Genomic DNA, 144,179 nt, shown 5'->3' with positions numbered 1-144,179 from the left:
CAAGTACCTTCAACTATCACATAGACATTTGTATATGTATAAGAGCTTTACTGAGATATAGTATATTTGCAATGGATTCAGCATTTTAAAGTATACAATTTAGTTTTTTAAATATAATCATGAAGGTATACAATTATAACCACTATCTAATTTTGGAATATTTCATCAACCCCAAACAAGTCTCATAACCATTTTCCCCAGCCCCTAGTAACTATTTATCTTCTATCTATATGGATTTTCCTCTTCTGAACATCTTATATAAATGGAATCATAGAAAATATGGCCTTTTGTGTCTGGTTTCTTTGACATAGTATATATTTTCAAAATGTATCCACATCGTACCATGTATCAATGTTTAATCTCTTTTTTATGGCCAGATAATATTCCATCTTAGGAATATTTTGTCTAGACATTCGTCACTGGTGGAAATTTAGGTTATTTCCACTTTAGGGGCTATCATATGAATATTCATGCACAAATTTTTGTGTGGACATATTTCAACTTATTGGACATATACTTAAGAGTAGAATTTCTGGGTCTTAAGAGTATTTAACATTTCGAGGAACTGCCAAACTTTTTTCCAAAGTGGCTGCACCATTTTACAGCCCCACTACCAATGTACATCTTCTACATCCTCACTAACACATGTTAATGACTGCTTTTTTGATTCTGACCAACCTAAGTGGGTATGAGGTAATATCCCATTGTGGTTTCTATTTGTATTTCCCTATGACTAGTAATGTTGAGCATATTTTCACATGCTTATTGGTCAATTGTATATCTTCACTGAAGAAATGTCTATTCTAAACCTTTTCTGTTTTTTAATAGGGTTACTTTCATTGTTGAGGTGAAAGAGTTCTTTATATATTTTGGAGTATTGGTCCAACTTCATTCTTTTACATAGACATATAGGTATTTTAGTACCATTTGTTGAAAAGATTACTCTTTCTTCATTGTCTTGGTACTCTAGTCAAATATCAGTTGACCCTAAATGTAAGGTTTATTTCTGGAGTCTCAATTCTATTCCATTGATCTATATGTCTGTTCTTATGTGATATTACCCTGCCTTGATTACTGAACTTTGTAGTAAGTTTTGAAATTAAGAAGTGTGAATCTTCCGACTTCTATTTTTTTAAAGATTGTTTTGATTATTCTGGTTCTCTTATATTTCCAAATGATACAAAAGAAAAGTCATCTGGGATGTTGATAAGAATTGCCTTGAATCTGTAGATCAATTTTAAGAAGTATTGTACTTCTGTGCACTAGCAATGAACAAACAGAAAATGAAAATAAAAAAAAAAAACAATTTCATTTATAATAGCACCAAAAAGGATAAAATATTCAGGGATAAATTTAAAGAGCAAAATATAAAACATATTTTGAAAACCACAAAAAATTGTCAAAAGGACTTAACAAAAACTTAAATAAAAAAGTCATTTCATATTCCTGGATCTGATGACAATATTGTGAAAATGTCAATACTTCCCAAATTGGTTGAAAAGACATATTTTATAAGTAACAAATCCTAAGTTGACATTTAATTTATTTCATGAATTTGAAAATAGTTAAGTCTTTCAAATATCTTTGGGGCTGATGGAAAATTGTGTTTATTCTTGCTTTACTCTAACCTGTTTGGTATGAATTAAGATTTAATACCTATGTATTCTTATTCTTCTTCAGTTTCATAGCATTATAATAATAGCAACCTCTCCTTCCTTCTTTCCATTCTGTCCTCTGAAGATACTCATTAGACAAATGTTAGATATTGTTTTCCTCCATGATTTTTAACATTAAAAAAATTTCCCCTTTTTCTCTCTAATAATATATTATGGATATTTTTTTCAGATCTTCCATTCACTAATTTTCTTTATGTCATATCTTCTTACCTGTTATTTAGTTTGCCACCCTATTTTTTTCAAATATCTCATTTATTTTTCTGAAGATTTCACTTGGTTCTTTGTCAAATTTGCCTAGTCATTTTTGACAGTCTCTTATTGCCTCAGGTTTTTTTTTATCCCACCTGTCTTTTTTAAAAACATATATATGTAGTTATTTTATATTCTGCTTCTGATATCTCTAATATCTGATGTCTTCTGAGAGATTTAAATCTTCCTGATTCTCACTCATGGTTGAAATTTTCTTCTATGCTTGATCATCTCTTACTCTAATTCAGATGTCACTAGCTTTCCTCAGTGGCAATTCTGAGGCCCTTACTTCAGAGAGACTGACTATACAATTGCCTTTGTCAGAAACCTGAAGATGTTGCCAACCATGGGCACTTTAATACTTTTGTAGGATTTTAAATTTAAAGCAGTAGTATCAGACTTAGCTCTAACAAACTGCCCCGTGGCCCAGAACTAGGAATTCAATTACAGTGCAGGTATTGTCACTTGCTCACAGATGTTATTGGCATTTTCTTAGAGTTCAAGACTTTTTGCTCCAGCTTTGTTTATTTGTTTGTTTCGGCAGGAGGTGTCTTCCACTTTCCTTTACTTCTGCCAACCCAGAAATGTCTTTGGAATGTCTTTTACCACAAAACTAGTTCTTTTGCTTGAGGCCTTTTAACAGTGTCTCATTTGTCAAACTGACAAAAGTGTTGTTGTATTTTTAAAGTTATTAATTGTATGTTTTTAAATAAACCTAAAGTAGATTCATTCATCCATAAAATAAGGATAACAATAGTGCCCAAATATTATGAAGGTTATCTCAGTTAGTGCTTGCCAGATAAATAGTATTTAATATATGATAATTGTTATCATTACTAATACCAATATAAATATTACACATTATCCATGCTTAATGATACTTAAAATTAAAACTCAGAGATTTTCTGATGATATCAAATGTTTTCTCAAGAGTCTATGTTAATTTATCAGATTCAATATAGTTTTTTATTTGTATCTTACTAGAATGTTATAGTTTATCATATGTAAAAGGTATTTTACGTATAATATTTTAAAAATAAAATGCCCTCACGGATTATTAATTCAGTAATTTTTTAATAAAATTTTTTATATGATGGGAAGACACATGTTGCTGAATTATTATTTGGGAAGATATCAAAAATGTTTTGCCTAGTAAAATTTTGATAATTAATCCCTTCAATAATTATTTCTTGAACCACTATTTGTTTTTTGTTTTTTTTTAATCTTTATTTATTTATGATAGTCACAGAGAGAGAGAGAGGCAGAGACACAGGCAGAGGGAAAAGCAGGCTCCATGCACCGGGAGCCCGACGTGGGATTCGATCCCGGGTCTCCAGGATCGCGCCCTGGGCCAAAGGCAGGCGCCAAACCGCTGCGCCACCCAGGGATCCCTTGAACCACTATTTGTAAAAGACTATACTTCATGGTGTGTAGAATCACCTGTATTCCTTTTTTTTTTTTTTTAAGATTTTATTTATTTATTCATGAGAGACACAAAGAGGGAGAAAGAGAGAGAGAGAGAGAGAGAGAGAGAGAGGCAGAAACACAGGTAGAAGAAACCGACTCTGCAGGGAGCCCCATGCAGGACTCGATCCTGGGACTCCAGGATCACATCCTGGGCCAAAGGCAGCACTAAACTCCTGAGCCGCCCAGGCTGCCCCGGAATCACCACTATTCCTTGAGTTAAGAATACTTGCAATATGATTCAGGACAGACACATCAAGGCTTCAGTGTTTTTCCTTCAAAATGATAATTGCAAAGAAATTAAAATGGGGACATATGCCAGGCCCCATGCAAAATATTTCATATGCATGATCTAATTTATTTTACTTTTTTTAAAGATTTAATTTATTTATTCATGAGAGACACAGATAGAGAGACAGAGACAGAGACATAGGCAGAGGGAGAAGCAGCACCACCCCCATCCCACCCCACCCCTGCAAGAAGCCTGATGTGGAATTCAATCTGGAATCCCAGGATCACACCCTGAGCCAAAGGCAGACGCTCAACCGCTAAGCCACTCAGGCGTCCCTGCATGATCTAATTTAATACTTAGAATAAACCAATAGAATGGGTCCTATTATTGTTGTTGATTTTTCTGATTAGAAAATTTAAGCTTAGAGATTAAAGAAATTCCCCAAAATCATCCTTTTAGGAGCAGACATGAATTAATCCTAAGACTTCAGAGTTCATGCTTCTAGTGACTACTCATTGTTGCTTTTTATCACTAAATTAGATACAGTAATTAAAAGACGTGATACATGCTCCCAGTATTCCATATGAAAGAAATATTCCACCTTGGAGAGAACAAAGAGGTGTCAAGGTAAAAGTGCATTTGAGTTGGACCTAGGAAGATGAGTAGAGAGAACAAACAAAAGATGGGCCAGGGCATTCCACACAAAGGGAACTAAATGTCCAAAAAGATGCTGTGGTCCAAGAGCGTGATGACCTGGTAAGGAAGGTAAGTAAGGAGTCTGATGTGGCTCATACTTTACTGAGAACTTAGCTGGTGAATAGATAGATTAAGGTCAGGTGGTGGAAGGTTCTGGAGGCAAGCTAAGAAACATAACTTTACGATATGTTTATGTGAGAGCCACTAAACCTTTTGTGAGGAATAGAAATATGACATGACTTGGATTTTAGTGAAATAACTATAGCATTAGCCTAAAGATAGGAAGCCAAGATCTTATATGTATGTAGAGCAGTTAAAAAGTTATTGAAATAATATAAGCATCAAAGAAAGAACTTAGAGTTGTAAAAATGGAATTTTTAGGCTGTAAAAGTATTATAAATTTTTAAGCTCATAATTCATTTCCAGATTTCTAAAGCTAAAATGTTCTCTTTTATATCTAATTAAAACATAAATTCATATAATTAGATGATATGCTGTATTTACTTCTGTGGCTTTTTTTATCTTCTAATAGTATAAATATCTGTAGTAAATATATTAAATAAATTTGGGTTATTTTTTTAACTCTATTGTAAATTTTAGCCTTTAAAATAGTCTATGTTATCCAGGTGTTAAATTCAATCTAATTGATGATAAAAATAAATGACTTTAGTACCAATAATTACACAGAAGCAGGAGGCCAGCAGAAGGTTAGGCCTGGGTACTCAGCAGCCAAGGGCCTTTACAAGGAATGAAATGACTTATAAGCAATCAGACCCACATATGGATAAACAAAAGTGACATTTCAACCCTACCATCAAAACTACTAGTCATCTATAAAAACTATCAAAATCTTTCATACTCATACATATATACATATTATATTCAGAATTCATATCTTTGTTTTGTACACAAATAAATTATAAATTTAAGTTGGAAACCAAGGGATTTCCACTTTAATTGGTACTTTGCTCTTTGTTTTTTCTGAGGTCTTTGTAACATAATGTCACAATTGTTATATTGTCAATATTTCATAAAAATACTATTATAATTGCACACAATAGCAAAGCTAAGAATATGAATAAAGAAAACATCTGTTAATCACTTTCATAAATGATCATTTCAATATTAAATTACAGAATGTATAACTTGGTCTCCAGGTATGTGTCCTGCAGTACAAAATAAATACTTAAATGCAGAAAGATGTCAAAACCATAATAATAGTATCCAAATATAGCCAAGCAACAAATGTAACAGAGTACCAATGTCGTGTTTTCTTTTTTTATTTTTCTCATTGTCATTCTACTCTATCTCAGAACGAATATGAAAATATTCCTGAGACACAGACCAAAGCCATAAAGCATACAAAGAAAAATAAGCATCTCCCAGAAGATCAATTTATTACATTGCCAAATTTCTTATTCATGAAGTTTGATCTAATTGCCTTAGCAGAGAAGTATATTATTTTTATGGATCATAATGATACATGAATGTAATTACATTAGTGATTTTCACATATTAGCAAAATAATGCCTATCTTTAACAGTGAAACGTGTTTGATTTCTTTGAAAAACAGCCTACAAATTACATACATATTAAAATCATCATGTTCATTTCAATAGCTTATGATACCATGACAAGTATAAATTATAAGCATTTTTATGTATTGTTTTCATCTGAAATACATGGCTTCAATGTATATAGGTGAATTTTTCGTTCACTATCAACATAATTTCTATTTCCAAATAGTTTTCTAAGTTACTATCTCTAGTTTGCTAAGCCTTTACAATTTTCTGTCTTTCTATCCTAGGCCCAGACATGAAAATTAACCAAAGACCAATATAATATATTGTCATTCAACCAAATTGGAAAATGCCACTCCTTCCAAAATAGCCTTGCTAATTATTATCATCATCAATTGTGTTAAGAGGGCATTTTCTCAAAAATAGTCAGCTTTCTTTAGTTTAGTTATTTGACTAGTCTCTGCAGATTTCAAAGAACTCATTAATCTTTTGGCCACTGGGTACCAACTGACTAAAGATCAAGCCATCAGGATGAGCTGATTTTCAGCCAAACTATGGAGGATCTGGTTCAGGATATCCTTCCTTAGTTTTGTTTTTTTGCTTTTTGTGGGTCTTTTTTTAATATATAATTTAATTTAAAGATTTCTGAACAGTTTAGTAATAAAAGTTTCAAACAAGTTCTTCACAGCTTTTTTAAAAAAAGATTTTGTTCATTTATTAATGAAAGAGAGGTAGAGACATAGGCAGAGGGAGAAGCAGGCTCTTTGCAGAAAGCCTGATGCAGAACTCAATCACAGGACCCTGGGATCACAACCTGAACTGAAGGCAGACGCTCAATCACTGAACTACCCAGGTGTCCTCTTTACAACTTTATTAAGGTATAATTGTCAAACACAAAATTGCACATATATAATACATACCATTTGATGAGTTTGGACATATGCATACTTCTATGGAACCCTCATCAATCAAAATCAAGATGAGAGATCTATCCATCACCTCCAGACATTTCTGCATGTCCCTTTGGTTTTAGTTTGTTTTTGTTTTGCTTTTCTTTTATGATGTGTGTGTTTTTGGTTTGCTTTTGTGATGTGTGCGCATGTGTGTTAATATTTAACATGAGATATTAAGCTATGTGAGATACAAAAAAACTAAACAAAGAAACCCTCTAGATCTTTTGAAGTACTTCTCAAGCAAGGCTTTTATTTCACACTAACTTTATGATTGACCTCCTCCCACCTCTTGAATCTGAATTTACCCCTTAATAAAATCAAGTACTGTATTATGCTTAAATAGAAGTCTGAGTACTGAAATAAGAGTGCAAGAACTTATTTTTAAACTGATACCCTGAGAAGTAGTCTCATTAAGAAAATTCACATGTGCAGTTGAAAGTTATCTCAAGCTGTGACTCAGAGTTTATGGATTGCGTTATCATGTATAATAGACGTTGGGGTCATCTATCACTTCAGTGTCAGTCTCCTCACTTAGCCTAGAGGGGTTGTGATGCTACATATGAAGACCCTAATCGCTTTGTGTTAAGAGTGACATTTGGTGTCTTTTATCTTAATGGATAAGTTAGCATTCCTTCGGTACAGCTTTGAAAAACGTGACTAGGATGCTTGGGGATTATTAAATGAGATGAAAGCCAGTTAGATACAAGAGTGTCTATGAACTGAATCAATAATACAACATTCAAAATGTACTTCTGAATGTACTACTTTCTCTTTTTTTCAGCAGTTTTGAAGTTAAACAGTATAACAGTGTGTTTCAATCAAGAACCAGCGTTTAGTCCTGCAGGTCACAAATTACTAATGTATTTATCATAAACAGATAAAGATTTTTCTAAAATGCTTTATTATTATAAAAACTCTAAGTATATTAAGATATTGCATTTCCCTGCCTAAAGTAATTTTTTAAATGATAACTAAATCTTTGACCCATTTATAAACCACCAGAAGGAAATTGCCTCTGGATTTAAAATGATGAGTGGATTTGCCTTCATTTACTCACAGAGCAGCAGAGAAAGTCTTCCTTCCTTCCTTCCTTCCTTCCTTCCTTCCTTCCTTCCTTCCTTCCTTCCTTCCTTCCTTCCTTTCCTCCTTCCTTCTTTCCTCCCTCCCTCCCTCCCTCCCTTCTTTCCTTCTTCTCTTGCTTCCTTCCTTATTTCCTTCATATCTTTTCTCTTTCTTTCTGATCGTTTTTCTTCCCCTTCCTCTTCTCCTCTTCCTCCTCCTTCTCTTCTCTTTCTCATCTCTTTTGCATTTTTCTTGTAACTTTACTGACATCATGACAAAGTCAATTTTATAATGGAACCAGCATAGAGGCATATTTCAAAAATATCCATTTTTTCTAACATGTAACTATAAAATTATGGTTGATCCTACACCTTGAACAGTGCAAAGTGAGGCCTATGATTCCTACATTAATATGAATTTTTAATATGAATTTTGAGTATTTTTGGAAAATACAGATATCTCTAAAAGTTGCCTTTGGTGTTAAGCTATCATAAGGGATAAAAAAGAAAATTGGAAAGGATAATGCTGTTCTTCCCTCAGGAGAATAGGTAGGACGCTATCAGATGGTTCTGTAGTGTGTGGATGGTTGTAAGTCAGGGGTGTTCCCAGCTGGTTAGGGTTACACGTAAATGGGAGAAATCAGAAAGAATGGAAGACACTGAGAACCATGGGGACTTCTTTAGTTGGGAGATGTTTACTGGCTTGAGGAAATAAAATATGAAATCTCTGTACCATGAAATCCAGTTGTCCCCATATATTTATATCCTTCCTGATAAAAGGAATACTGATGCATTACTTCAGAAGTTAAACAACCAAGACACTGTCAACTGCTAAATTAAAAAAAAAAAAAAAAAACTAAACAAAATCCTCTAAGACATACTAAGGCTTGAGGTTAAAACTGAAATTATAAACCCCCCACACCAAATGTTATGGTCATATAACCACTACCACTGATTCCTTTATTCCCCAAAGAAAATTTTAAAAGCCAAAATATTTACAAAATAAGAGGACTGTTAAAAGACAATATTCAAAAATAGATAAAACATGACTGTCATACACAGAAAAATAAACATTAGTTAATTTTTTTTTATTTAACTTAGTAATGACTAAACTGGTAATGTATTATAACCAATCCAAAGGAGAATCCAAACAGGAACATTATAGATCCAGAATATTGAAATGTCCATAGGAGAATGTCCATAGTTGGGGGGGGGGGCAGTCAATTTTATCTCCACCTGTTAGAACTACATGTTTACATGTTATAATTATTTTGCATTGGTACTGGTTATCTAAATTTAGAGAGTTACAAAACCACTCCCATAGAAACAGAAGCAGATAACCTGGAAGGATGTGCTCCAGTCATGGAGTGCATAATTTTCCACTGAAACATTTTTCTTCCTACACTTGAATACTTTTCTACACTTGTTCCATAATAGATGAGATAGGTAAATAAATTCATGAATAAATTATGAGTAAAGAGATAAAGGAATGAATGAATGAACTAATAAAAGACTGGGGAGTGTTTCCCATAAGTTCTCATCATGCCCTCATTTGTTCTCAAACAGAAACAAATTTTAATTTCATTTTTCCTCCAGATTTTATCTCCCAATCATTGACTACATTTTTGCACATCTTTTTCATTAGCAATTGACCTGATTTAACTCTTTTTCTTCCATTATCTATTTTTTCTCAACCTTTTTATTTGCCCAGCCATACTTTCATGTGCTCCTTTACAATAATCATTTTTCTTCTGAATAATGATTCAATAGCTGAAAGTAAAAATGTAAAATCATCTAAAACTTCTGAATATATACAATGGAAATGAAAGCCTAAAAGATGGAGAGTTTCCCATATTCTTTTTCCCTACATTAGTTTCTCTTTTTTAATTGAATATATTCTCCACTTTCTTTTTTATTTTATTTTATTTTATTTTATTTTATTTTATTTTATTTTATTTTATTTATTTACTCATGAAAGACAGAGAGAGAGAGAGGCAGAGACACAGGCAGAGGGAGAAGCAGGCTCCATGCAGGGAGCCTGATGTGGGACTCGATCCAGGGTCTCCAGGATCATACCCTGGGCTGAAGGCAGGCACTAAACTGCTGAGCCACCCGGGCTGCCCTATTCTCCACTTTCTAAATGCTTTTAAAAAATCTTTTTGTCTACTAAATGCTAGATCAGAGACCTAAGTGTAAAATCATTTAATGTTCAAATGACAAAACGAAGTTGAGTTTCATTTAAATGTCTTATGTTGGGTTGATAGAGGATGTGAGAATGAAAGGGTGGAAAGAATTACAACTGAAAATAGAAAAGCAAAGACTATAAACATTGTCAAATGTTTATTTTTATGTTTTAAAGGGTACAACATGATGGTTTAGTATATGTATACATTGTGAGATAATTACTGCAATTAAGTTAATGAACACATCTATCATCTCACATAATTACCTTTTTTTTTAAATTGTGATGAGAACACTTAACATCTACCTCTTAGCAAATTTCAGATATACAACCCATATTGCTAACTAAAATCATCATAATGCACTTAGACTCCCAGAATTTATTCATCTCCTAACTGAAAGTGTATACCTTTTGACCAGTACAATCCCTTTTCTCCCACCACCCAGCCCCTGGCAACCACCATTCTACTCTTGTTCTATGAGTTCAACTTTTTTTTTTTTAAGATTTATTTACTTATTTATTCATGATAGACATAGAGAGAGAGAGAGAGGCAGAGACACAGGAGGAGGGAGAAGCAGGCTCCATGCCAGGAGCTCGACGGGACTTGATCCCGGGACTCCAGGATGATCCCGGGACTCCAGGATGCGCCCTGGGCCAAAGGCAGGCACCTAACCTCCGAGCCACCCAGGGATCCCCTAGGAGTTCAACTATTTTAGATTTCACATATAAATGAGATCATGCAGTATTTTACTTTCTGTGTCTGGCTTATTTCACTTTGCATGATGTCATCTGGTTCATTCATGTTGTCATGAATAAGAGAATTTTCTTCTTTTTATGTTTGCATAGATACCAAGTATACTACCTTTTCTTCATTCATCTGTCAACAGATACTTGGATTATTTTCATAACTATTATGAAAAGATTTTGCGAAGAATATAGAGGTGCACATACCTTTGGAGATACTGATTTTATTGGGGGGGGGGGGGTAGGATATCTACCTAAAAAGAGGATGGCTGGATCCCGGGGTAGTTTTACTTTTAATCTTTTGAGGAACTGCCATAGTGTTTTTTTACAATGGCTGTCCCAATTTACATTTTCACCAACAGTGCACAAGGGTTGCCTTTCCTAATCTCATCTCTTTTTTATAATAGTCATCTTAACAGGTGTGAGGTGATATCTTTTGCAGTGTTTGTTTTTTGTTTTTGTTTCTGTTGTATTTGCCTGATTCCTTATCCTGGATTGCAAACTCATTTAGAGCAGAGCCACATCTCATTTTCCTTTTTTGTTTTAATTAATGTATTTTTTAAAGATTTCTCCTAGACATCTTATTAGACATCGCTAATGAAATATCTTTTTAGAAATTACCAGAAATTATGTTTTATTCTATAATGAAATCAAGTTAAATACAAAAATATTAACTTGTTATGAGGTATGCTGATGTAACCATCTTTTATCAGTTTAAAGTTTTAACAGTTTATCCTTTGACTAGTGAGATATTTCAAAATTTCCAAGAATTTTTTTTTTTGTCATGCGTTCCTCATATTTTATTTTTCTCCTTGGTTGGTTAATAAAAACAAGCAGATGAAGAATTATGCTTATCAAATATATGTTTATTTTTATAATATACCATTTTAGAAAGTAAAAAAGAGGAATGCCTGGGTGGCTCAGCGGTTGAGCGTCTGCCATTGGCCCAGGGCGTGATCCCGTAGTCCTGGGATTGAGTCCCGCATCGGGCTTCCTGCTTGGAGCCTGCTTCTCCCCCTGCCTGTGTCTCTGTCTCTCTCTGTCTCTCATGAATAAATAAATCTAAAAAAAAAAAAAAAAAAGAAAGTAAAAAAGAATAAAATTAAAGTGACCTTCAAATTAGAATTGGTAAATACCTTTGCATTTACCACAATATATTCTTTTTCATTTAGAAAGCACTATATAACGGTGAGAAAATCAGTGTTTCTATCTCCAGAATGAGAGGTGCTTCTCTCTGTGTCTCAAACTTACATTTTTATTTTACATTATTTTTCCAGATTTATGAATATATAATTGGCATTAACATTGTATTAGTGTAAGATTTACCACATAATAATATGATGTATATATATATTGCAAAATGATTGCCACAAAAGTTCAGAGTTCAGTTAACATTCATCACCTCACATAGTTATAATTTTTCTTCTTGTGATGAGAACCTTTAAGATCTACTCTCTTAGTAACTTGTAAATATACTATATAGTATTATCTTTAATAATCATATTATACATTACATCTCCAGAACTTATTTATCTCTAACTGGAAGTTTGACCTTTTGACCGCCTGATACACCTGTTGTCCATTTGTGTATCTTCTTTGGAAAAACATCTATCTAAGTCCTTTGTCTATTTTTAATTAACTTCTTGTTTTGGGGGGTTTCTTTTCACTATTGAGTTACAGGAAATCATTATACATTTTAAATTTTTAATTTTATTATTTATTTATTTACTTGAGAGAGAGGGAGAGAGTACAGCTGGGGGAGGGAGAGTGACAAGCAGACTCCCTTCTGAGTACAAGTCCTGATGCAGGGCTCCATCTCAGGACCCTGAGATCAGGACCTGAGCTGCAATCAAGGGTTGGATGCTTAACCAACTGTGCCATCCAGGTGCCTCCTCATTATGTGTTTTAAGCATTAACTGCTTCTCATGTATGGTTTGGAAATATTTTCTCCCATTCTATAGGTTGTTTTTTATTTTTTGATTCTTTCCTTTGCTGTACAGAAGCATTTTCATTTCATGTAGTCCTTGTTTATTTTTCCTTTTGTTACTTGTACTTTAGGGGTCACATCCAAAATATTTCCCTATATTTTCTTCTAGGAGTTTAAAGGTCTCCATTTTTGAGTTAGTTTTTGTGTATGGTGTCATATGATATCACTTTTTTCATTTGTATGTGAATATCCAGTTTTCCCAACACCATTTATTAAGATTATTATGTTTTCTTAGTATGCTGTCAGAAATTAGTTGCCTGGTTAGGTACAGATTTATTTCTAAGCTCGTTGTTCTACTCCATTGGTCTTGTGTCTGTTTTTATACCAGTAGCATACTGTTTTGATTACTACAGCTTTGATAGTTTAAAATCAAGCAGTGTATGCCTCTAGCTTTGATCTTCCCATTAAAAAGAGCATTGCCTATTTGGGGTCGTTAGTGGTTTCATGTGAATTTTATAAGTTTTTTTTTATTACTTTGAAAAATGCCACTGTAATTTTAATAGGTATTGCATTCAATCTGTAGTTCATTTAGGGTAGTATGGACATTTTAAAATGTTGTAAAATACTTTTTCTGCATCTGTTAAGATAATCATGGGTTTTAAAAATATTTTAATGTTTTAAGGTGGTACATCACATTTATTTGTGCGTTGAGTCATTCTTGTATCCTAGGAATAAATTCCATATGACATTGATATATGATCCTTCTTTAATTACTGCTGAATTCATTTTGCTAATATTTTGTTAAGGGTTTTTAAATCTATATTCATTGGGGATATTGGCCTATAATTTTCTTTCCTTGTGTCCCTATCTGTACTTGGTATGAGGGTAATGTTTATTTTATAAAACAAATAAGGAAGTATTCTTTCCTTTTCCATTTTTTGAAGACTTTAAGAAATATTTGCATTAATTCGTCTTTAAATGTTTGGTAAAAGTCTTCCACAAAGTCATCTGATATTTAACTTGCTTTGATTGAGAAGATTTTGATAACTTACTCAATTTCATTACTCATGTTTGATCTTTTCAAATTTTCTATTCCTTCATAATTCAGTCTTGGAAGGTTGTATGTTTCTAGGAACTTACTCATTTCTTTTAGGTTATCCAATATGTCGGCATACAATCATTAATAGTAGTCTTTCATGATCCTTTGTATTTCTGTGATACCAGTTGTGATGACTCCTCTTTCATTTCTGATTTCATTTATTGCAAACTTTTCTCATTTTCTCTGGGCTAGTCTAGCTAAAGTTTTGTCAATTTTATTTATCTTTAAAAAAAACAACTCTAAGTTTCATTTTTTTCTATTGTTTTTCTGTTCTATATTTCATTTATTTCTCCTTTATTGTTTATTTCTATCCTCCTGCTAACTTTGTGCCTTTGTGCTTAGTTTTTTTTTTTTACTTTTTCTAGTTTCTTGAGGTATAAAGTTGAATTACATATTTCAGATTTTTTTTTCTTAACATAGACATTTTTCACAATAAACTTCCCTCTTAAACTATTTTGCTATATTCTATAAAATTTGATAGGTTATATTTCCATTTTTGTTTGCCTCATGATAATTTCTGATTGCCCTTATGAATTTTTCTCTGGCCTATTGATTGTGCAGGACTGGGCATATCTATAGAGATTTGATCACATCTTCTGTAAGATAGACTGGGTACTAATTATGGGGGCTAGGTGCATGCTTACTATTGGAGGGTGGAGATTCATGGAAGTCTGGTGTCATATGAGGGCTAGCGGTCTGTAGGTTACCTACGTTATGAGTTTCCTGATTGAGCCTCTTGATGGAATCCATGAAGTGATTAGTGAAATTGAGAACTTTTGTTCAGTTCCTTGCAGCCTGGTTGCTGGGTGTCCCCACATCTTTTCCCTATTGTAAGCTTCCCCAACTAGTCATTCTGATCTCCTCAGTGTTTTGGGTGGGGTAAAAAAAATATTGAGCCTTTTGGGCAGCATCCCACATGGATGGGAAAACTGAGTGTTCGCTACATGCTCATTTTCACCTCCTTTGGTACTAAAATTCACTGCCTTGGGGAAGAGATGATGCTGTTTGTCCTACCTTTTCAATATATCTAATCTTGGAGGGGCACCTGGGTGGTTCATTGGTTGAGCGTCTGCCTTTGGCTCAGGTGGTGATCCCGTGGTCCTAGGATCAAGTCCTGCATCAGGCTCCCCACAGGAAGCCTGTTCTCCCTCTGCTTATGTCTCTGCCCCTTTTTCTGTGAATCTCAGAATAAATAAAATAATTTTTTAAAAAAATATGTCTAATCTTGGGTATTTTGCTCCAATATGTGCTAGGACCTCTGTGCTGGACTGATGGATTCCTACAAAGGTCTCTCATCTATGAGTAGTTGCAAAAATTAGTGTTCTATGGGGAGGGCATGGTAAGGGCTGAAAATTCCTATCCTACATCTTGTTGATGTTATGCAAGAGTAGATTTTTAGAAATTGAGATACTTAGATAATATTCTGTAGGAATTAGCTGGAACCTTTATTTCTCTTTAGAGGTACACAGATAGCCACAATAATTATTTGTGCTATCTTGCATGTTAAGTGATAAACTTAACTTTAATTATTGAGATCAATTTGGAAGATAGTATTTAAATCCAAACTTGTGGAATTTTGTCTTTCTATAAAAAAATCCTTGTATACATATTAGAAAAGATAATTTTTTTCTCAACCTGCCTAGAGTCAATTTTGTTATCCATATGTAAAAAAAAATAGATGTGATTTTTGTTTTTAGAAACAATTTATGGTGGGTGTTGACTTATGTTGACATCCTCCCTTTGGAATAAGGAAATAATAAATAAAACAGACATTTAATAGATGGTTCATTCTGCTCAGTTGGAAAAATATAAACAATCCTTATATTTATGATTTGTAATCATACTCCATTAATTTTTTTTTATATTTATTTTGAATAAGAGCATATAACATTATTTTCTCTTTTTATTCTTTGAGTAGAAAAATTGTCACATATTTGTGAAGATGGGAAGCATACAAAGAGATTATTATTTTGGGGGAATAAATGGATATCAGAAAAAAAAACAAGACAAAATCTTCAATAAAAGCATGCACGTATTTTTTTGAACAGCCAAATTTTATAAACTCAGGAAATAAAAGTTAATAGAGTATCAAATTAGGTTTTTGAAACTTGAATTCTCTTTTCATTATTTGATATTTTTAGTGTTATTTAGGCTTAATAAGTTTACTAATTTTGGCTACGACAGAAATGCACATATTAAGGTTATAATTTTCCTTAATGTTAAGGTTAGTGAAAGACACTGATATATGAAATTCATATCAAAGTCAGTTACTTGAAAAATTGTAACTAAAGAAATGCCCTTGCCTATTTAGGTAGTCTCTCATCTTCTCTTTTATCCAGTCTACATCTTCTGAAGAAATTAAGATGCAGTAGTAGGAATGGAGAAAACTTTTTTTATAGTATTCAGAAAAGAACATTAACTTTGGTATTCAATGTTATGCAGGTGTAGTGGCCAGAATATACAGAATATATATATATATATATATATATATATATATATATATTCAGGGGAATAAAGAGGTGAAATTCAGGTTTGAATACTAACTTCGAATACTTACTTTGAAACTTACTACCTATGTGGTGGTTGTTACTTTGCAAAAATTCTCTGAACCTAAGTTTCTTCACTTGTGAATGACATACATTACACAAATAATATATGTATATACACATTTATATATGGCTTTTAGGTTACACTTAGGCTACAAGGGAAAGATAAATAGCTGGGGCACATAAAATCTTAGAAATATTTCTACTGGCAGAAAATTGATACTGATTTGTATCTTATTATAGGTACATAGTAGATCAGACAACCTAAAATATATGTTCCAATCAGTGAGACTAGAACTAATTTAATGTCAGTTAGGAAGGAAATGTTAGGAAAATTGAGTGTCTCTTTGGGGATGTAGCAAACAGAGTCAGGTGGACCGTAATGTTTACCTCATGGAGTGTGTGTGTGACTTAGCAAAAAGTCTACAACATAAAAAGTTTACATATAATAATAATTTAAAAATAAACTAACGAGATAATCTATCATGGTAATTACAACACCTAGTATAAAGACTAAAGTAGTGTCCTGCTCAGAGAAGAATATATGCCTTGTTAACTCTTTAAGTTCTAGGAAATAAATAGGCGAAATTCAGGTTTGAATACTTGCTATATATATGGTGGTTGTTAATTGCAAAAATTCTCTGAATCTAAGTTTCTTCATTTGTGAAATGTTAATAACAATATTGAATTCTTAAGCTTATTGTGAGAACCAAATGACATATTATATGTGGAAACATTCAGTACAGGTTAACACTCTGCCCAAATGATACTCTTTATACTTACACAAAGGTATCATCTTTCCATAAATTTTCTGATTAAGGCATCATAACCCCTGTTTGACAATTCTGAAAATCTGTTCTACAGTATGGTCAGGGTCATGTCCATTTTAGATCTGTCCTTTCCATCCCTACACATAAAACTATATAAGTTTATAATAAAGCTAAGTAATTTCAAATATTTCCTTTTTTTTTTTTTTTTTAGTTTTTAAAAGATTTTATTTATTTATTTATTCATGAGAAACACAGAGAGAGAGAGAGAGACAGAGACACAGGCAGAGAGAGAAGCAGGCTCCATGCAAGACGCCTGATGCAGGACTAGATCCCAGAACTCTGGGATCACTCCCTGAGCCAAAGGCAGACACGCAACTCCTGAGCCACCCAGACAGCCCAGCTCATGAGCCACCCAGGTGTCCCTCCTTTTTGTTATATATATATCTTTTCACAGTTTATAATATACAAAACAATAAGAAACAAAAGAAAGAGAAAAAGAGAGGTTTCCAATAAATAAAATTTAAAAATGAAGAAGAGATATCACAACTAGTACTACAGAAATACAAAGGTCTGTAAGAGACTACTATCAAAAAATTGTATGCCAACAAATTGAATATTCAAAAAGAAGTGGATAAGTTCCTAGAAACATACAACCTTCCAAGACTCAATAAGAAAGAATAGAAAAATCTGAAGAGACCAATAACAAGTAATGAGATTGAATCAGTAATCAAAATCCTCCCAACCAAGAAAATCCCAGATCAGATGACTTCACCTGTAAATTCTTCCAAAACAAATATGCACTCCCATGTTTATTGCAGTATGATTCACAATAGCCAATGTATGGGAACAAGACATGTGTCCATTGATGGGTGAATAGAAAAAGAAAATGTAGTGTAAAAATACAATAGATTTTATTTAACTTTTAACAAGAAGAAAATTTTCAGATGAAAATAAGAGGAAAGAAGGAAAAAATAAGATAAAAACAGAGAAGGAGGCAAACCATAAGATATTCAACTATAGGGAACAAACTGAAAATTGCTTGAGGGGATGTGGGTGAAGAGATGGGGTAAATGGGTGATGGTCATTAAGGAAGACACTTGTAATGAGCACTGGATGTTATATGCAAGTGATGAATCACTAAATTCTACCCCTGAAACTAATACTATATGTTAGCTAACTTAAATTTGAATAACATCTAAAAAAAAAAAAAATGTTAGGTTAAAAAAAAAAAGAAAGAAATCCTGCCATTAGTAACAAAATGGGTGAAACTTAAGATAATATTCTAAGTGAAATAAGCCTAGCACAGAAAGACAAAACTGCATGATCTCAGTTAGATATGGAATCTCAAAAATACAAACACATAAAGGCAGAGGGTAGAATGGTTATTGCTAGGGGCTGGGGAGTGGGCTTGATGGGGAGGCATTGGTCAAAGGGTACAAAATGTCAACTATGCAGGATGAGGAAAGATCTGATGTATAGCATGGTGACTAGAGTTAATAATATATTACTGTATACTTGAAATTTACTGAGAGAGCACATCCTAAGTGTTATAACCACAAAAAAGAAAGGCAAATATGTGAGGTAATGGTTATGTTAATAGCTGGATTATAGTGATTTCACAATGTATAAACACATAAAAACCACATTTTACAATTATATACAATTTTTGTCAATTTTACTTAAAGAGGGGGAACAAGTGCAATGAAACTTGTAATAAGAGTATGTAACACTTGAGCAATGTAGTCAAACTGATTTATATAATTTTAAGAATCCACTCATTTATGCATGTGCTTCAGGTCTCACTCAACTTGTGAAAGTAAATAAAACTTATATGCTGTTCTACTTATTTTAAGAAAAAGAAACTATTGGATTTTTTTTAGGAATGTGAATTGCATTTTATTTTTTTCTCTTGAGTACCAGATAATTATTCATGAATTAAACTGAAAGATGATCTTCTGCTTAGAAAGCTTTATAAGACATAATTTTGTGATGCACATGTTACTAGAGACTTATATAATCAGTATAGCTTATAACATTAATAAGTAATTAAACATACCTTTAGTCTAACAAAAGATACTGAAACTAATGCCTATCCCTTCTGAATGGCATTATTACCAATATTTTTTCTCCTTTGTTGTTTTAATATTTCCAAAATAATGTTTAATTATATATTTTATTTTGGTGAGATAATGTGTACCTGGCATGAGCTATGTTTGACTTTCCCATAATTATAATAAAATAGTTTCCACAGAGTTCTTTTGTAAGGATGTCTTACAAATCTATTTCTTTGGCTAAAACATGGCATCTCTTTTGACAAAACAAAAATTTATGTTCATGTGTGAAATTACTCCAGGGCTTCAGAATGTTGATAGCCAAGTAGACAGAAAGATAAAGCTTTCTACCCGTGTCTCAGTGCTGGCTGGAGAGAGCTGAATGGGTGCATTGCTGCAGGAGCCTACGGGGTAGCTGACAGATGGGCTGCTTTGTACAGGTTTTACAAGTATTAGGTGTAAACCTCAACTCAGAGAGTTGAGGAGCATTCCGTGAGTGACAGAAAAACAACTTTACAGAATGCAGCTACCTACTCATACACTTTTTGGTGCGATGTGTTGGTAGTAAAGAAAAGACACCAGAGCTATCTACACAACATCCCTGTAGGTTTCTCTGCATGGTGAGAGAAAGGGGAAAGGTTGATGCTAGAGTGTAAGGTAGGGATGGGGGCAGGGAAAGTGATGTAATCTCTTTCCCTCCCACATAAAAATGTGGAATGTATCTGTAAGTGTCTTTCTGTCTGCTAACTCTCCTCTATTTCATAGATACTGGAAATAATGATGGCACACAACATTCTTTTATTTCTTTTGTAGCTCCCCACAAATGACTTTGCTCTAGCAGGTAGTACTCAGATGTCAGACTTCCCACTAACAGTCATCCTAGCATCCCTTTCATTAGAGCTTGCTCTTTTACAGGCGAATATTGTTTTCACCGAGTACCGGAATTGGATATAATATTTTTTCATAGACTGCTTCTTTCCAGAAATAGTTCACAGAATAGTATTGGGGAGCTTTTACTTTGGGATGAAATGGTAAGCATGGAGCAATAAGAAAAGTGATAATTGTCCAATTTTGTTTGTATTTAGTATTTGATATAAACTATCAGCGCCTTTGATGAAATTTGGAAGTTCAAGTATGTGTCCATGAGAGAATGGCTAAGAGAATTCTTGAGAGCTTTTGGGTACAAAAAGGTGATTTTATTATAGCATGGGGACTGCACCTGTGGGCAGAAGGATATGCACTGGGATTGTGCGGAGTGACTGATTATGTACTATTAGTGGGAATTAGGAGCAACATAAGTCTCTAAGGAATTTGGGAGCAGACTCTCAGGACCTTGAGGGGATAGCTGCTATTAAGATAAGGTTACTTTTAGTCTTTAATAAAACATAAACATGAAGGTACTAAGGCAGCTATGAGTTCCTTGAGGAAGGTCACACACTTCATATTTCAGGGATCTATCAGTGGGCTGTAAGCTGTAAGGAGATTTAATTTATGCTACACTTCTCTTGCCTTTGTTTCCCTCATCATTTTATTTTGGATTCTGAATACTATAGATAAAATATTTAGTTGACTTGATTTTCACTATCAGCATCATTATTTGAAATATACCAATGGCATTGTATAGCTTTTCCTGGTGTTGAATTTAATACCTGGAAATTCTTATTACTTTGAACAAAGACAAGTAGGCAAGAAAGGAAAGAAAGAAAGAAGTTGTCTCTGGTGCAAAGAGTGGAGGATAGACTAACTGGGGTTTTTTCTCCGTTAAACTGCCTTTCTATTTGGGCTATATGAAGGAGGGTATTATTTAAAAATCTCTATCTTTCCCAGAAACCAGTCAGGAAGCTCTATGTTGCACCAAGCACTTGGTTACCATGTGGTGAATCAGTGAGTGAACTGTTAAGTCAGCCAGTGTAACCAGCAATCAAATCAACTCTCCATCTATCTGGTCCCATCTCTGCAGTGTTTTAACTGTACTTAAACAGAAGACTAAAAGAGTTGAAAAGATGGAAAGTGGTGGAAGGGAAAAGAAAACAAGAGAAGCTCTAGAAAGAATTTAGGAAAAGAAATGTAGGGCTTCTATATGACAGTTTCTTCTTTTTTGCTTTTGATTTATCTATTACAAATTAAGCATGGTAACATCGTAATATTTGTTTTGTGTTTATTGAAGTGTATGGTATTCTAAGCATGACTTTATTTTTGTGACTTTAAGACATATTTAGGATCAGTGCTATGCTCTTTACACTCCCATACTAGATGTTAGTTCATTTAATTCATGTATCAGTTTTACTTAAAAGTTAAATAGTAATCTGATATTAGGGATGAAGAAACCCAGACTCACGTAGTGAGTCTTATAAAAAAACTTATATAGTTTTTCCAGGTCCCACAACTAGTAAATTAATATTGGAGCCTAAATCAGTTTGATGCCAGAGCCCATCTTCTTTCCACCAGACAGTGCTTCCTCTTTCAAGTCTCAGAATTTATACATGAATATTTCTTAAAAGTCATGGCATGGTTGCTTCCAATCATGATATTATTATCAGCATTCTATTATGTATTTTAGATAGCGGATACACTCTGTGACAAAATTGTAACTTTGTTACTATTTTATTGTAATTTTTCATTCTATTACTGTGTAAAACTGTTTCCACTTGTAACAAAATATAGAATAGGAGGGCTCATAATGTTTCTAATGTATTTCTTACATAACTGAATAAAATACAAAACGAAAAAAGAAAAATTGATTACCCTTGTAAGAGGCTGACTAGGCGTCATTTTATGTGAGATCCATGCTAAGAGATTGAGAAGTAGTAAATGAAGAGGTTAAGATCACATGCTTTGCCCCAAATTAATTGCTTAAGTTGCAACCAACTAGACAACCGAACAGTCAGGTGGCACCCACAATTACCTGCAACTTCAGAGTTTGAGTTCCCTGGTCTGCAAAGTTGGCATAATGATACTATCTACATGTTAGCGTGATCTTGTGAATTAAATGACTTGAGTTCAAAGTGCTTAGAACAATAGCCGGAAACATGAGAAATCTACACTAAGTATTCACAGGAGAAATTGAAACACAGTAATAACTCACCAAGGGCACAGAATCAGATAAGTGACAAAACTAGAACTTAAAAAGAAAAAAATCAATGCTGGATCTAGCATGTGAAGCTGAATTTTCGCTCATGGTGACTAGTGGAACCAATGATCACTTTGGAGTCTCCCTGCCTTAGTTAAGCATAAACCAATTTTTATTGTTTCATTTTCTTTCACTGAAGTTCACTCACATGTAGACTGGCTAGAATAGAATCTAAGTTGAAGCCACACATATGTCAAGGTCACTGGAACTTTTTCCTACTCCTCCCAGTTGAGCCTCTTTGAATAATTCCCCTCCCCACTTGTACATGTAATAAATGGTTGAAGATGAAGGTTTAGCTAATCTTTAAGGCACATTGAGAACAATTCTTTATTGAAAAGCAGATTCTAGAAATTATGCTTCAGAGTTTCAACAAATGTCCACACTAACTTTTGATATCTCTATCCACGCTTAGTAATATCCTCATCAGCCTGCAGTTTCTGTGATTTGAGAGATGCAATGAAGGCAAGAAAAACTCTGACAATTACTTAATATTGTTTTCTCTGTCTAGCAAACAGAATATGCGTGTATATTTGTATATGAAAAAAATGGAGAAAAAAGCACCTCTTCCTACATCTGTTAGTCTCTAGGTCATTATTATGAAGTTAATCTTCCTTACCCTCTATCCAATATTTCATCAATAGGGAACTGCTGAATGTTGGCAAGGTGAATGTTCACAGACAACTGAAGGTAGATTTTAAGATTTATAGTCTTTAGGCAAATACTGCCAAATGTATGACAGGCCTATCTTTGTAGCCCCAATATTAGACTTCACTATGGTCTTGAGAGATGTGAAGATTTAGGAAAAGAAAATTTTACATATTTTTTAAAAATATTTCTTCCATTGCATAGGCAGCAATACAGACCTGATTCTGTGTCTGTGCTATCTTCTTTGAGGAAGTGTTTTTAAAGATGATGAAGAATCCATCTCTCTTTTCCAATGTTGTTCCCGTTTTTAACATGGAGACCAGTGAACATGTTACAAAAATTATGTAGCCCAATGTAAGACTATCTTCTCATATTCATGCCTTATTAAGGGTGAGTTTAAATTCAGATAACATGCATCTGGGATAAAAATCAGTAAGATGAATTCTTATTATATGATCCAAGGAATAATTCAAGAAACCTATTTATAAGAGTACTGTAATGTCTTTGTAATAGTGTTGCAGTGGTGGTAATCATGTTTTAATTAAATATTTCCTGAGAGAAATCTGTTTCATTAAGCCACCCAAAATTAACTGAGAGTTCATCCACTTACATAATTCAGTTAAACATGATATAAAGAAGTAGGGTAGCCACTATTTTATATTGAAGAGAAAATAGTGGTTTCTTAGCTTTTTCCACAAATGTTTAAAGAAATGATCAATCCATGGAAACATCTTCGTTACATCTGTGCCACCAACAATATTGACATTTTATGCATCTCTTTTTGTAGGATAATTTTAATAATACAGTGTTAGGATTTGTTAGGCCAATGTTTCAAAAAATAGTTCAAAACAAAGTGAATTTCAAATCTTGATATTACAAGTGTTTTTATGTTGAAATTTTCTTTTATAGATTTTTTTGTATTCATATTTTAATTTTTATTTGAGACACAGAAACAAGGAGCACTTTTTCATGTTGACATTATCAGGTTAATGGATTTAATGTTTGAAGTAGGCACCTCAAAGCTTAATTCTGGACCTTTTGTCAAAGCCTAGCTATCCACATGCATGTCTACTCTGCAGGTGCAAAGTAAATATACAATTTTAAAAGAGTTTAGTTCTAATTTAGTTTAATCAAATCTAAGAGAAGGGAAGTAATTTCTAAACAGCAAAAGCTCTTGTACAAGGTTAAATAAGTAATTTAGTTCTGCCAACTATTCAGTATTATTTACTCTGAATTTATCCATGTTTTATTTATGTATATATTACAATGGCATAATTTTATGTTCTAATTCCTAGCCTCCTAATAAACTTCTAAAGAATTACATTACATAGAGCAAACTTTCAATGATTTTTTTTTTATTGCACATAGGGCAATGAGGATAATGATACCGATTCTACATGAGAGACATTGAAATGAGATAAAAACTCTAAAATGCAGAAACTTACATTTGTAGGGAATTGGAAAGATCTCATAAATAGCAGTTGTAATTTTTACAATTTGGGTCTCCTCTGATGTCAGTTTTACTCCCTGATTTCACTAACCATTTATCTGATGCCTGTTACATGTCCTGTTTTTTCTCTGGGCTTGGGCTGGGAATACAAAGAGAAAGATATAGATAGATAGATGATAGATAGATAGATAGATAGATAGATAGATAGATAGATAGATAATTGATATAATATAGATAGATAATGGATAGATATAATATCTAGATAGAAAAAACCTTGATAGATATTATGTATCTATTGATCCATGCATATATATATAGATAGATAGATATAGATATAGATATACATATAGATATGCTTTGTGAGGGCTACCTAATGAGCAAGTGTTGACTGTAATGTACCTTGTGTATTCATAAATAGTTTTACTTTTATTGATTTTCACTAGATGGCATTTTCCCTTAGTATTTTGAATTAGCCATTGACATTATTAATGATTAAGAAAAAGTCAACAAAATTCCTCATAGTCATCATTCCTTTAAATACATTTATAGATACTTTCAAAACAGAATGCTTATTGCAGAGACCATCGAGCAGAACAAATCTTATAAAAGCTAAACCACTTCTTCCTTGGATAGTATTTGTTTTATATTTAACTAAGTTTAGATAGCTTTTTCTGGAATGTCTTGTGGAAATCTATGTTCACATTTATCTTTGATACCTATCTATATTTCCTATAATAATTCTTCTTCCAACCTCTCACTGAAAAATTTCATCTAAAGGTAGATTTGATATCAAGAAGAAATTTACAGTACTTTCTTTTCATCTTATTTGAGATTTAATATCTCCTTTCTTTATACTGATACTAGATCAGGTAAATTAAATCCATGCAATCACAGAAAAATTATTTGAGGAAAAAAATCTATCTACCAAAACATGTTATATTCGACCAATACTTTCTTAAAAAAATAAAAAATAAAAAGATTTTATTTATTTGACAGAGAGAGAACACAAGCAGGGGAACAGCAGAAGGAGAGGGATAAGCAGGCTCCCTATTCAACAGGGAGCCACACATCAGGCTCCATGTGGGGCTCCATCCCAGGACCCAGGGATCATGACCTGAGCCAAAGGCAAATGCTTAACAGACTGAACCACCCAGACTCCCCAATACAAAGTAAATTCCAGGGATGCCTGGGTGGCTCAGCGGTTTGGCGCCTGCCTTTGGCCTAGGACTTCACCCTGGGGTCCCGAAATCGAGTCCCACGTCAGGCTCCCTGCATGGAGCCTGCCTCTCCCTCTGCCTGTGTCTCTGCCTCTCTCTTTCTCTCTCTGTCTCTCATGAATAAATAAATAAAATCTTTAAAAAAAAAAAAAAACAAAGTAAATTCTACAACATAAAATGCCTCGCAGCAGGAGAGATTTAAAGTAAATCTAGCACCTGAAATTCTTGGACTACCATCCAACCATAAAAAATTACAATTGCTGTAATTATGGGGGAAAATACATATATTATTTAAGCAAAAATCTTAGAACACATCATTGTTAAATCAATTCTAATTCCCATGTCAGTCTCAAAACTTTTGTACCCTACTAATTCCTAAAGGAAGGAAATTGACACATTTTCATAGAAAATATCATCCTCAAATCACACACTTAGAACATTACTTAATATAGTAAAACAAATTTTTATAAAAAGGACTATTTTACTAAAAAAAACTGAAGAGGTTAACTTCATGTTTTTAACTTATTCTTGTAGCTGAAACTTCTCTTTTTTCCAAACTAGTTTGTTACAGAATCAGTGTCTAGAATTCTCTCGTTTGGGTTTTAGTCCCATCCTTGGAAAGCTAAGTAAGGACCAGTTTTAAGGCTCCATAAGTGGATGTGAACATGAAACCGTAGCTCAGATGTGTAAGAAAGATCATCGCATTCTTTTGTTCTTTTAATCCATATGATAACACGAGTCCGCAACTTTCTATACAGATGAGAAATTAATGTCAATCATTATCCCCAGATGTCCTCTCAACATACCTACCCAACTTCCTTCCATTTACAGTTTCCTTTCTCCCCAACATACCAAGCTAATAAATTAAAACAGAAGTTGATTATTGCTTGCAGTGGAAGAAGGGAAAATCAAGAGAATGAAAGCAAACTAATGTTTCTCTAAATTATCCAACCAGACTAGAATGGAGTGGGAAGCTCAGACACAAATGAAAGGGGACAGACTATTTTACAGCACTCTCTGTTTGGCACTCCTCTCTTTCTTTCCCATGTAGCTAGTGCAGAATGATTTTGAAAGCTAAGGAAGACCTTGGAAATGGAACTACTACAAAGAAATCTGCATCTGATATTGCAGGAACTAAATCTCCCAAGAAATATGTGATGTTTGCCATAAAAAAATTACTGTAGTATAAGATATCTACTCATTCTTTAATCAATTCATTAAATAAACATTATGCTATGAACATAGTAAGTTAAGTACTAAGATATCTAACGTTGAAAATATCTACAGGATAAGTTCCTTAAAGGAAGGCAGCTTCCAAAATGAGTGATTCTGAATGACCCCGACTTCCTAGTAGTCATGCACTATTGTCATCCCTTGCCCTTATAGTAGGCTGGATTTGTTTACTTGCTTCTAATCAACAGAATATGGCAGAAGTAATAGGATGTCACTTATAGATTAGGTTATAAGAAGACTATGGCTTTTGTCTTGGGCACCCTCTCACTCTTTCTTGGGTCACTCACTCTGGGGAGATCCAACCTTCTTGCCATGAGAGAACTCCTATGGAGAGACCCACTAAGCCAGGAACAAAGACCTGGCAACAACCATGTAGAGAGCTTGGAGTTGGATCCTCCTTGAAGTTGACCTTCAGAGAATACCCCAAGCCAGCCCCACAGCTTGACTGCAACCATCTGAAAGACCTGAGACAGAGGCACTGAGTTAAGCTATGTCCAGATTCTTGACCCAAAACAAAGTGATAAATGTTTGTTAACCTACTATGTTTGGAGTAATGCATTACACAGAAACAATATTGAATACACCATGATTTTATATCTCTGTTCCGAATGTGTTATCTTAGATCTAGACTCAAAATGTTTTGTCAAATGAAAGAAATGAAGAGAAAAAGCTTGAAGAATAATAAGGTAAAAGTACAGAAAACCAATTTAAAACATGCAGTGATCACAATGCATGATATCCCCATATTGACAGATTTTTTTCAAGTGGTGAATTCTTTTCTAGCTGTATTTTCTTATTACTAGATATATGCCAAGAATCATTTTACAAACATGAATTATGTAGAAATATTATAATTCTATGTTAATATGTAATAAATCATTCAAACTTTTAAATTTTTATGTTTCAGAAAATTTTGTTGTAACTGATTTGGTATTTGCTTGGGAGTAAATGGCTTGCTTTGTTACAGAAAATTAGGTGGTGCTGCTGTTATACTTTGATAGCAAACAACTTGTCTTTCTGGTGCTATTGTACATGCTGACATTCTTAGAGTAGCTGTGATTTCAGAGAGAAGCTAACTTAATGGTTTATGCTACTGCTATTTGTACAGATTTCCTTCCGGGAAAAAAAATCATACTGTTGGTATGTTAAATGACATTTCATTTATGTATGTAAAAGCTTCTATATGAAAATCTCTGTGTTTTGCTTAGATCAAGAGTCAATAAAGGTGAATGAATATGAAAAGACTTAAGAGCAAAGTAAAAATGGCACCAGAAGTTAAATGTTGAATTTTTTTATCTTTCTTTTCAAACTGTTGAGTGTGCATAAATAGTTCAAATTCATGGTTGTAGTGGTATCAAATACATACCTGAGACATCTGTCATTGAAATAATATTCCATTCTTTATTATGACCTCAGTCCTTCGAAATGGTACAGTTTGGAGATGATGATTAAAAGTCTCATTTTTATTTATTATTTTTGTATTGCTCTTGCTATTTGATAGCAAAAGAATTCCTAAAGATGACAGTTAAGCCATGTGTTAGACAACTGTAAAGACTGTTTGGTAGATATTCTCCTCTATATGTTAAAGACTATCTATTGTTTATATGCTGCTATGTCCTACTCAGGTGTGCAACTGTATGATTAATAGGATCAGATGGTTCTTCCAGTCCACTGGCCTGACATAGGTATTTCTTCTCTCATATTTTACCTATTATTAGTCAAACAATTTAGGTCCAGGAACAAAAAGCTTTAGACCATACTTACAGAGCTTTGAGTGACAAATAACCAAACGATACATGTTGAAATTAAAGCAGCACTGAGGGGGTAATTTAATAGTTCCTTTAACTGAGGTATTTTACTCAATTACTTTTGTCTTATGAGATACAACACAAGCTGATTCCACAATGTTCATGGGCACTGGAATATTTCCAATTTTTTTATAGTGCTTTGCTTAGAATGATGGGATAGATAGTAATGAAGAGACATTAAACTACAATTTATTGTTTAGCTATGACTTCTTTGGTAGCTGCAAAAGGAAATGAATAGGCAAGACCAGCCCCTGGTAAGAAATAGATGAGCTTAAATATGTAACTTGAAGCACTTGTCTACCCTTAAATGAGATTCAAGTCATATCTTGTTTCCTAATGTATTTAATAGTTTCATTTTACTGAAGTTTAAGCTCCTTTAATAATAAAAGTCAGTTATGTTGGATTAAATCTGGCACTTCTAGTTTCTCTTTGCTAAGGAAAGGAATGAAAAACTGTTTTTTCTTGAATGTATAGAATCAGATTATACTAGTTTAGTAATATTCATTTTACATATCGTATTTCATAAGAAAATAACCTAAATAAATTTTAATATAACATACCTTCATTTTTCCAGCACTTATTTAGTAAAAATTTAATTCTAAGTGATATGTAATATAAAGAAGCTTTCTATCATCAGCAGCTTGGGTTCACAATGAGACAAGTATAAGCTATAAGGAATCTCTCATACTTAGCTGTCTAAAGCTTACTATATTATTTCAAATATCCACCAAATGTTCTTTTGGTTCCTTATGTTAGTTAAGATTTATTAATTTTATCAACTGGTGACCCAAAGAATTCTAAAAATATCCATTCTTTGGACAATTTGAAAGATCAAATTGAGATCAAATTGTCCAATGGATAAAAAGACCAATGGATAAAAATTAATAAAAATTAATAAAATTAATAAAAATTAATAAAAATTAAAAGACCAATTTAGAAGATTAATAGAAATAATTAAAAATAGTCTCCCAATAGCCCAAATTCAGCCTATAATATTCTCCATGTCTATACATATGTCAAAAATTTTTTTTGGTCTCTTATAGGTATAAGAGACAGTGACTGTGTGGTGTTCTGTATTCCAGAATAAGGCTTTTCTTTTCAATCCTAGAAACAAATCAACAAATGTTGAATCAGGCAGTCAGAGAAGAGGTAAATTTTTGATATGTAGGTATGAGATCATCCACTTGAATAGACACTGCAGCGTGCTCCCAAATCCCTTCCATTTCAGGAATGAGACATTTATTCCTCCAGCTTCTGTGAGTATTGACAATTTTGAGAGTGCAGAAAGGTACCCCCCTTCACAGATTCTTTTCACTAGGGAGAGCTGCCACACCCAAGGTCAAACCTCTGAGGCATTTCAAATCCATTAATGAATTCAGCTGCAGGGTTTGTTTGTTTGGGGCAGGGGAGGGGTTAGGGATGGTGGAGACAATTCTAAACAGCAATCCTCTCTTCAAAGCTCTATATAAAATGCTGAAGGCTTTGTTCAGTCTATGCTGCAGGCCAACTCATCACCCTGTCCAAACTTTGTTTCTGCTCACAGGTATTGATCTCAAGACCTTCCCAAATAAATGACTAAAAGGATACACACTTCAATCTCAAAAATCTGCTTTTTTGAGGGAATCTGGCATGCAATACTCAAATCTTGGTGAAAAGGAAAACCATAAAAATAAGAGTCTTACTAAGAGAAAAAGAAAGAGAAAGTTAGGAGTCTGGATAAGGCAGAAAGGAGAATAATCCGATGCCATGTCTGAAAATATAGAAATACTTTAAGGCCGTGGGGTCATCAAATCTAAATGAACTAAATATTACTTACTGTCCATACATAAAATTGTGGAGAGGTTAGGAACCAGATGCCAAGAACAGAATGAAAGAAGTGATTTAATGATATCTAGAGAAGAAAGTGAGTAGTTTTAAATTTGTTTGTTTTTAAGAAAAGGGAGCTTTAGGAATATTTTCAAACAGTAAGAAGATCCTATAATGACAAAGGAAATAGGGCTGCAAATATAAGAAAGTGTGAGTCATGAAGGGGTGTCCCCGAGATGGTTGTTAGAAATAAGTTTCTGATTACAAGAGAAATACTAGATTTAAACAGCCACGAAGACCTGATTTTTGCTCAGGGAAATGGAAGGCTGGAAAGATCATTGATCTTATTCTTATTTCAAGAAAAAAAAGATGAGTTAGATGCAAGTTTGTGACTTTTTAAAAAACTTTCAGAGAGATGAAATTATAAGACAAGCACCTAACCTGAAACCGTGGGAGAAGCAGGTACCTGCAGGGAGAGAGGAGATGCAAACATTTGCTTATTTGAAATCGATGTGTCTGAACATCAATAAGAAAATGTGAAAGACATATTGAAAGACTGTGTGCAGGCCAGTGAGAGAGTGTGATGCTCCTGGGGTCCAAGTCACACTCTCTCTCTCTGAACCTCATCAGGTGCTTGAGAGAAGCCTGGAGATAATCCTGAGAAAGAATGCCTGCTTCAAGGTACCAACCTGGGGAAGAGGAACAGCAGTCACTGTGAGATGGAACTCTGTCCAGTTTCTCCTTATCTTTCCTGTGTGACAAACTTTGTAACCTGTGATAGGAAAACGCAACAGAAAATCTTATCCTTAGATGCTGGTGAGAATTCACTGCAACTGGGAGAATGAAACAAGGGAAAAAATAAAAATAAAAGCAACTGGAGGAGAGATTGAGTATGTGCCAGATCCCAATCTGGATCCAGAAGAAAAGCAGGAGTTCTTGTGAAGACCATGTACCAGGACCTGGGAGTGCAGGGCCTATCTGCGGCATGTGACTCAATCAAAACATCAGAGCACAGCTCCCTGTTACTTTCAGGGAAACAGTCACTGACTAAAAGTAATAGATAAATATTAGTGGGAGAGCTACAAGACACAGACACTCTCCTAGATGCAACAAAAGATCAAAAACTGTGGGTGGATCAGACACTGAGAAAAACTTTTTGGCAAACAGCCCTTACACTAAACCAAATGTGCACTGTAGCTAACCATGGCAATATTAAAAACTCAAACCAAGCCCAAGTCTTGACTTGACTAATTTAATCCCTCACATCTAGAAAAAAGGCCATTTCCAATCATAAGACTATGTATCTTACTCTCTACAGTCCTATATGATAATGTATATTTTTCAACAAAAGGCATACCAAATTTCTAGAAAAATAAACACCCCTGAGCCAAAACAATCAATAGAAATATAGTCAAGTATGATATGAAGGAAATTTTTGATGGGGAATTTAAAATGAATTTAATTGTTGAATTGGCTAACGTATTGAACTCTCTAATGGCAGAAGTATATAGCATGCAAGAAAAGGTGGTAATTTTAACAAAAACATGTAAAATATAAGGAAAAAATCACACAGAAATGTGAGTGATGAAAAACACAATAACAAAAACTAATAATGTCTTTGTCATTTTTACAAGCAGATAACACAGATGAGGAAAGAATCAGAAAAAATACATAGGTCAATAATAATTATCCAAACTGAAACATGAAGAGAAAAAAATACAACATACAACATCTGTGAGACAGATGAGTATTTAACTCAAGAGACAAAAGAAAGAGAAAAGAAAACATAGCAAAAGAAATATTTGAAGGAATACTGTCTTGAGAATTTTCCAAAAATAATGCTAGCAAACAACTAAAAAGTCTAAGAGACTTACAAGACACCAAATAGGATAAATACAAACTCACAAATACCTATTCTTGAAAACACACGCACACACACACACACACACACACACACACACCTGGGTATACCATATATAAGCTATTGAAAACAAAAGCCAAGTATAAAATCCTCAATTTATCCAGAGGAAAAAAGATACATTACAGGAAGAGGAAGACATATATTAGTAGAATAAGACTTCTTGTCAGAAATAGTAATACCAGGAGACAATGGAATCATTAAAATATTGAGAGAAGGGGCACCTGGGTGGCTCAGTGGTTGAGCATCTGCCTTTGGCTCAGGTGATGGTCTCAGGGTCCTGGGATCGAGTCCCACATCGGGTTCCGCAGGGAGCCTGGTTCTCCCTCTGCCTGTGTCTCTGCCTCTCTTGTGAGAGATTCTCTCATGAATTATTGTATAAATAGGGATAATTGATGCAGCTTAAACCATGGACCAAGTTAGGGGTCCAAATTGTGTAGGATAAGGTAAAGTGAAATTTCATTCTATTAACCAATATGAGTCTATATCTGTAACCATAGTTAGGTTGAAATAAGGTTTTAAAAAGGAAAAAAAAATAAAATAATAAAATTCCTTCAATAGAAGACATTTAAAGAAATGACTAAAAAGGGGTCATTTCCTTTTTAAAGGAAATATCTGGGGACACCTGGGTAGCTCAGTGGCTGAGCATCTGCTTTTTGCTCAGGTCCTGATCCCAGGATCCTGGGATCAGGTCCCACATCGGGCTTCTGCTTCTCCCTCTGCCTGTGTCTCTACCTCTCTCTCTCTCTCTCTCTCTCTCTCTCTGTCTCTCATGGATAAATAAATAACATTTTTAATTAAAAATAAATAAATAAAGGAAATGTCTGTGAGCCCCAAACATAAAAAATAACATTTAATAAAACAATTTAAATTGAGAATTTAAAATGCTTCTGACACTGGCCTGCAGGGAATGGAAAAGTATCAAAGTTACACTATTTGTACATAAGCCTCCTCACCAAGATTAACCTTCAATTGTTATTGGAGACCACTCAGAGTCAAGAAATATATCAGACCCACTGAAATATCTCCTAACAGTCATGAACTTGGCCTGCAACAGTATATTCACCTTCACAAACACCATCCTGTCCTTTAAGCTCTCCAAAATCATACTTCATAATTATTTGCTTACCATCCCACAGTCTTGGCTTGCTTTTATTACTATTTTGCACACTATCTTTTTCATCTGAAAGTTTATGCTCAGTTCCCACTCCAAACATGTAAGCCTTGACTTCAGTTGGGCTTCTCACTTCACCTCTTTTCTTCTGCTACAGGTCACCACACCATAAGGGGAACCCGAACCGACCACAAAGCATATGAGTTCCTACCACTGCAAATCAGGGCTCTTACTGTATGCTTGGCAGTCTGGGGAGATTAGAGGAATTGAGATAAACTTGAAGTTTAGGAGGGTGCTGGCAGAAGACAGTTTGGGCTTAAAAAAAAAAATACCAAGAGCAGAAGTAAAATTGAAAAGGAAAATAAAGAAAATTTGTAGATAATAATATTTGAAAATAGCCTCAGAGAATGTATGATGCAGTCTTCTCATTTTCCAGGGAGCATTATTTTGATTAGAGAAGACTTGCCTCTCTTTTTCTCCCCTTCTGTTCATTTGTTTTGTTTCTTAAATTCCACATATAAATGAAAAAAATAAAAAATAAAGAGAGAGAGAGAGAAGCAAACCAAGATACAGACTCTTAACTGTAGAGAACAAACTGATGGTTACCTGAGGGGAGGTGGGTAGGGGGATGGATGAAATAGGTGATGGAGGTTAAGGAGGCCACTTATTATGAGTACCGGATGCTGTATGGGAGTGCTGAATCATTGTATTCTATACCTGAAAATAATATTGTATATTAACTATCTGGAATTTAAATAAAAAGTCGAGGGGGAAAAAAGAGAGATGACTTGTCCAAGGTCACATAAGAACTAGCTTCCAAATTAGTGTTCTTCCCATTATCTCATATCAGCTCCGAGTGGTGGAGAGGATGATTATAGCATGAAATATGAAGAAGAAGATTAGCAATAGTTGTAATTCAAAAGGCAGATGGTGAAAGGAATTCAATGTCAGGCCAAAGAATTAGAAGTTTATGTTGGAAGTTCATTTATGGCATGTTTCATTTATTTTGATCGTAGTTTTCAATATTTAAGAGTCTCAGATATACTCCCTCTGGGTCCCAAATTTCTTATCTGTTAAATGACAATGGCAACAGCCAAGTATAGTTTACTATAAATACAGTAAATATATATAAATTGCCTAATGGCCAATATGTGATAGTTATTATTGCTGTTGTTACTTTATATTTCTGTAATACTATAGTTGTTTCCTTCATTCATTTACATATCCTATATTTTACTTTTTTTTGTTTAAGAAACATAGGAATAGAAAGTGAACTTTATGAGATTAGAGGGATTGCTTTATTCACAGTCTACTGTACAGCAGAGATACAGTACATTTTCAGCAAGTGATTAAAAAATAATAAAAATCTCTGTGAAAATATATAAGTGAAATTCAGCTTTAAACCTTTCACTTGAATACTCCAGTACATCAGGAAAGCAGACGGAACACTGATGACAGTGGAAATTTATACAGGTTAAATCAAAAGTTTTCAGGGAAGACTCATATTATCATTTGTTTCATATAAAGATTAAGTATGCAATGAAAAATTTTCAGAGATAAGATAACTGAGAACAAAGGAGTGATAACAAATCACGTCTGTGTTAAAATAGCATACCCTAACTTAGTTACAGATTTTTTTTTTTTAAGTCCTTCAGTGTATTTATGCTTGGTGCCTCCTTGGCAATTTTGCCACACCTGTTCTAGTCAGTAACTTCACCAGGATTTACTGAATGCCCACCCTTTGCCGAAACAGGGTTACATCTGCAGGCTGGAGAGAATAAGAAATTGTTTCTTGGACTCAGGAAATTTAACATGATATAAGCAGTGAAGATAAGCAAGATGGGTGTGCCATAGCTAATTTGGTATTCATAAGTAGGCAATTTTGAGGGTCCTGGGTGGCTCAGTCTGTTAAGCTTCTGATTCTTGGTTACTGCTCATCTCAGGGTCCTGAGACAAAGCCGTGCTTAGGGCTCAATGCTTAGAGTGGAAGATGCTGGAGATTGTCTCCCTCTCAGACTTCCAGGAGGAAGTCTTCTGCTCCTCACCACCCCCTCAACTCGCACTCTCATAAATAAATAAATAAATAAATAAATAAATAAATAAATAAATAAAATCTTTAAAAAAAATAGCCAGTTACCTATCTGTACCAATAGTTTAAAATGGATATTAAAATTTGTTTATGAAGAGATTTTGAGCTGCATAACCTTCATCATGATAAAATTTGAAGTCAAAGGATTTTTTCAAATGGAGTTACATTTCAATCAGGAAAAAGAGGTAACAATAAAAGTGAACTAAAATACCTTCGTGACTAAATTTAAAATGAATTGCTGATGTGGTCATGAAAAGCTTTATAACCATTAATAGAGTAATTTCATTCTTTAGTCATTAGCACATAAACATCTTCAGAGTATAAAGAGGAAAATACACTGTCAAGTTGTTGATATAAAGGTTAGGCTAACAAAATTTTCACTTTACTAGGTTTGAGTTTAAAAATTTATGTTTATTAAGCTAGTAGTGACTGAGAGTGGTCTCACTTTCAAGTAAATTGTTTTTCAGTGAACAGAAAAATCAATCCTTAACAATAGCCATGAATCTTTACTTCCTCATTTATAAATATACTGACAGGAAAAATTGTCTCATCATCAAAGAATTACTAAATTAACAAAGAGTAATTCTAGAAGATTTCAGACAAAAACAAACACACTTGAGAGATTAAGCAAAAGGATAACTATCTGTTCATTAACACTAATTTCATTTAAAGAAAATGAAAATCTTCCTATGAGAAAATCAATGCACACAGTCTTTAATCAAGAGGCAAATAATTGATTACTTCATTTTTTTTCCTTTGAGATTCATTAAATGGGAAGTTTCCCAGATTAAAACTCATTTATACGTTAACCCTTTAAATTCTCCAGCAATCAATAAATATGTTAGTACACCTTAGAAATTACTTTTCTATGAGGTATTGCACTTAAGCATTTCATTAGAGTGAGTTTGTAAGACTAGCTAACTGCAGGGCCATATCTGAGTCAATAACACTACCAATGCCTTCAAATTTACTAAGAGAGAACAAAGAGTCTATTATGCATGCAGAATAATACCCTCACATCTGACTCCCTGCTAGCATCTTCTTCTGTGTGATCCTGTCCTTACAAGCCTGTAATCATCAAGTTTCAGGCAGCCGGTTCTTTAATGTGAAAATTGAAATAGGCTGAAAAGATTATTTCCAAAACCAGGTAACACAGGATTGTGCCCTGCAGTGCTGTATGATACAATTCAGAGAGTTGTATTGCCGCTTAAATCGTGGACATATGGAATGGGATCAAAACAGGCCAGCAGGCGTCGTGGGATAGCTGCCAAGAAGGTCTTACAGAAAAGTGTTTCATTGTCACCTTCACTTCATGGAGATAAAAGCTTAACAAGGAGCAAGTGATTCGTTCTTGTGATGATTACAGAAAGTAAGATGAGCTTCTGGAGGGAGGCTATAAAAAGAGTAAACTGGAAGTTTTAAGTGACGCATTGCTAATTTGAAGACTTTCATCCCTCCTAAATTTCTTTAGTGATGACACCGCTGTGAGAAATGTGTTTGTGCAAGAAGTTATAGGTGGCTGAGTACAGAACAGTAGACACTCAATTACCCTCTGCGTTAATTTGGGCTGATCAGCTCATGGCCTTCAACTGGGATGCATCAGTCCTGGTCATTTTTAATAACATTTGGATGTCAATTCGCTGCCATGAAGACAATGGAGGGCTGCATGCTGACAGCAGCAAAAAAGTATTTTCAGCAGCAATGCTCTTTAAAGCAATTGTTTACATAGAAATGTCAGTACCTACACCCAGTCTCTTCGATTTCTTTGAAGACTATTCAGCTCTTTGAAAACCCTTTACAATGTGGATGTGAAGATTAACTTTTTTTGAGGTGAGGTTATGGATATTAAGTCTGAATATGAAAGACAATTAAAAATGTTAACTGTGACATTTAACATGATAGACAAATCTAGGGAAAAAAATTAAAGTTGGCATTTCTAGGTAAAATGGCAGAGTGAAGATGAATCACAGAGCTTCCCTTCCTGATGCCAAAAACAAAATGCAAGAAAGAAGCAAGAATCTTAATAACAAACGATTCATCAACAAGCTAGGAATGATGAACAATCGCATACATAAAGTGCGACATGGCTTAGCCTGATTTCTATTCCTTCTCCCATCTGCCAGACGCAGAACAGGGGAAAATAATAATCCCACCTCATCTCCCATGCACCGTTTCGAGAGAAACAAATTGAGGATCAAGTAATAATAATTATAATATTGTTGATTGTAGAGATCTCCTTTAAAAAATAACAGTCCTGAGTCATTAACCTTCTGTAATGTAAATTAATCTCCCCAGAGTTTATATAAACCCAGGCTCCCATTTTACAGTACAGCGATAGTTTTAACATCATGGATCTTGTCATCTCTGGAAATGTAGTCACACCCCTCTAGAAATAACTTAGGAATCTATCTCCTGAAGTAACCATTTGTCTGTCAAGAAGATAAGTTTTATTAGTCTTTCTTTTGGTTAATTTTATAAAGGTGTAAAACTTCATTTTGATTTTGTGGTCTTTTGCAGGCTACCTACACGCATGTACATTGATGAGTTTATTGAGTAGGAAATCAATTTTTTTTCTATACTAAGTGTGGGGAGGTTGTTGACATAACTTTTATTTCCCCAACAGATGAAATAGCTACTTTCTCTAAGTACTTACTATATTGGCACATTCAATTTTCTTATGAACAATGAATAAATACTATTATTATTCCAATTTTACAGAGAAGAAAACTGAATTAGGGTAAGGGAAAAACAACTGCCCCAAATCATACAGCTAAGGAATGTAGAAACAGGAATTAAAAGCAAATATATTGACTTCTACTACCATGGCATTTCAGGAGATTAAAAAAAAAAAAAAAAAAGTTAAAAACAACACCAAAAGCCAAAAAACTGACCATACTTCAGAACTACCTCTCTATGAAGAAGGTAGCATGAAATTTGAAAAGAGTCTCCCAGAAGTAGATTAGTTAAACAAGAAAGTGAAGTGACTGAAAAAATCCTAAAAGAGCAGATTCTCCAATAAAGAATTCTAAAAGACACATCTGATATTTCTCTATCCACTGTTTTTGCTGTCAGGCTACTAAAATGGAGAGAGAACAAAATACTTCATCCTCAATCCCTAGTTTGGACAGGAAGACAAATAAAGCTTGAAAAAAGTAGGAAGAGTGACACTGAGACTTCATCATCATTAAATCAGACAAATTGATGAATGAATCTTTGCCACAAAGTATGAGCAAGATGCAAAGAGATTGCACAAAAAAAAAAACATGCAAGGAAACTATGTGTACCAAAACAATTTGAGAAGGGAATATAACAAGCAAAAGACTGATCAAGAAGCCAGTCTAGGGATGCCTGGGTGGGTCAGCGGTTGAGGGTCTGCCTTCAGCTCAGGGTGTGATCCCAGGGTCCTGGGATTGAGTCTGGCATGGGGCTCTCTGCAGGGAGCCTGCTTCTCCCTCTGCCTATGTCTCTGCCTCTTTCTCTGTGTCTCTCATGAATAAATAAATAAAATCTTAAAAACATAATAAGAAAAAAGAAGTCAGTCTAGAATTATCCATTACCTACCAGACGGTCCTCCCCTTTATTTATTTATTATTTATTTAGTTAGTTAGTTAGTTAGTTAGTTAGTTAGTTAGTTAGTTAGTGGTATTATAGTCTGAACATTTGTGTCCCCTCTCCCAGATTCATATGTTGAAATCATAATCCCAAAAGTGATGGTATTAAGAGTTGGGGCCTTTGGGAGGTAATTAAGTCTTGGAAGTAGAGTGGCCTTATGAAAGAGACCCCCAAGAGCTCCCTCACACCTTCCACTGTGTGAGGGCACAGGGAAAAGATGTCCGTCTGCAAGCTAGAAGAGGGCCTTCACCAGGACCCCACCATGCTAGCACCATAATCTTCGACATCCGTCTCCGGAAAGGTGAGAAGTAAATTTGTGTTGTTTATAAGCTATCCAGTCTCTGGTATTTTGTTAAAATAGCCCAAATGAACTAACACATGTAGTAAGAATACTTAACATAAGATCCAATCTTTTAGAAAATTTTAAGTGCAGTTAACCCTTGAACTATGCAGGGAGGGGTAGGAACACTGTCCCCCTGAACAGTAGAAAATCTACAAATAACTTTGACTCCCCCAAAACTTTAGTAGCCCATGGTTGAGCAGAAGCCTCACTAATAAACAATTGATTAACACATATTTTGTATGTTGTATTTATTATATACCATATCCTTATAGTAAGTAAGCTAGAGAAAAGAAAATGTTATTTAAAAAATCACAAGGAAGAGAAAATACATTTAGAGTACTCTCTTGTATGTATCAAAAATATCTTCATATAAGTGGAACCACACAGTTCAGACCCATATTGTTCAAGGATCAACTACATACGATAGAGTGTTGTTAGCTACAAACACCGTTCAGTGATAACGGTCTCACAAATATACACTTATTCCCAAACTCACTAAGTTATAGACATTAAATACATACAGCTTTTTACATGTCAAAGACATGACATGTCTTTTTTATGTGACATAAATAGAAAATAGAAACTGCTGAGTTTACTGGTGCATTTCTATAAAAAAATATAAGTAACTTTAAATTGACAACACATACTGACTAGAGATGAAATCAAGTAGAGAATTTCTGGAATAAAAAAGTATGAGATCATTAAAATGGATTAAGAAAAAAGATAAAGATGATCCAACATAAGGATTATAGTCTCCCTAAATTAGAGAACACAAAAAACAGATAATATTTTTTAAAAATCCAGAATCTCATTTAAATCATGAAAATTTCTCTAAAATAGGCAGAAGACTTGAAGAAAAAAAGGCCTACTGCTAATGTAGTGCTAACTGCTATACAGTTAGCTAGTGTTAACTCCTATAATGATTATATAGAAATAAAAACTGAGACATGAGCCCAATAAATATCGAATTTCACTGATTTAAAAACAAACTCTTCTTCATATATTAAAGCAGGAAAAAACAATCACGAAGAAGACAGAAATTATCAGAATGGCTTGAGGCTTTGCTATACCAAAATTTAGTAACAAAAGATGTTAAAACTATATCTACAAAATTCAAAGAGAAAACAACTATACTTCAAGTTTTTTTGTTTTTGTTTTTGTTTTTTACCCAAAACATGGTCCCTTGTATATAGGCTCACAATTCTTTTCCCAAAACTTTTGAGAATAGATTCACCTTATAATTCAGAATTTGTTGGATTTTGGAAAGATTATATGATTCTTATTCTGTTTCTTAGGTTAAGACTGGGGATGGGCTAACTAACACCTTATAATTAAACATCACATGTATCAATATTTCTTTAGAAAAACTTATCCATATTCACCTTCAGAAAATATAGATGATAAATAATCTTTTGTTGTTCATGTCAGAATCTTCTGCAGAATAATATTGGTTTAATCATGCAAACACATACACACATCCCTTTTATTTTCCAGGCTTTTGAATTCGAGAAATATGGACAAAGGAAATAGACATATTATTTCAACCTGATAATGAAAGACCTGTACACTGCTGTTTAAAAATGTATTGATGACAAAATACAACTAATTAAAGATGAATTAAAATAAATTCAAGAAAAATAAAAGTAGTTGTGGTAAAAGAACAAAGAACATGAACTATATTCGAATCTAGTGACTATGAATTCCATAACCTAATAATATAAAAATGAGAATTATGTGACTATATAATTATTAACCAAGGAAAACTCTTTGAGTAAGAATAAGGAAAGAAGAAAGGAAAGAAAGAAAGAAAGAAAGAAAGAAAGAAAGAAAGAAAGAAAGAAAAAAGAAAAAAAGAAGAGAAAAGTGAGAGAGAGAGAAAGAAAGGAAGGAGGAAAGAGAAAGAATGGAAACTGTCATAGTCTATTCCGGCAGCTATATCAGAATATCATAGACAGACTGGATGACTGGGAAGTTCAAGATGAAGGCATTAGCAGATTTGGAGTCTGGTGAGAACTGAATTCCTAGTTTAGGTCTTCTTCCTATGTCTTCCCTTCATGGAAAGGGTGAAGGAACTCTCTGGGATCTCTTTTATGGGGGCACTGATCCCATTCATGAAGGCTCCATCCTCATGACCTAATCACCTCCCAGAGGTCCCATCTCCAAATACCATGTATCGTTAGCACACTATGAAGGCAAATTCACAGTAGTGTCTTTCCACAATGTCAGTTTTATTCAGTCATAAAGCAAGGTTAACGTAATTACAAAGCAGGTTCATGATTCCAAATTCAATGATTTTCCACAAAGTAATTAATGTGGCTTCTTACCTGGCACACAAAGCAGAACACAAGACAAGTCACACAGCAAACAAGATACACGGATAGGAAGTTAACAGTCTGTGAGTGCACAGCTGAGATAAGACCTCTGCCCAGTCCGGGTCAGCTCTTGGCACTTACTGCTTATTATGTTCAAGTAGTGAAGGATCTCAGTTTTGTTCAGAGATCAATTGGGCAGAACCTTCAGTGGCAGCTGCTTTTTTTAAGTGGTCAGACATAGAGGGGTCAGTGTCTGAGGAGTCTGATAGTTTGCTGCAAAAAATCCTCCCTTTTAAAATGGATTTAATCAGTCTCGGCCTCTGCAGACCTCCTCTGCTTCTGCTTGTTATCAGTTCTGGGGTGTTGTCACCTGCTGCTTGTCTCAGTGATATTTCACAGTACCCTTAACTGTCCGCATTATTGCCCAACAAGGCCCCTGCTTGACATGAGTGGCTCCATCTTTCTCTCTACATCATAATCCTGGGGACTAGGTTTCAACACATGAACTTTGTGGGAATACAAAATTCAGTCTATAGCAGAAATGAAAAAACACTATAATAAAGTAAAATAAAATTGTAGAAGTAAGTACAAATGTATTCGCAATTTAAAAATTGTGAATACGCTTTGGAAAAATGTTAAGATTTACTATTAAACATAAAGATTCTCATAATCTTTGGAAAAATGTCCAGGTATGCATTCTTCACCAGGCAAGACATCTAATAAGACCTAACACCTAACCTCACAAGTAAAAATACATCAACAGAGTAAGACTAACCATACAGGATTTTTAAAAAGATACACTAGCATCAAATATTTAAAGTAAAAACTGAAGGAAACAAGAGGAGATATTTTAAAATAGAAAATGGGGGATCCCTGGGTGTCTCAGCAGTTTGGTGCCTGCCTTTGGCCCCAGGCGTTATCCTGGAGTCCCGGGATCAAGTTCCATATCGGGCTCCCTGCATGGAGCCTGCTTCTCCCTCTGCCTGTGTCTCTGCCTCTCTCTCTCTCTCTCTCTGTGTCTCTCATGAATAAGTAAATAAAATCTTTAAAAAAAATAAAAATAAATAAAAATAAAATAGAAAATGGTAGTAGCAAATTTTTAGTATTGTTTCAAAAAATCAACAGATTATGAGACAAAAATTAAGTTGCCACACACATATAGAAATAGAGATCTATGGGTCCATATTTCTATATATCTGTTTATCATAAATGCTAAATACATATTCTCTTCAAACAGAAATGAATTGTTCACTAAAAGCAACCACTTGGTAAGCTACAAGAAAATTTCTATAATTTCTAAAATGCAAAATTCACAGGAGTCACTTTCCACAAATAATAAAATAAACACAATAAGAGGAAATAAAAAAAAAAACAACCCTCCATCCATTTGAAAAGTTAAAAGCTCTCTACTGATAATTTTGGCATTGAGTAAATATAAATGGAAGTTAAACTATTTGAAATAAGTTTTATGACTGGTCAACATATCAAAACCAATAGACATGGGGGAAAAAAAGGTACTCAGTAGGAAAGGTAGAGCATCAATACATATGTAAGACTATTAGAAGGACTTAAAATAATTGAACAATTTCTCACTTAATAAACTAGAAAAATATTGGTAAAAGGGATACAAAGAGGATAAAATAAAAGCAGTAAAGAAAAATGAAGGCAGAAATTAATTAATTGAAAAGAATAACTTATTAGAATTAATGACATACCTGAAAACTGGTCTTAATAAATGTAAGTAAATTAGTTTGCAATGCTGGTCAAGAAAAAAAAAAGCAAGCACATGTATGCATTATTAAGAATGAGAAGAACATTGATGCTTATAGAGAGAAGTTTTGTTTTGATTTATTTTGTCACTATGACAGCACTTTGAAACTTTATGCCAGTAAATTTGAGAATCTAAATAAAAAGGATAATTTTATTACATTATCCATAAAAGCTGACTTGAGAAAAAGTGGAAACCCTGAACAATAACAGAGACATGAAAGTGTTGCTACTATATTATCTTAAAATAGAAGCATCAGGCTGTGGTGTTTAACAGTGAGGATTATCAATCAATCCTAGATACATAGAAACTGCTTCAAAGCAATAAAAGGGGAAAAAGTCCCCAGTTCATTATTTAAAGCCAGCATGACTGTGGTACCAGGAATGACACAAAAGCACAAGCTAGAGGCTCTTCTTACTTGGGAACACAGAATATTCTAATTGAAATATGATAAAATATCAGCATATTGGATGTAGCTGTACTGTGTATATTTAAGGAGAATATATCTTGATCTATGGGTTTTATCCAAGAAAAGCAACGATTGTTAAACATCAACAAAGTTGTTAATGTACCTATTAAGACATCAATAAAAGGAGAAAAACACTTCAAAAAGACTAATAAAACTAAACTTACATTAAAAAAATTAAAAACAGGGGATCCCTGGGTCGCTAAGTGGTTTAGCGCCTGCCTTAGGCCCAGGCCATGGTCCTGGAGTCCCGGGATCAAGTCCCACATCAGGCTCCCTGCATGGAGCCTGCTTCTCCCTCTGCCTGTGTCTCTGCCCCCCTCTCTCTCTCTCTCTCTCTCTGTCTCTCATGAATAAATGAAGAAAATCTTTAAAAAATAATAATAAATAAATAAATAAATAGCATTCACCAAGCACTAGTTAAGGAAAATTCTCTAACTTGATAAGTGATACATAACAGAAAACTCAGCAGGCATTAAAATTAATGGTAAAATTGTTTTTTTTCCACAATGTTTACCGTTGCATCCAGAAACATTTTCTTGGTTGTTAGAATTTTCTGATGAAATTATAATTAAAATAATTTTTAAGACTGATTAAAAATTATTGCAGAGGGCTAAAAAAGATATTTCATGGAAATGGAAACCACAGGAAAGTTGGAATAACTATACTTATATCAATCAAAATAGATTTTAAAACAAAGACTACTAAGAGACAAACAAGGGCATTATGTAATGATAAAGGGATCACACCAACAAGATGTTAACAGTAGAAATAATGGAAATATACTGACATTAATATTGCTTGGTTTTCCTTGTGTTTACATAGCTAGACTCAGCTAATTATTCCCTTGCTTACTAAAAAAGGCTGTAATAACTGTAAGAAAATACTTTCGCTATTTAAAATAACATCAAATATAAGATAGCCACATTAAATTGTATATTTTAGAAAACCAAATACTAGAAATTAATAAGTCCAAATTTATTGGTTAATAATAGATATTTTTCTGCACCCTTCTGTACTAATCCCTGAAAAAGAAAAGAAATAGAGGAATATAAGTACAGATTTAAAAAAAATTAGACATAGATTACGTAGCATGCATGAAGACACACAGCTGAGAAATGCCAACACTACCGTTGGCCCCAAAGCTCATGCATTCACAAAGTTAAGAATCCTGTGCTTGTTACCAACTACTTACATCCTTAAAGAATTCATTAAACTATTACATGCTAAACTCCTTAAATTACAACATGAAAAAAATGTTTAGGTTATGGTGGCTGATCGCTCTAGGTACTTTTAAAAGTTAAATTTAAATAGCTAATTGCACAAGAAAAGATCCTCTTACTCGCAGTCCTGTTCTGGATACAGAGGAATAGGTAGACTTTTCCTAACTAAAAAGGTAGCTAATTTTTTAGTCCTAGAAGTAGGTCTGAAATGGAAACACACACACACACACACACACACACACAGTAAATAGTCCTTTTGATGATTGTGTGCTTTTGTTCCACCGGGTATGAGTTAACAGATAAATATTTTTATAGTTTTCTTTTTAATAGAAAGACAATGATGCTCATTTGTTTTCTAAATACTAAGAGTATTCTTCAACTAAATAGTGAATTTCTTAAACTTTCATGGAGTTTATGTTACTTTTTCCTCATCCAACTTGTTTATCTTGGCTGGTTGTTTTCAACAGTGAAAACCATCATTACTAACATGCAATTTCCTTCTTCTTAGTCTGAAGTAATTTTAGTTTTTATAAAATTTTTATCCTGAGGTTTGAAGGTTTCCCTTTTCTAGTCTAAAGAATATAACTTTTTAATGGGAACATAGAAACATAATGAGTCTTAGTCTCCTGGGCCCCATGCCTACTCTGAAAATACAATGTTATAATTTAATATCTCTGCAAGATTTTCTTTGTGTGAGCCAGGATTTCTTTCTCTTCCATATGTGAACACTAAGATACTAGGTAAGTTTTCTAGGTCTTAGAAACCCTAGCAGGAGTCTTCTAACAAAGAAACACTTGGCTGTGCTGAAGAATGTGCTCTGATCCAGATCACACCAGGAGACCAAGGACATAAACCTGCTTCAAGTAGATGAGTTGGAAACCTCACTACTTTTTTATTACCATTTCTACCTAAGAACTAACAATAGTTAAAATTCATAATCCACAATCAATGGTTTCTCTTAGACATAATGTTGTTCTCGATGATTCTAAACAGTTAAAAAGTAATTTCAACCCATTTTTTGTTGTTTCTTCCCATCATTATTATGATTTATTAGCCAGACAAGGCAATTAAAAGCCAGAATGTTTTACAGGCACAGGTTTGCTCTCTATTTTCTTTATAGTCTACAGACAAAAGAAATTCTTTATAATTTTCTAGGTAAGAATGGAAAAATCAAGATACTTTCTCAATTACTCTGTTCTCATGGTCAGAAGAACTTATATATTCTCTTTCTTCCATTATGGACTGCTATAATAGGAAGACAATGCCCCTAAGATTTCCAATCTGAAATGAGCACTCTGCTGCCAGGGCACACATTGCATTTGGAGCTTCATCTATTTTTAATTCCCACAGTTTCCTCATCTCACAGAACACTTTTGGGCTGCCTCTGTACGTGAAATGTAATTTAGCCTTAGTTGGCTTAAGTGAAACATAACTGAGAAGGTCAATCCAGAATAAGATATCACATAATTCATCCAAAAGTCTTCAAACACTCAGGATCTCTGCATTGTCTAACAAATTCAATATTTCTTTTAGGATTCAGAAATGTCTTAGTCTTACAGTGATTTAGTAAAAAGAATTGGGGGCTTACAATATGCTTGAATAGTTGAGAGGCAGAGCCTTAAGAGATAAACCTCTATAGCTACACTGGTACACTGGCTTACCAGGGGAGTCTGTCCAATCAGGGTGGTGGAAAATTGAGAGCCATCCATGGAACACACCACTCCAGCAATGACAGCTGTTGTTGTCCTCTGCTTGGCATACTGTTTGCTGCTTGGCATCCATGAAGCCTGAGCCTGGAAAGTTGGATATTACTGCTGAAAAATTCCACAGTTCCAAATTTCACACAAATGCATCAAATTGGTAGAACCTAATCTTCAAGAAGAATCCTAGCTACATGGTGGAGCAGAAAACATGATATTTAACTTTCTACCATCTACTGTACAGGAAAGCACAACAGAGGTTATTGTAGATGTTCAGAGCCAATTCGCCTACTCTCCTGTATAATCCAAACTCCTCCACGTCTGGTCTTCAAGGCCTTCTGTGAACTTTTAAGCTCTCTTACCAAATTTATCTCCTGCCCATTATATCTTTTTGTAGCATACATGTCGTGCAAACTGAATTTCTTTGAAAGGTTTCCTGAGTATCCTGCAAAATTTCCTATTTCTGTGCCTTTGATTACCATTTTTCTTTTTCATATGTCCCAAATTTACCATTTCCCTAGTACAAAAGTTTCTCATTGCTATGTTAAAAAGCCAATTTCCCTTAGATTAGTGACCTTTGAAAATAATTTTTTCCTGATATCTTAGTCTTTTCGCTTTTATTTTAGAACAGTGTCATGAACACAAGAACTCAGCAAACAACTGAAAAAGTATAATAAAAGCAATTTTATAATTTTACAACACTATTTTCCTTCACTTGTACTTTATGGATTGAATTTCACTATTAATAAACAAATGCAACTCCTAGGGAATTAATTTTCAAAGTTTCCTCAAGGTTCAGAACATTTTACTCAAACCAATAATATACCCAAATGACTACTGGACTTAAGAGGTTTTCTGCCTTGAACCGGGTGAGGTCCATATCATTTCTATGTGTACCTATGGTCCTCACCTCAAACACACACACAGACATACAAACACACTCACAGCCCCCGATGGAGCTCATCTAGGCTCACTCAAAGTAAGCTTGAATATTGCCTACCTAGGTACACTCCTCTCCTCTTTGTGTGTGTGTGTGTGTGAGAGAGAAAGAGAGAGAAAGAGAAGAGAGAGAGAATGAGAGAGAGAGTGTGTTCACCTATAAGTATTCTTAAAGGCACACAGACAATCATGTTCACTTGTGGAATTATTACCTAACCGGATTCACAAGATGCTATACAAAAATAAATAAATAAATAAAAAAGTGGATCTAGTTATTTTACTTCCCTCTATTCTTAACTAAACTGTCTCAAAATTTTGATTAATGGAGGTAGAAGATGGGTAAATAGAAATATAAATAGACCAGACAGAAAGGAAGAGAAGAAAGAGATGGAAGGAAGGAGAAAAAAAGAAATGGATGTGAGGATTATTGGAATGAGAGGATGATACTTTCTACACATACAAAAAAAAAAAAAAAAGAAGAAGAAGAAGAAGAAAAAGAAATATGATGCCAGACCATCATCACTTCATCAAGAAATGTTCAGGGCCTCCTCAGTGGAGCTCCCCTGGGCTGAGTTAATTACTTCTTTTTGTTTCTCTGACAGTATTTTGAATATTTCTATAATTTAGAATCATTAAATAGTTCATAGAAGCTAAATAATTTAATTATCCTTCATGTGCATATAAAGAGAACATTCCATACACAAAGTAAACCATTATTTCTGGTCCTCATCATACTCAAAAAGCAGGCTTTTTGAACTTTGACACATCTCTTCTCTCATCTACAACACAGGTCTATCAGACTCTACTGAAACTTCATATGAAATAAAACATTACTACAGAGAGATGTTATTGAGATTTAGAAATTAGATAAAATACAATGGTTATCATCTAGATCACTAGATTTCATAGGTTCTTTTATTTAGAAAAATTCTGTTAATTTTATGTTCTATTTATGGTAGTCACATTTTATTTTTAATATTTCTATTCCATCCATATAATACACTATGGTTCCATATGATCACAGTATTCTCAAATTGTCTTAACTTGTGATATATTGGTGACATTTTTGCTGTATATATTTTTCCCCTAAAAAACAGATATTTCACCAAATGAAATTACTCCTTTCTGAAATTTATATTGCTTGTGTTTTGCAGAAAGTAGACTTGAGAATAATACATTTTGCAGTATTTCACAGAAATATAATTGCTATTTACTATTACTTTATTTGGGTGAAAAATATAGGAAGCCAATAACTGTGGTATTGTATACTTGCCAAGTATAGTTAGGTTATCAGGTGGTTATAGTAGAAGATTTACTAATCGAAAGTGCCTTCTTTTCCATTTCCTGACCAAGTACTGATTCATCATTTGACCTTGGAAAATCAATTGGCTTCCTCATACCTCAGTTCAACTGGAGAATTAGGTAAATTAGAATTTTGCTGATAGCTAGATGTTGCATCTCGTCTTAACTAACTACATAGAAATTGCACATACTTTTCTTTCTTTTGCTATGCAAAAACTTGACAATGACTAAAAAATATTTCTGCTTCACTAAGTATCCATTGTCTTATTATTAAAACATTGCTCCCAACTAACATTTTTAAAAACTCTGTGAATCTCTATTGCATTAAATTTAAATAATGAGTGACTGTGTTAACTTGGAATATTAATCTTTAAGATAAATATGAATGCATTAAAATAATATTTATATGAAATATATCTTTACATATATGCAATATGTATTATGTATATAGCTATAAAATAAATGTGTATATATGTACACATTGAGCTGCAAATTTCCCAAGTCTATGAACTTTGATTCACTTCTGCATTTCCTAAACCCAGCTCATCACCTGTGACCTAACAGGTACTTAATAAATGTTTGTTGGATGAATGAGTGAACAAAAATTACATCTGAAATTACGTAAATAATGTCAGGCATTAATATGAAAAGGAAAGGTACATTAATTCATGTAACAAAAAAAAAGTCTTCACTATATCTTCATACTGAAGGAGCATAGAGGAATGATATCTAGAGGAGAAAGCAGTGGAGGGAGAAAGTATAGCAATGACTGGCTATTATATCAATAGGGTAATCACTGGCCTCACTTCAACTTCCATTTCTCTCTCAAACCCCATCTATGCCACCTCTTATACGTGCTGTTTACCAATTACTTGAAGAAGTACCAATGAGTTCTGTTTAAAATTACTGTAAGTGCTTGAGTTCATATTAATGTTTATGGGTAGTTCGAGCTAATCAAGTTACATCATAATTGTGTTCCACTCTTTATGTGAGATGCAGAGTACAAAGTTAAAACAAATTTAAGGCAAGACCAAGCATATTATATGGAATTTACATTTCCCTGAAATCAACCAAGAAAATTTAAAGACAGATAATTAAATATACACTGAATTAGTTCCTAGTCCATGTCAAAATAACTGAAAATTTTGATCCATTCATTTGTATCAGTGAGGAAAACAACTCATTCTCACCATTTATTTTGCTGAACAACAAAATAAATAGTGCAACTTAATAGCCCATATTTGTGGTTTGTCAATATTGTATGACCACTGACTCCATTGAGATGGAGTTCAAAGCTCCGGGCCCATTCTGAGAAAAATGTATGCATTCATATAAACGCACTTATTTTCAGGATATTCTTGAACGTTTAAAGCTGTATCTCAGTGTAAGAGTCCCTACTGCTGAGCGGAAGATACAGAATACTTCTTAACCCACTTCTCATTTTTTCATGTCAAGCAACATCTATGGAAGTAACTCTACTGGCCTCTTTACTCACTCCTTTATTTATCCTTAGCTGACATGGGAAAAATATTAGCTGTCTGATTGTTGGTGGCATCTATCAAACCATGATTTTACTTGGGTGGGAGGGTAATCTAGTCAAACTATGGTCCTTCTTCCCAAGCCTCTGTGAGGCAATAATTCAGGATACATGCATTTGGTCTGCAAACTCATCTTAAATCTCAGATATATTTACACCAATAAATAACATAAGAAGGGTAAAGGGATGAGTGTGTTGGAGCAGAAAGGACACAATAGAAAGCCGGTTTGACCACAGATCAAAGCTTTTTCCTTTAAGCAACTGTATCAATAATAAAGCTCAGCCAGTTACAAATCTAGGAAGTTTAGATATAGGTACGTCATGGATTAACCTCCTGTGACCTTAACACTGGTCATATATGGATACATCCACTTGGCAGAATAAAAGGAAAAACTTGGAAAAATTTTAGCTAATTTATGATATTTTGTGGACAGTCTGTTCAAAATTTGTGAAAAAATTTTCTTAACTCAAACCCTCTTTTTTATCTGGTTAAAATCTTTATTAAAACAGGTAAGTAAGGTGAAAAAAAATATGTATTATACTATGTGGATAGATAAGTATCAGTCCTAGAATTCAGGTTTAATGCATCTCGGTTGTGTTTTTTGCATTACCTTTAAACACTTCAGTTTCACGCAAACAAATACCATAGAAGAGAACCTCAGGTTGTATAAGCATAACTGTCCTAGTCAGCTTGGGCTGCTATAAGAAAATACTGTAGACTTAAACAGTGCACATTTATTTCTCACAGTTAGGGAGGCTGAAGAGTCCAAGGTCAAGGTGCTGGCAGACTCAGCTCATGGTGAGAATCCTCCCCCCTACTTGTACTTATAGACAGCCACTTTCTCATTGGTCTTTCTTCAATGTATACATGTGAGGAGAGGGAGAAAGGGGGAGGGGGGGAGAGGGAGTCAGAGAGGTAGAGGGAGAAGGAGAGGGAGGGGGAGAGGGAGAGGGAGAGAGAGAGACTTCTTTCACTTTCTCTCCTTGTAAAGGCACTAATCCTATCATGCATCATGCTGGTGGCAGGGTTCCACTCTGATGACCTCATCTAAACCTAACTACTGGTACAGCTGGGTGGCTCAGTGGTTGAGCATCTGCCTTTGGCTCAGGGCGTGATCCTGGAGTCCAGGGATCGAGTCCTGAATTGGGCACCCCACAGGGAGACTGCTTCTTCCTTTGCCTATGTCTCTGCCTCTCTCTCATGAATAAATAAATAAAATCTTAAAAAAAAATTAAAAATAAACCTAATTACCTCCCAAAGGCCTCACCTCCCAGCAGCATCATGTGGAGGGTTAGGTTTTCAATGTAAGAATTTGGTAGGGACAGAAACATTCAGTCTATAACAATTGCCCAATTGTATATAATATTATATACACACACACATGTACACACACACACACACACAAAATATTCCTTTCAATTGTCATTATTGTTGATGTGTTTTGACTAATATTCTTATAGACATTGGATACTAAACAATCAAAAAAATTGCTCTGTGTAGAGGTTTCGCAGATAAAAGAATAAAGTCCTAAGCATCTATCTCTTGCCTTATCTTTAAATTTTTCTCCCTGTTTTCCTTCTACACCTAACCTTTAGAACTGACCATTTAAATAGATATTGTCACTCTGCCTTCTGGGCATCACACTTAAATTGTTCAATAAAATGAGTTGTATATGAACGCTGCATTGGAATCATGTTCTAAAAGTGCTTTTGTTGTTTCTATTTTATTAGTCCTCATCCAGCAGCACAATGAAAGAAGCTAGTTTACTTTCCCCATGTCTTCTGAAATACTGGTTCTTTTTGCAGTTATTAAATCTCTCAAGCCAGATTCATTTTACTACAGTTGTGCTGTCTGCTTCAAAGTCAAAATTTCCTCCAAACTTGAATTGCTGGTATTTATCTTTCAGTAGACACCCAGGACTCTTTTTCTATTTGCAGATATACCTAATCATATATTTGTTGTTCATATTTTCAATTCTAAATTATATTTTACCTGTCAGAAAGATTAAACAATTTCCTAGGAACACCGAGGGAGGTGCAGCATTGTTTTCCTAAGTGTTGCTAATGCATCTCCACTTGAAATTAATAATTTAACATTAGCTCACATAGATGCAATCAGTTCAACTGATTTGACTAAAACAGTAACCCATTCCAGTACATGTCAATCAAATGATAATGGTAATCAAGGTGCCCAATGAGATGGTCAGACTTTTCAGCCTGTGGGCTGAATCCCATTAATTAAAATTCATTTAGATTTTACACTTAAATTGAACAATTCAGTCAGTTCTGTAAGAGAGCAAAAGTAGGGTTTCCTGCATATAGGGGAGCAGACCAAATTAATCTGACTCTTTGGCATTCGGTTTGGATGCCCTTTTAAGAAATAGTAAAAAAAAAAAAAAATTAATTAGGATATCTAGCTGAGAAGCATCATTCTCTCTACATGGCAGTCTGTTTTTTTTTTTTTTTCAAAATGTCTAGTTAATTATACAATCTTCAATATCACAATTTATTTAATACAAACAGGTTTAAATGAAAAAAGTATTTTTGAAATAAAACAAGAGCTTTTTGCATGATTATTTTAAATATACAACAAGGAAATAATATACAAAATGTTGCTTATATTGTTTCCAAGAAAGGACTAGATAAGAACATTTTTTTCTACTCCACTTTCTTTCTGAATTCTGTGAATGTGATTTGAGTAGTTAAGAAGTTAAGGATCAACTGCAAGCCTGGATGGTAACGCATTTGGTAGTATTTAAGTAGGGCATGCTCTAGGTATACTTCTGTTCTTTCTTTCTTTTTTTTTTTTAAGATTTTATTTATTTATTCATTAGAGACACACAGAGAGAGGCAGAGACACAGGTAGAGGGAGAAACAGAATCCTCTCAGGGACCCCGATGCAGGACTTCATCCCCAGACACTGGGATCATGCCCTAAGCTGAAGGCAGGCATCCCTAGAATACTTCTATTCTCTTTGTTCAAATTTTTATATAATCTTCTAATATGAACAATTTTAAAATGAGAATAGAAATAATGAAATTATTTTAAAAGAACAAAGATTGAATGTAAGCATATTTTCTCCTACTTAAAAGTATTCTTGTTGAATCATAAAGTAAGTATTCTAAAATATCTGGTCTTTTTTCCCTAATACTGAACTTTGTGATTTTTAGATGCATCACCTTCTGAATTGTTCAGCTCTTTCCATCACATTCCATGTCTCTTTATTCTTGTAAACCATCCATACACTGTGCTCCACTGCCTTAAACTTGATGTTTATTACTAACCATTTTGAAGTTGCTGAAGATTAAAAATATTTATCTTAAAGCCTAAAAGTATGTTTTCATTGTCTTTGTAACACAATCAAGATGGAAATCTCTAGACTACATGGCAATTTTTTTTAACCTTCTTTATCCTAAAATTGATTTTACACTAAGAACAGATCACTACATGACTTTTGCAGGCTTCCTAAAAGCGATGTGCTATTTTACAAGTGAAAAAGATTTTCTGTTGAAATAAGAGACTTCATCTAAAATTTGAATGACATTTGTTTTTAAGATTTTTATTTATTTATTCCAGAGAGAAAGAGCATGAGCACGGGAAGGGGCAGAGGGAGAGGGAGAAGCAGACTCCCCACTGAGCAGGGAGCCAGATGTGAGGCTCCATCCTGGGACCCTGAGATCATAACCTGAGTCCAGGGCAGACACTTAACCAACTGAGCCACCTAGGAGCCCCTTTATTTTATTTTATTTTTTAAAGATTTATTTATGTATTTAAGAGAGAGAAAAAAAGAGAGAGAAAGAGAGTGGGGGAGGGGCAGAGGGAGAAGGAGAGGAAGAGAATCTCAAGCAGATTCTCCACTGAGCGTAAAGCCTGACATGGGCCTGGATCCTACAACTCTGACATCATGACCTGAGCTGAAATCAAGACTTGGATGCTTACCCAACTGAGCCAAAATACCCAAGAACCTGAATGGCATTTTAAAAATAAAAAAATCAGTCCCCATGAGAAAGTTCTCATCTGGTCTTCCTTATAATTAACAGTGATTACAAGGACCTCAGAAAATGATACAGTTAAATTTCTAGTTGTCTTCAGCATTTCTTTGTCTTGCTTTCCCCCTCTTACTTACTTTTTCTTTTTCCTTCTTGATGTGTACATTTACTTATGCACATACCTTTCCCCAGTGTATTCACTCCACCTTCCTGGTCTGTGATAGTTTTTTCATAGGTTAATTTTGAATTTATATTCCTCTGTGCTCTAACTTACCTAGACTGAAGATGATTCCCAAGCTTATTGTTTAAACTAGTGTTTAAAGTTACATTAAGACACACATGCTTCAAAAAAAAATCTATAAATGAATGTATTTGTTAGCTCTTGGTCACTAAACACATTGTCTAGCAATCTTTTGCATCTAGCCTTTATATTTCCAAGTTAATATTAGAATTCATTATCCAAATGGAGTCTGCTTGTGTGTTATCTCCAATATATGATTTCTTCTTAGAGGAAAGATGACCAGCAGGTGTGTTATATAAGTTTACTGTCATAAATGATTTGTGACTGTAATTTGCTTTCAAAACTGGTTTTATTATTTTCTCTTGTTTTGCTTCATATATTGTTCCTGCAATATATCAAATATATTGTTTACCTTTATTTTTTACTAAAGTCATTTACTTTCCCCTTACCTAGGTACCCTTCAACTAACAGAGAATATTTTTATTTATGCTACAAAGTAGACATCAGAATATACTTGACAAATCTGAATAGTATCCACACAATAGAGTTTAATAACCCGAGTAACAAAATATTAAAAGTACTCAGGCAAGTTTCAGGTTAATTTCCATATTTCCCCATAGGAGAATTTTTATTTCTCCTTCCTATAATGGTTTCTTCAGTCTCATAGTTCTAAGATTAACAAGAGAAAAGGGTACAAATATATTTAATATAAGCTCTACATGACATGGATGCCTTCATAAGGAAAGGAAGACCTGAAAAAACAGTCCTGAGTATTTTTGTTTTATATTGTTTTGTTTTGTTTTTAAGATTTTATTTATTTATTCATGAGAGACACAGAGAGAGAGAGGCAGAGACATAGGCAGAGGGAGAAGCAGGCTCCATGCAGGGATCTTGAAGTGGGACTCCATCCCAGGACTCCAGGACCACACCCTGGGCTGAAGGAAGAAACTCAACTGCTGAGCCACCCAGGCGTCCCTGTTTTGTTTTGTTTAGACCTGAGTATTTTATGTTAGGTTTGGAGAAGAATGGGCAGTCATGTAGACATATGATAGGTTAAGGGGTATGGGGTAATTGTCATAAACTATGGGAAACTTATAGCAAGGCCTGTTTGGAGTCTTCTTGGCACTCCTTCTTCTTTGGAAATAAAGATTTTTCTCTTCTCCAGGTATAAGACAGGCCCCTCTCCTATAAAGGTTTTATGACCTGTTGCAGGGAAGATGGCAAGGGAAGGGGAGTCAGAGTGACCTTCCTGCTTTTGCCAATCTCTCAAACTCTTTCAGCTTAAAATATTCAATATGCCATCATGCCATATTTTGGGACAGCACATCCTGAACCCCATCATTGACACCTGTCCAGAGGCATAAAGAAACTCCTTTAACTTTCATGGATCTCTTCTTAATACCTGCATATTCTTTCCAGAAGTCCATCCACAGACTTCCCCTTGGGTCTGATGGCCATAGGTGGTCAGCATCCCCATTCTTTAATCAGTCACTGATAGAAAAATGGCATTAACATCATGGGCTATAACTATTCAACATTCTCTTCTTGTGGTTTGGAAGGAGTACAGCACAAAGCTGTCCAATGGCTAAAAAAGGGAAGACTTTATATGCAAGGACTATGAGAATGGTCTGTGGGTAAGCAACAAATGAGTAACTTCTGCCATAGACCATAATCTCCATGAAAGCAAATCTCAGGTATTTCTTATTGCAGTATCCCGAAGGCTTAATACAGTGCCTGGTATACACTAAGTGCTTCTCAAGTATTTGGGAAATGAATTCATGAATAATACAAATATTAATATTGATGAGAATACTAATGTACAGTCCTCAAATTGCAAAATAGGAGTCAGGTAACCCAATCCCAAGGCAACTATAAAAATAGAACACACAGTCTTTGTCACCATGGTGTGCAATATCTGGATATTCTGAAACTTTATTTTACAGTCATCAGTGATCTCCAGGTTGCTGAATGCAGTGGTCAGTTCACAATTGTGTTACTTGACATGGCAATCATTTCCTCCTCTTCCTATATACCTTCTTTTGACTTTCAAGGTCTCACATTCTCTTTGTTTTCCTCTCTCACTGGCTGTTCATTTCCAAACTACTTTAATTGTTCTTTCTTTCACTTCTTAATATTGGAGCACCTCGAGGCTTATTCTTCACTTCTGTTCTCTCCTCTATATACAACCATTCCCTTGATAATCCTTCCTTTCTCTCGACTTTATGTATTATCCAGATACTGAAGAGTACCAAAACCCAAAAATTTGTCACTGTGGTTCCATAATTTTTCTTTCTTTAATTGTTTTTTTCTCCTTTCAATTTCTTATTTTTTATAGACCAAGGTAGAAACAAACAAGAAAATGAAATAAAGTTGCTGCTGTGATTGCAGAATTACTCACAGCAATCTTTGAAGAAACATGCCCATTGGGAGAAATGACACAATTCAATTCAACAAATATCTGTGTTGTGCCTATTATGTGAATGACACAGTGCTAAAAAGCCGAATGGGAATCAGTCCCACTCTCAAGATGCTTATAAGAGTGCACAGAGAATGTCAGCACACAAATAACTATAACTATAAAAGGAGGCAGAATAATCCCCAGCTCCTTCTCCATAGCTATAAACTTGTTTCCTGTCTCCTCTGTCCTGAGAAAAAGCAAAACAAAACAAAAACAAACCACAGGAGCAATTTTTTTTTCCCTCAGAACTGCATCCTTCCCTGCTTTTTAATGCCAAATCCTTGAAGAAATTTCTCATACTCACTGAATTCACTCCTTAATCTCTTAATATCTGTATGATATCACCTCATTTGTACTGAAGTTACCATCGTAAGCTTTAGTGCACTGATCTCCCTGGGTCAAATCCCATTCTCTCCAGGTCTCATCTTACTCCATGTTCTTGCTGAATTATGCTCTGTGAGCCACTCTTCTTTCTTTAACCCTATCACATTGTTTTTGTTCTCTCTTCTTTGTTCACTTCTCATCTCAGCTACAAAATGGGAGTATCTTGGCTTGCCGTAAATTTATGTGAAAGGATTTTATTTGACACAAAGCACACTGAGAATCAGTGATATGAAATATTCATGAAAAACCCAATTCAAGTTTATATTGCACAAGTACAAGTACCAAAAAGGGGACGTAATCATTTCATTGTATCAGAAGCCATCCTCTGCCAAAACCAAAGCATTAGGTTTTGTTCCATGTTAAAGAGATATCAACCAATTGAAGTATGTTCCCAGGAAGGAAACTAAGTAAGACATCTGAAGGGATCGGTGATACAAGTCACATGATGAATAGTTGATGATAACAGGATTTATTTAGTTTGAGAAAGAGACATAGAAGGGAACACAATGATTGTCTTCAAACATTTAAAGAATTTGTATAAAAAGTGGGATTCAGACAAGTGAGCAGAATTTTTGGGAGAGATCTTAAAGAATTCCTAACAATTTGAGATATCCATTATAGGAAAGGACAAATTTAAAGCCTCTTGCAGTGTGAAATACTATGATTAATGAAGTCATTAGGAGTCTATCATTAGTTTAAGCTCACGGTTTCAGACCTGACATCTTACCATTTACATTTCCACACCAGTATCTTGGATTTGGGGAGGAGGGGATCAAAATTAGCTGTGCTATGAATGATTCATGTGTTCTGAGTCTGATAGAAGTTTTTCATAAGAAATGTTAGCACTCAATGTGGAGAATGTTAGTTTTTTTTTAAATTTTTTTGTTTTGTTTTTTAAGATTTTATTTATTTATTTGAGAGAGAGAGAGAGAGAGCACAGGAGGGAGAGAGGTAGAGGAAGAGAGAGAGGCAGACTCCCTGCTGAGCAGAGAGCCCTACAATGATGGTACAGGCCTCAATCCCTGGACCCTGACATCATGAACACACATATATATATGTGCTTTGTATATATATATTCATCATATATATGTGAACATATGTGACATATGTGTTTTATCTCTCCAGTGAGAGGGTAAATTACAATTGGTAATAATTTCTTTTGACCTCCTTTTATACTCAGACCTTCCTACTTGATATAGTACTGAGTTTGAAGCCAATTTTCAATGATAAACTTACTGCACTTAATTGACTTTTTTGGAAGAATCTTATAGCATGAAAAATACTATACATGAATTTTGCTTTTAGAATAATTTTTAACATTTACTGCATGCAGTGAGAAGGCACATTGGGGTACTAAGGATAGAAACTGCATTCAAAGCTACTAATACAGTCTCAGTGAATCAGATACAGCATGTAACTCATGAAATAATAGATTATCATGAAATAAATAAGAGTCAACTACTAATTAAAAAGTGAGTAACAACAATTTAGGGAAACCTAATTTCATAGTAACAATGATTCCTGCCAGGAAGCCTTCTCATCTTTAAGGAAACAAATGATTGTCATTAACTTAGTGTAGGTGTCTATTAAATGTTGTTACCATCAAATGATGTATTTTAGGAATAGGAAGTTATCTTCCATATACAGGTCCTCTTGTTTATGTTAAGATACTACTCAACTTTGAAATGACAAATCATCGATATTGTGCAAGCCCTTCAAGGTCATGGTTCAATTTAAACATTCATTAAGTCTTGCTTATTTTTCCAACATATATGTCAATGTTCACTACCAAGCTGTAGATTAATAAGAACAATTGATGGCTGGTGCTAGACACACACCATTAAAATCAGAATTGGACTGAGTCATTTTAAACAAAATAAAGTGCAGCCAGTGGAACCAAGGTAAGATTATAATAATGTACACAGATAGTAGAATTCTCACAGACCTTCATAGACTCCAGTTATCTTCCTCTTGTGCCCCACAGAAGAATGCTGGATTGCAAGTTTCCTGAAGGCAGAAGTGGAGTGATTTGTATATTTAAATTTGACCCAATGCCTTATACATTACTTAGAGCAGAGCACTGAGGAATCACTAATCTCACTTCCAAAGGTTTAGGAAGAAGATATGATCTATTTTTTCCTAATATTTAAATATTTCTCTTTTTTTTAGTCAGCCACAAAATGTGTGAAAATTTTATATATTTTTTGCTCTCTAATCTATCATTTAAATATGTGATGCTTTTTTATTTCTCTACTTGGAATTATTTCCAGTTCTAGAATTGTAACAACAACCAGAGATGGAGAAGGATGTAAATACTTGAGATGGGAGAAAGTTTTCAATGACAGCTACAAGTTTCATAGACATGATGACACATTTTTTTTGAACTTTTGTTGCAGTTAGGTCATATCTTTTCATCAACAGCATCTATATATATAGATTTTACTATCACTGTCAGAAAGGTAACAATCTTATCAATTTTTCATTATTGAAGCATGTTTAAGTATCAGATAATCCAGAATCAAATCTTGCCGATTGAGTTTCATCTTACAAAAATATCCAAGGAATAATAGTGGTGTAATCTGTTAACCCTTAGAAGTTAACAAGTTAACATGGTGATCAAGAATGTTTATTAACACTACTTAAGCAGGAGTCAAACACAGGCTAGCTCTATATAATTGCAAATCTTGCTTAGGAGCAAAACTACTAATAAGTTTAATTTGCTTATGGAATTTTAAAAGAACTACTGCATCACCAATGCATCTGATGACAAGTCAGACCACATGGTGAGAAAAATCATAAACATTGTCTATGGCTTGAAAAGTTATTTAGACTCTGAATGTCAAAATGTAGTAATACTTTAAACTGTTTATTTGCTTATTTTTTTATGTATGCACAAAAGCATATCATAAAACTTAAATTAAGAATCAAATATCTTGGGACGCCTGGGTGGCTCAGTCGTTTACTGCCTGCCTTCAGCCCAGGGTGTGATCCTGGAGTCCCGGGATCGAGTCCCACATCAGGGTCCTGCTTCTCCTTCTGCCTATGTCTCTGCCTCTCTCTTTCTGTGTCTCTCATGAATAAATAAATAAATAAAATCTTTAAAAAAAAAGAATAAAATATCTTTCAATAAATGTTAAATTTCTAAATGAAAAGATAACATGTTTCATAGTTTAATTGAAGGATGTTTCTTCTTTAAAAAATGGTGTATCTTACAATCTAGTCTGTAATGAATTTTAAGATGTATGATATTCAGTTTGCTCTCCTCAATATAATTATTGTTTATCAGGTTTGATCACTATTTTTTTCTTAGTATCCTATATCACATAGAATTAGCTACTTTTAAGTCAATTAATGAGCAAATTTACTAGACTACATTCCAAATAGCTATTTGTAGTGGGTCTGTTGTCTCTCTCCTAAAATCTTAAAAAAATGTAGTTCAGAGAACAAACTGATGGTTGCCAAAGGGGAGATAGGTTGTGGGACATGTGAAATAGAAAAGGAGGAGTAAGAGATGCAAACTTCCAGTTATAAAATAAATAATTCATGGAGGAGTGCCTGTGTGGCTTAGTCAGTTAAGCATCAGACTCTTGATTTTGATCCAGGTCATGATCTCAGGGTCGTGAGATCAAGCCCCACATCAGACTCCTCGTTGGGTGTAGAGCCTGGCTAAGATTCTCTTTCTCGCTCTTTGTCCCTCCCCCACCCCATGCATGCACATACACACACACACTCTCTGTCAAATAATTAATAATAATAATAATAATAATAATAATAATAATAATTCATGGAGATGAAAAGTATAGCACAGGGGATAGACAGGGGATATAGTTAATAACATTGTACAATGACAGATGGTGACTACACTTATATGGCAAGCATTGAGTGATGTACAGAATTGTCAAATCAGTATGTTGACACCTAAAACTAATATAAAATTGTATGTTAATTATACTTTAATAAAAATAATAATAAAACTAGTAAAACTAAACACAACAAAAAATGTACCTCAAGAACCCAAGGGATTTTGACTTTATTTACTTGATTATTCTTATGGCTCTTTTGCAAAAAAAACAGTTCTAATCTGCTCTGTGCCATATTTCATCTCCATTTTTCTCTTCCCAACAACTAGTTCCTTTTTTAAATAATTAATCTCAATGGAAGTGACTTAGTACTAACTTAGTCTGAAATGAAATTCAAAAGTACAGAACAGTTGCAAAGATCAGATATGCATATTTTAGAATTTCTCATGATGAAAAATTAAAATTCAAGAAGTATCACTATGGTCAGTGTCTTAGTTGGGTTGGATTCATATTTCCCTTAGTTTTGGGGGGCTGAGAAGTCTAAGATCAAGGTGCCAGGGAATTTCTTCCTGATGAAAGTGCTTTTCTTAGGATGCAAATGGCCAACTTCCTGCTATGACCCTTTCTTCAGTGCATGCACTTGAGGAAAGAGGGAGAGATATATCTGTTCCTCTTCTTATAAGGCCACTAATCTTATCATGAGTATCCAACTCCTATGACCTAATCTAACCCTAATCACCTCCCAGAAGCCCCATCTCCAATACCATCAAATGGGAGGAATAGGGCTTCAACACACAAATTTGGGTGGGTAGGAAGGAAAAGCATTCAGTTCATAATAGTCAGAAGAGAATGTTTATGTAGATAGTAATGCTTGAGAAAATCAGAAATCAGTAAACTTTTGAGTTATTTGTAGAGTGCAATAAATTGATAAACATGATGTTTTAGAAGATTATTTTTAAAATACAATGCTTAATAAATCAGCAGATTTGAAATAAAAATTAGAATTAGAAAAATACTTTCATGAGAGACACAGGCAAAAGGAGAAGCAGGCTCCATGCAGGGATCCCAATGAGGAACTCGATCCCGGATTCTGAGATCATGCCCTGAGCCGAAGACAGACACTCAACCACTGAGCCACCCAGGCATCCCAGAAAAATACTTTCATAATCTAGGCCAAAGGTAATGAGGAATCCATGCTAGGATAGTGAAGTCTACACCCACAACATCAGATATCATTTATTGAAGATTTCACTATGTGCCAGGCATTTTTAAAAGTGCTACAAAAACAGTATTTGATTTAACTTTCAGGAATTCTACGAAGCAGGTACTATTATTCTTTCCATTTTAAAAATGAGGAAACAGAAGATTAGTAACACCCTGCTTCTCCATGGAAAAGGAAAGATAAAGGGTTATGCAAAGGGCAGCCTGGGGTAATTAAAAATGCATACTTGGAGTAGGCACACATTGTCAGGATATGTTAAATTACAAACTACTTGGTCATAAAGTTGAATTCTTAAGTTTATTTAAAAGATTGATAACAGAAGAGAACTTTGAGGTAAGGGGATGGGGAGAGGGAGACAGGAAAATGCGAGGAAGGAGAAAAAGAATGAATTTGAAAACCTTTCAAAGTAGGGAGGAATGAACAAGCAATTGTTATATATTGGAAATTTCTAAAATAAAGAGAGTTTGAGATGGTAGTATAATCCTCTATATCATAAAGATGTCAAGGAAGATAAAAACAAGGAAAACAGTTCAGAAAAGAGCTATTCATAATATAAATATTTTCTTCTAAATTTTTTATTGATAGGAATATTTCAGTTAAAGAAAAGTTGGCTTCAAGATGACTAGACTATAGAGTTGATCTAAGTCAAATCAAAGACATAAAAGAAGAAAAGTAGAAACTAAAAGGAGAGAAAAGAATGAGAGAATAAGGCAAAGCTATAGGAGGAATGAAGGTATATCCAAAGGCATGGATGGAAGGAGGGAAGTAAGAAGGGAAGAGAGGGAAAAGGAAGGCAGGAAAGGAGGGAGAGAGGCAGTAAGAAAGGATTATTCATTTTTCAGTTCTATATACATTACTGTTGATTAAAGTTTAACACATATTTTACGTGTAGAAATAGTATCAAAATATTAATATCAACATCCCATGATATTTTAACCAATTGATAGTATAATAAAATTATGACTGAATCTATTCAACAGAGAATCTGGCTTAACAATGTTTTATTACAGCAATAATTTCATTATTTTTACTAACCACATCCTTTAAAAGCCAAAGGACAAAGCTTAAATATGTAACAGGTTTGTCTTCCTTGCCAAAATGAGTAAAGAAGAGTTGAATTTATATTTTCCTAAACTAAAGTAAAATAGATACCAAGACCAGAGTGCTGGTCTAGTAAGTTTTACTCTGGACTGAACATAAGTCTTGTCAGTTGCTCTCAACTGAACACAGCCCAATAAGCACCGGTTTTTAACTACAAAAGCTGATTTTGTAAAGAAAAACCCACAATGTCCAATTAAGAAAAACAGACTAGTAAATAAAATTTTAAAAAAGAAAGTATAAAGGGTATTTTTGGGGATTCAGGCAAGTAAAATTTTAAAAGACCTCTAAAATGTTTATATATATACAAATTCAGAAACAAATTATGAGGGAAGACTAAAAATTTTGTTCTATTTTTTCACTTAGTTTAATTTTAAATTAAATTTAAAAATTTATTTTATCACTACATATTTTAGTTGTGATAAAATACAATGTAAAAGTTTCCATCCCACCTATTGCCAAAGTATACAGCTCAGTAGGGTAAAGTACACTCATGTTGCTGCACCACCCCCACCACCCACGCACACAGCTCTCTTCAGCTTGTAGAACTGAATGCCTTAAACAACTTCTCATTTTCCCTTCTCTAGTCACTGCAACCGCCGCTCTACTTTCTATCACCTTTGCTATGAATCTTCTCATTATTATTTTTTTTACTTATTAATATAATTTTCTTTTTTGTTTTATTTTATTTTATTTTTCAAAATGGAACCATGTGCTTCCGTAATCCCCCTTCAGGGCATATGTCTGAAGGAAATAGAATCAGTATCTTGAAGAGAATCTGCATGCTCATGTTCCCTGCAGCATTATTCATAGCCAGGGTTTGGGAAACAACCTGTGTCCAATGAAGGAGGAATGGATAAAGAAAATAGACAATGGAGTCTTTCTCAGCTTTAAAAAGGAGGAAAATCCTGCTATTTGCAAGAAGGTAGATGAACCAAGAGGACATTATCCTAAGTGAAAAAACACACAGAAAGACAAATACTGCAAGATCCCACTTCTAAGTAGAATCTAAAAAAATTAAACTCCTAGAATAAGATAGTAGATAGTTGCCAGTTGCTGAGGGGAGGAGGAAATGGGGGGATATTGGTCAAAGGATACAAACCTTCGGTTATAAGATGAATAAGTTCTACGGATCTAATATACTGCATGGTGACTATAGTTAGTAATAATTAATTGTATGCTTGAAATTTACTATAAAATGCCATTTTTAGAGTACTACTTATTGTAATAAAGCAGACATTTAAAAGATTGATAGCTTACAATAAACAAGAAGACAAGAAAGAAATTATTTGTGCAACAGATATACAGGTATCATAGTCTTTTATTTTGGGGGAAACAGAACTGACCGTGATTAGAATGTGAGCAGCAGGTGTGAATGACACAACTGTTTTATATACCAACAAGGCTTTCAACTCCATGCACTTAGGAACCTATTAAAGGGCAGAAGAGATCTGTACTATTGCCCCTGGAGTGTTTGTTCCAAGATTCACATGGTGCCACATGTCCCTGTTCCCACTGTCTGCTGAGATTTCTCAAGGTAGTTCATGTCTTTTGATGTGCTGCAGGCTATTCTTAAATTCTTTGTCTTCTTTGTCGTTAGCTTGCTATGGATTCCCCTGGAACAAAAAAGCTACATGGATATCTCTTTGCCATAAGTTATGAGCCCAGCATAACTTCTGTGCTTTTGAAAATTTCTGGATGTTTTGCACAAGGGCATGTTCTCTGCCCCTCTTCCCTGGAGTCCTTATTCAAACTAATGACCCTAATCTGACTGAGATACCTGTGTATTATAAGAACGACCTTATCTTGACCTTGAGAAAGGGAAAACTGATAACACTAGATTTATCAGGATTGGGATGGAGAACATGAGGTATGTATTAAATCCCTATTAAATCCCCAAGATAATAAATATATTCAATAGGACTTTTCAGTTCTCTTTCACAGTGCCATTAAGGATAACCAATATTTGTTATTGAAAAAGATGACTAATTTAGACACATTTACAATATTGTGTCAGAGAAAGAACTATGCTAAACATTCTTGAATGCCTACATGTTGATTTTAGCTATTTTGCAAAGCAGTCTATACTATTTTAATACATTTTAAATTTTTTGAAGTTTCTCTTTTAGTGTAAGTCTAACTATCTCCATTTAATGTCCTATTTTTAAATGTATGGAGCAAAATAGAACATTGCCTGACAACCCTTCAAACATTTTTAAACAGTTATATTTCAGGGTACTGGGTGGCCCAATTGGTTAAGCGTCTGACTTAGGCTCAGGTCATGATCTCAGGGCCCTGGAATTGAGCCTCACCTCCTTGGAGCTCCTTGCTCAGTGGGGAGTTGGCTTGTCCATCTGCCCTTGTCCATCTGCCCTTCCCTCCACTCGTGTTCATGCCCGCACTCCCTCTCTCCCTCTCAAATAAATAAAATATTTAAAAATAAAGTAAAATAGCTATGTTTCCTTTGAATTATCTTTCTTATAGACTTACTCCTTCCATCCCCTCTCCCTATTTACTTCCCTAAAGCATTCCTCACTATCACTTCTTCATTATCCTTAGTATTCTTACCCTCTCTATCTAAATCAGCATTTCTCAACCAAGGCAGTATACTACTTGGGAACCTTTATAAACATGCCAGGCCCCACCCTGAAACAGCTAAATCAAAATCTCTTGATATGGAATCAAGTCATCAGCTTTTTAAAATCCCATATATAATTCCAGGGTTGACAGTTAGGGTTGAAAACTATTGTCCTAGATGTGCCCTGGTTTGCAAACTTAGCTTTTAAAATCTGGCATTCTAAATTTCTCTAACAACATATTCTATGTGTTCCTGCTCTGGAAACCTTAATCTGAATTGAGAAGTAAAAAATTGTACTTAATCGAATTTAAAAGGAAAAAGAAGTTTGATATAAGGGAATCCTTCAGAAAGCTTGTTTCTTGAACTTTAGACTTCCTCAAGATTCTTTATCCTTTTTCTCCCTTCTATATCCTCTTTCTCTAGGAGATGTCATCTGCTCCTATGAATTCAGGTGACTTCTACCAGCAAACTTCTGAGGGCCAAAGTCTCATATTCAACTCACATATGTATTATGTTAAAAGACGGTTTTCGAAAATGAGGCAAAAATGTGACTCCCCTATGGAGAGAATAATGATTCTGTGTTCAAGATTGTATTTCATTCATGAGGGAACCACAACTGGCAGACATTATATATATCATACCAGCTCACAAAAATTAAAAAAAAAATTATAAAGAGCATTAAGACAGATTGAAATAAATGTGCAAAGAGAGGCAGAACCAGTTTTGCCATGCAGATGAAAGTAGGGGGAGAATATGGGGGTGGAAAGTCATTTGGACCTCTACCAAAGAGGACAAAACTTGCATGTCAACCAATTACCTCTGATTTACAATTGCAAAATAGCTCAAGATAACGCCAGGATGGAATCATACAGCTCGATAGCACACTCTATGTAGATGATGCATGGCATTCCATTGAAATGCACATTATTTTTTGGCCTTTCAAAGAAGTGAACTCATCATAGCCTCTCTTTCCCACTTTTGCTAACATGCCTCTGAGAGACAGGCACACACTGTCTTATTTTCCTTTGTATCTTCAATGCACAGCATAGTACTTGTTACATGATGAGCTTTTAAAAATGTAGAACATATGAATAAACATAAAATGCACTCTGAAATCACTAACTCATACATAATGGTCATTTACTGCCATATTCCAGCTTCTCTCTTACTCTGTTCTTGTCTATGTAAAATATATGAAATAAACATACATTTACGTCCCCTTAAAATTAATTACAACTGCTCTTTTGAAGAAGCAAGTGAGGTATGTTTGTTTTTATATCTTTTAAAAGGCAAGTTGATAATTTGGTGCAAAACAGGAATGGTAGAATAGGAATTGACTGGGAGGAGCTTAACTTTCAAATTCTATCATAGTGGAATTATCTGGGTGTCTTCCAGATGCTCAATAAGCCCTTGTTTTTTTGATTGATTAAATTTTGAAACCACAAGGCCATGTTAATCTCATACCTACAGTTACAGCAATGTTACAAAGATTAAGAAATCAAAAGGGTTATCAGCCTGGTGATTTACAGAGGACCCTATAAACGATTTGTCATTTAAAAGTGATAGAGGCTTTTAAGTGTTTAAGAGATTAATACTGTGAGCATGCTTTCTCTTGATCTAAGCTGTAGACTTCAGCTTTCCTACTTATTATCTTAAGATGGATCTTTCAAGCAATGCAATTATCTGCACTTTACATAGTGTGTATCTGCTGCTATTTGTGTTTCTTTTGTAGGACATCTTGACAATCTTTTATTAAAATTACAAAAATGATGGCCCCTATTTTAAATAGGGGTTCTTTCTCTGACACAATACTTTAAATTTTAAATAACACTAATAAATTAATGTTTCAGATTGTTCCATAGAAAACATAATTACACATGTTTTCTTATAAATATGAAAATAGAAAACCAAAGGCAAACCGAAAAATCAACTTTTTTACACGTAGGAAATATTTTTAATTCTAGGAGCTATAGATACTAACAATATATATCTTATGGTAAAAAAAGTATTTAATTCCTGTAATCACGCAAATAACTTACAATAAAATGTATCAGAATTTTGATATATTAATGGAACTAGCAGAATCTAGGGCCTCATGAATAGACTACAGAAAAAAATGTGGGGCAGCCCGGGTGGCTCAGTGGTTTAGCGCCGCCTTCAGCCCAGGGCCTGATTTTGGAGACCTGGAATAGAGTCCCATGTCAGGCTCCCTGCATGGGGCCTGCTTCTCCCTCTGCCTGTGTCTCTGCCTCTCTCTCTCTCTCTCTCTCTCTATGTCTCTCATGAATAAATAAATAAATAAATAGTCTTAAAAAAAAGAAAAAAATGCAGTTTATTTTTCATATATATTCTATCTCAATAAAATCCCTAAATTATTTTGATTCATTTGAATGTGCATATATAATTTTTATTTTAACAATTACTTAATCCACTAATTTCAATTAAGCAAAAATATTTTCTGTAATATTCAAAGGAGAATTAATTAGTTCCTGTTGGTATAATAATAGTATGAATTTTAGTTGCTGATTGTGAAGCATTCTAAATGCTGATTTCATAAAGGGTATGTTTTAACCTATTGGCCTGCTTAAATTATAGAAGTAAATATGTTAGAATAAAGCATTGCATTTTTACTCAAAAGTCTAATTTTTAAACTAACAAGTAAATTATTTGGAGATAAATATTTGTCAGATAGGCACACTTACAAGTTAGGACTTTACTCTTACATTAATGTGGGTAGTGCCCCCTGGTGGAAGTATGCCAAAATAAAAACTTTAATAGTTAATGCTACGTACTTTTTAAAAAATCTAACATAATACTAGTGAACATTCTGTAGTCTTCAGCAACATCCAAAAGTATTCAATATTCACACGGAGTATATAGAAACTTGCACTATAAGACCTTGTCAAAATCTGAATAAATGGCATGAAACTCAATTTAAAGGATTAAATGTAAAATGTTTGACCTTCTGGTTAAAGAGAGTTAAGTTATTCTGAAGCTATATCACTGTTATTCCTATAGCAAAATATTTCATTACTTCAAAGGCTTATTTATACTTGTCAATGACTTTGAAAGGCATGCATGACCAAACACCAAAAATTAAAAGTACTTCCTAAAAGTTAAAATGTCACCACAGTAAATGAGAGAATGAGAATTCGTGATTGTTAATGTTAAATAACAATTACTTTCTTTGCTTTTAAGTTGCTCAAGAACTGAAAACCTTCAGAAGTTAACCATTTTTGCTTATCTGCTATCCCTTCCTTGTATAGAACACTTGTTGAAAAATTGCTGCTATGGAATATTGACATTGTTCATTGTTTTTTATAGTGTCTGCTATTCCCCATGGTATATTTGCATCAAAACTTTAAAATCTTAATAATTTTTTTTAATTTTTATTTATTTATGATAGTCACAGAGAGATAGAGAGAGAGGCAGAGACACAGGCAGAGGGAGAAGCAGGCTCCATGCACCGGGAGCCCAACGTGGGATTCCACCCCGGGTCTCCAGGATCGCGCCCTGGGCCAAAGGCAGGCGCCAAACCGCTGCGCCACCCAGGGATCCCAAAACTTTAAAATCTTGTTGGAATAGCTAGAGCCATAAACATTTTCACACATAAAAATAAGGAATGTTTTAAGATCTTGGAATTTGACTATAAAATATTTAATATAGAAACAAATTTTCAGAAGATATGAAGTATCTATTGTGAGGAATTATTATGTGAGAGTATCAGTTACAGGTTATATTCAAGAAGAAGTATTTAATAAGTACTACAGTTTTGCTTCTTCATAGGAAAAGGTTTGAATATGTTTGTATAAGAAAATGTTTCTACAGTGTGAATGTAACACCTTTGTTTAAGTCTTCTATTCTGATTTTTCTTATAAACACTTGAAAGTCAATCATAAATTCAGCTACTGTAAGCATTTTTAAGCATTTAATTTTATATTCTGTTTAAACAACCATAAAAATAATACAGTGATTTGGAGGCTAAATTCCTTGGAGTAAATCAAGTGGCATGAAAAAATGAATATCATAACAAAGTGGGTATTCAAAAATAAAGTAAAAATTAAACATACTCACAGGCCCTCAAATCTTTAAGGCATGTTTTAGAATGCAACCACTCTCCAAACCTAGGAATAACTTCTTTATAATATTGTGAAGAAGTGTTTCTATGATGTTGAAAAATAATCGTGAGAATATTATTATCCATAATATATATGTTCTCTCTCTCAGCAGAATCTTTCATTGAAATCTTTCTAATAAGGGCAAAATAATTTAATGAAAGATTCTGTTAATGTAGAAAAATATCTGATATTACCAAACTTCACTCCTAAAATAGTTCCCTTTGAAAGGAATTTTAAAAAGCTATTGTAACATTTTGATGATAACATATCTTTGTTTCTCTGAGGTCAAATTAAGTTAGAATATATTAAAGATTATTAAAGAAAAAGAAACTTATATAAACTTTTACTTTTAAAATGACCTGAAAATATTTTGGCTCTGTGGATTTTCTTTTTTCTTTTCTTTTATTTTCTTTTTTCTTTTCTTTTCTTTTCTTTTCTTCCTTTTCTTTTTTTTCTTTTCTTTTCTTTTCTTTTTTTTTCTTTTCTTTCTTTTCTTTCTTTCTTTTTTCTTTTCTTTCTTTCCTTTCTTTCTTTCTTTTCTTTCCTTTCCTTTCCTTTCCTTTCCTTTCCTTTCCTTTTCTTTTCTTTCTTTTCTTTCCTTCTTTTCTTTCTTTTTTCTTTTTTGAAAATGATCCATTTGAAACGGATAGGACTTGAGCAAAACTCAATTTGCTGTTTTGAACGAGCCAAGCTTTGAAATACTCTAAACATTTACTTTTCTGCACTGCCAAGCAAAAGAAGTCATGCACAATTGGAGCTCTTGGTAAAACCATGTGCCCTGGCCACGTCCTTGTTAGTTGTGGCTTACAGCAAAGAGAGTAAATTGTAACAATACCTTTTTGAAATAACATTTACCCGTGGGCTCAATGGTAATGTCTTCTCATCTTTTGAAGCAAGTCAGTTGACAACAATAACACTTTTTTGGCATGTAAGTCAATAAAAATATTAACTTTCCCAATATAGCCAGCCCCTGGTTTTCATTCATTCTGAGAATTTTGGTTCCATCAAGGAAAAATTCTTATTTAACAATATTCTTTTGTAAACTGTAATGGTGATCAACAAGTTGAAATTTGACACCAGAATTTAGATCAGAAAAAAAATATCAATGCCCTATGCACAGATAAGTGGGCCAACACAAGTGGTTTTGTTGACTTAATTTGGAAAAAGCAATAACTGATAGTTTGCCCCACTCTGTTGATAATAGAGTCTCCTAATAACCTACATGTAGTCTTGTCTAACTCCAAAAAATCATGAAAAAGATCAGGTCCATCAACCTGACTAATTTTTACATGATTTTCCAAAAATGGCAGATAAATATAATATTCCTTCCATCAGCAGAGAGATTTCTTTTTTTCCCCCTTCCTTCTCTTTTCTATTCTTTTTTTTTTCCTTTTAGAGGATAAAACTAGAAGCTCTTGCTGACTGAACAGAGATTTCACATTTTTTGAAGACAAAGCAAATCCAACTCCCAAAATGGTATGATAAAGAGAAGTTATTCATAACATGCTTAGATTTGTGAGTGTTTTGGGTCATAAACTGAGGAATAGCTTTTGATTTAAGGTTAAGAAGTCATTATTATGGTCAATACCAAAAATATTTTAACTAAGCTGCCACTCTGGATGACAAAATTGGTGATTATCAGTTTTGAAATCATTCCAAATCTGAAGGAAATGCATTTACAGAATGAAGGAGATATGAAAAAAAATAAAAATAAATAAATAAAACTTATCATTTTATTCCCAAACAAATATCTTCAGAGGTATCTAGAAATCTCAAAGAAGTCTGCTTTAAAAAAAATGGGCTGAACTATTTTAGGCAACTGTGAATGTCAAGAAAAAATGTAACAAACACCACAAATTTACCAACTATAGGAAATAGGCATTATGAAGACAGATAAAAACACCTGGGTATTTCGACAAATTTGTTTCTGTTCCCTTCTGAGAGGTCAATCACTACCTTGTAGCTGAGTTTCTTAATTTCTAGTATTTTATTATGCTTTATTAATAAGTATATGGCATTACTAAACAATATAGAGTACCATCTTTCAAGTTATTAATTTTATATGTGACTCATCTATATATATTCTATTGCAATTGCTCATAATTATTTTGGAGAGATTTATTCGTGTATGGATATGTGATTCTAGTTCATTAATTTTCATAGCTATCTAATATCCCATTGTATTAGTGTTCTACAACTTATTTATTAATTCTCCTGTTGATGACATCTAATTTATATATCGGTTAGGAGAATCAAAAGTTTATGCTGCAATAGGAAGCAACCTGAAAATATCAGAAAAAAAATTTATTCTTTGCTCAGGTAGTCTGCTATAGTTTAAAATGTTCAGCTCCCTGTAATTGTCAGGGTTCCAGGTGATTATAGCTTCCTATCCAGATACGGAGAAAGAAACAGAATTATTGTACAGTTCACTTTAATTTCATGTTTGCTGGCCAGAACTAGTCATGTGGTTTCCATAAACCTCAAAAGGGAAAGAGAATCCGGTATCGGTGAGGCAAGAGCATTATTGACTACTGTTTATTCTAGCTCTTACTATTGCAGACTCCACTGACGTTTCCTTATATTCAATGAGAGAAACTTGGGAATGAAATGGCTGGATCTGGGGGATGCCACCTCTTTGACTTCTTTAAGTAATAGCCACATCACATTTTCAAAGAGTTCTACTGCCCTTCCTTCACAAGAGAATGAGAGTTTCTGTTTGTCATAGTGTTTCTCTTTTATCTCAATACTGGTACTAAACGGTCTCTTGTGTTTGGTAAGCATATCATTTTATTGTGATTTTAATTCACATCTGCCTGATTGCTGGTAAGGTTGACTATCTTTTTAATTTATTTTTCAGCCACTCAGTTTGTCTACTGTGGATTAAACATTCAATCCTTTGCACATTTTCCTATGGAATTGTCTTTTCTTATTAATTTGTAGAACTTCTTTGTGTATAATGATTATACGCATTACAAATATAGTCTCCAAATCTGTGGATTATCTTTTTAATTGTTAACACAATTTTAGATGCACAAAATTCCTTTTCTCCAATTCTAATGCAAATTATCTCTTTTCCTTTACAACTGGTACTTTTTAAAAACAGTCATTATCCAAGTATCATAAAGACATTCATTTTTCTTCCAAAAAATTGTAACATTTGCCTTTCAAATTTAGTTCATTCTCATGTAATTCTTTCTTATGTTGTTTTCATTAAAGTAATACACATATTTTGTTAAATTTATTCATAGATAGCTTTCATTTCTTTGTTTCTGTTGCAATAATTAATGATATATTTTTTAAAAGTACATTTTAAATAATTTCATGGTTGTACCAGAATGCAATTCATTGCTATATTGACACATAAATTTAATTCCAAATGTATGTTTGTATTTTCTCTCTTTTGTATAGAATTACATTGCCAATAAATGACAATAGTTTTACTTACTCCTTACATATTTTATTAATTTGTATTAACTTTGCTAATAATATTGAATATAATCAAGAATAGCAAACATCCTAACCTACTTTCATATTTTAAATAGAATGCCTCTAATATTTTATCATTAATTATAACTTATTTCATAAGTGTTTACTAGCTAACCTTCAACTAAATAATCTTCAATATGTTTAGGTAGTTTTTTGCTTTTATTTTTAATTAGCGATAGCTTTTATCATGAATGATTATTGATTTTATCAAATGGTATTCTTTGTTTCCATTTAGGTGACCAGATGATTTTTCTTTTTATTCTTCTTTTATCTCATTTAATCCTTTTATCTCTAGGGTTTTTCCCACAGTACTACACCATCACTATTACCCTGTAGTACAGCTTTTGCATCTATATTTATAAAGGAATTAGTCTATGATTTTTATTCTTATCTTGTCCTTGTCTGATTTAAGTTTGATGGTTATTCAAACCACAAAAAAATAGTTAGGAAATTTTATTTCCTTTCCTACTCTCTGATAGACATTCTGTAAGATTGAAATTATCTGTACTTTAAATGTTTAAAGAGCACACTTCTAAAATCTGGCCTCTTATTATCTAGTAATTGATGTAACCTTCACTATTTTGCCTATAAAAATGCAGACATTACAGTTTTTGCAGATTATACCAGTATGGCCAAATTGAAGCTAATACAGTTCTGAAAACAGTCTTACTGACAGACTTTTTAAAATCCTTATATATCCTGACATAATAAATAACATTTTGCAAATATGGCAAAGTGTTCAATTCTTAATTTTAAAACATTTTCTAAATAAGTAAGGAAAAGATGAAGATGTCTGCTGAAATGAACAAGTAATTCATAAAATAAATACAAATAAAAATATACGTAAAACCAAAACCTCTCCGAATTGAAATTTCTCTGTCTCTTAGCAAAAGTTAAATAATGGTATAGTACTTATGAATGTTTAATCAAATGGCCATGTCTCTATGCAACGGAGGCAATATAAATTGGTACCATCCTATTTATTATAGTTATTGATAAGTTTTTGTATATATCTAAGATCTTAGAGGAAAGATGATTAACACAATAATAGAGTATTATTACCAATATACTCTGTTATACCCATAGTACCTAATCTAATGTTTTGGAGTGGAATAGAATCTAAGATTTGTTATCCCTTAATAAATAAATAATTGTATCTGAATCCCTAAAGTATGCTAGTATTTCACACATTGAAAAATTATATTTATACTCCTATGCTTCTAATAAGTCATAAATATTCAGCATCTTAAGTTATTTAACTGATATGTAAACCAAAAGTTCACTCATGACAGTCTCCATGAGTGCTAAGTTATAACATTAACTGGATTCAAATGTAGATTTTATGGACAATTAGTCATTTGTCCAATAGTCTATGATAACCTTTGTATCTTTCCCTTTTCCTATTTGGTTAAAGTAAAAATGACCTGCAGCCCATTAAAATACCTTTCTGGAGAGTTAGTGTTATGAATGTTCCCCCATTTTGATAAAAATAGTAATTTTACCCTGCTTAAGGAAGCATGGGGAGCTACTCTAAATATCTTGTTATTAAAGAGAGAGCTTTATGGTCAATTAACTTAGCTCAATACAAAGTACAGATTTATTTGGAGAAGTTTCTATAAGAAAATTTGAAAAAGACCTTACTATCAAATTTTTTTCACTTGACCTGATGAGACAAATCAAGACCATGATGGTGATTTAACGGTGCAATCAGCAATATGTCAAAACTGATTGATGTGTCCCTTCAGAGTCTGGCAGGCAACTTGATCACCAAAGTCTCAGACAAATTTTTCCCAAAATCCCTCTGACTAACCAGACCCAAAGAGATTCTTTCAGTCAATTGTCTTTTGTTTTGTCCTTGAAGCACAATGATTTTTTTTTTTTTTGGTTCAGCCCCTCTGCTTTGACTTGAATAGCACACAGTGACCTCAAGATGTTATTTACGATAGAGAGCTACACCTACCTTTCAAAATGTCAAATGTGTAGTCAGGTGGCAAAAAGTGATTTTTCTGTGGAGACTTAAGTAAGAAAGTAATAAATGTAATTTTCACAAAACACCAGTTTTAATAGCTATCAATGTGTTATAAATACAATGAAATTTACAATTACTACTGAGTCAGCACTCATTTGCCTTCTCTCTTTAACTCTCACCTCCATGGGTGTAGACCTGATGCTGAGAATGCAGAACATATATCACCAGTACACATATCAGGTGAAATCTCACTGCAATTCAAAGGTGAATCAAATGACAGTCTCAAAAATAATTTTTTCCCCTATCATCTGTACATTTCGGAAAGTTTTACTAAAAGTTTTATGAAGTTCAAGGACATCTGGGTAATTAATTTATCACACACTTCCTGTTTTGCCTCTAAGGGCCCTTGTAGAAGAGTGACAGAGTGAGAACCTAGATTGTGGTGACTGGGCAGTTACAGGAAATGTTGTGAGGTTCATCTAAATTCTTGCTACTCAAAGTACAGTCTGTGGATCGGCAGCATCCTGGGAGCTTGTTAGAAAGCAGACTCTCATGCCTACCCAAAAACTACTCACTCAGAATCTTCTTTTAATAATATCCCCAAATGAATTGAATGGGCATTTGGAAAAATAGTAATTTAAGAGATTGTTTTCCTGGATTTGAATATAAGAAACTAATGGCTGCTTTACTTATTAGCGATACAACTAGTTCCAATCCTTTAATATTTCTGAGCCTTAGGTTCAAAATCAATTCAATAATTAGTAATCATCTATGCTAACACTCAAACGAAGTTATTATGAAGATCAAATGATGTCACACAACAAGGTATCTGACAGTCTTAGATGAGGTTATCAACCACAGTTATCATTATTAATTCTTCTAATAGGGAGCTCACACTTCTCCATTTCAGATATATCGACATTCTCTGTTATCTTATAAGCCAGGTAAGTCTTTTCCATGACACTATAATAAAGATTTTTTCTAATATCTCCTTCATCTTTGCTGCCAGGCACATGGAGGGATTTTACTTCACTGTCCCTAACCCCTTGTGTTGGGCAGGGCCACATGACTAGTCTGGCCAGTGACCCTGGCTAAAGTGTTACTTTTTGGTAGGAACATTTATTTGCCAACCTAAGACTTTTCAGTGGTCTTTTCTCTCTTCAGCATTGTCCTTCTAGATGGTGGAATTTCCATCACTTTGGGTCCTTGAGTGTAGTAGGTGAGATCCCTTGCTGGCATGTGGTGAACATAATCATGAATGAGGAATAAACATTTCCTACATTAAGTCCCTGAGATTTTGGAGTGGGTTGTTAATACTCTATAACCAAGTCTACAATAACTGGTAGACACCTCTCTTTTCAGTGCTAATTCTCAAGACTGTAGGGTGGTTTTAGATACTTCAATGAAATCATAAGTCTTCTAGGCCTACCTTCACAAAATATATACCCTAAATATATATGTATATACCTATAGTAAAGAATCTATCTGATTTGTTTTATTTTTTAATTTATTTTGCCTGGGTTAAGATTTATTTATTTATTTATTTATTTATTTATTTATTTAGTATATTTTTTTATTGGAATTCAATTTGCCAACATATAGCATAACACCCAGTGCTCATCCGTCTGATTTGTTTTAATACCCTCTTTATCTCTCTGATTCAGCTTTGCCTCTTCAGTCTATCCTACAAAGCTTAACCAAACTGACTTTCCTTAAGGGCTCTGGAATCTGACTACATATTCTAGCTCAGTACTGCAGATACATCACATATGTTCTTGCATATTTCAACACAGACAGGGATAATTGATGATAGTAAGTTTTCCTGTAAAGGCAAGATATGCCCTTATAATCATTTTTAACTCAGAAAATTTGAAAGCTTCTAATAATCCATCAAAGTAGACCAGAAAGATGAAATAGACATTGTAGTATTGGTCTATTTTTTTTAGATCAATATCCTAAATAAACACTCCTTAAAATCTGATTTTGCTCTTTTAATTCTCATTTACATTTCCTATAACTTCTCAAAAAATAACTTTTTCTCAAACCAAACCATCTCCACACTTTTCCAACAAGTAAAATGCAATAATGTGAAATGTGATTGAGACCTTTTCTTTCTCTGGAGTTTAAGTAGATTACAATGAAGATAGCAACCTGTTGAAAATTAATTTACAAAAAATGACCGGTCTTATCATGAGACACTTGTGTTCTCAGGTATGAAAAGCCTTGTTGATTCATCCATCCTTAGCAATTAGAAATATAAGAAAGGATAAGAAGGAATATAAAGCAGCTTAGTTTCTCAGAGATCACTAATTTTATCAGAGAACTTAAAATACAAGATCAATGTGCCTCTGACAATGTGAGATGTAGTTCTGTATCAGTTACATCAAAGGACTAAAAGAAACAGATAACATTAATAATAATGATGGTAATAGTAACTATCATATATTAAGTACTTATTATATGACAAGAACTGTGAGAAAGTGTTTTCTTGCATTTATTTTTCTCACCTGTCTTTTAGATAGGTTTTATTATTACTATTATATAGGTAGGGAAACCAAAACCCAAAGAGTTTAATAAACTTGACCAAGGTCACACAGGTTATAGGTTTTGAAAATAGGAAAATAGCTCTGTCTCCAGAGCTTACATGTGTTACCCCTTTGGCAAGACTGCTATACAGGGAAACAGTAATGGTCACCTTCTCTGGAGTAATGGGAGTGGGGTAAAGTGTTATGCCATAGGTCTAGTTAAAACTCTGGTTTGTTTGCTCTTGGATAGGACCACTGAAATGCTTCTACAGCCAAGATCTGTTGACTGTTGTATGGTTCACCATCTTTTACAAAACAGAGGTTTTTCTAAATAGCAACTTATGAACTAAATTTCTGTGCTTATAATCATTTTATGTGTTTAAAAATGTTTGTCATTGACTGAATCTTTGTATACATATATTTTCTAAAACAAAGAATTCTTTTTTCATGTAAGCAATAGCTTATTACTTATTTATCTTCCATTTTTATATACTAATATTTCTCAATAACTGATCTTTAAAGGAACTGGATTTCTCATTTCTCTCCACTGGCTGTGTAAAAATTATTTCCAAGTAGTTCATCAGTTATTCAGTTCACTATTAAGTTCCAATTAATTAAGAGTCCAGTTTTCAATATCTACGCATCTATGAAGCTGAGACCCTGAAGAAGATACTAAGAAGTTTTGAAAGCAACAAAAGATTAGAACCAAGAAATCCCGAGCCGTTGTTCACTGAAGACATTAGGAGTATATTTTATGTGTCGAGCAGAAAGAATCTGTTTATTATTATAATGTTTCTTGGTATTTTTGTGATACGACAACATAACTGCAGAAAGTAACTATACTGAGAAAGCATTGATTTGATTTATCAAAAGATTCTAGCTACAATTTCCATTTATCAGTACATATGACTTGGAGTTGTTCTTTAACTTCTCTGAGGTATCTTTTACTCATCTATAAAACTGCCTTGACAAGTGCATGAAATTGTTGTAAGCATACAATGAGAATAGGCATATGAAAGAAATTTATATACTGTAAATTATTATAAAAAACAACTGGCTTTCTTTTTGAACATCTGTTGTTTAATCCACAAAGACTAAAAATGTGTGTAGCCCAGAGTAGTTGTTTTATCAATAAAAAATAACTAGATTAAGGCTGGCCCTTAATCATTACTTGGCCATTTTGCCTTTATGAACACATATTTACTGACCCTCTTTTGCCTGTCTCTGCACTTTATTCCAGTCTGTAAGATCTGCCTACACCCAAAGAAGATACAGGGACTGTGTTGTGTGTGTGTGTGTGTGTGTGTGTAAAGTGATTACCAATAAGAAGAGGTGACAAGATTGCTAATTTTTTTAATCCTTGATATAAATCTTCTCAATGTTTGCTAGTGAGTATTCATTCAAAAGGAGTTCATCATTACAATCAAATGTGTAATTATAATTATACTTTTCTATGATAAATGTTTGGTAAACTAATTGTGAAAGTGGCTCAGGATAAAAAGTTCTGTGTATTCTTTTGATCCCTTATTCTTAGTATGTGGTAATTTTAAGAACTATAATACCTTGGTAAGAAATGACTACATGCTTAGTAGGGTAGCATTATTTTGAAGCCTCATAATTAGATACATTTGGATCTTCAGCACCCAAACTATGAGATAATTTACACAGCAGAGAAGTATTAGCACTAACACTTCATTCTATAGAGTCAACTTTAATAGTTTTGTCTTAGATTTGTCCATAGTGAACAAACTTCCAACCCCAGAGCTATTTCAGAGGGTAATTATTTAAAATGCATTTATATTAATATGGATTTCATTACTGAGAGTATATGGAAATGACTAGATAAGACTTTTTTCAGGTAATTCAGAGTTATAATTAACAATATGTGAAATTGGGGCTGCTAATTTTGAAAAGTGACAGAGTTTTCTAGCAAAATTTATTCTACTTTATTAAAATGTACTCAATAAGATTCCCAAACGAAAATCAACTCTAGCAGTCTATTTCTGTAATAACATTTACAATTTTAATTATAAAATTAATTTTCCAGGATAGCAGGGTGAAATTAAATATTATAATATTTGTATTGATTTTTTTTACTGGATCACTCATCTAAATAATTAACCTTTTTGCCATTTTATAAGTCCAAATAACATATTATAAATATTCTTCCAGCAAAGCAGAGTCCTAGAAGGGTGATTTCTAAAGGTTCTTTGCTGAAATTGCTGTATATTCTTAGATTGTCTCATTGTTTTTTGAGTAATAAAATAATACTGTAGTATTTGAAAGTTATTTGAAATTTTTCATTGAATTATACCATAGCTACAGAAGAGCAGACTAACCTAACCATAAGGAAACAGTTCAGTCCCTTGGCATTAAGTAAAATTACCAATGTAGCAAACTCAGAGATCAAGAAATAGGACATCATAGAGTCACGGCATCAGCCTTTGTGTTCCCTCCCAGTTCAAGTTTAATTTATCTGTAAACTTCTAATACTAGAGAAAAGTTTTACAGTTTTTTAAAACTTTTTAATACTTGTGCAATAAGTATTACTTTTTTGTTGAGCTTCTTTGATTCCTTATTCTTGTGAGATTAATCTATGTTACATGGTTTCATTGTTTTGTGTGATATACCATCATTTGAATACTCTCTACTTTACCCATTTATATAATTTATTTATGTATTTATCTTTTGATGTATATTGGATTTTTATGAGTAATGCTGCTATTAGAATTCTATTTCAGATCTTTCAGTTGTGTATGCCCAGCAGCTGAATTACACAAATATATTATTATATGGGATGCTGCCAAATGACTCCCCAAAGGGATTGAATATAATTTACACTGCCAAAAGCATCTAGTAAATTCTCCATTACTACAATATTGCCAATACTTGGTATTAACAATATAGTCTTTTTCATCTTATGTTTTCTAGAAGGTGCATAATGGTAGCTCATTGAGATATTATTAGCCTTTCTCTAGTAATTAATGAAGCTGAGAATTTTTTCATGTTCTTATTGGCTTTCTGTAATCTTCACCTTTGAAGTGAAGTGTTCAAGATTTCAAGATTCTTGCCCATTTTGCTATTGAAATGTCTCTATTTTTCTAGTTATTTGAAAGACTTCTTAGTTTATTCTGGGTATGTGTTCATTTTCAGGTGTGCATGTTCTAAACATCTCCAACTCAGTGATTTCCCTTTACACTTTCTTCATGATGTCTATAGTGAAATGAAGTTCTAACATTTTAGAATACTTCAATGTATTAATCTTTTTCCCAAGTATAGTTACAGCATTTTAGATTTAAGAAATATCTGTCTACTCCAAAGTAATGTAAAAATTCTTCTATGTTATCCAGCAGTTTTATCCATTAGAAATTTGTTGTTTTAAGGCAGGGCTCTGATATACTTCTACATGTATATCCAATTTACCTCACACAAGTTATCAAAATATCAACCTTCTCATCTCCTTTGCAATGATACCTTCTTCATAAACCAAGTGTCCAGGTTATTGTGGGTCAGTTTATAGATTGTATTCTATACTAAACTCTATTTTCATGAATAACATTGACCTGTGTTTCCTTTGATTTCTTGTGGCTCATAAAATAAGTTAGGAAATGTCTTCTTTTTTTCCTAATAATATTGGCAAAATGTGTGTGTGTGTGCACGTGTGTGTGTGTGTGTGTGTGCATGGGTGTCTGTTATTTTGTCCTAAATTGTATGGGAGAATTCAGCAAACCAGAACAAGAGTGCTTTTCATAGAGAGGCTTTAAGTTATAGATTTAATTTCTTCATTAAATATATCAAATTTTTTAGATATTCCATTTTATTCTTAATAAATTGTATTTTTAGGATATTTTCCTCTAGGATATTTTTATTTCATCTACACTCTCCTATTGCCATAAAATTGTTTGCTGGGAATAAAAAGTTTGTCAAAACTTATGAACAAGGTAATGTTTGCAGGATCTGAGGTGATACCACTTTTTTCATTCTTGATATTAATTAATTGTGCCTTCTCCTTTTTCCTCATCAAATTAGTAACGTTCACCAGTTTCATCAATTTTATTAGTCTTCTCAGAAATTCAAATGTATTTCTTTTGATTGAGTTACTGCATATTTGGCCAATTTTTTAAAGCAATTTATTTATTTATTTATTTATTTATTTATTTATTTATTTATTATTGGAGTTCAATTTGCCAACATATAGCATAACACCCAGTGCTCATCCCATCAAGTGCCCCCTCAGTGCCCATCACCCAGTAACCCCCAGCCCCCGCCCACCTCCCCTTCTACCCTGCCTTGTTTGCTTCCCAGAGTTTGGAGTCTCTCATGTTCTGTATCCCTCTCTGATATTTCCCACTCATTTTTTCTCCTTTCCCCTTTATTCCCTTTCACTATTTTTTATATTCCCCAAATGAATGAGACCGTATAATGTTTGTCCTTCTCTGACTGACTTATTTCACTCAGCATAATACCCTCCAGTTCCATCCATCTCGAAGCAAATGGTGAGTATTTGTCATTTCTAATGGCTGAGTAATATTCCATTGTATATATAAACCACATCTTCTTTATCCATTCATCTTTCGATGGACACCGAGGCTCCTTCCACAGTTTGACTATTGTGACATTGCTGCTAAAAACATCAGGGTGCAGGTGTCCTAGCGTTTCATTGCATCTGTATCTTTGGGATAAATCCCCAGCAGTGCAATTGCTGGGTCGTAGGGCAGATCTATTTTTAACTCTTTGAGGAACCACCACACAGTTATCCAGAGTGGCTGCACCAGTTCACATTCCCACCAACAGTGCAAGAGGGTTCCCCCCACATCCTCTCCAACATTTGGTGTTTCCTGCCTTGTTAATTTTCCCCATTCTCACTGGTGTGAGGTGGTATCTCATTGTGGTTTTGATTTGTATTTCCTTGATGGCCAGTGATGCGGAGCATTTTCTCATGTGCTTGTTGGCCATGTCTATGTCTTCCTCTGTGAGATTTCTCTTCATGTCTTTTGCCCATTTCATGATTGGATTGTTTGTTTCTTTGCTGTTGAGTTTAATAATTTCTTTATAGATCTTGGATACTAGTCCTTTATCTGATACGTCATTTGCAAATATCTTCTCCCATTCTGTAGGTTGTCTTTTAGTTTTGTTGACTGTATCCTTTGCTATGCAAAAGCTTCTTATCTTGATGAAGTCCCAATAGTTCATTTTTGCTTTTGTTTCTTTTGCCTTTGTGGATGTATCTTGCAAGAAGTTACTGTGGCCAAGTTCAAAAAGGGTGTTGCCTATGTTCTCCTCTAGGATTTTGATGGAATCTTGTCTCACATTTAGATCTTTCATCCATTTCGAGTTTATCTTTGTGTATGGTGCAAGAGAATGGTCTGGTTTCATTCTTCTGCATGTGGATGTCCAATTTTCCCAGCACCATTTATTGAAGAGACTGTCTTTTTTTCCAGTGGATAGTCTTTCCTGCTTTGTCGAATATTAGTTGACCATAAAGTTGAGGGTCTACTTCTGGATTCTCTATTCTGTTCCATTGATCTATGTGTCTGTTTTTGTGCCAGTACCACACTGTCTTGATGACCACAGCTTTGTAGTACAACCTGAAATCTGGCATTGTGATGCCCCCAGCTATGGTTTTCTTTTTTAGTATTCCCCTGGCTATTCGGGGTCTTTTCTGATTCCACACAAATCTTAAAATAATTTGTTCTAACTCTCTGAAGAAAGTCCATGGTATTTTGATAGGGATTGCATTGAACATGTACATTGCCCTAGGTAGCATTGACATTTTCACAATATTAATTCTTCCAATCCATGAGCATGGAATATTTTTCCATCTCTTTGTGTCTTCCTCAATTTTTTTCAGAAGTATTCTGTAGTTTTTAGGGTATAGATTCTATACCTCTTTGGCTAGGTTTATTCCTAGGTATCTTATGCTTTTGGGTGCAATTGTAAATGGGATAGACTCCTTAATTTCTCTTTCTTCAGTCTCATTGTTACTGTATAGAAATGCCATTGATTTCTGGGCATTGATTTTGTATCCTGCCACACTGCCGAATTGCTGTATGAGTTCTAGCAATCTTGGGGTGGAGTCTTTTGGGTTTTCTATGTACAGTATCATGTCGTCTGCAAAGACGGAGAGTTTGACTTCCTCTTTGCCAATTTGAATGCCTCTTATTTCTTTTTGTTGCCTTATTGCTGAGGCTAGGACTTCTAGTACTATGTTGAATAGCAGTGGTGAGAGTGGACATCCCTGTCTTGTTCCTGATCTTAGGGGAAAGGCTCCCAGTGTTTCCCCCATGGAGAATGATATTTGCTGTGGGCTTTTCATAGATGGCTTCTAAGATGCTGAGGAATGTTTCTTCTATCCCTACACTATGAAGAGTTTTGATCAGGAATGGATGCTATATTTTGTCAAATGCTTTCTCTGCATCTATTCAGAGGATCCTATGGTTCTTGTTTTTTCTCTTGCTGATATGATGAATCACATTGATTGTTTTACGAGTGTTGAACCAGCCTTGCATCCCGGGGATAAATCCCACTTGATCATGGTGAATAATATTCTTAATGTATTGTTGGATCCTATTGGCTAGTATCTTATTGAGAATTTTTGCATCCATGTTCATCAGGGGTATTGGTCTGTAATTCTCCTTTTTGGTGGGGTCTTTGTCTGGTTTTGGAATTAAGGTGATGCTGGCCTCATAGAATGAGTTTGGAAGTACTCCATCTCTTTCTATCTTCCGAACAGCTTTAGTAGAATAGGTATGGTTTCTTCTTTAAACGTTTGATAGAATTCTCCTGGGAAGCCATCTGGCCCTGGACTTTTGTGTCTTGGGAGGTTTTTGATGACTGCTTCAATTTCCTCCCTGGTTATTGGCCTGTTCAGGTTTTCTATTTCTTCCTGTTCCAGTTTTGATAGTTTGTGGTTTTCCAGAAATGCATCCATTTCTTCTAGATTGCCTAATTTATTGGCGTATAGCTGCTTATAACATGTTTTTAAAATCGTTTGTATTTCCTTGGTGTTGGTGGTGATCCCTCCTTTCTCATTCATGATTTTATTAATTTGAGTCTTTTCTCTCTTCTTTTTAATAAGGTTGGCCAATGGTTTATCTATCTTATTAATTCTTTCAAAGAACCAACTCCTGGTTTTGTTAATCTGTTCCACAGTTCTTCTGGATATTTGACCAATTTAATTACTTTTTAGTTATTGCCTTTTCTTTTCAATTTTTTGTCTAAATTCTACCTTAACATACAGTGCAGTATTGTTTTCAGAAGGGGAATTCAGTAGTTCATTACTTACATACAACACCCAATGCTTATCACAAGTGCCCTCCTTAATACTCATCACCCATCTAGCCCATCCCCCAACCACTTCCCTCCATCAATCCTCAGTTTGTTCTCTATAGTTAAGAGTCTCTTATGATTTGTTTCTCTCTCTCTCTCTTTTCCCCCTTCCCATATGTTTGTCTGTTTTGTTTCTTAAATTCCACACCACATATGAGTGAAATCAAATGGTATTTGTCTTTCTCTAACTGACTTATTTCGCTTAGTGTAATACACTCTAGTTCCATCCACATTGTTGCAAATGACAAGATTTCACTTTTTGGTGGCTAAGTAATATTCCATTATATATATGTGTGTGTGTGTTTTTGTGTATCACTTCTTCTTTATCCATTTATCAATCGGTGCACATTTGGGCTTTCTCCATAATTTGGCTATTGTTGATAATTTTGCTATAAACATCAGGGTGCATGTACCTCTTAAAATATCTATTTTTGTATCTTTTGGGTAAATATCTAGTAGTAAAATTTTGGGGTGGTAGGGCAGTTCTATTTTTAAATTTTTGAGGAGACTCCATACTGTTTTCCAGAGTGGCTGTAGCAGTTTACATTCCCACCAACAGTGTAAGAGGGCTCCCTTTTCTCCACATCTTTGCCAACACCTGTTGTTTCCTGTTTTGTTAATTTTAGCCATTCTGACAAGTGTGAGGTGGTATCTTCATCATGGTTTTGATGTTTTTCTCTAATGAAGAGTGATGTTAAGTATCTTTTCATATATATCATCATCATCAGCTGGATGTCTTTTTTAGAAAAAATGTCTATCATGTCTTCTTCCTGTTTCTTACCTGGATTATTTGGTTTTGGGGTGTTGAATTCGATAAGTTCTTTATAGGTTTTGGATACTAGCCATTTATCTGATAATGTCCTTTGCAAATATCTTACCCCATTCTTAGCCATTACCTTTACCACAGCCTTTTTTCTTTCTTCCTTTCTAATATAAGTCTTTAAATGTGGTTAATTTTCTCTAGATCCTAATTTAGCTTCATCCCACAAGTTTTGATATGCTGTTTGCATATTATTATGATCTTAAAAATATTTTTTGATTTCCAGTGTGTTTCTTTTTCACCCTTTGGACTTTTAGAAGCATATTGTTTAATTTCTATATTTACAAAGATTTCTAGTTATGCTCTATCCTCATTACTCATAGATTCTGTATTTAAGAATTTGCTTCCTTGGGACACCTCCATGGTTCAGCAGTTGAGCATGTCTGCCTTTGGCTCAGGGCATGATCCTAGGATCTGGGATCGAGTCCCACATCAGGCTCCCTGCATGGAGCCTGTTTCTCCCTTTGCCTATGCCTCTGCTTCTCTCTCTCTCTCTCTCTCTCTCTTTCTCTCATGAATAAATAAATAAAATATTTTTTAAAATAATTTGCTTACTCATTAAAATGTATTTATAACCCCCAAATCATTACTCCTGCCATTTTCCTGGGCAATGGTGGACTTGCACAGTGTGGCAAAAATTTGAGTAATTTGATGCATATGTTCCCAGTTAAGGTAGCAGAATGCAACACATTACCTTCTTGTTTCAGCTTTCATATATATATATATATAGATGGACAGGGTAAGGAGTAATGATGTATAGTGCAAGAAGCTCTGGTTCTGGGGGCTGTTGTGACAGGATTTGAATTCCAGCTGTGGCACCTGTTAGTGGGGCAGCTCCTGACAAGCTATTTAACATTTCTGAACCTTGTTTTCTCTTTTGCAAAATAAAGTAAGTAAAACCTATTCGGGTATTTTTAGTATTTAAGAATGTAGGGGCACCTGGGTGGCTCAGTGGTTGAGCATCTGTCTTTAGCTCAGGTTGTGACCTGGGGTCTTGGGATAGAGTCCCGCATTGGGCTCCCTGCAGGGAGCCTGCTTCTTTCTCTGCCTATGTTTCTGCTTCTCTCTGTGTGTCTCTCATGAATAAATAAATAAAATCTTTTTAAAAATAATATAATTTATGTGGTATCTGTAAATATGTGTACATATTTCCCCTAGGAGCAATGGTTCAGTATTCATTTATTCAGTGTTCACTTAATAGAACATAATGAAGGCAAATAATGAGATTGATCTGTTTCTTCTTCTTGAAGGAATTACTAGCTTAATTGACTTGTGTTCCCAATTCTTTTGACTGTGTTGAAGCATTTGTGACCTGGTATCTATCAATCCTGGTAAAAATTACTAGTGCCTAGTTGTTGGGTCAGTGATATGTGTTATCAGCTGAATTATACTCCACCAACTTCATATGTTGAAGTCCTGTGTATATTTACTCTCTTGGTAGTTCCTTGATTCTTTCACACTGATTTCTTAATGTTGCTCAGCTTTTCTGTTATTCTCAGTAGTAAAGCAGATCTTGGATTAGTCCACTATTGTTGAAAGTAGAACTCTCTTTTTCATTTGATTTTCTTATTACTTTATCTAATTTGTCTGTAGCGTTATATTTCTGTGTGATTTTCCAAAACAAAACAAAATAATTGTATTTACTCCCTCTGGTTATGAATAAATCTAAGTTTATATCATGAAACTGATTGGACTTAGCTATTATTAATAAATCCAAAACACTGAAAGATCTCTTTCCCCTCTTCTTTAGTTAGTGTATCAGCCAGTATAGATAAAGTTGGTTATACTATGGAAATAAATCCCAAACTTGACTTAAAACAAACAATTTTTTTTTCTTTTTGTATTATTCACACTTCATGTGTCTTGGAGTAATAGGGACTCTGCTGTTATTTGATCTCACCAAAGATCTGAACAGAAGATAGAAAAAGACATAGCACATGAAATTCTGGCTTTTATAATATTCCACTTGGATATACACATCTCTCCTGCTCATATTCCACTGGTCAAGTCAAATGACATGGTTAGGCTTTACTTTAAGGACACAGAAATATTAAATCTTAGTATGTGCCTAGGAAGAGAAACAGAATATCTCTGAACAGCACTAATGGTTAATGCAACCATTTTTTAAGTGCCCAGTGACCACCATTACCTAGTAACTGAAAGATCGTAAAGTTCTCAAAGGTAGAGAATATGTTCTGTTTGTAATTGTATAAATAGTCTCCAATACAGTTTTATTAGTTTTGTATTGCTGGCATAACAAATTTCTGCAAACTTTATAGCTTAAGACAATACACATTTATTTTTTTATGGTTTTGTAAGGAAGAAATCTGGCACAGGTTTCACTGAGCTAAAATCAAAGTGTTATCAGACTGTGTTCCTTTCTGAAAGCACTGGGAGGAGGAATAAATCCATTTAGTTTGAGTTGTTGGCAAAACTAGGTTCTCTGTGGCTCTAACACTAAGGTCTCTGACTTTTGTAGGCTCTAAACTCAGGGCCATTGCTAGTTTCTAGAGGCTATCACATTCCTTGGCTCATGGCTTCTTTATTTCATGTGAAGGCCAGAAAAGGTAGAGATTCTCTCTCACTCTCTCTCTATAAACACACACACACACACACACACACACACACACACACACACATATAGTATTTATGTCTGTTATATATTAGTATATTATAAGACTATGTATAATTATATACATAAAATTTTTAAAGATTTATTTACTTTAGAGAGAGATAGAGCATGAGCAGGTGGAGGGACAGAGGGAGAGGGAGAGAGAGAGGGAGAGGGAGAGGGAGAGGGAGAGAATCTTCAAGCAGATTCCCCACTGATCATGGAGCCTGATATGGGACTTGATCCCAGGATTCTGAGATCATGACCTGAGCCAAAATCAATAGTTGGATGCTTAACAGACTGAGCCACTCAGGTGCCCCACACATAAAAATTATGATTTAAAAATACTGAAAGAGGATCTTTAAAAATTATGTCTGTATTTGATCAATCTCAATCAGCTAAGTGAGGGCTATCTAGTCCTACATATGGAGAAATACAACCAAAAACAAGGACTTCATTTTTTTTCCTTTGTTAGTAATTAATCTTGATCCTTTAAGGGATAAATGAAATTAATATTTTATGAAGCATCAAATAGAATGGTCTGTGTTGGTGAATACAGGAAAGAGCTTCAACAATCTGCTTTTCTACATGATTCAAGGGGTTTTGCTGAATAAGCAACTCAAATATTCAGTAATGAGTTCTATATATGGTGAAAATAGTAGCATATATTTCCAAGGCATAATGTAGTCTTCAGATAAGTATCATCCATATAATTCAATCTTATCTTCATAAATGTGATATAGGCAGGGAAGCAAGAGTTGATCTGATTTTATAAATTGAGACTTGGAAGTGATGAGTAATGTGTCTACAGTTTTAGAGCTAATTGTGGCAAGGCAAGAGATCTCTTAATATAGGTCTTCTTTTACTTCCTTGCCTTTTATTCAGAGAATCACCCAGCTGTACAGAAACAATAGAAAATGTGCTCACAGTTATTCCCCTACCTCATAGCAGGAGTGGGATTAGGATGGTATGTTGTTTGATTGGCATGTGCCCAGTGAAAATGTAGTAAAAGATCTCAGAATCCATTCTGGAGAGGAATGTTCTGCTTTTCCACATCCTAGCTGTGTAATTGTGAACAAAAATAATCACTCTGAAAAACACAGGCATTGATATCTGATGTGATTTATGGTTTTATGACTTTTAAAATGTCTATGTGGAAGTGAGTTTCTATACCATTGCTGAAAGTGTTTTGCATTCTCTTTCTACTAATAAAATAAATTCTTGATGTGAGGATAAATCACTTCATAGACTGTATGATATCATCATAATGGATAACATTTACCATCATTCTGTCAGTTTTAGATAGTTCACATTTTATGTGGTTGGTTATATTAAGAGGTAGAACAAAATATTCATTTGATTAGAGGGAATTCTGCATTACGATGATGTACTACATTCTTTGGATTAACAAAATATGTTGCCATCTCAGAAAATCTTGCCAACAGTGGAAGAGACCAAAGTTTTCTCTTTTTCTATGGTGTTGGAGATATGTGTGAATCCAGTCATATCACTCATTCTTTGTAGCATGTGTGTATCAGACTCTTTATGCTTAGTTTAAGCTTTTAGCATACATTATCTCCCTTTAATCCAACCATCCGTTATGTAAGTTTCACGTTATAGACCAGATACTATGACTATGCGTCATCATTCACATTCTCAGAACTCAAGATATAAGCAACTATTTTCTTCTTCTTTCCATTTAATTCATCTCATTTTTTTCAGAGTAACTGTAAAATTTAGAAATCATTCTCATCAAGATCAAGTCCCTACTTTGAACTAGTATGCCCATGCCCAACTATCACTTTTTAAAAATCATCCTTTTAAGATGAAATTTTGCCCCTTCTCCCTGAATTTGACTATTTTCCCAATTTCTGTTATCTATCCTTTTGCAAGAATTTTATTCCCACTTTTGTTTTTTAAGCAGGAAACTCTGAGATAGAAATAGTCTAAACTATGATAAGAAGCCATAAAATTATGCTGATAAACAAACCAATTGACATTCGATCATCTGATTCAATATATTATTTTATGTATTTGAATGCACATATTGAGTGTTTGCTTGGACATGAGCTCATCTTTCAAGTAAGTCATTGTTCATGGAGGAAAAATAGACCTGTGAAATAAAACTTCAATATTATATGATTTAGTATTAATAAAGATATGTAGAAAATACTCTGAAAGGACATGAGAAGATATAATTCACTAACTGTAGTTAATAAGAAAATGATTCATGAAGGAGGTGATATTTTGGTTGATTCTTAAAGAATTATTTTAGTGGAATGGAGAACTGAGCAGAGAGTACAATGCAAGCATATTGCAGGTGAAGATAGTAATGTAATTTATTAGTTATCTACTGCTACATAATGTATACTATCAACTTAACCATTTAAAACAACACATATTTATTATCTCATAGTTTCCATGTGTCATCTTAGCTGAGGCATGCTTATCTGAGTCATCCACTCCAGGTCACACATGGCTGTGAACAAGGGTTTGTCCTGGTTTGCATTCTCATCTGGAGACTCCATTAGGGAAGGATTGGCTTCCATGATCATTCAGAATTATTTTCCCTGTGGCCGATGGCTGATGTCCTGACTTGCTACTGTCTGGAGGCTAGAAGCTGACACCAGGTTGAGGCCTGGTAGTGAAACCACATCCAGCTCCCTTCCATATGGCATTTCAAACATGGATAAGGCCAGCAGGGGAATCTCTCCCTTTTGAGGGCTTTCAGCTGCTTAAGTCAGGCCAAGTTGGGATAATCTCTCTTTTTATGAATTCAAAATCAACTGATATGAGGCCTTAATTACATTTGAAAAAATCCCTTTACTTTTGCTATATACTGTAAATTTATCACAGGAATGATATGCCATCACTTTTGCCATATTCTATTGATTAGAAGCAAATCAGTTACCACCTATGCTCTAGGGAAAAAGATTATTCAAAGGCGTGGCCACCAGAAGTTGGGAATTATTGGGTTTATGCTAGGTTCTGATTGTCATAATGGGCAAAGAGATGTACTCATGAAACATAGAGTACTGCAAAACTGCAAGTACTCTAGTTCCATCCAGTAGCAAGATATACTGTAAAACATGGGTAGAGGTAAATAAAGGTCAGAACCTACTAATTTTGAATAGCTTGTAAAAGAGTTTGGGTCCCATGTTACAAGTAGTAAGAAGCTATTGAAGAATATTCACAGAGTAGAGCTTGGGTACAATCAATCTGGAACCAGTGAGCAAGATGGAATGCAATAGACCAATTTAGAATTAGAGAGATCAGTTAGAACATTCTTTCAATAATCCAGAGAAAGGAGGAAGGGAATTTTGGTAAGACTAAGAAGATGAAAAAAAGAAAAATCAGATATAAAAATGTGTTTAAGAAAAATGATTACCATGACCATTGAAGATGAGAAAGAGGGAGTGTGAGATGACTTATTTTTGCCTAAACTAACTCTATAATCTCTGGTTCAGGGACTTCGAAACCTGAGATTGAATAATAAAGGATTTTGCCACTGTATTTAAAAAGTACTGCATGAACATATTTATTAAGCAAAGCATTCTGTTAGGTATCTCATGGAATTCAAATATTTGCTCAATATATTATCTGACTCAAAGAATGTATAAAACACAATCTAAATAACTACATATATAAGGTAGTATGTAATATATGTGATGGAATATAATGATGTATCTAGTGAAGTAACCTAATTTTATGCAGGATTGTAAATCAAGACAAGATTTAGAAATGGATATTGGGACTAATGTATGGCATTTTGATTAATGGTTAAGAAACTTGAGCTTTGTCTTATAGGCAATAGAGAAATCAATGAAGATATTGAAGATTGAGAGTGATATTCGAAAAACAGTGCTTTCTGAAAATTAGTTTGCAAATTGGTGAGCATAATAGATTTGATGGACAGAGTCTGGAGATAGAGACTATTTTAAAGAAAATATTTGGTATGCCTGGGATCCCTGGGTGGCTCAGCGGTTTGGCACCTGCCTTCGACCCAGGGCGTGATTCTGGAGTCCTGGGATTGAGTCCCACATCCGACTCCTTGCATGGGGCCTGCTTCTCCCTCTCCCTGTGTCTCTGCCTCTTTCTCCTTCTCTCTCTCTTTCTCTCTCTCTCTATCTGTCTCTCATGAATAAATAAATAAAATCTTTAAAAAAATATTGGGGATGCCTGAGTGGATGTTAATTAAGAGTCTGCCTTCTGCTCAGGTGGTGATTTTAGGGTCCTGGGATTGAACCCCACATTGAGCTCCCTGCTCTGCGGGGAGTCTGCTTCTCTCTCTGCCTCTGTCCCTCCACCCTGCTGATTTTCTCTCTCTCTTTCTGTCTCTCAAATAAATAAATAAAATATTTTTAAAAATAAAGGATATTATTTGTAACAGATTTGTAAATATTTGTAATTTGGGATTGAAGAAACATGGATTTGGCCAGTGAAGTTGGAAAATGATACAAGGAGGGAATGATTGTCAAGAACTTTCACCAAAATTATAGTAGGTTTATGGTTGCAGAAAATTGCTGCAATGGACTCTTGCTTTTTTGATAGTTTTACCTCTTGACTAGCAATTTAAAAGCATCCTATCCTATGTATCAAAGTCACTGTTCATGCACACTCCATTTTTTATGTCCCTTTCGCATGATCTTTGATCATGGCATAACAATCAATCGTTGTTTTGTTAGAAATCTGTTCCTCTTCTCCACCTAATGGCTAGAGATTTCTACTCTACTGGATAATAATTATTTTATTAATAATACTATTGCAAAACGCTGTTGAATGTGTATTAAATTTAGATAATATTTTGAATACTCAACAAGAATTATCCTTAGAATAAACCATTTGGTTGTAAAACCAGTGACAGGTGAAGAAGCTGAAGTGAAATAACTTGCTCAGATTCAGACTCCTAGTTAGTAACAGAGTCAGAATTCTAATTTGGAATATGGATAGAAGCCCAGGGCAGAGTTCATACTCTTCACCATTATGTGGTGCTCCTAGATTTAACACTGTAAAAAACAAATAACAAATACCAGTAAGACATTGTAATACCTCTGATCAGTTATCTAACTATTTTCTTCTTTTGGGTTCTTATCCTACTGAATTATCTCTGCAGATGAATGATATGGCTTTTCCATCTGATGTTATTACCCCCAAATGAGGAAAAATTAAATGTTAATGAAGATGGCTTAGTAATTTTACATAATAAATTGGAAAGGGGAAGGAATCTGTCACCTGAAAAGAAATATTCAAAATATATTTCTGTGTTGACAAGTTTTTGAAATATAATAATATAATAATCTAGACTTAAGTATTATAATTGTCATGAGCAAAACTAACATACAGCCTATTAAGGTAATTGTTCCCCATTGCATAATCTAAAGTAACTATGAAGTCTTGTGTTCAATAAACTTTTCCATTGTTTGGAAGATTTTCTGGAGAATAAATCACTGTTATTTATTTATTCAATTATTCAATCATGTATTCTTTCAACAGTGGTAGACATGATAAAGATATTGGCAATGCAGAAATGAAAACAAGATTATCACCTTTTTTTGTCTTTCTGGGGTGGAATTTTTGAATTTGAATTACCTTTGTGACTGGAAGAGGAGTACAAAGAGAGAAGTGATTCCAATCTCTGGACAGATTCCTTATCTCATTTGATAAAGGGAACTATCAAAAAAGATAGCCAATATCAGAGGCTATGGCAGGAAATAGGTTTCATGGTAAAGACTCAACAAACCCAAGGACTCATTAGGAAGTGTAAGGCAAAGGATGAGAACAAAGTGTGAAAGCCCTCCTAACAGTAGAAGGATGTTGAGTACAGTAATTGTCCTTTGAATTTTCTGTTTGTTCAGTGAAGAAGTTTCCCTTATCCCAAACTAGAACAGACTTGAAACAAGGTAATACTTGTTATAAAAAACAAACCAAAGTAAGAAATTCAGACAATAAAAAGGATGAAAGAGGTATCTGTGCTCACATGGACTCAATAACCAAACAGAAGAGTAAATTTATGTAATTAGCTAGAGTATTTTGATGAGATTATGCCAAAATACCTTCATTGAAATGAACTGCTTGATGTTTGCAATTCACAAATTATCTTTTTTTTTTAAGATTTTATTATTTATTTATGAAAGACAGAGAGAGGCAGAGACAGGCAGAGGGAGAAGCACACTTCCTGTGGGGAGCCTGAAGCTGGACTTGTCCAGATCTGGGGACTCCAGGACCGCGCCTTAAGCCAAAGGCAAGACTCTCAACCACTGAGCCACCTAGGTGTTCCACAAATTATCTTTTTTGAGGTAGATCGATTTATACTACCCTCAACCTTATAGGCAGGGAACACGAGTTTATTCCTGCAGTTTTGTGAATGGATAGTAATGCTTAACTTCCAGTCAGTGATCCATTTAACCTCTCTTGTTTCAAGGAGGAGATAGTTTTATGGTCTAAAAAACAAAATTCTTATTGTTTTATATCATATGTAGCCTGACAAAAATGAGGATACAAAAAATACAAAGAGATTGGATAATTCCATTTTCAACTAAAACTACTAGTAAACAGGGCAATTTCTGACTGAAATCTGTTTTCCTAAAAGTGTTAAGTGCCTAACGCACCTTTCCTAAACTGCCATGTGGTCATCTTATCTACTGTCTTGAATAAAACAAACCTTGCCCATGATGTGGGGAAATTTTTTATTTATTTGTTTTAGAAAGAGCAGGAGAATGAGAGTGCAAGCAGGAGAAGGAAGAAACATAATCTCAAGCAGATTCTGCTGAGCTCCAAGCCCAAATTCAGGACCCTGGGACCATGACCTGAGCTGAAACCAAGACACTTAAAGACTGAGCCACCCAGGTACCCCCATAATATGAATGAATTTAAAGTGTTCTTAATCATCATCATTAGCATGAATGTTAAGAAATATCCATTAAAATGTATTCACTTACTAGAACATATGTATTGAGCGGCCACAGTGAACCAGACACTTCTAGGCTCAGGGAATATTGCAGCAAACGTAGTTCCTACTTTTTGAAGGAAATAAGCAGACTTTGAACACAGAAAGATATGCGATTGTTTGAGGAGGAATGAATAGGTGCTTGTTAGAATATAAAAGAAAATTTAGACAGAGTAAGAGGATGAATGGGATTCTTTGTTATATCAGGGGTCAGGGAAGGAGAAGAAACATGGAATAATTAATATAGGAAGCCCTGTGGATATCCAGTGAAACAATATCTGAGGCCAAAGAAAGAGCACAGACAGAAACATTAAGGCTTGGCAGGTTCAAGGAATTGTCAGGAGGATAATGTGCCTGGATGAGCCTTCAGCTATAGAACATAGAATGAATTTAAGATATTAAAGTACAAAATTAGTTGGCTGGGGCAGACAAGACACAATAAACAAAAATGAGTAAGTGTCTACACATAAAAATGTTATTAAGACTCTTGAACTATGTGTAGGCTACTTATACTACTTAATACTAAATGAGGCATTTGTAACTAGTCTTTTTTTTTTTTTTTAATTGTATTTATTTTTATGATAGGCACACAGTGAGAGAGAGAGAAGCAGAGACATAGGCAGAGGGAGAAGCAGACTCCATGCACCGAGAGCTCGACGTGGGATTCGATCCCGGGTCTCCAGGATTGCGCCCCGGGCCAAAGGCAGGCGCCAAACCGCTGCGCCACCCAGGGATCCCTGTAACTAATCTTTCTCTTTCTTGAATCTATGCTACTATCCTAAAACCTGAAGGTCTTTTCCTACCATTCACCACATTGTTTCCTCTTGTTGATTTTGCCAGAGTTTCATTTTAAACAACATTTAAACAACATTTTAAACATTTTTCTGGGTACTTTTTACATCAGTCTACTATCTATCAGTATTGGAAAATATACTGATATTTGAATTAATTTCATTTGATTCATATCTACTATTTTGAAGTAACAATGCTCTTTATAAACTTGAATTTTGTAATTAAGGGGACTCTCCTGGATGTTGTTTAAATGAGTTTATTTAACCAAGAATTAAAACAGTTTTTTTTACATATAATGAACAATAATTTCCTTCTCTGTAAACCACATCTCAATACAAAAGCTCTTTAACAGCCCAGAATGTGGACTTTACCTCAACACATTAAGATTCGACATCTCTGTATGCTTATATTATTGGAACATTCATCATGCTATACTGTAAACAAATGGAAGATTGTCTGCTAGTTTTATGGGAAAAAATGAAAGGGATAAACATAAAAATAGGAGAGCAGTCACCTTTTTTCTTTTCAATCTAGTTGGCAGTCACATTAACATTTATACATCTGGCCTTTAGATGTATACCGTATATTTTTTTTAATATAAAGAAACATTTTAGTCCTACTAATATTTAAAGCTATGTGATTGTTTTATTTTTCCATCTGGGGAAATTTTGCAAGTCAGGTTTTATGCAACCAACCCACAATGTGCTAAGCAACTGAGAGTTTCCCTGTTCTAGTGATTCTGTCTCTGAGAAAGGGTTCTGACATTCTACTGCAGGCCATTTTCTGTAATAGTAATTTTTTAAAAATTTATTTATTTATGATAGTCACAGAGAGAGAGAGAGGCAGGGACACAGGCAGAGGGAGAAGCAGACTCCATACACCGGGAGCCCGATGTGGGACTCCATCCCGGGTCTCCAGGATCGCGCCCTGGGCCAAAGGCAGGAGCTAAACTGCTGCGCCACCCAGGGGTCCCCTGTAATAGTAATTTTATTTTCATTAGTTTATGTAGCCAACTCAGTACTGGAGCTTAACTATGGAGTAAAGGGAACTGTGTGTTTAAAACTTTATTATTACCATCTCCAGTTTTTTGGACATTTTTGTTTGGTAGCATTTCATCCACACCATGGAGCATTTTTTTCCCTGCATGCAATACTCAAATAAAGATGATTCTACCCTTTTTCAGATCTTGTTGTTGCCTTAATAACATGGTTCTGCATTTTAGGGAGATGCTTTGAAAAATAAAGCACTGTAATTATTAAAGATCCACTGACAATGACTTACCTTCTATACATGTGCTATAATACTTTCAGAAATTGAAGTTTCCTAATGACTATGAGCATGTCTTGTAAAAATTCAGAGTACCTTTCATGTAATGAATGAAGACTGCCATCTTAGATTCTGGATAAAACTTTCCAAGATAGAATATTATGTCCCATTCGTTTGTACTCTTCCAACCAATAATTGTGCATGTGATGCATGATACCTGTATGAGGATGCACACTTGGTGAGAGGCACTCAGAAGGCAGATCCTTAACAGCATTACCTATTAATCTGTGTCACTTAAACTCCTAGAATAAAAGACTTTTCTTTCCAGCTCTTTATAATTTTAGCATATTCTCTTCTTCACTAAATGCCTCATTAGCTTTATCTTAAGTGGGCTTTGTTTACCTAGAGATTTGTATTCATTGTTAAATAAGGTGATTTTTCAAAGTGACAAAAACACTGTATTGCCATTGTGCTACTTTGAGATCTGTTGCTAAAAGTGTTCTTTTGAAAAATCAAAACACATGTTTTATGCTTACTTATAAATGCTCTCAGATTAAAATCTTCCTAAAACCTCTCTCCATGTGATAGCCTCTCAGTTCACTCTGTTTGGCTTAGGTCCAAACTCATGTCTACAACACAATGATTGATTCCTTGCTCTCTGGTGCACAGCATGTGCTCATGACCCAGGTATCAAATGTTTATTCGACCTTATGTGTCTATTCTGTGACAGTTCTCACTTTGGGAGTGTCTCCTATCTAATTTGTATGCTAGATGTTAACCAGATGTGCAATAATAGGAGAGTGGATTCTCAGATTTCACCTAGAGGTTATATACCTGTGGTGACCATTTTTCTAAACCAAAAATGGAAACAAATTGGTTGACAAATATGAATAAACTCATGGGCACAGAAGGGGATAATATTTTAAAATAGGACAATCCTGGAAATATTTTCAAGTTAAGACACATACATAGATGAACACAGACATATATTCTTGTTAAAAGTATAGCCACCTCATTCCCCTCAACAGAAATTACCACTGACCAATGGTAATATTCCAGATTTATTCAGTATAGAGATATGTATACATTGTGTGCATCTTCCATTTCAGCCAGTTTAATTTACATAGGTTTTTAGATTCATGTCAAGAAAGTTCTTAAATATTAGATATATTTCTAACAACCTAGTGAATCCAAATATTTTAATTTTATTTTTGTGAACTTCTAGTGAATAAAAATTTGAAGCGCTTCAGCACTGGGATTTCACGTTATTTTTTGATTTCCAAACATTCACCTATATGTCTAGCTCATGGTATTATATTTTGTTCAATAAGAGAATAGCAAAAATACTGCTTTGAATATGTAAGTGATCTAATAATCTCACAGCATATCAAATATTAAGGTAATAATCCCTGACATCATCCTGACATTATATTTTCTGTAAATACACACACACATTTACATTATGCACATATATATATGCTTATTTACTTATCTTTAAAATTATAGATCAATATTTTGACAGTTTTTAAACTTCTTTAAGAAATAAATATTTCCAAGTGGCTTAAAAAGCAATCATTACAACCAAGGCAAGGATTTCACAGTATAATTGTCAATTAAAGTATTTCAAAAAATTCATGTTCAGTTTGTAGGTCCATGCAGACAGCCACAAGTCATCTTGGAGAATCTATAATGAGAGTAACTTATGAGACTTATTCTCTTCCATATGAAAAAAAAGTAATACAGTCTTGACATTGATGTATGCAATATATTTTTAAGATGACATTTACACAATACTGTTCTTGCCAGGAAAAAGTAACAATTCAAAGAAGAAGAGTTTTTTGGGTTTTTTTGTTTTTTTTTTTTATAGTATGGTACAATATGACTGAAAAGGCTTGATGTTCCAATTTCCTCACTTTTTCTACTTATTCTTTGAACAGGTCAATAGTATCCTAATGGAAATACTTTTTAAATGATCCAGTATGAATCATGATCCAATATATATATATACACTAAAATAATTACCTAAGGAAATTTAGAAGGTGATCGAATACAATTTCTCAAAAATAAAAAGATAAATATACAATGCTTTCAGTTTTATTCATTATAAGAAATGAACACATTTGTGTGCCTGTTTGTATATTATGTCTGGATGATAGACTAGGAGCTATGCTTAGTTCAACTGGTTGGCAGCAACAAATCAGGTATGGCAGCATGAACTTTAGATAATAAGATCAAATAAAAAAGTACCCTCGAAAGTCAGTAGGAAAAAAATCAAGAGGATTAAATTCCAGGGCAAGTCAACTCTACAGATGTAATACAGAAAATAATTAATGAGCACAAGACATATAAGACTCAGTTCACAAATTCAAGTGTTAAAGAAATGTAATTTTATTTTCTGAAACTTAATTTTAGATTCTAAGCCTCTATTCTGTTCAGTAGGTTAAAAAAAAAAAAGTAAATTAACATCTGTTGCTTTTATGGGCATAGCCTCTTCCCTGGCCACTGACTTCTGTTACATGATTCTGAAATCTAACGCCATGCTGTGCTGAGGCTATGTTTCCCAGGGTAGCTTCAACAGCCAGTGTGGACTCTCCAGACAATCCCTGCTGGTCTTTGACACATGGGGCTTTTCATTTCTATCGAATTAGATTCTTGACATAGACACTTTTCTATGGATCATGCTGCATTCCTGGTGGGCTCCCCTGACTGTAAGCATAGCACTCATCAACTTCCTTCTCTGTCTTCCTCTCTCCATCTCATCTCTTCTCTTCCCTGGTAAAAATACCTTCTTAGTCTCATGTGACTAGGACTACTGAATGAAAATTTCAAGTAGGCCCAATGATGTATGTAGTAAGAAAAAGAACTTGGAAGTTAACTGTGGCCAAGCAAGAATCCCCTCACATGAAAGACTGTGTGGAGACTGGAGTGCTACCATGGCCCCCACCAGCCTGTGGCCTGGAATAGAACTGAGGAACGAAGTTCACAGTTCTGAGTTCCTCTCAACTGGTAGATTCCTCATTTCACACAGGCTACTAAGTTCGCTGAACTCAGGAAAACACCTTCAAGTAGAAACAAGCACTCAGATAGTGACACCCACTCACTTACATCCTAATCCTGTGTTTGCCCTTAGAACCAAACTTTGGTCATAAAGCAAACTGAAAGCAACCTTGCATGAGTCTGAGTCATTCTCCTTGACTAGGAACCACTCCAGTCTTGGTGATCTAATCTAGTTCACTTTACCATTCCTGTCTATCATCTCCCACTCTGACGCTATGGGTTTTAGACACGGAAAGCAGAAAACATGCTGTCTTGTGCAGAAAGGGAAACATGATGAGTATAAGTAAGAAAATAAGTTAATGTCTTAAACTATACCCAGCCAGCCCAAGTTAAGAGAACAAAAAAAAAAAAAATACTTCTATGTCACAGAACATGAGAATAATCAAGAGTTTTTATTCTTTAAAATTGATATTTATAATAAATGGAGGCATACTGTACAGAATTATGAAAGAATTGTCATATTATATTTAGCAAGAAAAAAGGTGCAAGAGTTCAGTTTTAAAAACACCTCAATTTACCAGTGAATCTGTCTTGTTTCTGAGTGACATTTTTTGGTGATTCACTTGCTGCCAAATATTTAGGACATCTCCAGGCTGGACCTGGTAGAAATTGTACAATAGGTTTATTTCTTTTATAAACTTATGGCATTCCTCTTCTTTTAATGGTGATTTATCTGATTTCTTTATGTTCTCTTTCTTTCTTTCCTCTTAAAAACTACTTTGGAAAGGATGTAACACAACATTTATAGCATACTTAGAAAACAACTCAGTAAGTATGGAAAATCTATTTGGAGGTGAACAAAACTTCTGGAATCTCAAGCATATTGGTATCAATGTCCAACTTCCATATCTCTTTTCTAAGGAACACAAGCATACTTCCATTTTGAGGCAGTAATTATTTTAGTAGTAAATTGTCTGATAGATTTTTCTCCCTCCACAAATTAAATATTTGAGAGTTATAATTAAGTCCCTCACCTATATATTTTACTTGACATTAAATGGAGAATTCTACAAGATTAATTTAGTACTTTGCTTTGAGAAAAGAAAATTAAGCAAGTCAGAACAGTGCTTACAGAGCCAGCAACACATGATACAAATATTGGGGCCTCTGGAAACCAGTGCACAATTAGATTCTCTTTTCTCTCCTATTAACTCCACTATTCCTGCCCATAAATAAAACTTGATGATAAGTTTGTTTCTATGCTATGACTACAAAGATACAGGAAAATGTATTTTAGTTAAATTCTTCATGAATTTTGAATAATAATACAAATCCATGAAATTGAGAGATTGGAGAGAGAAGAAGCCATCTTTTCCTAAAATACAAAATTGATGTTTTTTAAGAGGGTAGTTTTTAACTTATTATTTTCAACATTTTACTTAAATGGTAATAATATCATGTCTGGATAAGAATATAGTATTGTGGAAAATATAGCAAATTATGTATGATCATCTCAACTTTCTATGGTGGTATTCCTCTATTCATCCAAGTAAGGCTCAGGAGAGATCATACTGAATCACTTGCAAAGTAAATTTCATTAACTGAGTTATATGACCGAATGGGGTTATGATTGCTTTAAGAAAGTATGTTCTTTTAAAAAAAATAGATTCAATTTAGCTAACATACACTGCATTATTAATTTTAGGGGTAGAATTTAGTGATTCATCGGTTGCATGTAACACCCAGTGCCCATTACATCAAGCACCTTCCTTAATGCCCATCACCCAATTATCACTTCCCCCTACCCACTTTACCTCCAGCAACCCTTAATTTGTTTCCTAGAGTTCAGCATCTCTTATAGTTTGCCTCCTTCTCTATTTTCATCTTATTTTTCCTCCCCTTCCTCTATGTTCATCTGTTTTGTTTCTTAAATTCCACATGAGTGAAATCATATGGTATTTGTCTTTTTCTGATTGAATTACTTTGCTTAGCATAATACCCTCTAATTCCATCCATGTCATTGCAAATGGCAAGATTTCATTATTTTTCAAGGCTGAATAATATTCACACACACACACACACACACACACACTCTATCCATTCATCTGTCAATCTGTCACTGGATATCTGGGCTCTTTCCATATTTTGGCTATTGTTGATAATGCTGCTATAAACATTGAAGTGCATGTACCCCTTCAGATCATTATGTTTATATCCTTTGGATAAATACCTAGTAGCACAGTTGCTGGATTGTAGGTTAGCTCTATTTTTAACTTTATGAGGAAACCCTGTACTGTTTTCCAGAGTGGCTTGCATTCCCACCAGCAGTATAAGAGGGTTCCCCTATCTCTGTTTCTTCACCAGCATTTGTTGTTTCCTGTTGTTAATTTTAGCCAATCTGACATGTGTGAGGTGGTATCTCATTGTGGTTAAAATTTGTATTTCCCTGATGCCAAGTGGTGTTGAGCATTTTTTCAAGTTTCTGTTGGCCATTTGTATGTCTTCTTTGGAGAAATGTCTATTTATGTCTTCTACCCATTCCTTGATTGGATTAGTTGTTTTGGGGTATTGAGTTTGGTTAAGTTCTTCATAGATTTTGGATACTAGCCCTTTATCTAATAAGACATTTGCAAATTTCTTCTCCCATTCCATAGGTTGTCTTTTAGTTTTGTTTACTGTTTCCTTTGCTGTGCAAAGGATGATGAAGTCCCAGTAGTTATTTTTGCTTTCTTTTCTCTTTCCTTTGGAGATGTGACTAGCAAGAAGTTGTTGCAGCCTAGGTCAGAAAGGTTGCTGCCTTTCTCCTATGTTCTCCTCTAGGATTTTGATGTTCTTATTAAGCTTTCATACAATTTTTGTATCAAATGTGCATTTGGAAAGTTTCTAACATTTAGAAACCATGGAGTCCTAAGGAGTTTGATTTGAGGTGATGATCATGGTTTTCATTCATTAGAATCGAGACAGAAATTTTATTATGATTATAGTAATTGGCATATTTTTATGGATTCCTATTCTAATTTGGCACTCGTTCAACTTCATGGCTCAAGCTACAGTAGTGGCATGATGGATTACTGTGGGTTCTTTTCATTATTATTAAATTTAATTAATTTTTGCTCAGGTACCCAGATGTGAACAGCATCAGGTTTCTAATCTAATCATACAGTTTGGAAAATATGTGCTGTCAATTAGAGATATTTTATAATGGAAACAATAAAAAGAATCATTAATGAAAAGTAGTTTGCCTCCCAATGTAGTTGGTGCTAGTTAATCAAATGTACTTTGAAACTGAAGTCATTAATAAACTTTTCTTTCTTTTATACCTATGAAGTGCTCTGAGATTTATTTTTGAAATTAGAAAGGCATTTTGAAAAGAAGGAATTAATGTATTTTGCTTTTCACAAATATGGTTTTCTTCACCACCACAAATGGTAAAAACAATATGAAAAACAACTAAGAAAAATAATGTTTTGAATTTTCAGCCTATATATATATATATATATATATATATATAGGCTGTATATATATATATATATATATATATACACATGTATATGTGTGAGTGTGTGTGTGTGTATATATATCTCCCCTATAAATTTAATTAGTATTTTTGCAGAGATAGAGGTGATGAAGCTTTTACTTACTCTGCTAGTTAGTCTCCTCTTTGGTCTCACATCAATTGTTTTTAAAATGTAGGAGGCATTACCTGGACTCCCTTATCCTCTAACCTGGAGCAATTTGGGCCAAGAAGCAACAGTAGGAGATTGAAGGCGGAGAGAAACTAGACTATTTCTTTCTGCTTTCCTCCTTTTGTCAGCACTCTGACTCTGACAGCTACTGCATCTCTCTCTTCATAGCTCTTCACTGGGCTCCAGTAAAATATTCACCTCTCTCCAGATGTGGTAATAGTTTCCTAGTGTTGCTAGTCTCTGAATGCTACAACATTCCTATTTGCTCCTGTCTTGTGTCTGTACATACACCGCAACTAAAGCCTCTTCATTTAAGTCATCCCAGTGGATTCTGTCCTTTGCTCAGGCATGACTCCTATACTATCAATACATATAACTAGTCTGCTTTTGGAATAATACACTAGGAGTTTCTATAGTATTTTCATGAATAATTCCATTAGGATAAGTACAAATATAAGGATAAAATTCAGCATATTAAGAATTTTACATGCTATGAGGTTTTTCTTGGGGTAAAATCTATTCTATCTGCCTTTATGGAGAACATCTTTTCTTCACTAGGTGTGTCTCATGACTTGGAAGCAATATTGCATATGAATTTAAAAACATATTAGTCTTTATTTCATTTTGAGGTAATATGACATTAAGAAAATGATGCCACCCCTGAATCTTTCAATAAGTAAGGCCAATCTTATTACTTATGTATATTGTAATTGTGAAATTCTTGGTAATTTGCATCAATGTTTTGGAATGATTATAATTTCAGAAATAATTATCTGCTACCTAAAAACCTGCAAGAATTCATTAAACGTATTTTAGTGTTTCTATTTTAATATACTCTTAAATTTGCATTATTTAGAATGATTTTAATGTTAGTACAATATTCCATGCTGATTCTGAAGTTGATTGAAAGTCAATAACATTTAAAGAAAAATCTCCCTTTTGTGTATATCATTGTCCTTAAATAAATACTGCTTGGTAATGTTTATCATAAAAGAAATGAGTCAGTTAATATCCCACTGAGTATAATAATATTTTCTGATAGATTCATAGGCACCTATCAGAATATCACTCCCAATATTAATATTTAATAAATTCCAGCAATACATAATATGCTTCTAATACGCAAAACTGTAAGCACTTATTTTAGATATCTAATATATGTGTGAGTTCTAGAAGGACAGTGTTAATTGCTGACAGATTTGTGCTCATTTCTAATTGGTAGCTTAAAAGTCTAATGTAGTCCCCTGGACCATATTAGGTGCTAATCAAATGCTTAAATGAATGAATGAATTTCTGGTTTGAGGTATCTTCAAGGAATTGGTTAAATCTAGAAGTAATTAAAAGTTACAATTTGTTAAAAAGATATTTTTAAAGAATTTTTCAGTGAAATGATTCAATTTTCATTTAATGTATTCTGTTCTTTGCTTTAGGATCCATTAACTCCACAAATCTCGATTTAAGTGATTAGCAGTTGCATTACAAGGTTTTATTTACATGGGTTTTAATGTGGTTATGGGAAAAATACTTTGACTTCAAGCTTTCAGATGTGTTTTCTCTAAAATAGTTTTCTTTGCATGATAAATTTGTTTATTCACTTTAAATGTCATGATGTTCTCTCATATAATTACATAGAATAACTTCAGAATCATGGAGCACATGGAAAATGCAATGCAATGTTTATAACTTTATGTTTCATTTCACTTTTATCTCTGAGTGATTTGAGGGTGTGTGCTGAACACCTTGCCTTTGCCTTCCAGAAGAACTCCTTGCCCTTCTCCAGTCTCATTGGCCTCCAAGAAACTGAATTTTATGGACTGGATCTCCCAGGCTCCTTTGCCCTCTGGTTTCGAGGTGTGTTTGGATATTGCAAAGCACAAGGAGGGGCTCTGAAGGCAGGGGGAGAGCAAGGAGAGACACTGATTCCCACAGCTCCCTGCCTGCAGGGCTGCATACCTTTATGGAAGACCTCGTCTCCTTTGGGTAATTCTCTCCTGGAAACTACAGACCTCTCCATACCCACTCTCTTCCTTGCTTCATCAGCTTAGAAACAGACAGAGCTTCCTGTTGTGCTGGTTTTGGAGTATACCATCAACCTTTATCCTTGTCCCATATCCTGTCTCTGGCTCTGTAAATAGCTCCCTTATTAAAGTCTCTTTAATGAACTCACTTAAAAGTGTCATTATTCTCCTTCAAAGATGCTGACTGATGCAAGACATTTTTTAAATAGGTGAATTTTTAAGGTTTTGTTTACTTCCTCCAAACGATTCATTTGGAAATGTGATTCATTTACTCTGTCTTCGAAAAAGATTTATCCCTCTTGACACAGGTTTGTTAATTGAAAAATAAAAAGTTGGCATGAGAACTTAAAATTATCAAACATCTTAATTCAATAAAAAAATTTTGGTCACATTTCTATATAGTTGTGGAGAGAAAAGTTTCAAATATATTCAAGAAGACTGTATCATTATTTAAAAATATAAATAAAGTATTTTTATACATAAATATGATAACCCACTTCTTCTCCTCAGATTAATTTGCAAATATATATATGGCAAGTGACGTGATAGCCCTGATATTCTACAGCATAAAACACATTAACATTTATAAAGGTAATCATTAATCATATTTGCCATGACATTATGATCCAGTCATACCATCATTTTTCAGGCTTTGCCTATTATTAAAATGCCATGTTGACTTAGATTATGTCAGTATATAACATTACCAACCTAGCTGATTTTGATAAGTCAAAGCTAAAAGACAGAGCAAGACAGACACGTCTTTTCCAAATGACCCCTTTAAGATTTATTGTTTTCAACAGTATTTCCTATGTATAAGCAATTGTTTCTATAATACTACATTATTTTAAAAGTAAATTTGCAAATAATTTACCATTATAATTATTATTAAGTGATTCAATAAATATTTATGGGGAACATACTATTCTGTTGTTGATGTCAGGTGTCACAAGGAATAAGATAAGTCACTTACATGGAGCTTACATTCAAGACGAGCTAGAGACACAGTAAATATAAATAGCACATGTGAATAGTTAGGTGCTAATAATACCATGCAGAAAAAATAAAGATAGGAAAGAGATAAGCTGTTCTGGGTGGGATTCAGTTTAATCGGCAGGCATATCCCGTTACCAGACAATGCAAGGTAGGAAAACAGTTTAACTCTCTTGTTCCACCCCGTGCCTTTGGGGTTATTGTTATCATGTTCTTTCACTTTATGTATATCTTCAACCCTAGAAATGACTATTACTGCTTTTTTGGCAGTTAATATGTATTTATATTTTTTTCAGATAATTATAATTTTATTATTTTTTATTTCCTTCTGCATCACTGGGCTTCCATTTGGGAATTGTTTCTTTTCATCAGAGAGCAATCTTTTATTTCCCTTTTTTCTCATCTATAGTGACAAATTCAGGATTTTTGTTGTTCAAAAATTGCCTTCCTCTTCAATCTTAAAGGAAAATCCCATGGGCTTAGCACTCTTATTGGCAGTAATTTTATTTCAGCATCTTAAAGATTCCATTCTGTCCAGTTTCCATTGATTCTTCTGCAAAGTCATATCTCAATTAATTCTCTCTTCAACTGTGTCCAATCTACTGTTAAGCCCAGCCATTGATTTCTCAATTTTAAATATTGTATTTTTTTCAGTTTAGAACTTCCATTTGATTTTTTTATACTTTCAATTCTCCGCTAAAATCTCCAAGTCCATCTGTTGTCCTTTTCAAGAAATTAACCACGGTTATTTAAAAGTCTGTGTCTGATAAATCCTGTATCTGGAGTTCCACAGTTATGTTTCTATTGTCCTTTGCTTTACCTTTATTTTTGTCCTTGTTGTCTTAAATACTAGTATGCCTGCCATTTTTTAGTGAGTGTTAAGCATTGCAAATCTGAAACTGTAGAAATAATATAAGGTTTCAGATGATGGTGATACAATCCTCAGAAGAGAATTTACATTTACCTCCTGTAGACTAGGAGCATTCTGGGATCACTTTCATCCAATGTTAGGGCTTAAAAAGATCTAAAGCTGGGTTCCAACCTATACGGGGATGACCTATTTTGACTGCACCCTTACTTATAGTGTACAACCCTTCAGAATCTCAACCAAATATGGGAGATTTAATTTGCCCTCTCTTGCAGTGCCTAGACTTGAATTTTTGTTCCTCCAGCTTCACAGCATTTTCAAAGACCCCTTCAGTTTCTCAGCCATTCGATTACCTCATCTTAAATCTGTAGAAACTCTTCAGGCTAAAGCATCCCCAAATATTGTGCATACCTCTCTTCTTCAAGACATTAGCTTTCTCATTCTTCACCACCTGAATGTCTTTTTTTTCATGGCTTCAAGTAAATAGTCCTCAACTTTTCTCATTTTTCTCTGCAAGAGAATTTTCCATCTACCATGACTGAAAGCATAAATCTGCCCATAAATTTATTACTGAGCCCATAAGAAAACAAGTTCTAATCAGTGGACCCATAGTGATCAGAGAAACAAAAAACATTGGGTTTTTTGTTGCCAGTTTCAGAAACTAAGCCTTAAAATTCTACATGCAGATCCTGAACTTGACAGAGTAGATTCTTGGCGAGCCTGGGTGGCTCAGTCAGTTAAATGTCCAACTCTTGATTTGGGTCAGGTCATGATCTCAGGGTCATGGGATTGAGCTCTACCATGGGCTCCACACTCAGAGTGGAGTCTGCTTAGGATTCTCTCCTTTTGCCTCTGTCCTCACCCACCTCATACATATGCACTCTCTCTTTCTCTCAAAAAAAAAAAAAAAAAACAGAGGAAGAAAGAAGAAGAAGAAAGAAGAAGAAGAAAGAAGAAGAAGAAAGAAGAAGAAGAAGAAGAAGAAGAAGAAGAAGAAGAAGAAGAAGAAGAAGAAGAAGAAGAAGAAGAAGAAGAAGAAGAAGAAGAAGAAGAAGAAGAAGAAGAAGAAGAAGAAGAAGAAGAAGAAGAAGAAGAAGAAGAAAGAGTGGATTCTAATGAAAAGAACTGTGGTTGGGGACACCTGGGTAGCTCAGTGCTTGAGCATCTGCCTTCTGCTCAGGTCATGATCCCAGGTCCTGGGATGCAGTCTTGCATCAGGCTCCCCACGGGGAGCCTGCTTTTCCCTCTGCCTATGTCTCTGCCTCTCTGTGTGTCTCTCATGAATAAATAAATTTAAAAATCTTAAAGAAAAAAAAGAACTGTGATTGAATAGAACTGAACTGCTTCTTTTTTATCTTATAATACCATCAACTTGTATATATAAAACGGATTTAAAAAGAAAATGGTGTAAAATTAAGTTTATGCAAAAGCTTTAAAACTCAGTTACACACAAATTAGAGACAAAAGGATTTTTTAGAGACAAAGATTTTTTAAGATCTCATACTCAGATATAAAATTTAATTTTCTTTGCAGTAAAAATAACTTTACAGATATAGTGCTTATAGTTCTAGAGGCTGGAAGTACAAGATCAGGGGCCAGCTCGGTCAGGTTCTAGTGAGGATTCTCTTCAAAATTGCAGACTGCCAACTTCTCATGGTATCCTCACATGGCAGAAGGAGCAAGGCATCTCTATGGGCCTCTTTAATAAGGACATTAATTAAAGGGCTCCATCTTCTGACCTAATCACCTCCCAAAGGCTCCACCTCCTCATATCATCAACTTGGGGGATAATTTCAACATATGAATTTGGGAGGATACATTCAGACCAAAACAAGGAAGAAAAACAAAATATATGTGAGTGAATATGTCTTGACTCTTACAAAAAAAATTTTTTTTCACCTAATTCACTCCCTCAAAGTTAATTTAGTTTTTTAAAAAACTAGGATTCAAGAAATCTTGACAGATTAGAACAATGGTTAAAAACAACCAAGATAAAATGTAATAGAAATTCATGAAACATTCTACATTTAGATTCAAAATAACATTTGAAATTATGAGTAAGAGGCAAAATCTAAGATTTTTTTTTTGTATTTGCAAGGTTAATGTTGATGTCAGAAACAGATACTTTGCAATAGTGGGTGAAATTAACAGAAAGAGTTATGATTTCCTTTGAAGACTAACTGGGTCAGGCCACTTCAGCACATGAATGTCAACATCAAAACTAAGGTGTATTCTGTAATGGGCATTCAAAATATTGAAATACACTCCAGTTTAAATCCACTTTATGTGAGAAAATTATAATCAAGCTGTTTAGCCTCTTAGTTTAAATAAGGGAGAAGACACAGCATACTCCATGCCAGACAGCAGATTGAAGGAAAGGATGCAAGTTAAAGAAAAGTATGATTTTGTTCAAACTAAGGTAAGTGTTCTTATAATTGGAGCTATCAAAAAAGAAAAAGGGAAAGCTTCCTTTGAGAGTTTGTGAATTGGTCATTACTGAACATTTTCACAAAAACATATGAATGACTACTTGTTGTTATTTCATCATTTCAGATGTAGTTTGTTTACAATCAGTATAATCCCCATCCTTCAGAGATCTTCTTTCCAGCCAGTTTCTGATTAGAGGATGGCACTTGGGATCGTTCATGCTGGATTTGGAAAGCAGAAGAGGAGAATTGATTAGTCTCTGGAAACAGCTGTGAGAGAACATGGAGTCTTGCCTATGTTTTCATTACAGGTAGCTGAGTTCACTGGGTGGACCTTCCTGCTGTTACTGGATGATCCAGATGTCCTCTGGAGAATCCCTTGCTTCTCTGCTCCATACGGCTTCCAATTGTATTTACCTGGAGTAGCCTTCATTTTCCAAATACACAATTGAATGGGAGCTAGATTATATGAACCCTACAAACATTAGAAACATATTAGAAACATCTGGTTGAATAAGTCACTAGTTTCTCTTCATATATTTATTTGAATCAAGAACAAATATACCATCAAACACTGTTTCAAAATATTTTACCCTTTTAAATATGTAATAATTTCATGTGATTAATACACTGGTTAACAGAAGCAAATTTTATATATAATGGCTCATTGTTCCTAAAATGTAAAACAGTGACTTCTTTAGTATGCTTAGTAACATTAATAAAATCATCTGTCACTAGTTTTCTACATCCTTAATTGTCTGAAAAATTAAACCTGTCAGATTATATTCAAAATACAGTTTCCTCTTAGAAGTTTGATTTAATTTATGAAATTTTCTTTCACTCTGATTTAAGAAAGATGGGTAAAGCCAAGTATATAATGGAACTGGTCTTCAAGTTAAATAATCATGGTAGTAGTCTATCCAAATTGTAAGCTATGGGAGGAAACCACTTTTTTTAAGTTCATTGAGACTACAAAGCTCCCAAAGAGGGAAGGGACCCAAGAGGGCTGCCGATTTGGTGGTTAGATCTAGGGGGTTTTGGGGGCTGGTCGGCAAGCTGTTTTAATCTGATTAACCCTCCATGTACCTGTCATCCAATCAGGTTTTTGCCATTTACCTGACACGTGGGAAAGGATGGACAGCTCTTTCCAGGGTGGTGTAAAATCCTTTTAAGGGTGGTTTCCTCTTAGGGCAGGGACCCGTTGTCCATGCCTGCTTTTATTCCAACTATCCTTCATTAAGTTGAACTTCAAAATGATTCCTACACTTGATGTAAAATTTTTCAATCACAGATCAGAGCCCCAGAAAGGACCCAAAGACCTGAGTTGTGGAAGTGAGTCCAGAGAACCTGTGGATGTTGGGACTTCAGACCTATAAAGAGATTGGGCTGGAGTATGTAGACAAGCAAGAGAATTGGTTCAGAAACATGGAGAGGTGAGGAGAATGTGACTTGTGCAACAATGAAAAATCATTGAAGATTTTTCTTTTAACATAGAAAGACCAGAGACAAAGTAAAAGACGAAGAAGACAACATTGGGCAAAAGTAGTTAGGATCAATAAGAGAAGTAAAGTTGCAGCTCAAGGCTGGGAATAAACATCAAAATTTTCCTACTTCATAAACACTGTCTTTGCCCTGCCTCCCCATCATACACACACACACACACAAACACACACCATACAATAACAATGTGTTATTGTGCCAAATACTATAATGTCAAACATAATGTTACATGAAAATAATGGCAGATAGTTGGAAGAAAGACAGGCAGGCTGGGACAGGGGGCCCCATCCTAAGAGGAAACCACCCTTAAAAGGAAAAAGACCCCATCCTGATTCTAGACTTTATTCAGTGCCTCAGCTTCTTGCTGGGAAGATTTACAACTTATAATATGACAGAAGGAAAGGAATGACCTTGGGTGTCCTAACCCAAGCCTGGGAGGCAGTTCAACAGCCACTGGAATATTTAAATAAAGAGCTTGATCTGGTGGCCTGTGGCTGTCAGGCATGCCTTAACCCTTTTGATTCCTGAGGCTATGGGACACCACCCTGGAAGAAGCCCTCCACCACTTCCAACTTGAACAACTACCTGATCGGTAGATGAGCATGTGAACCAAAACCTGACTGGGTGACAGGTTCATGGAGAGTTCCCATTATCTAAACCCATATAAACCCCTAAGCTTCGAAACTCAGAGGGCAACCATCTGGGGTCCCATCCTTCCTCGGGCGCTTTGTATTATCGCTCAATAAACTTTGCTTTGCTGCCCACCACTCTTCCTCTGCTCTACCTCTTCATTCTTCCAAGCAGCATGACCCGGAGCTATGGACACTGGCGGAAAAGAAATGTACAGGCTCATTTCTCAGTATCCAATCTCTGAATTTCAATAGTGCTTTTAACAGTTCCCCTTTCATAATCCTAACCAACTTCTTCTCTTTGTATGGTTATTACCCCCCTTGTGGATGGCGGAACACACTCTCGTGCAAAACTAGGAAATTATTGAAAGAAACTACGGTCCTGTATTTCTTCCCACCTCCCTACATAATGACTAAAACAATTTACCCTTCACTAATTCTTCATCCTACAAGTTCTTTGGATTTAATTCATAATATCTCTAAAAAGTATTTCCTGTAAAAGTCTTTTTTGCCTTGCCCTCATTGTGCTGAATAGTCACAGATTTACTTAGCAGCATTTGTGAGATTTTTTTTTTAAGGTCTGAATGTTTTTAATGGATTATAGTAAAAAGCAGGATCTTGTTAGACACTGATGTTAAAAAAAAAAAAATCCAGCTCCACTACTTAATGATTGATGATAACTAAAACTGTTATAATAATGTCCACTCCTGAGAAGGTTTTGGTAAGACTGAGACATGACATGTAAAAAACTCTTAGCACAATGATTTAACCCCTGCTCAATTAATATTAATCCCTGCCTCTTTCTCTTGACACAAGTCTTTAAATTCCTCAGAATACCGAATCCCAAATTCCTCTCACCTATGTTCACATGTATCAAGTTCATAGTTCCTCAGTGTATCCAGAGATCACCTGTAAATATACAGAGATATTTAGGTATATCAACATGGAAATAGAAGATGATAGATAGATTCATGAACTCCAACTATGCAATGTATCTTTGGGAATAGGGGATATACAGTTGCATTTTAACAAGCTTATACATACTATTTATGCTCCTGATGTTTCAGAGCAACTAAACTAGTCCTTCCATAACAATTAACTCCTGAAATAGTCCATTTCAAATTGTATCTAAAAGGTAAAATTTTAAAAATAAAGCTTTAAAAAGTTTTAAACATGAACATGAGGACTAGTTGTAGAAAATAATACCATGTTGACAAAGAGAGCATGCCAAGTGATAAGGAGGGAAAACATGATCTTTGGAAAATTGTAGGATTTGAGGAAGAGGCCAAAATATGTTCTTTAAATTGCATATTAAGTAGAAATGCATAATGGTTTCCTGCAGTGAGGTGTCAGGTTTCTCTCTTATTTTAACAGCATAACATTGCAAGCTATCAGACCATATTCAATTTCCAGTCTCACTGTTGTTAGTGTCTTTTGTACCCAAGTGTCCACTTTAAAATGCACCACACTGCAAAGGCAAAAGAAGAGAGAATTTTTATCCTCTTGAGCCAAGTTTCCAACTTACATCCTCTCTCCAGCAAGATTCAGATCTTTCCATAAATTATTCTAAGAAACACCAATGTCAGGTTTAGCAAATCGTAGATTTTATTTATTTATTTTTAAAGATTTTATTTATTTATTTATTTATTTATTTATTTATTTATTTATTTATATTTATTTCAGAGAAGAGAGACAGAGAGCATGAGCAGGCAGAGGGGCAGAGGGGAAAAACAGACCACCACAAAGCAGGGAGCCCAATGTGGGACTTGATCCCAGGACTCCCAAGGTCATGACCTGAGCTGAAGCCGGATGCTTAAGTGACTGAGCCACCCAAGTGCCCTAGATCAGTATATTTTAAATCCTCTGAGGGCACAAGCAGAATTTGTAGTCCTCACATACATTAATAGGCTTATTTTTAGATTTTTTTAAAGTTTTGAAAGAATGCATCAATAAAACAACTAATTTTTTTATCTGCTCTATTGCATTTGCCTTCCTATAGTGTAATAATTACCCTCCTTATTTTCTCTTCTCTAAAATAATTAATTATAATTTATCAAGAACCAAATGTAATAGAGAATTGTCACTGAGTTTTCTCTTCTTAAGTCATCCTCCAATGATGATCATTCTCTTTATTCTTCTGTGACACAGTAAAATATCTTATTTTCTAAATAGCAAATTATTCTTTTGTTCTCTGAAAGGTACAGTAATACTATATGAGGTACAATATGGTAAACGCCTGCTTCAAATATCTAAACTAAGTCGTAATAGATTGTAGGTCCATCAGTATGATATACTGATTAATAATAATACCTTCCATTTAGAAGCATGTTATAAAACACATTATTTCATTTATTTTTGTAATGTTGCAAGGTAGACAAAATTATTGTCCTTGTTTTACATCCATACAAATTTGAAAGGTTAAGAATGGATTAGCCCAAATTCACATGACTACTAAATGGTGGACCCAGAAACTAAGACTCAGGTCTTCTCACTCAGAGTGTACTATTTTCCCTCTTGTGCTAGCCTCTGATTGGTACCACTGTAGCATCTCTTGATGATCACTGGGAACAGTATGGTCCAATCTGTTTAACTCCTAGTGATAATTTTAGTGAACATATCAAGATAGGAAGTAAATAATACAAGGTAGACATAGTTGAACTATCCTGGCTGGTAATCAGCTATTTGACCAAAAAGGTGGAGTTAATCTGAAATGTTTGCAGCTTTTAGTAGGACTAAATAGTAGAAGTGGTCAGCAAGTTTTGAATTTGCCTCCCTAATCCAATATTTTATTGATGGAGAAACACAGAACCAAAAGTTTATCTAAACCAATTGTGCATCTAATCTTGTGAGATCACATAGGTACCTGGATCCTAACCACAGGTTCTTCTCTGAACATGTTGTAGCATTAGACCTTGGATAAATCCAGCTTATCACCATTGTCTAATCGCAGGTTTAAAATGTAAACTCAGTCACTATTACTTTTATCTCAGAGATTTAAAGTAACACTGTGTCATAAAGAGATGGTCATGTTTACTATTTGTAAGTATTTATGTTAATTAAGTCTTTAATTCTTGATGTGTGGGAAGAGCACTGCTCTAATATGTGAAGACAAATTTTCTTCCCTGGCTTTGCTATGAACTGGCCATTTAACCTCACATGAGTTACTTCTGGTCTCTGGGTGTCATTATTAAAATGAAGGGATTTCTTTTTCTAACTATGCAACCACTATTACTTAATGATTTCCTTCTAAGTTGCTAGAATTTGGTTCCATAATTTTTTATCCCTTTCACACAAATATCTTCAAACACTGGCTCTCAGTGTATTCATAAATAAATGCTCTATTAGATTAGCTGTATTCTTAGCTACCTGCTCTACATACATTTTTACATTTGAATAGCATAATCTCTTACATCAACTCAGCTGGCAACTGTCTACACTGTTTACAGGCTTAAACTATGTGAAAAAGCATCTAATCTGAGAATCATTGTACAGAAGGGTGAGATATCTTCTGTTCACCAGAGTTGCTGCTGCCCGTCTTTTCTTAAAAGATTCCGTTGCAACTGTTATGAATAAGACTTACTAGAGATGAGTCATTATTTAGCTGAATATAGCTCAAAACATCCAAATGAGGAGATTTTAACAAAAGACAAAGCTGCTCTATTATCTGGTAATTTAAAGTCAATACTATTGAAAGGGAATATCTGTTGATCAGAATAAATTATAACTTGGCTTTTTTTTCTCCTCACGTTTGTCAGGTAGAAGATCTGTGTGAGCTCCCTTGAAATAACAAGTAGACAGGGTCACCTCCAGATGCTGTTCAGGAAATTACTGGGGGAAATGGGGTAGGCAAGCAAATCCTATCCATAGATGACAATGTGAATGGGACATTTAGATAGAAAACAGTCCTTAGTTGAAGGATGTCTAAAGCATAAACAGCAATGGCACTCCCTGGAGTTGCATTTAGCTCCCAGAGGAAGTTAGGTTGAATACAGGCAGTTGGGAGGCTGGCTCTGGGACTGCCCAACCACTTCCCCACTCCAGTTTTGTTTATGTGGCTGTCGTTTTTTTGGGGTTTTGTGTTTTGTTTTGTTTTCTTTTTCTGTGCACCTGTGAATTTTCACCTAATAGCATTAAGTTTGGTGAGATCATTACATATAATATATAATCTTTATCTGTCATAAAACTGATGGGAGAAGGACCATAAGCTGGGACTTTGCAGGCAGCATTCCTGGGGCCTACAGGCTGTAACACTCCTACAGATCTCTCAAGGATTTCCTTTAATGTTTGATCATCATAGCTTTGCTCTCCCTAATGTTACTTACCTCTGATAACTGTACCCCCACTCTCAATATATATGTTAGCAATCATCTTTTAAAATATGGCCCACTGATATATATCTGAAGGGTCTCAAGACTAAAATTTACTAGACAGTAGTAAATAACCTTATCTTAACAGCAGCTGGCCCCTCCAAGGTCCTGAAGGCCTTGTGTTTAACATGCACAAATCCCTTAGAGATTTACACCATCCCTAATCCCCAATAACTAAAAGTACATAATCAGTTACTTCTCACAATCCCAGTGCAGCTCCTCTGCCCACCGGACCTTTCCAGGTGCTTGAATAAAAGCACCTTTTTGGACCATAAAATGTCTCGAGAATTCTTTCTTGACCATCTGCTCTGTGGGCCTCCATCATGAATTACTTATGTTTTATATGCACTAAATATTTCCCAGGATCTTATTATATAAGAATCCTGGGAAGAGATTAGACTTTCCATAAAGCAAGTATTGCAAGGAATGCTAAGAACAGAAAACTATTTAGGACATGTGCCACCTTAAACTAATGACCTAAAATTCATGTCATCAGAAACCCATGGTCTCTCAGTTTCTTTGGAGTCAAGAGGATCTTGGAGAAGCCTGCTTCAACAAGAACAAAGGCCTTTTCATTATTATATATTCTGGAGTTATATGTAAGTGTTCTGTATTTAAAACATCTGAAAATCACTGACTTCTGGAACCACAGCGTGCCAAACAAACCACACTCCTTTACAAAAAGCTACATATTGTTTTGAAATACTATCTTTTCAAATATACTACTTGCTTTTTATTAGGGTTTTAATATCAAGAAAGATACAGAACAAAATATTTTATTGTTGTTACCGAAGGAAACAGGCACTGTTAAAATGTCACTTCAAGGAAAGAAATACAAATCTTTGTGATAAAAAAGAATAAAAAAAAAAATTGCAATAAATAGATTAGAAAAACAAATTGAAAATCCTCTTCAAAGGGAACTGTTTACATGTATGACATATTTTTTGTTTAAAATCCAAAAAATGTAAATCAAAGGTTTCCTATTAATTTTCAATAAAAATAGGTGAATTACAAGATCTTGCTATTGTCTTAATTGTAATTTTTCATGAGGGGAGAATAATTGTCAGTGGCATTTCTATGATGAATTTCGATATATATACATATATAAACAATAAGTTAATCTAATATGCATTACCTTGCAGATCATTCATTAACCAACAGACATTAACTGACTATAAGCTTTTAATAGTGTCATCTGGCAAACACGGTCCAAGCAATCATGTAGTGGTATATTATAGCTATATTTTCAAGAACTTTATTTTAAAGGTGGAATAAAGCACCAAGCACAGGAAATGCTTGTTTGCCAAGAACAGAAATAAGTCATTTTATGTCCACCACAAACACACCTTGCTATATTACTCACAAGTTTCACATTCAGCCAAGGTCAAAGCATACATTCCCACATCACCTTTGGAAACTCTGTAGCAAGGCTTGGTATAAATTTACCTTCATTTTATGAACAGGTAATTTGTCATTCCTCTTAGAAAAAAAGAAAATGGTTTTTGGAGGTTGATTCTGTGCTATGATACATTTTTAACCTTTACTGGGACTCACATGCACAGTACCATTTGTGAAGAAGTAAATGTTCCTTTAGTCTGCACAGCACAACCATCATCATTGGGCATTAAATTATCAGACCCAACACCCATTTCCACATATTAAGAAGGAAAACAATTTATAGTACATTGACAGGAAGAAAAGATGGAAAGAAAAAGGGAAGAAGGTAAGGAATTATAAAATAGAACCTAAGGGGTATTTGGGTGGCTCAATCGGTTGAACACCTCCAACTCTTGATTTCAGTTCAAGTCATGGTCTCAGGGTTGTGAGATTGAGCAACACATGGCTCCGTGCTCAGCAGGGAATCTGGTTGAGATTCTCTCTTTCCCTCTCCCTCTGCCCCTCCCCCTGCGCTCATGTGTTCTCTCTCTAAAATTAATAAATAAATCTTAAAAAAAATAGAACTTGAAATGATAGACTAGGAAGTTAAAATTACCTGGGTGTTATGGGATGAATTGTCCCTCTCCCTCACATAATTTATGTATTGATATCTTAACTCCTCGTACCTTAGAATATAACTTAAAAAAAAAAGAATATAACCTTATGTGGAGTAGGGTCTTTAAGAAAAGTAATTAAGATAAAATGAGGTCATTAGAGCAGGCCCTAATCCAATATACTGCATCCTTATAAAAAGAAGATAATACAAAACAGATACAGAAGGGAAGGCCATGCACAAACAAGATGGAAAAAACAATCTATAAGCTAAGGTGAGAGACCTCAAAAGAAACCAAATATGCCAATACCTTGATCTCAGATTTATAGCCTCCAGGATTGTAAGAAAATACATTATTTGAGCTACACCCAGTCTGGTACATTGTTATGGCAGCCCCACCAAACTAATACACCGGGCAATGGAATACTGAGTATCAATGTAATAGATGTGTTTAATTATAAGGCCTACTAAATGGAAAGCTTTCATTGAGTTTATTGGGTCTACATAATTAGATGAAATGGAAAGGGCAGATAATTAATATTTCTAGTCAACATTTTAGGTCAACTGCTAGTTGATTATAATAAATTAGACTAAAATATTCATCATAATTTTTCATCAATGAAAGTGTTAATATCAACTTCATAGAAAAAAAACCCATCATTCAAAATCAATCAATTAAGTGATTACTAAACAAATTCATGGACAATGTTTGCACTCCCAATATTGAAAATCACCCTTAAAGGGAGGAGAGTCTGACACGAGTGGGCCTGATCATATTGAAAAACCAAATGGGGTATTCTCAGTTCCTACTCACATTTGATTTAAAGGTCTTTCACACTTTGCCCATTTCTAAAATGTAATAAAAAGGGATGCCTAGGTGGCTCAGTGGTTGGGCACCTGCCTTCGGCTCAGGTAGTGATCCTGGGATCTGGGAGCGAGTCTTGCCTCAGGCTCCCTGTGAGGAGGCTGCTTCTCCCTCTGCCTATGTCTCTGCCTCTCTCTCCCAGTCTGTATCTCTCGTGAATAAATAAGTAAATCTTTAAAAATAAAATGTAATAAAAAAGAAAACAGAATTAGTAAAATGAAAGGAAATTTTACACAACAGTGAATCAAACTGTTCATGAGACTGAATTCGGTGTTTTAAATATTGAGCTCTAACTGAAAATTGCTTTAAATTCATGAATATTTATTGGCCTATATAATTGAAAAGTCCAAGAAAGGACTTTAGGTGTGGTTTGGTCCGGAGGTTTTACTAAGTCACCAGATTTCCATCTTGAATTCACAGGAACTCCTCTGCCTTCCTTTTCCTTCCTGTGTCAAGTATGCCCTCTTTGCAGCTTTCTACCTTGTAGAGAAAGTAAGTGCCTCTATTACAGGCCTTACATTCAGAGAACTACTCCAAGTGTGGTCATGGACCAGCATCAGCAGCATCAGGTAGGGGCTTGTGAAAAATTCAAATCCTAGGTAAATTGTTAGGTAAATGGAACACGTAATATTTCAATTAGTCAAATCTCTGAATAAAAATTTCTGGGATGGGGTCCAAAAATCTGTCTTAACAAGCCCTCCATATGATTTCTATAAACACTAAATTTTGAGAATCATTTTTCTAGAGCAAAGTTGTCAAACCCGGTTGCATATAAATATAACCTGGGGGAGATTTAAAAATAATGTCGGTCTCATGTCAAAGAGTCTAATTTTACTGGTCTGAGATAAGGACCAGGCAGTGCTCTTACAGGCAGTCTTTGCTTTGGATGCAGATTTCACAGTTCGGTGAAGTAACACCAATTCTCAACAACATGGTTGAAATTTCAGTTGTTGATGGCATATTAACTGCCAGTAACTGCCTGAAGTATAGACTTCATTACTACTTCCTCAGTCCACAAATCTCTACTTAAATAACAAAAGTGCATTAGAATCAGTGACCAATCACATGGGTTTTTTTTTTACAGCACGTCTCTGACCAGTCACTGCACTGCATCTGTTACTCAGTTCACACATTGACAGCAGAGTGTATCGCTCAGTGATAAATCCATGTGATGTCTTACAAAAATGGATAATCAGAAAAGGAAATTAGCCAACAAAGATAGAAGAGCACCAAAGAAAGAAAAGGTGATAATAGTGGAAGTGAAATGCAAATCAAAGTAATGGAATTATGAAAGAAAGAGCCCACCATGGGAATGTTGACACTAATGCTGTTCGATAGATTCTAGATGGTAAAGCCAGAGGAACTCAGTAAAGGCAAATCTATCAACAGAAATGAGGAAGATGGTTGTGAAAAAAAGAATGAAGTCCCTGAAGTGACTTTGGCAAAAAATTCACACCAAAGAAACTTTCACAGATATTTCACAACATTGAAAGGCCAAAGTATACAATGTTAGAAGCTGACCTAAACTCAGAAAAGAGTATGAAAATTTGCCAATGCACAGAAAAAAAAAGCACAGTCATATCATAGTATATAACAAGGCCAGCACTGCTTAAATTACATTTGATAAATTTTCTACAAAGAAGGAAAACATTATTCTCAATATTTATAACATTTTAAATTACAGAGTCATAAATAAATATTTTATTTTAAAAATTTTTACCCCACACAAGAGAGACAGAAAGCTTTATCATATTTTGACAAAAAAAAAAAATATTTAAAGACAAGGGAGCAATTGCAATTTTTCTAATGATTGTTAGGATTGCTTTGCATGGTTTCAAGTTGCATGGTCATTTCTATGATGCCTTACTACCATGCAAGGTGGGCACTGTCTGTATTTATAAACTCTCAGGTATCTCCAAAGTGCTGACAGAGTGCTGATCTTAAGATCAGAGCCGCAGCTCTCAAAATGTGACCCTTGGATATTAGCACCAATATCAATAACTTATAATTTATTAGAAATGTAACACATTGAGTTCTACCAAGCTAGAGAAAAGCCTCAGTAATTTGTTTTTTATCAAAGTTTTCCAGATGATTGTGATTCTAATGCATTCTCCTCATCTGGAGAATAGAGAATTTCCTTTACTGAGACTTCAACATGTGAAAGCAAGTCTCTCTCAGGACTCCAGCAGCCATCTCTTGCTGTCTAAACTCCAACTGAAGTCCTCAACAGCCACTGTGTACATTGCCCTGCTATTATGAAGAAAGTGAAGAGCAAAGTGACTGCCAGGAAGAATCCAAAATTTTTACCACACCTCTTTTTTAAAAGCTTCACAAACATTAAAGGTGAAAGTTTAGGTAGAAGCTTTAAAATTAAAAGGGAAGGAAAATCTAGGAAAGCTATGATTTCTAAGTAGGAATGCAAGTTATACGATTCGACAGCCATGTTTCATAAAAAATGTTTCCTGATTTAACTGAACTGAAAGGTTTAATGTACATACTATTAAAAAAGAAAACTTTCCACAGATGATTTACTGATCTAGGAGGCTCATATTCAGTGATTCATGAATCAGGTAGTATACGATGTAACAGATAGAAAGGAGCTCCAAAGGGTTGTACAGACAAGAAATTTTTAAAGACCAAATTGAACAGGAAGAAGGAAGTTCTACTGGGTATTTCTCAGGGTGACTTTTCTTATCCAGAGCAAAGGGAAGTCTTAGAGCTATGTTAGGCACTTGTTTGAGTAGGCAAGTGCTAATGGATTGATGTAGGCCTTCCTGTTCTGGAAGAGCCAAACAGAAAGTTAAATTTTGGTTTACTGACATGGGATTTAGCATGAGTGACTCTTGGGCCTAATCTGGTTACTTTAACAACATGCACAAAAACATTCATTTCTTTTTTTTTCATATAGTTTAATTCATTCATATTTAATATTATTATTGATATAATAGGATTTATAGCTGCCATTTTACTTTTCATTTTCTGTATGTCTTAAGTCATTTTTTCTTCTGTCTCTCCTTTATTATGTCTTTTCTCTTAAAATTATATAATGTAAGAATTATAACAATATATTGATGGATTTATAATACATAGTTGTAATAGGTATAACCACAGTAGCAGAAAAAGGCATAAGAGAGAAGAGAATTATATAGGTGTAATGTTCCTATATCTCACTGGAATTAAGTCAGTATAAATCTGAAGTAGATTTGGTAAATTAATATGTATGTGATAAGCTCTGGAAAAATACACATTTCAAACTAATGAAATGTAATTTTGAAATTTGTTTTTCTAAACACAAATAAAAGACGTTTCATTCTGATTAAGACACTAATATATAAGAAAGGATAAGTTTGATAGATTCTGTGTACAATTCATATTACATTCACTGAAAACAGTGTAATTATTACTACAGCTTCGACCAGAATTTACAAATAGAATATCATTTGAGAACATCAGTTCAGGCTTTTCAAGGTTGTTATCGAAGCCATGGTCATAAAACTTGTATAAGCTTCAGGACTGTGTTTGAAATTTCAAGTAGGCAATTGCTTATGCAAAGTGGGAGATTTTTCTCTCACATACCCTGACCCTTCAGTTTTTATCATCCCCTATCCCATCTGGCTTGCTTAGAAACAGTCTAGCACTTTCTGGTATATCCACTGGTCCTCTATATTAACTTGCTCATGTCAAGGCCAAGAAGAACTAAAGAATGAGTAATTCACAAACTAACAACCAGCTTTTTCATTGGGAGAACTACTTAAATTATATTAAAGCTACTCTTGGGGTTACCTGGGTGGCTCAATCCGTTAAGCGTCTGCCTTTGGCTCAGGTCATGATCTCAGGGTCCTGGGATTGAGCCTCATATCATGCTCCTTGCTCAGCTGGGAGTCTGCTTCTCCTTCTTTCTCTGTCAAATAAATAAATAAATAAATACGATCTTTAAAACAAAAGCTACTCTTAACTTTATCATACTCACAAAAAAATTGTACCTGAGCCTATTTTTCTGCTATGAGATGGAAAGTTTGTAAAGCCTAAATAGTTTTCTTTCTTGATGGTTATGGTACAGGTACAAAGTTTATTAAATAATTGTCACAGGGGATCCCTGGGTGGCGCAGCGGTTTGGCACCTGCCTTTGGCTCAGGGCGCGATCCTGGAGACCCGGGATTCAATCCCACGTCGGGCTCCTGGTACATGGAGCCTGCTTCTCCCTCTGCCTGTGTCTCTGCCTCTCTCTCTCTCTCCCTCTCTGTGACTATCGTAAATAAATAATAAAAAAACAATTTTTTTAAATAATAATAATTGTCACAGAGTACTGCTCATTAGCTTCAGTTTTTAAAAGTTGACATAAAAAGATAGAAACATACATTCCATTTTAAGTCACAGTGCAGCTATTTTCTTATTCACTATAAACATATTGAACATTATATGGACTAACATATAAGGACTTAGCCTCCCATCCAAGATGGAGTAATGAGACAGGAGTTACCCCTGGTTTAAAACAACTGAAAAACAGAGCATGATGTACAAAATAATGGTTTCCTATTTTGGACATATAGAAGAACTACAGTTTTCCCTTAGTGTAAGAAAACAAAGAAGTGAGCCCTCTGATTTCCCAGCTCACTGCTGCAGAGGGTTTCCAAGGTATAGTGCATGTGTGAGAAATCAAGTGGAGCTCAGCAGTCTTAACACTTTGAGAAGGTGAAGTTGGGAGTCCAGGGAATGAAAGACAGCTAGAGCTCACAGACCAGAGTATCAGAGAAGAGACAGCTATGTATAAAAAAAACCCAGTGTTAGACACCTGCTGGGGCCCCCACATGAGTCAGTAGCTTCACCCTGATGCATCAGCACAGGCATCTGAGGGAACTACCCAAGTTGGGAAAAGAATCATCTGAAAGCTTTCCTAGCAGCTTACACAGGGAAAGGAATAGTACATGTTCCTGCACGCATTGGTTAGAGTACTCAGAAAGATACTGACTCACTTCTGGAGGAAAAGGCTGTTTTGGTCCTTTCTGAAAAAACTTTAAGAACTAAATTTGATCAAACTGTTTCCAAGCACTTTTACTGCATCTCAGAACAGAGCTCTGGAATACATTTCTTTCTCCTTCTTCTTCCCCAATTTCTATATTATATATAATTGGCCTCTTGAAGTTATCTCATAGTTCACTGATGTTCTTTTCAATATTTATTCATCCTTTTTTGCTCTCTCTGTTTCTTTGGGTAGTTTATATTGCATGTATGTCCTTAGGTAAATTGATTTTTCTCTGCTGTGTCTAATATGCGATTAACAATATCCCACAAATTTTTAATAGAATTTTACTTTTCATCTCAAAATTTCAACTTGGTTCTTTTTAGTGTCATTCTTGTCTCATCTTAAAACGTTCGGTCTTTTATTACCTTCTAGAATATATACGATATTTTTATAACTCTTTCATGTCCTTGACTAATAATTTTATCATCTATATTATTTCAGAATTCATTTCTGTTAGTTAGTATTTTCTCTTATTATAAACAAAAATTTGCCTGTTTCTCTGCATGGCTAGCACTTTTAAGTGGTGCCAGACTTTGTGACCATCATAGTGCTATTTTTTGGATATTTTTGAATTCCTGTAAATAAGAAATTGTGGCCATTCTTTTTCAAATTTGATAAAAACTATAAACCTCAAATCCAAAAAAGTCAACAAATCCCAAGTACAAGAAACATGAAGAAAACTACACCAAGGCACATCACAATAAAATTGTTTAAAAGTCAATGACAAAGAGAAAATTTTAAAAGCATCTAGAGAAAAGGGAAACATAAGATACAGAGAAACAAGGATCAGAAAGCAGTCTTCTCACACAAACTCTGCCTATATTCATTACAAGAAATGGAATAAGGAATAAGTCAGTCAAAGAAAGACAAATACCATATGATTTCACTCATATGTGGAACTTAAGAAATAAAGCAGATGAACATATGAGACAAAAAAGGGAGAGAGATGCAAACCATGAAACAGAACAAACTGAGGGTTGCTGGAGGGGAGGTGGGCAAGAGGATGGATTAAATGGGTGATGGAAATGAAGGACGGCACTTGTGATGAGCACCAGATATTGTATGTAAGTGCTGATCACTATACGGTACACTTGAAACTAATATTTCACTGTATGTGAACTAACTAATTTAAATAAAAGCTTGAAGAAAAAAAGAAATGGTAAAGGAAGTCTTTTAAGCAAAAGGGAAATGGTACCATATAAAACCTGCATCTGAATAAAAGAATGAAGAAAATCAGAAACAATAAAAATAGGGGTAAATTAAAAGGATTTACTTAAAAAAAATAAAAAAAAAAATAAAAGGATTTACTTTTATTTTTAATACCCCTTTGAAATAGAAATGATTGTTTAAGATAAAAGCATTAACAATGCATTAGAATAACAGCTGCATAAGGAAAATACATGTTGAAATAGTACAAAGGTGGGAAGAAATCTAATTATATCATTTTAAGATTTGAAATGGAAAATGGTTTTGCTCAGATTTGTCTGCCATTAAAATTATAGCAATAAAACCCTCTGACTTAAAAAAAAAAGATTTGAAATGTGAAATGTTATTAATATTATCTGAAAGTATACAGGCAAAAGGTAAAGATTTATATTATAAACCCTAATGCAACCACTGAGACACACAGGAAAGGTGTGTCAAAGCTAACAAAGAAGATAGACTCTTTAAAAATACTTTATTAATATGAAAGAAAACAGAAAAAGAGGAAAAGAGTAACAAGAACAAGATGAAACAAATACAGTATAAAAACAAGTGCCAAGATAGCAGCTTTAACCACAACTAAATCAATAATCAAATTTAATTTAAATAATTTAAATACTCCCTTTTAAAAAGAGCATAGATATTGGGTAAGAACTATATGCTGCCTATAGGAAAACCATTTTGAGTATCAAGATATAAATAACTTAAATGTAAAAATATGGATTAAAAAATACATCATACTAACTGTAGTCAAAAGAAAGCTGGAGCAGCCATGTGAACATCAGCATAGATTTCAGAGCAACAAATATTACCAGGGAGAAAGAGAATCATTACATAATGATTAGTGTCAATTATCAAAAGATATGGCAATCTTAAACAATTCTACAGTTAATAACAGAACTTCAAAATATGAGAAGGAAAAATTGACAGAGCAGTAAGAAGAAACCCACAAATCCACAAATTTAGTTGGAAATTTCAACATATCTCTCAATAATTGATAGAACAAGTGATGTTGAGTAAGAATTAAAAAATTTGAAAACACTATAACCCAAATAACCTGACATTTATAAAACACCTCACAAAATGGCAGAAAGCATATTGTTTACAAATGCACAGGAACATTCACCAGGATTGGCCTAATACATTTAACAGAATTAAATTAATAAATATTATATTCACTTATCACAGTGGACTTAAATTAGAAATCAATAAGAGAATGAATTATGGGGACGCCTGGGTGGCTCAGCCGTTAAGTGTCTGCCTTTGACTCAGGGCATGATTGTAGAGTCCCCAGAACAAGTCCCACATCTGGCTCCCTGCATGGAGCCTGCTTCTCCCTCTGCTTATGTCTCTGCCTCTCTCTGTGTCTCTCATGAATGAATAAATAAAATCTTTAAAAAAAAAGAGAATGAATTATGGGAAAATCCCAAATATTTAGAAATTAACCTATGTTTCAAAGAAAAAAGCAAAAGAGAAATCAGAAACTACATTAAACAGAATGAAATACAACATAGCAAATTTGGTGGGTGAGCTGACTGATGTGATATTTAGAGCACAAGTGTTCTACAAGCCTATTTTAGAAAAGAAAATGTCTCATCTCAGAAAGCTCAGCTTCTGATATAAGGAACTGGAAAATGAAGAACAAATCAAACCTAAAGTAAGCAGAGGAAGGAAAATAATAAATATAGGAGCAGGTATCAATGAAATAGAAATCCAGACAATAATATAATAAGTCAATGAAATAAAAAGCTATGTTTCCAAGAAAATAAATAAAAATGATAGCTTCTAAGCAAACTGCCCAAGAGAAGAAACCAATTACCAGTACTAGAAATGAGAACAGTAACATTACTTCAGATTCTACAGATATTAAAAAGGTAATAAGAAACATCAGTAACTGTGATAACAAATTCGACAACTTAGATAAAATAGATAACTTCTGGGAAGAGACTAAAAAAAATAATTGTCTGAAATTCAGTTATCTGAATAGTTCTTTTTTCTAAGATTTATTTATGCATTTGAGAGAGTGAGAGAGAGAACATGAATTGAGGGAGGAGCAGAGGGAGAGGGAGAAGTCGATCCCTTGTTGAGCAGGGAGCCTGATGTGGGAGCTTGATCCCAAGACCCTGGGATCAAGACCTGAGCCAAAAGCAGGCATATTACTGACTGAGCCACCAGGTGCCCCTGAAAAATTCTATATCTCTTATAGGAAGGGAATTTGAAGTTCACTAAAAAGAGAACTTCAAGCACAGATAGCTTCAGTGACAAAATTTACTGAAAATTTGAGGAAAGAATTATATCAAATTTTTGCTGTTTCACAAAAATTGAAGAAGATATTATACTCCACAGTTCATTTTATGAGGCTAGTATTAAACCAAAACAAAAACCACCCAAAAATATTACAAAAGAGAAAAAAAATTATAGACCAGTATCCTTCATAAACATATGCAAAACAATTTTAACAAAATTTTAGCAAATTAATCCAACAATATCTGGAAAGGTTATACAACATGACTATGTGGGGGATTATCCAAGGAATTCTACATTGATTTGACACTTGAAAACTCAGTCAATATTGCACTATATTAACATATTAAACAACAACAATAACAACAAAGGCTGAATGTCCTAATAAAGGCAGAAAAACATTTGACAAAATTTGACATTCATTCTGGATAAACACTCTTAGCAAATTAGGAATAGAACAGAATATTCTGTCTTGTAAAGAGCATCTTGAAAAGCCTACATTTAATATCGTATTTAATAATGAAAGACTAAAGAGGTACCTGGGTGGCTCAGTCAGTTAGGTGATAGATTCTTGATTTTGGCTCAAGTCATGATCTCAGGGTGTCTGCTCCACACTGGGCCTAAAGCCTGCTTAAGATTCTCTCCCTTTCCCTCTGACCCTCCTCCCCACCCTCCCATGCATCTGTGCTCTCTCTCTCTCTCTCTAAAATAATAATTATTATTTTGATTATAATTATAATTAAGGACTGAATACTTCCACCTGACATCAGCATCAAGTCTAAGATACTTGCTTTCAGCACTTTTATTTAACATTATACTGGAAATTCTGGCCATGGAATGAAGAAAAAAAGTAATAGAAAATAATGAATAGCATCCAGATCAGAAAGGAAAAATTAAAATTGCTTCCTTTATTCACACACAGATGCATGATCATCAATTAAAAAAAAAAAAGGTTAAATCTCCAAAAATGCTTCTAGAATTAATGAGTTTAGTGAAGTTGTAATATGCAAACTTAACATCAAAATAAATTATATTCCATTTACTAATAATGACCACACTACACTTTACAAAAATTATGCAAGTTTTGTAAACTAAAACTAAAAGTAATTGTTGAGAGAAATTGAAGACCTAAATAAATGTAGAGATACATGATGTTCATGGAGTCAACTCTTCCCAGATTGATCAATAAATTCAACATAATCCTATTAAAATCAAAACGGACTTCTTGTAGAAATTGACAATCTCTTTCTAAAATTTCTGTGGAAATGCAAAGAACAACTAAAACCACTGCAAAAAATAATAATGAAGTTAGAGGACTAATTCTACTTCATATCAAGCATTATTATAAACCAACAGTAGAGTATTGGTACAAAGATTTGCAATAAGATCAAGAGACTCGGATAAATTCCAGAAATAAACCAACATATATAAGAATAACTAATTTACATTGTACTAAAACAATTGGATAGCCATATGAAAAAAACTTCAAAACTTATACTAGTTTATGCCATGTAACAATTTTTAAGTCAAAATATATCCAGTCCCAAATATAAAACCCAGAATTATAAGACTTCTCAAAGAAAACATAGGAGAAATACTCTGTATCCCTCGGTTTGTCAAAGATTTCTTAGCTACAACATGAAAAATACATTCCACAAAAGACAAAAAACTGATCAACTGGATTTTTTCAAAATTACAAATTTAGCATTGAAAAGACATGGAAAGACATTGTTTAATGAATGAAGAACTGAGAAACCTTTTTAAATATATGCATACACATATACTAAGATTACAAAATTGCACACTTTTTATGCAGTTTGTTATCTATCAGTTTTACCTCAATTGAAGTGTTACTAACTACATGACATAGAAAGAGCAAGAAAATTAATTTTGACTCATGAGTTGACACATATTTTTAATACTATACTAACTCTCAGTTTCCTGTTATTTGCTATATTTTCACATTTCACATGAATTGACATCTTGGACTAATTTTAATGAAGATTATTTACTATGCATCCTTAACTTTTATAATTTTTTCATAAGTTGTTAGTAAACTACTAAGGTACAAAATAGTACTAATGTCAAAAATAATTTTCAAATGTTTTAATGATAAATGTTCTTGCTTTACTTTTTCTTCAATCTCCTGACTTATTTAGAATAATTAGAAAATTAAACATGCAATTCTGAAATAAAGGACTAACATTTTAATAAACATTATCAGCCTTCATACAGTTTCAGAAAAATATATGAATAAAATTAATAATTACGTATTTAGGTGAAGATAAGTTAAATAAAATGTATTGAACATTTAACTGATCCACAAGTAGTTAAAATATTCGTGAAAATGTACTAGTATATTCAATTTTTTTTCTTAAAATATCATCCAATATACAGGCAATGTATCATCCTATTCTCTTTTAAGTAGACAATGACTGAATTTCAAAAAATAAATCTAAAGTTCCAATATTTAATCATTTGCAAATAAGGAGAAATGCAGATAAGAAAAGAAAAGGAAACTAATTAACATTTAGCATTCATCTGCCAGGACCCTGCGAAGTTCCATACATATGATGTTTGGTGTAATCAATGAAATTAATCCAGAGCTTAACCAACAGTTTCAAATTTAATAACAAAGCTTCAGTCTGGAGCGCTGGTCATGTTCCAAGACCCAATGATAAAAGAGTAACTGTGGTTTCTTTTTTCCCCTCCCATACATCAATGTCTAGCATAATGCCATATTTATTGTGGATGCTCAACAATTTTTTTCTTGATGAATGCATGCATTGTCCACTGATCCTGACACTTTTGTTTTCCAATAAGAACATGAGAGTGAGAGACAGAAAATGTGCATTTACAGAATATTACCCTTAAGAGAGAAGTTTAAGTGGACAGCTACAAAAGCAATGACTTCTAAAGCCAGAATCACTGTGGAAAGAATCCATGTTCTAGGTTCAAATCACATTTGTCAGGACACTCACAATGTGTCAGGCTCAGTGACTCGCTCACATTAATCAAGCTCATGAGAGACTAACCTATAAAACAGATCGCCAATGTATTAATTCAATGAGAGAGAACTTCTAAAGGTCAAGAATATTCTTGTCAGCTGGTCAGTACATTCTAACCACAGTAATAAAGTCTTTATGGGAGCAAGGATAATCAGAATATTACTTCGTGAGCAAGGGCAATTAGGAAGATGATTGTCACAGTTAGTGTTACCAATTTGTGACCATCTGAGGCAACCATCAGAAATATATGTCCCTCTCCTTGGACAGTCCTGAAATTATTCTGATGTATTCTTGCTCTTTTACTACCTTTTTTGTGAACTCCATGCCAAACTTCTATCTTCACCTAACACATACTTATTGCTCTTTCAAAATGCCAAAATAACACAGAATTAGATTATATCTTTTTTTTTACAACAATTATATTTCAGTGCTGCCTTCCTCAGTTGATAGACCACGTTATTTGACTAAATTTCAGCAATACCTTTCTCATTTGATTTCATTTAAGAAAGTATTTTTCCCATGCCTAAGAACTGTCTCAGCATGGTATTGTTGTTGGTTATTACTTTTGCAGATAACTGATTTCATATGTTGTAGGTTTAACTTTAATTATTTTAAACTATGAAAATACAAGAAACAATTTACCATAACCAAGTGTGTGCAGTACACATTTTTAAAATAAAGCAAATGGTTTGAAATGTCTAAGAATATAAATGAGGAAAATTGAGTAGAATAGTTTATGCATTGAGCCATATTTTTAAATAAGCATGGTGTATAGATTTACACTTGTACACAGAGTTAAGAAATGAGATATATGTCATGATTTTGAATATTTCTACTAAACACTTTAAGAGTATGCAGACCCAGCAATTTTTATGCAAAGAATAACCAACAAATTATCACATTTTCATTTCTTTTTTTTAAAGATTTTATTTATTCATGAGAGACACAGAGACAGAAAGAGAGGCAGAAACACAGGCAGAGGGAGAGGCAGGCTCCACGCAGGGAGCCCGATATGGGACTCGATCCCAGGACTCCAGGATCCCACCCTGGGCTGAAGGCAGGCACTAAACCACTGAGCCACTCAGGGATCCCCTATTTTCATTTCAATTCCCTTCATTTTCATTTTCCATTCATATATTCTAAGAATTAGTCTTCAGTACCATGTTTTAATGACAGATCAAACCATTGCTAAACCTCCTTATTGAATCTATTCTCAAGGTACACATAGTTCTATAAGTTTTGTTGTTTTAGTGATATGGAGATAAATGTTGTTTCTCTTGATTTTTCAGTGGTATTTTCTACTTAGTCTATCTCGAGTCACCAAGGTATACTTACTCAGTTTCTAGATATTAGTCATTCATAAACCCAAAAACAGATTGAAAGAGAGCCAGGTCCCCTTGTCCAACATTAATACAATACCCTTGTGCATACTTACAGAAAATATTCTTATGATCATTTCCTCAAGAAACTTAAAACAGTTTTCTTGGATAATTGTGCACTGGAAAAAGGAATGTAATCAGATTTATTGATGGCTGTTAGATAATGGAACCAAAACTGATGTTAATAACAGGGGACTCAAAGGTCTATTTTGTCTCAAGTTTGCAGCAGGGATTACTTAGAGAATAAGCATTAAAGATAGATGTGTTCCAGAAGGTTGTAGATAAACTCTCTAACAATTCAAAGTAAAGCAATATCTGCGAAGTTGTAGCTACCCAGTGATCTGAAGACTAACAGGACATATATTCTAAGGAAAAGACAAATTCCTTCAATTAATAAAAAATTCTTGTGTTTTGGGAGCCTCTGTGGATATCGGTGACTGCATAAATTGTACCCAGAAATAAATCTCAGAGTCACAGGACAGACTCCAGAGATTCTGGAGTAAGACCGTACCTTCTTAAGAAGAAAGTTACTTTCCAAATGCAAAGATTTCCTAAAATGTTACTGAGCACTTGACTACAAGGAATCAATAACTATGTGATTAAAGCTTCCCAATATGATCCACAAAGTCATAAAGGTAGTTACAGAAGGCATCTATTTTGTAGAAGAAAGATACATTTGGGATTGAATATGAATTTATCCAGAAGATATAAATTAATTACCTGAAAAGATGAACCTCATCTGAAGATTTACAGAATGTCTGATTTATTGTCATGATATCTCCCACCATATTGCATCAAATCAAGGGACTCATTTTAAAACAAAGGAGTTGCAATAATAGGTGCATGCCCTTGGGGTCTATTTGTCTTACTACATACTGTTTTACCCAGAAGCATCCAATGTGATAGAACAACAAATGTTTTGTTAAAGTCTCAAGCTACAGGGACAGCTTAGAGACAACCCTCAGCCCTGTCCTCTATGATGAGTGTATATTCTTAACCAACCACCAACACAGAGTGCTGTGCCCCAAGCAGCTAGAATTTTATGCTCCAGAACCAAGAGAAAAAACATATGATTGGGACTTCTCTCATCACTTCCTATGTCCCAAATGCTGAATTTTCCTTTTTGTCTTTGCAATCCTGTATTTTACCTGGCTCTGTCCTCGTTCTCAGACTCTGTCCCAACACTGGATTCTTGTTTGAATCAGCAGGCAAAGAGAGGAATCATTAAAATGGATGGCTAATCAGTTCTGATTTCTATGAGAACCCACAGTTGCTGCTAAAAACGAGGGAAGGGAGGATTCATGGCGTCCAGGGTCTTCATCAGAGTGATTCTCCATGCTTTTTTTGTACAGAGATAATGTTTAGAGGGCTATTAAAGAAAACTACAGAGGTGAGTCAACTAAGAGCCCAGAACATTGAGGTCTACGTCTCCACATAAGGACAGCAACACTCAAGAGCTATGTGAAGGTGAGGGATATCCAGCATCACTGGTGGAAGAAGCAGATGATTAAAAGTGATCAGTCTCAGGACCAGCTATAGCAATGGGGACTGCAACTTTTTTACTTATCTTCTTTAATTAAGTATTTATAAATATGGTTGCTGGCTACCACCTGGATTGAGACTCTAGGTGATAGACTGGACCTAATGAAGGGTATAAATGTATCCAAATGGTGGAATATATGTACTGTATTGCACACATTTAAGAATTACTTCAAAATCAAACCCTCTTGCCCTATCTGTTAATCTAGAAACAGTTATAACAACTATTTCACTAGAGCTTCTATTAGCTTTATCCAGATGTAAACTGACAGTGCCCTGCATCAATTCTGCACTTCTATATGCTTCATTATTGCCCTGAATCTTCTCTGAGACTGAGGTGTGGTACCCATGGGAATACACTTAGAAACTACCTAGAGCCCAAGTGTGTGAAGTAGATAATGCCCTGTGGAGAATAGTCTTGATTCTAGATTGCCTCTAGAGCCTGGTAACTAGGGCCTCCAAAAAGGAATGCAGCTCTGTCAATACCATGATTTTGCCCCAGTGACACTTATGTCAAAACCTGACTTTCATAACTACAAGATAATACATTTGTGGTGATTTAAGCAACTAATTTTATGGGAGATTGCTACAGCAGTAGAAAACTAATATGCCACTTGACCCACTTTATTTACTGAGCATTTTTCCCTGGCCATTTCTCCTCACTAAGATTGCAGTTACCTTCTGTTGGTATCCATGTTTTTACCTCATTGTCAGGGTAATATTTCAGGTGCTACAACCAAACATTCCTGATCCTTCACAATCTAATTCCTACCTATTTTTCTATCTTTATTCCTTCAGCTTCTTAAATTTCAACACTCTAACACAACAGATCTGGCAATGTACTTATCAATTACATCTTTTGAATGTGAACTTCTTATGGCAGAACTTTTTCTTTTTTTGCACTCATCTCCTGATGTGCATTTCCCATCATGTATAGTACCTGACATAGGAGTCTCTAAGTTAAGTCTTGTTAAAAGGAAAATCTGAATGATTTCTTCCACTATAGTTTTATAGTACTCTCTATGCATAATCCCATGCCCCTTAATCACTGCATATTAAAATGCCAGCAAAACTTTAAGACCCAATACAAATTACATTTTGTCTATGAAGCCTTATACCCCAAACTGATGTTTTCCTTCTTCTGAAGGTTAATAGTATTTATTTCCTACATTACAAAACCATGTTATCCACACACTGTTTTGGATCTGTATGTCTTTCTTGTCACCACAATTAAATTTAAAGTCTCTGGTGTATGTATATGAGGGACAACACTTGGATCCTGACATCAAGGAATTTATTCTTAAACTTTATAGCAGCACTGGGGAATGAATGAACTGTGCTCTTAGTTTGGAATCAGGAGATATGGGTACTAATTCCACCTTTACCAGGTATGAGGTTTGGACCGGTCACCTCATTTTCATAGGCTGTGTTACTCAAGTATAAAAAAATTGTGTTAAGTTAGACCAGTAGCGTTCAAACCAATTTCCTTATTCAAACAAAACCGTACCTAGAAGACATACATGTAAATTAAGTAAATAAATGCTTCTGGGAGAAGCTAGGAGAGGGCCCAGTTTCCAGTCAACTCAGGCCTTCCAGCCCCTTCCTCTCAGTAGTGCTGGAAGTAGCTCCCCCACCACACACACTCTTGGATTTAGAGAGCATGAATGTTGAACATCAGTGGATAATGTGATCAGGATGCTGCCTCCAAATTCCATAACTCTAAAAATACATACAATACTATTATTTTGTAATTTGTTTTTAAAATTACTACTTTAACAAGTAGAGAGTTGAGCTTTTAAAATTCTGCTTCTAAAGTGACAAATCTATAGTCCTAATATTTTCCCTTTTGCTTAAATCTTGGCACATAGCTTGGTTCATCCTTGACAGTATCATAAAATTTCTAAAGGAACCATAATTGTAAATGTCAGAACTTACCAGAGGAGCATATCCATATCCAGTAGCACACACAGAAAGATATATTAGAGAGAAGCAGTGTATGCAATTGTAGGAGGAGGCAATACAAGTCCAAAACCCATAGGGCAGGCTGTCAGGAAGGGAAGATTGTAGGTTACGAGCAATGTGGAATTCTTCAGATGCAAATGGTTAAAAGTTGCTGCCTGTAGCCAGCAGATGACTCTTAACTAGACAGAGAAAAAATTCTGGCAATTCTTTACCATACCTTCCAAAAAACTAAAAAAGAAAGAAAGACAGGAGAAAGAAAGAAGAAAGAAGAAAGGAAAGAGAGAAGAAAGAAAGAAAGAAAGAAAGAAAGAAAGAAAGAAAGAAAGAAAGAAAGAAAGAAAGAAAGAAAAAACTGAGAGTGTGAGAACATTGGAAAAATCAAGTGGGAAACCATTAAGATGTAAACTTCAACCTAACACTAACAAAATTCCTAGAACTGTACACAGAAAGGAAAAACTAATATGACTTACCATTTTCCATTTTCCATATAATCTTTTTTCTATTATGAAAAGAGCACTTAAAGTGACACCTACCTTGAACAAATTTTCCAGTGTACAATACAGTATTTGTAACTATAAGTACAGTATTGTATGGCAGATTTGTAGAACCTATTAGTTGCATACCTGAAACTTTATTCCTGCTAAATGGAACTTTCCATTTCCCCCACCCCCAGCATCTGGTAACCACCAACCTATTCTCATCTTCTATAAATTTGACTATTTTAAATACCTCATGTAGCAGGATTATTCAATATTTGTCCTGTGATTAGCTTATTTCAATGACCCTCAACATGTCAGGATTTCCTTCTTTTTAAGGGCTGAATAATATTACATTGTACTTATATATACTACATTTTCTTTATCCATTTATTTATCATGGGTATTTAGAGAGTTGATCCCACATTTGGGCTATTTTGAATAATGCTGCAATGAACACGGGAGTGTAAATATCTTTTTAAGATCTTGATTTCAATTTTCTTGGATAAATACAAAAGAGCAAAAGAGGAATTGCTAGATCACATGATAGATCTATTTTAATTTTTTGAGGAATCCCTATTCTGTTTTCCATAACTAAACTATTTTACATTCTCATTACAATGTTCAAAAGTCCCAATTTCTCCACATCTTCCCCAATGCATTTTATCTTTTTTTTTTATAATTGCCATCCTAACAGGTATGAAATGATTACCTCATTGTGGTTTAGATTTGAATTTCCCTGAGGACTAAGTGGTATTGAGCATCTTTTCAATGGCCATTTGTACATCTTCTGGAGTATCTTATATTTTCTCCTACTCTGTAGGTTGCCTTTTGCTTTGTTGATTCCTTCCTTTACAGTGAAGAAACTTTAGTTTAATGTAGTCTTACTTGTTTACTCTTCCTTTTGTTGCCTGTGCTTTTGGTGTCATATCCAAGATATCATTGCCAAGACCAATGTCATGAAGATTTCTTCTACATAGTCCTCTAGGAGTTTCATAATATCAAGTCTTATGTTTAAGACTTTAACCCATCTGGGGACACCTGGGTGGCTCAGTAGTTGAACATCTGCTTTTGGCTCAGGGCATGATCCCAGGGTCCTGGGATCAAGTTCCACATCAGGCTCCTCTTGAGGAGCCTGCTCTTCCCTCTACCCATGTCTCTGCCTCTCTGTGTGTGTCTCTCATGAATAAATAAATAAAATCTTTAAAAAAAGACTTTAATCCATTTGAGTTGATTTTTGTATATGGTGTAAGATAAGGGTTCAATTTAATCTTTGGATATAAATATCCAATTTTCCCAGCACCATTTGTTGAAGGAACCATCCTTTTCCCATTGTGTTTCCTTGACACAATAGTTGAAGATTACTTGACTGTATATGGGCATGGGCTTATTTCTAGGTACATTAGATACAATTCTGGGTTAATTTCTGTAATTTGGTAATATATTCAAAACATGTTTTTATCAGGAAGTGTGATGTCTTTAGCTTTGTTCTTCTTTCTTAAGATTGTTTTGGCTATTTGAGATCTCCATGGCTCCACATGAATTTTAGATTTTTTAAAATTTCTATAAAAAGTGTGATTATGATTTTGATACAGATTGAGAATAAATCAATACAGAAAGTATCCTGGGGGGGGCCTAAGCTAATATTCCAATTTGGTATATTGAACCCTGGTATGGGACATTTCATAAAATTTTAGAAAAAAAACGAAGGCTTCTCAAAAAGATTACACACACACTTCCACTAGAGAATATTTGCCCAAATTAAAGAGAAAAAAATGACATCTGCACATTGTAAGGGTATACTAAGTTCTAAAACAAATAATGTTTATCATCATGATATCAGAAACATTTTCTTATTTTGTTATTGACTTTCAAGAATAAACAAAAAAAATACTTAGGGGAAAGAGACAAGTCACCTTGAATAGAGAAGCTGTAATGAAAGAATTACTATCATGCTTGATGATAGATGGTAATGAGACAATATCTTCAAAATCTGAAGGGCAAGTGTAAATCATGACTTTTACAAATAGCCAACTCAAAATGCACTGGGAGTATAAAATAACAAAAAGTAACCCCCTAAGCAAAAATGAGCTCAAAAAATATTGAACTTTTTAATGCTTAAAAAAAGTAGCATTGACTATATTTAATGGATAATTGTCAATTTGAATGTATAGCTTTTGAATCCATGACCTATTTTGAAGGAATTCCAGATAGGTGAGATCTGTCCTAGGACTCCTCCACAGATGAAAGATATATATAAGATATTAGTCATTCCTTTTCCCAATACCCTGACAGCTGGCCTGTAGTTAAGATAATCTTATTCAATATTGAATGTAGTATCCAGTTTAAAGATATCGAGATATTTTCATGGACTCCAGGGTCAAAGAGGAAATGTTTTTGTAAGGACATACATGTCCAAAAGCCTGGAAAAAATATGCAAAAGCAGTAAAGTCCATTATCCTTTCCATGTGTATCAAACCATTTCAATGATCGAAGCAGTGTCAAGTATCCAACTGTCAAATGGTTCATTACTGAGGATACTGGTTCTATGGCAGCATCTTGTCCATGCCTTGCCTTTCTTGATCTCTGCCTGAGCCTAATTCTCTAACAATCCTGTAAATTCTTTGAGATACTATATATCATTAGAATAAATTCATTCTCTCCTTATGTTACCCAGTCAGTTTCTACTGTTACAAACCAAGAACTTTCAGAAATGCAATAATGAAATTCGGTTAATCAAAGCATGAACCAAAATTAATAACTTGAGTTTTGAGAAGATAGCTATAACTCAACAATTCTTTTAGTTTCAGATTTGTTGATATTTCAAGTTAAATACAAATGAAATTTAAATATATTTAATAATTTAATTTAAAAATATACACTATATACTAATACAAAGAAATATTACAGTATTTCCATAAAACAATTTCTATGTATCTTACTATTTGGTTTTGAATCTCTATTTATCTTTAGAAAGATATGTGAAAGATTAGTCATTTTCTATTAATGATTACTATTGTAGTATAGAGCTTGAGTTCATTGTAGGAAGATTTTTTTGTACTTTTCTATATTGCTTAAAATACATAGGACACATTTGGAACTTTTATATAACTAACAAAATTTTTATTTTAAAAAGTTAAAAAATAAGATTTACATGACTTAAAGCAAATGATATTTTCAAAATCTATTTTTCTCGAAAGGGACTAACTGTCAAGAAAAATGATTTGTGATTGAATGGCAGCATGCTGTAGTGAAAAAGGCACTGAGATCTGGATCTATTCCAAATTTGTGGCTATGTGTTTTTTTTGAAATATTGATTACTTTCATTGAGTCTCTGTTTATTATCTGGAAAATGAAATAATCTAAGAATCTCTTGGTTCTTACATTTTTTTCAAGTTTTTATTTAAATTCCAGTCACTTATACATCACTAACACATAACGCCCACTGTTCATGACAAGTCCCCTCCATAATACTCATCACCCATCTAGCCCATTCCCTATCCACCTCCCCTCCAGCAACTCTCAGTTTGGTCTCTATAGTTAAGAGTCTGTTTCCTGGTTTGCCTCTCTTCCCACCCCGCCCCTGTCCTGCCCCCCCACCGATGTTCATCTGTTTTGTTTCTTAAATTCTCCATATAAGTGAAATCATGTGGTATCTGTCTTTCTCTTACTTATTTCACTTAGTATAATACGCTCTAGCTACATCTACGCTGTTGCAAATGGCTGAGTAATATTTTTTATGGCTGAGTAATATTCAGTTGTGTATATATACTACATCTTCTTCATCTGTTCATCAATCAAGGGACATTTGGGCTCTTTCCACAATTTGGCTATTGTTGATAATGCTGCTATAAACATTGGGGGCTAATGGACACACGAAAAGATGCTCAGCATCACTCATAACTAGGGAAATGCAAATCAAAACTACAATGAGATATCACCTCACACCTGTCAGAATGGCTAAAATTAGCAACAAGGAAACAATAGGTGTTGGTGAGGATGCAGATAAAGGGGAACCCTTTGCACATTGGTGGGAATGCAGCTGGTGCAAACACTCTGGAAAACAGTATAGAGGTTTCTCTTGGTTCCTACATTTAAAAAAAAAAACTCTATTACTACTGCCTAGAATTAAATATAAAGTCAAACATGTGGGGGATCCCTGGGTGGCGCAGCGGTTTGGCGCCTGCCTTTGGCCCAGGGCGCGATCCTGGAGACCCGGGATCAAATCCCACATCGGGCTCCCGGTGCATGGAGCCCGCTTCTCCCTCTGCCTGTGTCTCTGCCTCTCTCTCTCTCTCTGTGACTATAATAAATAAAAAAAAATAATAAAAAATAAATAAATAAATAAATAAATAAATAAAGTCAAACATGTTCAATACATTATACATACATCTATATATAACTGGTATACCTGATAAAAGTATCTTTAAGTCATTGGAATGTGATCTTTTTAGTCTCCTGTTCAAGAAGTTTTGGGAATAATTTACCACAGTTTTCTGTGAATTAGGTCCCATATTTGATAAGTCTGATTTCTAAATCTTTTTTTTTTTAATTTTTTTTTTAATTTTATTTATTTTATGATAGGCACACAGTGAGAGAGAGAGAAGCAGAGACATAGGCAGAGGGAGAAGCAGGCTCCATGCACCGGGAGCCCGACGTGGGATTCGATCCCGAGTCTCCAGGATCGCGCCCCGGGCCAAAGGCAGGCGCCAAACCGCTGCGCCACCCAGGGATCCCGATAAGTCTGATTTCAATCAGCGTTTAGTGAAATACTCCAGGAAAAAAAAAAAATAGATCAATTTCTTACTTTCTTTGCCAGTTCCCTAGGGTTTAATAGAAACTGCCCTTAATTTACAAAAAAAAAAAAAAAAAAAATAGTCATTCATTTAATCTTGACAATATAATCATTTCTTTTTCTTAAATGGGAAAATTGCCCAAGGTCATCTAGTTGGTAAGTGATTGAACCCAAATCTGAACCCACGCAGCCAGGCTCCCAAATCTCTGTTCTTATGTACTATGCAGTGTTCTTCTAGGAAGTTACCAGATTCCAGCCATTACTACTGAGCATTCATCATATCAAATATGGATAGGCAAAGATACTCAACAAGTCATAATCCCCAATTCCTTCTTTAGGTAACTTGCACATTGTTATTTTTTTTTTTTTTTGGAAGTGTTTTATTTTTTTCTCTCTATAGAGAGAGAACTCCCTATAGAGAGTTTTATTTTCTCTCCCTATATAAGCCTTAAACATTTTTAATATTTGATTCTATATTAAGCTATTCTCACTTCACCAACTTCTTTTACAACACCACAACACAAGCTCTTCATTCATGTCAATGTAATTTGATTTGTCTCCCTAAAAAAAAAAAAAAAAACTTGTTTGCTTCTCTATGATGTCCTAGGACCACATCTGAAAGGTCTACATCATTTCCTGTCTGCCATATTTAGGAATGAGATCAGGTGAATAGACAGTTTTCAGTTAACTGTATGTCTTATTAAAGCATCCTTTATTAAATTTGTTCAGGTGCAAAAGGTTATATATTTGTGTTTGAAAGTCTGTGTTATAGGCAGGTGGGTGCAGGAGGGAGGGTGGAAGGAAAGATCTAGTAGTCAGAAATATTATAAATTCTTAAATTACTAAAAGATTTTATTTCACTCAATAACACCTAGTAGAATTGACCTTCAATATTAAAATCATCCACTCACTTAGCAAATATTTTATGAAGTGCCTACTAAGTATCTATAAACTTCAGATTATAAAATCAAATTTGATTAACTATTAAGAACTTTGAGTTCTCTAAATTAAGGATATATATATACCTTCATATATATATATATACATATATATATATTCATATATACCTTCATAATATCCATTTTTAACAGCCCAAGGCTTTTATTCTTGAATATCAGTTGAGCCATAAAGTGCTGATTAAATAATTAAACATTTAATAACTAATTAAAAATCTATGCCTCTGCTTTTATTATAAGCCATTACTGTATTCACAGCTTTATATTGGTTAATATTCACACAACAACAGTAAGATGCCAACCGAAAGTCCTTACTAACCTGATCAGTGAGTAAAATGTCAGTGTGCCTTTGTGAAACCCACTCACTAGTTATATCAACTATTGAAATATTGCTTCTTTCTATTACTTTTTATTATTCATCTAAAAATAAAATATAAACCTGTGATTTTAAGATTAAGTAGTCAATATTCTTTATATCATTTTCTAGGTTCTGGAGAGTTCCTTTTGAAAGTTGACTTTTTTATTTATAGATTAATTAATGGAAATATTTCCAGATATATTTTTTTCTTTAGCCATAACTAATTATGGCATCATTTACCATCCAAAATTATTCCTTGAACTGCTCAAAAGCAGTTGATCACTTATTGGTCAAAAAGAAGATAATTTGGTTTTCAAATGTAGAGATCAAGTGGACTGTTTTTAACCATGTACTAGTGGACAAAATTTAGGAGGTTGGAGGAATAGGATATGTCCATATAATAGCAACAGTCCCTCCCTGTCTCAACTAACCTAACATTTTAAACAGTACGAAACACTGTTTGGTGAGGCTACTGTCCAAGAA

Source organism: Vulpes lagopus, chromosome 1 (assembly GCF_018345385.1).
Source record: "Vulpes lagopus strain Blue_001 chromosome 1, ASM1834538v1, whole genome shotgun sequence".
NCBI classification, from domain to species: domain Eukaryota; kingdom Metazoa; phylum Chordata; class Mammalia; order Carnivora; family Canidae; genus Vulpes; species Vulpes lagopus.
This window is presented reverse-complemented; position numbering follows the sequence as displayed.